This window comes from Candoia aspera, chromosome 3 (genome assembly GCF_035149785.1).
Source record: "Candoia aspera isolate rCanAsp1 chromosome 3, rCanAsp1.hap2, whole genome shotgun sequence".
Lineage (NCBI taxonomy): Eukaryota > Metazoa > Chordata > Lepidosauria > Squamata > Boidae > Candoia > Candoia aspera.
The window spans coordinates 71,541,699-71,685,877 of record NC_086155.1 but is presented as its reverse complement, the minus strand read 5'-3'; the positions used below and the strand labels follow the sequence as shown (position 1 = coordinate 71,685,877).

The 144,179-nt window shown below is 38.8% G+C and overlaps 4 protein-coding genes across 5 annotated transcripts; 3 read left to right on the top strand and 1 right to left on the bottom strand.

Moving 5' to 3' along the window:
- Positions 1-851: 851 nt before the first annotated feature.
- On the top strand, positions 852-19,159 carry RPE65 (retinoid isomerohydrolase RPE65). Its single transcript, XM_063297187.1, has 13 exons — positions 852-975; positions 3,082-3,232; positions 8,641-8,748; positions 8,851-8,992; positions 12,276-12,423; positions 12,746-12,827; positions 13,994-14,126; positions 14,249-14,388; positions 15,246-15,375; positions 15,785-15,899; positions 15,983-16,077; positions 18,191-18,302; positions 18,545-19,159. Exons 1-13 carry the CDS (start codon positions 852-854, stop codon positions 18,694-18,696), a joined length of 1,632 nt encoding a protein of 543 aa, XP_063153257.1. The 3' UTR covers positions 18,697-19,159.
- Positions 12,873-48,619, bottom strand: LOC134493504 (biotin-dependent 3-methylcrotonyl-coenzyme A carboxylase beta1 subunit-like). The gene is made up of 14 exons (XM_063298096.1): positions 48,370-48,619; positions 45,893-46,228; positions 43,900-44,096; positions 42,704-42,882; positions 41,177-41,257; positions 39,877-40,055; positions 32,615-32,807; positions 31,834-31,925; positions 25,808-25,964; positions 23,946-24,068; positions 23,025-23,173; positions 21,792-21,873; positions 20,009-20,094; positions 12,873-19,821 (listed from the first exon to the last, which is right to left on the bottom strand). The coding sequence occupies exons 2-14, from the start codon at positions 46,225-46,227 to the stop codon at positions 19,818-19,820; spliced, it is 1,857 nt and encodes a 618-aa protein (XP_063154166.1). The 5' UTR covers position 46,228; positions 48,370-48,619; the 3' UTR covers positions 12,873-19,817.
- Positions 48,620-53,623: 5,004 nt separating this feature from the next.
- Positions 53,624-112,599, top strand: WLS (Wnt ligand secretion mediator). Of its 2 annotated transcripts, none has more exons than XM_063298102.1 (12): positions 53,624-53,754; positions 88,125-88,397; positions 98,873-98,997; positions 99,929-100,090; positions 102,091-102,227; positions 103,119-103,287; positions 104,418-104,515; positions 105,416-105,479; positions 108,159-108,302; positions 109,855-109,938; positions 110,341-110,494; positions 111,588-112,599. In XM_063298102.1, the coding sequence occupies exons 2-12, from the start codon at positions 88,154-88,156 to the stop codon at positions 111,695-111,697; spliced, it is 1,491 nt and encodes a 496-aa protein (XP_063154172.1). In that variant the 5' UTR covers positions 53,624-53,754; positions 88,125-88,153; the 3' UTR covers positions 111,698-112,599. The 2 variants fall into 2 exon arrangements, with proteins under 2 accessions (XP_063154172.1, XP_063154171.1); XM_063298101.1 differs by lacking the exon at positions 53,624-53,754 and adding an exon at positions 73,176-73,462.
- A 13,803-nt stretch (positions 112,600-126,402) lies between these two features.
- On the top strand, positions 126,403-131,091 carry DIRAS3 (DIRAS family GTPase 3). Its single transcript, XM_063300145.1, has 2 exons — positions 126,403-126,699; positions 130,190-131,091. The coding sequence occupies exon 2, from the start codon at positions 130,255-130,257 to the stop codon at positions 130,846-130,848; it is 594 nt and encodes a 197-aa protein (XP_063156215.1). The 5' UTR covers positions 126,403-126,699; positions 130,190-130,254; the 3' UTR covers positions 130,849-131,091.
- The last annotated feature ends 13,088 nt before the right edge of the window (positions 131,092-144,179 follow it).

Sequence of the window (144,179 nt, the reverse complement as noted above, 5' to 3'; positions counted from 1 at the left end):
TTGGCTCAGGAAAATTCCCATCCTTTCTGAGGGAGAAAATGTCCAGTCAGTAAGTATCCACTAGGATTTTCTATGAATAGAGATTTAATGTTGACCAAGCAAGTGTGGTTATGATGCTAGATAACATATTTCTAGAAGCAGGGGCGCAAAACCTGTATGCTGTCAAACACTGTGCTAAGAATCTGAAGAACGCTATGGAAGAAAACATGTGAAAATCCAATTGATTGTGAGAAACTGGATATATTGAAGCAATTATTTCCATACTTTTAACTGTTGAAATTAAACCTATTGTATAGACGTCTGTTGAATTAAACTTCCATGTAATAACAAAATCATACTTCAGATTCTCTCAGATGCGATACTTTTTTTCTCCTTTGAAGACCAGAGCCCCATATCACATTTCATTTTTTAAATCTTCCTTGTTGTCTGATTTATGGAGAACTGCTGCTGTTCAAAATTATATAACCAAAGCTTCACTAGGCAAGCATAGCTGAAAACCTGGTTCTCTGGATTGAAACAAAAATGCTTAGGATGAGGCTACAGAAGATAATTGTACTGAAGGGTTCATGGGTTTACAATATTGCAGGAAGAGGAAGATAACTGGCACATGTAAGTGTATAATTTTAATCTGCTGAAGGAATGTTATACTGTATGCAGATTCCTGCTGCTGAAAATCTCCCTTAGTTCCACGGCATGTATTTAGAAACACAACCACTAGGTTAAAAAAAAAAAGAAAAGAAAAGACTTACTAGTAACTTTTCCAGGAAGACTTGCAAGATCTCACTCTACTTATCTTCTATCCTTTCTGAATTTCTTCTTTCATCCAATAATTGGAAAAGCTATCAAAGAACATGCTAAATCAATCATCCTTGGCTTTCTTAACATCTTGCAGAATTGAGCATCCAGCTGGTGGATATAAGAAGCTCTTTGAGACTGTGGAGGAACTGTCTTCACCAATAACTGCTCATGTTACAGGTTTGTGCAAGCTAAGCACAGTCAACCCTGATTGGTACATAGATAGGAGTCCAGGGCATCAGTCTAGAGTGGGAAAAGGAAATGGGAAATAATTTCTGTACAATTGTCAAGAAAACTATATGGATGTCCCCATGTAGTCACCGTAAGTCAAGCTCACCTTGATGACATCTTTACCTTTCTACAGCTTCTGCAGCTTTCTTTTGCCTTCATGAAGATGTAACCATTTCAAGATGTGGGTAACTAAATGGGTGGAATTTATTATAAAAAGCCAAGCCTGGTTCACATAATTAAGAGCAGATAAATTGGCATTCTGTAGATGTTTAGAAGTGCCATTCCTATAATACCTGGTCACTGGCCATGCTGGCTGGGGCTGATGGGAACTGAAATCCAAAATTTCAGGACAACATCAAGCTGAACACACAGCACTAAACTATAATGTGGGTTTTTTTTCCTTCTGTTGATATCTGAACAGAGTATTATGGGACATATGGGGGAGATGGGCGGTAATAAAATTTGAATAATAAATGAATAAATAAATAAATATGGGTTGTACTCTGGTTTTGTACTATGTGTTAATGCAATCCTGTTAAAGTGGGGATGACTTGAGGGAATGAAGGTGGATAAACCTAAACTACTTTTTATTGCAATACTAATTTATTCAATTAGATGTAAGAGTTGAATTTCTGAATCTATTTCCACAAATGAAGAACTTGGTTTATACCTTGTTCTAACTACAAATTCTGCAGCAATTCAAGCTGAAATCCTGTGCATCAGTGGGCTAAAGTTACAGTTAACCTAGCAAGCAATGTGAGAGCCAGTTTGGTGTAGTGGTTAAGGCATCAGGCTAGAAACCCAGAGACCATGAATTCTAGTCCCACCTTAGGCACAAAGTCAGCTGGGTGACCCTGGGCCAGTCACTTTCTCGCAGCCCTAGGAAGGAGGCAATGGCAAACCACTTCTGAAAAACCTTGCCAGGAAAACTGCAGGGACTTGTCCAGGCAGTCTCCAAGAACTGGACACAATTGAAAGGATTTTTTTAAAAAAAGAAGCAATAGGTGCCAACTGAAAAGGACCAATGTTAGAAAGCAATGAATTGCAGATGATCAAGTTTCCCATGTTACCCAAGAGCAAAACTTATGCATCTTTGTATCCATTCCACATAAATGAATATTTAGGTTTAGGGCTTTTCTAAACACAGTGCAATTATATGGTATAAAGATGTATGCAAAAAAAAGACTCTTATTTGTTCCAGAGATCCTACCTGTTCTGACAGGTGGACACCTGAGAAGGACTATAGTTACTAATCTTGCTAATGTTGAAACAGCATGCAAGCACTTCAGGATATAAGTGGCTCAATCCAAAGTGATTCAAATCTTAAAGGAAAGTTCAGAGGTGAAGAAATGGTTTGGCAGCTATATACTCTCTTTAAGACTGTCCAAACTAGTTCAGCTTTTTCTCAATGTGGGCTTCCCTTCACTGGTTGTGTGCAACCAGAGGCTTAAGAGTGATCTGTCAGCGGTACTTTAAATTAAATCTCATGTACTAAGCAGGATTTGTGGCCTAAATGGTCCCTTCTCATTCTCTGATTCTATAAAAGCAGCTCCATGCAGAGCACAGTACAGTGGTCCTGTCTGGATGCCAGTAATGCATAGATAACCAAAGCAAGGTAACAATCTCCCCCAAGCCAGTTAACATAGAATCCAAGAAAATTCCTAAACTGTGTTTTGAGAATAATTTATACCCATCTCAGACATGCTGTAACCTTCTATTCTTACTATAAGCAGCCCTCAACAGTCTAAAATATGTCTCAGAAAGATGTGGGATGGAGGTTTGTGAGGCAGACAGATGACCAGGCCAATAACCAGCCTTGCAATCCCAGAGATGGTCAGTCCTGCATTTCCAGCAACCATGACCAATGGTGAGAGATGCTGGGAATTCAGTACTGTACAGCTATTTGGCTAAGAATGAGAGCTGAAGCCAACTCAGCTCAAGGGCCTCAAGTTTGTAGCAATATATAACAGGTATCTTTAGTTCAGACAGTGAAACTTCAATAGGACTTTTATTTCTCAACATTTTAGCAAATATTTTTTGCTCTGTTTGCAACAGGTGAGATTCCAGTTTGGCTGAAAGGCAGTCTGCTCAGATGTGGGCCTGGTTTATTTGAAGTTGGGTCAGAGCCATTTTATCATTTGTTTGATGGTCAAGCACTTCTTCACAAGTTTGACTTCAAGGAAGGGCATGTCACTTATTACAGGAGGTAAGTAACTCTTTCTACCTGCTTTCTCCATCCTGCAGTCCAGTAACTCATGTACCCTTGTTGTTTATTCGTTTAGTCGCTTCCGACTCTTCGTGACTTCATGGACCAGCCCACGCCAGAGCTTCCTGTCGGTCGTCAACACCCCCAGCTCCCCCAGGGACGAGTCTGTCACTTCTAGAATATCATCCATCCACCTTGCCCCTGGTCGGCCCCTCTTCCTTTTGCCTTCCACTCTCCCTAGCATCAGCATCTTCTCCAGGGTGTCCTGTCTTCTCATTATGTGGCCAAAGTATTTCAGTTTTGCCTTGAATATCATTCCCTCAAGTGAGCAGTCTGGCTTTATTTCCTGGAGGATGGACTGGTTTGATCTTCTTGCAGTCCAAGGCACCTTCAGAATTTTCCTCCAACACCACAGTTCCAAAGCATCTATCTTCCTTCTCTCAGCCTTCCTTATGGTCCAGCTCTCACAGCCATATGTTACTACAGGGAACACCGTTGCTTTAACTATGCGGGCCTTTGTTGTCAGTGTGATGTCTCAGCTCTTAACTATTTTATCGAGATTTGTCATTGCTCTTCTCCCAAGGATGAAGCGTCTTCTGATTTCCTGACTGCAGTCAGCATCCGCAGCAATCTTCGCACCTAGAAATACAAAGTCTTTCACTGCTTCGACATTTTCTCCCTCTATTTGCCAGTTATCAATCAAGCTGGTTGCCATAATCTTGGTTTTTTTGAGGTTTAGCTGCAAGCCAGCTTTTGCACTTTCTTCTTTCACCTTCATCATAAGGCTCCTCAGTTCCTCTTCGCTTTCAGCCATCAAAGTGCTATCATCTGCATATCTGAGATTGTTAATGTTTCTTCCAGCGATTTTAACTCCAGCCTTGGATTCCTCAAGCCCAGCATGTCGCATGATGTGTTCTGCGTACAAGTTGAATAGGTAGGGTGAGAGTATACAGCCCTGCCGTACTCCTTTCCCAATCTTAAACCAGTCCATTGTTCCGTGGTCTGTTCTTACTGTTGCTACTTGGTCGTTATACAGATTCTTCAGGAGGCAGACAAGATGACTTGGTATCCCCATACCGCTAAGAACTTGCCACAATTTGTTATGGTCCACACAGTCAAAGGCTTTAGAATAGTCAATACAACAGAAATAGATGTTTTTCTGAAACTCCCTGGCTTTTTCCATTATCCAGCGGATATTGGCAATTTGGTCCCAAGTTCCTCTGCCTTTTCTAAACCCAGCTTGTACATCTGGCAATTCTCGCTCCATGAATTGCTGAAGTCTACCTTGCAGGATCTTGAGCATTACCTTACTGGCATGTGAAATGAGTGCCACTGTTCGATAGTTTGAACATTCTTTAGTGTTTCCCTTTTTTGGTATGGGGATATAAGTTGATTTTTTCCAATCGGATGGCCATTCTTGTGTTTTCCAAATTTGCTGGCATATAGCATGCGTTACCTTGACAGCATCATCTTGCAAGATTTTGAACAGTTCAGCTGGGATGCTGTTGTCTCCTGCTGCCTTGTTATTAGCAATGCTTCTTAAGGCCCACTCAACCTCACTCTTCAGGAAGAGTGGCTCTAGCTCACTGACCACACCGTCAAAGCTATCCCTGATATTGTTATCCTTCCTATACAGGTCTTCTGTATATTCTTGCCACCTTTTCTTGATCTCTTCTTCTTCTGTTAGGTCCTTGCCATCTTTGTTTTTGATCATACCCATTTTGGCCTGGAATTTACCTCTGATGGTTCTAATTTTCTGGAAGAGGTCTCTTGTCCTTCCTATTCTATTGTCTTCTTCCACTTCTGTGCATTGCTTATTTAAAAATAATTCCTTATCTCTTCTGGCTAACCTCTGGAATGTTGCATTTAATTGGGCATATCTCCCCCTATCACCGTTGCCTTTTGCTTTCCTTCTTTCTTGGGCTACTTCTAGTGTCTCAGCAGACAGCCATTTTGCCTTCTTGGTTTTCTCTTTCTTTGGGATGTATTTTGTTGCCACCTCCTGAACAATGTTGGGAACTTCTGTCCATAGTTCTTCCGGGACCCTATCTACTAAGTCCAGTCCCATAAATCTATTCTTCACCTCCACTGCATATTCCTTAGGAATATTAGTGAGCTCATATCTAGCTGATCTGTGGGTTTTCCCTAATCTCTTTAGTCTGATCCTAAATTGTGCAAGAAGAGGTTCGTGATCTGAACTACAGTCAGCTCCAGGTCTTCTTTTTACCGACTGTATACATGTCTGCCACCTTTGGCTGCAAAGGATGTAGTCAATCTGATTTTGGTGTTGTCCATCTGGGGAAGTCCATGTATAAAGCCGTCTCTTAGGTTGTTGGAAGAGAGTGTTTGTTATGCAGAGTGAGTTGTCTTGGCAAAATTCTATCAGCCTATGTCCTGCTTCGTTTTGTTCTCCCAGGCCATGCTTACCTGTAATTCGAGGTGTCATTTGACTGCCCACCTTAGCATTCCAGTCTCCTGTGATGAAAATAACGTCTCTTTTAGGCGTATTGTCCAGTAGATGCTGCAGATTCTCATAGAACCGCTCTACTTCAGCTTCTTCAGCATCTGTGGTTGGGGCGTATATTTGGATCACTGTGATGTTAGATGGCTTGCCCTGAATTCGAATTGAGATCATTCTATCGTTTTTTCGATTGTATCCAAGCACTGCTTTAGCCACTTTACTATTAATTATGAAGGCTACTCCATTTCTTCTGTGGTCCTCTTGTCCACAGTAGTAGATCTGGTGGTCATTTGATGTGAAGTGGCCCATTCCAGTCCATTTCAGTTCACTGACGCCCAAAATGTCTATCTTTAATCTTGACATCTCACCAATAACCACATCCAATTTGCCCTGGCTCATAGATCTTACATTCCAGGTTCCAATGGTGTGTTGATCCTTAGAACATCGGATTCGCCGTTCACCACCAGCACCGTCGGCCGCTAGCCGTCCTTTCGGCTTTGAGCTAGCTGCGTCATCATGTCTGGGGCTAGTTGAACTCATCCTCTGTTCCTCCCCAGTACCATTTTGACCATCTTCCGACCTGGGGGTCTCATCTTCCGATGGTATACCGACATATCTCTGGTTGTACTGATCCATTTAGTTTTCACGGCAAGAATACTGGGGTGGGTTGCCATTACCTTCCCCAGGGATCACATTTAGTCTGACCTCTCTGTCATGGCCTTCCTGTCTTGGGGGGCCCTTCACGGTTTAGCTCATGGCATCATTGAGGTGCTCAAGCTCCAGCACCACGACAAGGTAACGATCCTTTGCTGAAGCATGCACCCTTACCAATTCATTAAAATCAAATTTACATTAAAAGATAATTATGTTCCAAAATAAACAGGAAATTTTGGCTGCTTACATTCTGTAAAATGAAAATCTGTTTCACAAACTGTACGGAGGAGATATGAGGATTGTAAAGCACATAAATAATGAATACTGTATATAATTCTTCTATGACAGCTGCACCTGACTTTCTGATCCTGCCCCATCCCAGGACTGTGTTTTTCACTGTCAAATCACTTCCACCTTCAGACTGACATTCATTGCTGATCGTTTCATTGCTACTCCTCTTCCATGTCTGCTTGCATACTGCTTCTAACATTTAACTTCCAATCATATACTTAGGAAGATTGAACAGTTACTACATATCCAGTTAGAGCCCCTTTTAAAGTTAGTCTCAGCAGCTCACTTATCCAAGCTTCTATAATTAAAATATACAAACATCTGACATGCAAAGTGCCATGTACTGCACCTTCCTCTTATGACCTGAGAATTTCAATAGAACAGAACTGCAGAGCAGAGATATGCTGCAGGAGTTCCTAAGCTGTGAGATAACATTTATTTAAGATGTTTAGATACTGGTCTTTGAGATAAGGCATCCTGAAGGCAACAATGGCCATCCTGGCTGGGACTTCTAGGAGTTGATGTCCACAGATATTAAGGATACCTATGATGGGGTAGGCTAGTTTGAGACAATGCATAGCTATTTCTCCCAACTTGATAAATTCTACTGGGGGAGCAAGAGTAGGAGCAAAGCATGATTAAACAGTTGTAGTATTCTTTTAAATAAGGCCCTAAGCTTCCAAGGGATTAAAGATTATCGCATAAACTTTAAATTGACACAGTACAACTGATACTGAATTAGTGTTACATGCTCTGTTGTTTAGCCCTTCCATGCTACCAGGTCTGTATCTGGTTGGGAGGCCAGTGGAAATTCAGTTCCCCCTAATTTTTCTCTGCCTTTTAGTGTTGCCTTTAAAAATAAACTTTAGGCCTGCTTTAATGCCCCCATCTCAATTTTTAAGCTGCCTACAGACCTGCATGCTCCCAAGAAAACCGCACTAGTTAAAGATTCTGAACTCTCTTTTGACACAGCATTATGGAAGCCTAGTTTGGCTGTGACTGTAACATGACTACTTTCTCCAGATAAAGACTCTGCTGGCAAATCCTTGATGACAAATGATACCTGTTTCCACATATATTAACCAGGGGGACCATCAAGTGAAATATTTGATTGTTCAAAAAGAATTCCAGCCCATCCAACCTGTGTTTATATCTCCATCCAAATCAACATTTCCTTTCAGAGTTATCTCTGTTCAGACATTATTTAAACCAGTGTTTCCTTGCAGCACTCTGCATGTTTGCTTCCTTGCAGCATTTGCACATTTAACATGAATATCTGCAAGAGGAAAGCCAGCTCTGCAAGAGCATGGCTCATGTAGAAGTCCATACAACTTCTCTATTACAAGCATTCCCACATTCAGTTAAAAGAAGTGGGATAGTTCATAACTCCTGGGTGAGTCTACTATCTAAACCCAGATTAAGTCTCTACTTGTTTGCCTTCATCAATTCCCAAAGTCCTTCCTGGAACTTATTAAGTACTGCGACACTGTTCCTGAGATTACTGGGAGGAAATAAAAGGTAGAATTGCATGCCATCCACATATTGCATATTAAGTTGTTGGACAGAGTATGTTACCAGCCTCATTTATGAACCTGTGGGATGGAATGTGAGGGTGACCTTGGAGAAAGAGGGAAGAGATGCTGCCTAGAGAACGATCAGATAAAAGGAAAGGAAATCCAAGAGAGGGCAATAGTCTAAAGAAGAAACTTAGAAAAGACCCGCCGTGACCACTCAAGCGATAAATAGGGAGGGCGGGAGATTTGTGCTTTCAGACTTGCAAGATTCTGTTAATGTAGCCTTGCAATAAAGGAGAATTAGCTCATCTAGTCGTGTTTCCTGTCTGGTTTACCTGGAAAGCCTGACAACCCATGATCCAGTTTCATCACAAAGATGACTCTGAAATAGATTAATAGAAGTGAGAAATGAGCTGGTATGATATAGGTAGAGTGGAATACAGCAGTTAATCTTATGGCTTTCCTTATCTTGCCTTATTTCTTCATAGGTTTATCCGGACTGATGCCTATGTAAGGGCAATGACTGAGAAAAGAATAGTAATAACAGAATTTGGTACATATGCTTACCCAGATCCATGCAAGAATATATTTTCCAGGTGAAAAAAAAATAAAGGTATATTATTGAAAGCCTAAAATGTCTTTTTGCATTATGCAGCAATCTAGAAATAATCTGCTTTCTTTGTGGTTGTGTCTGGCAGATTTTTTTCATACTTTCAAGGTGTGGAGGTCACTGACAATGCCCTGGTGAATGTGTATCCTGTGGGAGAAGATTTTTATGCCTGTACTGAGACGAACTTCATAACAAAAATCAACCCAGAGAATCTGGAAACAATTAAGAAGGTATTTTTAATAGATTAAAGACAGACAAATCAAAACTAGAAATGAGTATCAATGGCACACACAATTTATTATTAACAGAACATCTAAAATGGGGACAGTAATATGAGGCAGTATTTACAGAACATTTTATTGAAATATGAAGTCTTAGAGCTCTATATTCTAAGTTTATCTGCAGATTGGAATCTCATTCTTTTAGTCTCATTCAATCTCATTCTCATTTACTACAACAAGAAAGCACTAGAAAGCACTATTAAAAATACAACCAGTGACCAGTTTAGAATTAATGCTAGAGCCAAATAAGATTTTACCACTTGGGGAGCCCTGATAACTACAATTCTGACACGTTATTTTTATCAATTTGTTTCATAGAATCAGAGATGCAATGGCTATTTAGGCCATTGAGTTCAACCAGCCACTCTGTGCAAGAATCCAAATAAACTATCTCTGACAAATGGCTGCCCATCCTCTACTTCTCCTGGAAGATAGAGAAAGGTCTTCGGACCCATTTTTCATATGACACTGCTTTAGGTATTTCAAAAGTGCTATTGTATCCTATTTCAGTTGCCTTCTCTCAAGACTAAGGTTTCTTCCATCTCTCCATGTAAGACTTAGCTTCTATCCCAATTATCCTTGCTGCCATTCTCTACATCTGTTCCAGAATATTACTCCTCTTCCTGCGCTCATAGTGTGTGTTATTCCAGGTATCTACCATCTTTATTCCCTAGGATATACCCAGGGCCCAAATGGACCCAGAAACATTCTTAGGAATTAAAGACAGGAGGAAAATCAAAAATAAATGATTCTACAGTATTTGGAGCAGTTACAGCAACTCCCCCAGTCAAAATTAGTCTATTGACTGGTCATAAGATTGGTCTATTGCCACTGCCTGAAGACAAAAGGCAACTGTGAAAAGGCTGGGGATGACTTCGTGGAGAGATGGAGGTGGTTCAACTTAGGGAGAGGAAGAAGGTGGGGCTTGGGGCTTGGAGCAGTGCTATAAAGTAGAGGCTGGGAGACTAGAGTTAAGATGGGAAGAACTGCAACTTATTATAGGAAGACTTCCAGAGGTCTTCAAAGCAATCTAACAGGAAGGCCAGCCTATTATAAATATACAATAACTAGTACTGAAAAGTAGACTTTCTCCTAGTTGGTACCAGAGGATCAGATAAACCTGCCAATAAAACATTAGAATAAGATACTGACCTTTTCACACATAACATTCTTCACACTAATTTTTGAACATGGTCTAGTCTATTTGCTGTGAGAACATGCACTGGAAATTTCCATAACAGCTTCACTGAAGCCTCTTATGTAGCATATTATTTGCAGTGGTAGTTACTCCAGTTCCATTGTATTTTTTTGTGTTTCTATATAAACCCTGGGCTCATTTTCCAAAGAGAGCACACAACAGAATGTATGTGCAGAAGTCAAGTTGGACCCATTATGGGTATCTGCGCATAGGAAACTGATTACAACTGAAGTTTTTGTCATAAATGTAATAGGTTACATGCTAGTTGTTGTCAGCTGAAAGACAGGATTATCATATGCTATGGAAATCTGGTATCCTTCAGTATATTTTGTATACTGGCTATACTGGCTGGAGCTATCTACGGAAAAGGAGCTTTAGAAAATGTATTATTTTGCCATTGTGCTTACTTTTTAAGTCATTACAGGTAGCTGCATAAGTGTGTATGTATATATGTGTGTGTGTGTATGTGTGTATGTATATGTGTGTATATATATATATATATATATATGTATCAGAGATATGTGTATGTCATTTACCAACTGCCTTGTTCAGCAACTGTTCGAAATTATGATAGTTGGAAAAAAACAGCTTTGTGACCAATCCTCTCCTTTATGGCCACTGCAGCATCCCACGTTCATGTGATCACCATTTGCAAGCTTCACAACCAGCTTCCAACAAGCAGAATTAATGGAGAAACATGGAAGTGAAATTGTAAATTGCGGTCATGTGATGTCTGGCTTAACATCTGTGGTAATTCGCTTAATGATGAAAGCAGAATTAATGTCTTAAGTCCAGCGTGGTTATGTGATTTTTTGCTTAGTGACTGTGCCACTTAGTTATGGAGTTGCTGGTCACAACTGTAGTCAATTAGTGAAGAATACGCACACACAGTCCTGGCTTAAGCAAAGACCACGCCGAGACGAGGAGAAAGTCTCTAGTGTTTTATTTAACTGCTATAGTAGACAGAAAATCCTACCAAACTGAAGGAGCGTGGGAAAACCCAGACAGATAAACCCCAAAACTCAAGGCGGGTCTGTTCTGGGTTTCTTTGAATGACAGCTCAAAGTCTCTAAACTACACATGCGTTGTTCCCCCTGGATAGGGGCCTCCTCCTGCTCACCATTGGTACTCATGACACACACACACACACACAATTTTTCTAACAGGTATTTCAACAGAATGCTGTGTTTTGGGTACAGATGAATGCAGTTACTGCTCTGTAATAATCAAAATTATGCAGCTGGTTAATTAGGTTTATTATAATGAATCTTGTTTACTTATGTTCTGAGTGTTCTTTTGAACTAGATGGAGAATTTATGTTCTTCTCTACATTCCCGAAACTGCACCTGTAGTTGTTTAGAATCTCACTCCCACTGCTATTCCTCAACAGCATTTACAGAAAGTTCTTGTATTGAATTGCTGAGCTCAACAAGTGCTCAGATTTGTAACAAATAAAGATTCCTGTTAAGCTACCTTCTAGGGTATCCCAGTCTTCCACTCCCACCTAAATAATCAGTCTATATTTTATACACAAGAATATTTAGTTTTCACTGAAGTGTTTTGGTGGTTTTCTTTTCCCACCATTTGGGATTCCCCTCAAGTCAGCAGACCCCCCCTCTTGCACACTGTCATGAGTAAGGATGGTGAGCAGGGGGCTCCCATCCAGACTGTTAAGCGCATGCGTAGCACTGAGGAATTGGGCAGCCATTCAAAGAGACACAGATCGGGACTGCCTTAACCTTTGGGTTTTATATGTCTGGGTTTTTTCCCACACTTCTTCAGTTTGTTAGGATTCCTGTTATGTACTAGCAATAAAGCATTAGAGACCAGTTCCTTGTCTCAGCATGTTTCCTGGTTGTTAGGACACACACAGTGCCATTTTATAAGGATAAGCAAACTACTACAGTATGTATGTTTTATTTAAAAATCACAAAATACATTCTTCAATCACAATGTAATGTGTTTATAATGAAAGCATTTTGTTGGTGACAAATGTATGGATTTTCCCAAAATTACCTTTGTTATATTTTTCAGGTAGATATCAGCAAATATGTTTCTGTCAACGGGGTAACAGCACACCCCCACATCGAAAATGATGGAACAGTCTATAATATTGGCAACTGCTTCGGAAAGAATTTCTCCTTTGCCTATAATATCATAAGGATACCTCCCCTGCAAGCAGGTCTGTTCGCTTCCAAGCAGCTGCTGCTAATATCACAATATGTTTCTCCCTTCCAGGTGCAGGTTAAATCAACTTCATATAGATTTTTATAGCTAAAACTTTAGAAGACTTCTTTTTCTGAAAAAGCACCAAAAAGGCTTTTCTTAATTTACAGCAGAACCAACGTTCAGAGAACCAGTGCTTGTATCTGAATTCTGAATGCTTGTTTATTCATTCAAATTGTCTGTTTTGTTTTTGTATGCAAGTCTCATTACTTGGTTTGTACAAGTGAACACCTATAAATGAATTGCCCCTCATATTGCCACCTCCTTGCCTTTCTCAGATAAGAAAGATCCACTGACAAAATGTGATGTGGTGGTTCAGTTTCCTTGCAGTGACAGATTCAAGCCCTCTTATGTACACAGGTAAAAGGCAACTTCTCAAAAAGATTGATTTAAATACTTTAGGCATAACTTTATAAAATACTGTTTATTTCTTTTATTTATCATTTATTTATTTAAGTTTTAAAACTGCCCAATAGCCAAAGCTCTCTGGATGGTTTACAATAAAACACCCTAAAAGTACAATTCAAGTTAAAATGTATACAATAAAATCAAAATACAAAATACAAGACTCCACATAAACTGGGCAGGAGCAAAAGACAGTCATTGAAAAACCAAACAATATGCCTTAAAACACAATTTTAAAATACAAGCCAGTTAAGACACAATAAAAAAAAATAGCCTGGGAAAATAGAAATGTCTTTACCTGGCACCTACATGATGCTAACGTGGACAGCAGTTGAGCTCTCTCCCTCGTAGAGACTCACCTCACTTGGAGGACCTCATTAGATGACCTGAAGGTCGAGGCAGGTACATAATAAGGGAGAAGGTGCTCCTTCAGGTAACCTGGTCCTAAGCTGTTTAGGGCTTTAAAGGTCAAAGCCAGCACTTTGAATTTGGCACAGAAATGGACCAGCAGTCATTGTATATGGTGAAGTACTGGCCTAAAATAATTGTATTGGCCAGTTCCAGTAAGAAGCCTAGCTGCTCTAGTCTGAATCAATGGAAGTGTACAGACTATTTTCAAAGGCAGCTCCATGTTCAGTGTTTTGCAATAATCCAACTTGGATTATTATTACCAGAGCATGAATAATTATTGTGAAGCTGTCTGTCGAGGTAAGGTTGCAGTTTATAAATCAGCTGAAACTGATGAAAGGCACTCTGTGCCACTGAGGCTACCTGGACCTCTAGTGATGAATGATGAATCTAGGTTCCCCTCTGAGCTGTGAACCTGCTCCTTTGTGGTGAGGGAAGACCCCTCCAGCCCTGGCAGGACATCACCCAGCTCCACAGACGCACCACCCACGCATACCTGAAGACAGCTATTTCTAGCCAAGCATTCTTGTCACATATATGTAATAGTGTTTACTGAGCTCAAATTTGACATTGACACATTAAGCCTAACAAGTAGCAAAAAGAAAGAAAATAAACTATTGACATTGGAAAAATGTATAGCTAAATTTTGAATGTCACTTACATATGCAAAATGCTTTGCCATCTCATATACAATCAACTATTTTTCTGAACAGTTTTGGGCTATCTCCAAATTACATTGTGTTTGTGGAAACTCCAGTGAAAATTAATTTGTTCAAGTTTCTTTCTTCCTGGAGTCTTTGGGGAGCCAACTACATGGACTGTTTTGAGTCAAATGAAAAGATGGGGGTAAGTGTTCTTTAATTTATTAGTCCCTTTGCCTATCAATCTGTCTGTGTGTACACACACAATGACACACAAAAAAGGAATATTTTTATTATTTCACAAAGTTTAATATTAACTTTTTGTAGGTATGGATGCATGTAGCTGACAAGAAAAAAGGGAAGTACCTCAACATCAAATATAGAACTTCACCTTTTAACCTTTTTCATCATATTAACACTTACGAAGATAATGGATTTCTTGTTGTGGATTTATGTACATGGAAAGGGTAGGTACTGTAAAACCTACATATATAGAAAAACATTCAACTATAATTTGGAGCAATCTTCCTAACCTAATTATTGGACTCCAAGTCTCATAATCTCCTGGCAAAGGCTGAGGATATATCTGAAGAATGTTAGGTTCAGAAGACTGGCTTGTGAATGAATTCTATGCGCTCATCTGTTTTCAACTATCTTATCTTCACGTATCTGCAGTATGAGACAGCTTTCAGGGATAATCATATTAGTTTATTATTCTGTTCAAATTAGTAATTAGTAACACAATAAAGCCAAGAGGTAATTCATTTAGTTGCACACACAGAGGAAAAAACAAAGGAAGCACATGAATACAGGACTAGTGAGTGTCCGTCTGCCTTTTCCAACTATAGTATGGAAGTCTGTCTGAATACAAGCTAAAATTTATTCTTAATAGTACAAGTGACATTTGTTAAAGGTCAGTTTTTCTTTTTAAGGGTGAGAAACAAAGTAGACCATGTGTCAGCATACATGGAATAACGCTGTGCTGACAAAGAATTCAACCAAATAAATTTATGTGACTTTTCATGAGATGCCCATGGATATTGAAAAGGTCCCTGACTTGGATAGTGCTAGTTGTTTTATTAATGTACTTGAAGTTACATTTTTATTTTGTTTATATATCAGTGTTATTCACTGTGGAAAAATATAAATTTACATAGATTGATCACTTGCATAATTTTTTGGCAAATGCATTTCAGTGGCCCAGAACTTTTAAGGAAATTTCATTAATCAGTCTTATTTATTCTGTCATAGTCAAATAGGTAACTGTTAAGTTAGTTCCCATGACCTATTCATTTAGAAGCTGATGCCTTTTATTCCTCTATAGATATGAATTTGTTTACAATTACTTATACTTAGCCAATTTACGAGAAAACTGGGAAGAAGTGAAGAAAAATGCACAGAAAGCTCCTCAACCTGAAGTTCGGCGGTATGTCCTTCCCCTAAATATTGAGAAGGTAAGAGTTAAATATTATATATTTGAAAGAAGACCAATATTTTGCTCATGTAATGTGTACACACATTCACTAGCAAAGACTTCATGGAGAATGCAATGTACATTGGGCTGGTTGGGGGTGAGATAATGTTCAGATGTTATACTTATTTGCAACATTATCTTCAAGTGCAACATTTTAGATCTTCCCAAAGAACAAGAGGCATTTAGTTATACGGAAATAATAACAAAGGATGTTTTGAGAGAACACTATTGAAAGAGCATTTCAGTTTCCCTTCTTAAAATCCAGACTTAAAAAAAAAATCTGAGATCTGTCTTTTACTTACATTGGTGGAATAGGTGGAATGTTGAAAAATGTCGTACAGTATAGAATGGATGTTTTTTCTTACTTTCTTTTTGGGGGGGGGTTCTAGGCCGATACAGGAAAAAATCTAATCACGTTGCCTAATACAACAGCAACAGCAATTCTGCACAGTGATGATACCATCTGGCTGGATCCAGAAGTTATTTTTTCAGGGCCACGACAAGGTAAGACTAATCTTAGCAAAAAGCAACAAGAACATCCTAGCAAATACAAGGAACCAACTAAATGTGTTTGTTTTGCTTTATAGCTTTTGAGTTTCCACAAATAAACTATGCAAAATATTCTGGGAAACCTTATGCATACGTATATGGTCTTGGATTGAATCATTTTGTTCCAGACAGAGTAAGTATTACATATTAATAGACTAGATTTGTTTTTGCAAAAAGGCAAAGAAAAGTACAAATCCAAATTCTTTCACATGGCTCATGCCAGCACTGATAGGAATATACAATATAGCAAAGCTGAGTGCATCAACTTTGACAGCTCTTTTTCCTATTCAGGTTCCTGCTGGACTTAGTTTTAAGTCCAATTCCAGTTTAACAGGAAAAAATGTTGGAGAGAGGGAATGCTCCATTTTCCATAGGGTGCTGAGGGAGTCATACATACTTTGCAAAAACAACTTTGGATGCCTGTATTTATTATAGGAAAAAAACACACACACCTGTGAAGCCCATAGATAGCAACTGTGCAACAAAGCTTTCTTCCAAGGTCACGGTATATTGGCAGCAGTCCCAGCTCCAACAACTTTATCCTTAAAGAGGCATTTGGGTATAGCTACCACAATGTGAAGAGGTTGAGTTTCACATAAAGCCTTGCTCTTCAATAGACTTCCATTTAAACAGACCACTGCACTGCTCAGCCCAGCCCAGCCCAGCCCAGCCCAGCCCGCACTCAAACTATCAAGAAAATACAATGTATTTGCCCAAATGAACAAATGCAAATGTTTCATGCTTTGAAAAGAACACTTTATGCTTTCTGAGACTTGAATTAGAATTCATCTCTGAGCATGCTGTACAAAACCAAATAGCCTTAAACATCTAGCCAATTCTAACCTGTCTGTTTTGTGTACTGGGCCAAATCTGGTACAAAGTACAGTACTTATTCTTTTAGACACTAAAATAATATATATTCAGTTATGCTATTCTACAAAAGATTATGAGACTTGTGTAAGGCTGAATTTTCACGTTCAATATAGGGTGTCCTAACAGCCAGGAACCACGCTGAGACAAGGAACTGGTCTCTAATGTTTTATTGCTTGTACATAACAGGAATCCTAACAAACTGAAGAAGCGTGGGAAAACCCAGACATATAAACCCCAAAGGTTAAGGCGGTCCCGATCTGTGTCTCTTTGAATGGCTGAACAATTCATCAGTGCTACGCATGCGCTTGACAGTCTGGATGGGAGCCCCCTGCTCGCCATTCTTACTCATGACATAGGGTGATCAAATCAAAATGACAACTCCCAATCATTTTATTATATTGTTGTGGTTCCATCCTATACTTCATTTCAGTTCAGTTCAGTTCATTTCAGTTCAGTTCAGTTCAGTTTAGTTCATAAGCTGCCCAACTCCACTGTGACTCAGGGTGACACACAATATACAAAATTTAAATTTTAAAATACAACAGTATTTTGTTTTACATACAACACAATACAAAAACAATGCTTAGAGAAATTGACCATCATCTCAGATCAAACAACCCACAAGGGGCTGGCTGTTCATGGTCTGAATGGTCTGTCAGAGTTAAGCTTTAATTTTTACATTTTTAAATGCAGTTCATTTAAATGCACTTTAACAGCAAGACACAAGAAAATGCACAGCAGACCAAAGCTGAACAAACCAATCTTAGCAGGATTATCAACACATATGTAAAGTATAATAATGTATGTGCACACATACCTTTGCATTACCTGCGTATAGAATAAATCACAAAATATGCAACCTACACATCTATCCACATAAATCCTAACTTCCCCACAGCAAGTTTGTTTTAAAAAACTAATTTATCAAGCATGTTGGCAGATATACAGCTCTGAATGGTCTTCTCTTTGACTATATGCTTAACTGTTTCTTTCCTCTCAACACTCCACTCCCATTCATCTCATCAATTCTAAATCAATAATAGCAGGAACATGACTAGAATTTGCTACTGTTCCAGCTACTCTGAAAATTTTTGAAAAAACTCAACCCAATCATAAGCCAGAAAACAACAGCCCAATCAGTGCTTGGAAGACCTGAAATGCCATCACTTAAAAGATCCACATTTTGTTTTGACCTCTTAACAAATCTCTTGTTTTATGTTTAAAACACTCAAAATTGCCATTGGAAGATTGGAAGGTTTAGGTTTAGAGGTCCGAACACGTTGCGTATCTTAGCAGTGGCACATTTGACTGTTTTACCAGACTTTACAGGCTAATGCAATTTTTTTTTAATGAAAATCTTTACCTTTTTCCAGCTTTGCAAAATGAATGTTGAAACTAGAGAGACATGGGTGTGGCAAGAACCAGATGCATATCCCTCTGAACCAATCTTTGTTTCTCACCCAGAAGCAATGGAAGAGGATGATGGTAAAGTTATGACATTTTTATTGAAGTTTAGAAAAATCCTCTATCCAAATTTGGCTCTATAAATATGAAAAGGACTGTCAATTAACTTGGTTTATACTCACCAAATACTCCCTGGTGGAATAATGGAAAAATGATTATGGTCCTGATTCACTGTATTTTCAGATGTATTTAAACAAATCGACTATTTCTCTAAAGCTTTTGAGCTTCTTCGCTTAGGTAATTTGTATTTATTTTTGGTACAGGTATTGTCCTGAGCATAGTCATCAGCCCTGGCAGTGGACCAAAACCTGCCTACCTTTTAATCTTGAATGCAAAGAATATGAGTGAAGTTGCCAGGGCAGAAGTGGACATAAATATACCAGTTACTTTCCATGGTCTCTTCAAAAGAGCATGATGTCTGTATTTAATACACTTATCTTTCTTTTTAATGCAATGTGTACAAAACAACATAAAGCATTCTTCTAATTATCTGCCAGTGATTTGCAAAATTAGTTTAATATTAAGAACTTCCTACACTGAGGCCCAATTTAAATATTTTAATACTTAAGGAAGTGTCCATTTTTAAGAAAGCTTTTGTGACTATAATGTACCATAAATAAAATATGGGTAAGCAAAAGTTGTTAGCAGATGCTGATGAACAGCATCAGCATTATACTCTCAGTAAACTTCAGATGAATATTTAAAATTTAAAATTGTTTGGTGATGGAACATGGGAGAAACACAACAAATAACCTTGACCTCTGGTAGATTAAGTAGTGAGCAATGAGAAATAGGTATTTAACAAATAATTGGTTTGGAAACAACCTGAGATTTCTATCTTTGCTTATATTTTAATATTTGAAGATGATTTATGATTTTTTTAAAAATTAGAATGAAATAATTAGCATTTTTGCCACTTATCAGGGAAAATGCTACTGAGTTTGATCTCCTTGATAAGTTAAACATCTTTGTTTTACAAATGATTTGTCTAATAAGCACTATATAAAATGTGAATATCTATTTTTTAAAAACATTCACAGCCCCTCCATATCTTTGACTGTACTGTCCCTATCTTCAGATTTAAATATCTATATATTCAGAATATATTCTGTATGAACTCTGGGAAGTTAAAACCTTTACAGCTAGAAGCAGGGTTTTTACATCAGTTGGCTAAAGGATGTGAGAAGATCTCCTTAAAAAATGTATTGCTCTACTTCTGGAAGATACACCTTGAACTTGACTGGTTAATCTATTGTGGGGCTGAGTTGCTGAATGCTGGTCTTTGGCATTTTTGGATTTTTTTCAAAGTTGAAAATATTTAGTGTAAGCGGTTTTAAATCTTGGAGACTTTAAAAAAAACCTTAATTCGTGGTTTTATGAATGCTATATAATAGCGTCCTAACAGAGTTACAGTGAGAAGTAAAAAATACATCTTGAAAGAAGGCAGTGTTTTTGGCAAATATTGTTGCCAAAAACACATATGGACATGTCACTGAGGTCACAGGAGTCAAGGTTGACTTGAGAGCATCTGTACTTTTACCTACAGCATACAGACAAGAAAAGCACATGACTGAAGACCAACATATAAACATTTGTTAAATCCAAATACTTTTTCATACAGTGATGCCATAATGGTATTTTACTGACAACTTTAATATCTTATTATCTGACATTAACACAATCAGATGCTCAAACTCAATTATTTATAGGCATGCTTTCCTGCTTACATTCTTATCACAGGAAGAGGAGACTGTTGCAAGGACACTATCTGGTATCTTTGTTGCTTAATAATTCTTAAGCATTGCCCAATAACCTGCCAAAAGGTAAAAATTAACATCAGTGATAACAAGTTGAAATCAGATCAGAAGTGAAAAGGTAGGATAATATAGAGGTTTCCAGGTGCATTTATCAAAACCACCTGCCAGTGAGATAGAATGAATATCTCAGGAAAGGGACAATATAGGACATGTTGAAATTAGTTAAGAAATGCTGTATTTTAATCACAGATTGTCTTGTGTATTTTCAATCAATACACGCTTATATGAAAAGAGTGTACAAATTTCTCAGTATTCAATATCAGTAGCACAAACATTAGAAACATGAAATTGGATGCATGGTAATAAATTACTTGGATGATACAGAAGTGTACGTTTGCTCTTATTAATAAAGAAAAATGCATTTATTCAATATTTTTTCTAATAGGAACAAAATCAATATTAAATATTTAGAGAAACTCAATTTTATGTTCATATGAAACCAAGATAATCCTGTGAATTAAAAATCCTATTAATGTCTTAAAGAATCTTTATCCCCAAACTCAGGAGTTTGAAACAACTGTTGAATTATCCAAACTGAACTGTCCTGGACAATTTTATCTAGAGTTTTTATGTTCCTGATTACTGCATTAATTCTCTGAAACCTTCCCATGTTTCTCACCATGATACAAAAACATGAGCCATATTTTCTTCTTAGGAAAATATCCACTACACTTTAATACTGCACAAACAAATGACAACTATCTTCTGAAAATATTACACTACAAAACTGTACTGCATTAAACATAGATTCAGGACAATAACTTCAAATTATTCTTATCATTACAAAGAATCCTTAACAAAGCGTCTTCTGTTTTGTTTTATTTGCTCTTTGCCTACCTTCTTGTTTTCCACTTTGCCTGAACTTTTTATGCAGTATCTAAAGGATTTTATTGTTTTATAAGAAATGTTTCATTACAATCTTCATCATATGAAAGACTGTTGCACAGCTATCTCTTGTGATTTCAGGATTTTCACAAGATTTTTAGAATTCCTGCTTTTCTGAGTTTGGAACAAGAAAATCCAAAGGAGGATACTTATTTGTTTTTCCCTTAGAACTGAGGTGGAAAGTAAGGTACTTTGACAGAAGGGATAAATGTCCCAGCTGGACAAACTAGGAGGTGTAAGGAGGATTAGTCTGATTAGTGGTAGTCTACAGTAGTTTTTTTTTAAAACTGGGGAATTTTTGGAAGATTTTTGCCAATACGGTAAAATAATCATCTCTCCCAGCTCATAACACTGGTTGAAGGTAAAATAAAGAGGAAACATACTCTAAATTAGACTTTTTAAATCAAAATGCCTTCTGAACGTGGAGATATCCATTCCCAAGCTCTCCACAGGCATGGCGGATATGAGGATCATGAGAGTCAAGATCCACATATCAGGAGCGTGCCTAGGTTAAGAAAGATTGCTGTAACTCCACCTTTTTTCCAGATCTGGGAAAGCATTTGACTGTAAGATTTGTTTCGGAGCAAACATACTTAGAACTGTGTTAAACACCAGCATCTTGTTCTTTATTGTACGACAATGTAGCCATGGATAATTCAGTCTAAGATAACTGGTGGGATTAACAAACTACAATAACAGAGGTGATTTTAAAAGGAAAAATAAACTGCAAGAAAAAAAGAATAAATGAGTTTTTGGGGATAAATAAGCAAAGAAAAAGAAAGGTCCCAAACACACATTTAGTGCATACCTTCCTTGAACTCTGGGGCAGGATTACTCCATCATCCCAGATCCTGGCAGAAGAGTAAAATGCACTACTTTCTTTTTGCAGCCTGGAAATTATAAGAATTTGTTTTTTAAGAGAACATATCTGTATCTTCAGGTATATATAAATGAAAAATCTGTATAGACTTTTTGTGTGCTTAATAAATGAATGACAACATACAGGTTTTTTCAAGAATGATGGGCAGAGATTAATCATTAGGTATGTGCAAAACCCACTGTCCTGGGAATGGACCATTCTGGAGAATTCTGAAATATTCTATTTCTCCTCTGGACTACGCAGATTCTGCTGTCAGATGGTCATTTCTGGAAGCTAACTCTACAAGCTGGAAATAGAATGTCATATTTTGGGAATATGCAGACCAAAATCAGGTCTGTTTTTGTCTAGGTCACTATGAAAGGTCCTTTATCCAAAACACAAATAATTCCCATTTGGAGGATTAATTTCCAGAAAATGCCAGATTACTTCCGGAAAAGCTAGGCTTAACACAGCTATTTTGCACTGAACTCTCAAAATCCCAACAGCCCATTAAGGTGAACATTTCAGCTCTGGCTCATTTTGGAGATCTTTGGGTCATCAGACATACACCCTCTAGTCATAAATACTCTCCAAAATACAACTAAAAATGAGCCATTCACTGCAAAAGGACTGTCCATCCATGAGCTCGAAGATATAGTCACTTTTCAAAAGCATTCCCAACACAAAAGATGCAGTAAAGAAAATTCAAATTTTAAAGATTTAGAAGTGACATACTGAAATCCAAACAGAAATGTAGTATCATTAATTGAATACTCCCGAGTGGGGGAGATGGGTGATAATAAAAATATGACAAATAAATAATAATGTTGATGCTTTTATTTATTTAATACACTTAAAGGTAAAGGTAAAGGTTTCCCTTGACGTAAAGTCCAGTCGAGTCCGACTCTAGGGGGCGGTGCTCATCTCCGTTTCAAAGCCTTGGAGCCGGGGTTGTCCATAGGACACTTCCGGGTCATGTGGCCAGCATGACTCACGGAACGCCGTTACCTTCCCGCCGAAGCGGTACCAATTAATCTACTCACATTTGCATGTTTTCGAACTGCTTGGTGTGCAGAAGCTGGGACGAGCAACGGGAGCTCACCCCGCCGCGCGGTTTCGAACCGCCGACCTTCCGATCGACAGCTCAGCGGTTTAATCCGCAGCGCCACCGCGCTTACTTACTTTCCTTTTAATAATTTTACATCTATTTCTGGTTCTGAATTGTCACTGTTCCACATCTGTGTGAATGTGAAGCTATGTCTTGAGTCCACAAGGGAAATTCTTGCATTTGGCCAAACGAACAGGAAGTTTGGATCAAACGCTCTTCCACACTGAAAAGGGCAACATAAAAGCAATGAATTCAGAACAAAGCTCATTTTTAAGTCAGCTGAACAAACTGTCTATTTATGGAGAACATTAAAAAGCCTTAGAAAGACGATGAAACATAATGGCAGCACCTGGCTCAAAAATTAAGTAGGATCAGGCCTGCTAGTACTTGGATGGAAGATAGCCAAGAATAGCAAGGGTGCAAGCAAAATTGGTTAAAACAACAACAACACCATTCTGAAAGAAGGAAATAGAAAACCACTTCCATAGTGCTGCTAAGGAAATTACATGGATAAGTCTATGTTATCACCAAGAGTTGATCTTCACTTCAAAGATACTTAATTTTTATCTTAATAATTTGCATAAAAATACTTAAAGTATTTCACATTAGACATCTAAAGGACTGCAATAACTACAGCACTAATTAATATGTGCATATTTTATGGGAAAGTATCATTAAGCTGTAAAAAGAAAAGCAGCGGGGGAGCTCATGTCAAATCTCATTTTTGTTCCTGGGCTACTCATTGGTGCAAAGCTACTGAAATCAGTATATCAGTTATTTTACATTATTTTTACTGGATAGAAACACTGCTGTGCTGTGAATGTCTGGAACTGGTGATTAGGAAAGGCAAGTTGCTTATCGGACACAAAGTCCTGACAACCTGAAGTGTTAACAATCATAGAATCATAGGGTTGGAAGGGATCTTGGAGGTCTTCTAATCAAAGGGCAAGAATCCTCAGACCATCCCAAACAAACAGGATGTTCAGCACTCTTACCATAGCGTAACTTTCACCTCCTAAACAGCCACCAATCACAACTGTTATCTTTGGTACAGGGACACAGGCAACTGCAGCCATCATGGAGGCCTGTGCCCTTAACCGATTAGCTTGATCTTCTGCCTAATTTAAAAAGCAAACAATTGACAGTTATTTTATTTTACAGAGATGTTCTATTTATTCCTTGTAATTAAAAATTCACTAAATTACGTGGTCCAATTTGTTCTGATTGGAATGGGCTTATAGGCTGCAAATAAAAATAAAAATACAAAGGATTAGGTATTAATTTATTTTCTTGGCAACTTAAGAATGGATGGCAGAATGTTAGAGTCTTAATATTAATGTTTGACTCAGTGCCAAAAAATCACTGCTAGAGCCCACTTTTTAAAACAAAGAACAAACCTGTGTGTGCATGGGTGTGTGTATAGAAGATGTAAAAAAAATATTATGAACTTTTTAAAACAAAACCAAGCTATATTACTAGTGAATAATTATCACAAGAGGTAAATATATAATTTCTTGGGTTTCCAGTTTGGTACTACAATTTTCATCTTGGAAACAAACAATGAATTTGTGCTGTTGAATCATAGGAAGGGACCCAGTGGGGACTCAGGCTACATATGGACAAAGCACTTGAGGTTCAGTTGAGGAAAAGAATAAGATCATTGGTGTTTGTATATTGGCTCATGTGCAAGAAGGGAGAACTATCCCTTGCTGTTCCTATATGGGTGGGTGTGAAAAAGAAAATTAAAATTAGTTCCTTGATCTCAGAAAAAGTGACTGAGATGCATACAAACAAAACAAAGAGTTGTTTTAATGGAAAATCCAGCAGTCATGAATTAGAGCTTCACCTGAGAAACATGATAATAACGTAAATTAAATTTAAAGGTCCCTCTGCTGCTCCCTTCATCCACTGCCCTACCTGTCTGCTCTCAGAATATACAACTATCAAAAGTTGTAACCTTCCCAGACTGCTAAAAGTTATAAAGGAAAGTATGTGCTGGTGTAACACAAATTACAACCACTTGTCTCTCTCCTGGCCAAATAACACCCTGTCAAATATTTCATGTTAATATCTCATCATTCTTCAGGTGCTTTGTTTTCAGCCGATATACAACACTCAAGTGAAAGGGGCCTAAGTTATTGATTTTCAAATTTAGATTTTCAGAAAAATGCCAACATTTTATACAGAGCAATTTATTATTGATTGATTTTATTTGATTTCTATGGCCGCCCATCTCAGCAAGTGACTCTGGGTGGCAATTCCTGCCTGTTGCAATTATATGTAGCTGTACTAAAATAAAAAATAGAAATTGTGAACGTGCTCTTAAAAAAAAAACCCATGACACTTTTTTTTTGCTCAGCTAGGTGGCAGCACCTACTTGACCTTGACTGACCTAAAAAAAGTGAAAAAAGTTGGACCTGGTTAGTACTTGGATGGTGCAATATGCTAGAGCTATAGGATAAACTAGTATTTGAAAAAAACATCTACCCAAAGGTATTGGAAAACCACTTCCATAGTGCTGCCAAGAAATCCATAGGGACATATCTGTGAAATAACTAAGAAGCTAAGTCAACTTTAAAAAGACTTTACCTTTCATTTATCTTCTCCTTGCAGGAAAACTGATCATCGAGACAAACGTAGCTCAGAACATAGTTTAAAAGACCATTATCCTAGCTCTCCCTCATGTTCATATTTTGCATAATACATATTACCTTTTTATCAACTATTTGGGGCAGTGGAGATCCAGAATGGGTTAAGACTCTGCTGCTATATACTGTCAAGACTATGGCCTTTTGAGCTCATAAAGCTGAGCCTCTAATTTAGAGCCATTTCAATGTGCTCTATATTAGTTGCTTACCTGCGTGAGATTGGTTGGCTCTGCAGTATAGGGAGCAGTATTCATGAGAAACAGGATAGGAATGTTTCGTTGGCTACAGAGCTGTATGAAATGGCAACCTTTTAGAGAAGCATTCTGTGTCAGCTCACCATTGTTAGCCACTATTCCAACTAGCTGTCTAACAAAAACATAAAATACAATCTGTACTGTAAGAACACTGGACATCTTGAAGTCAGAATAGTAAATATTCTCTATGCATTTAATAAAATGACCATATAACAGCAATTTAAAAAGCCATTTAAACAAAATGTTATGCATTTCTTTCATTTTACATCAGTCCTACATACTTATTAAAAAAACATACCTTTTTTGGAGCCAAGCCAATGTACTCTGCAATTTTTAAAAGCTAGCCCTGCATTTATTTCTACTTTACAGAATTAAGCAAAATATATCAAGCAAAGCAAGCTGAAATATTATAAAAGAAAAGGCAATGTGAAATGAAATATTAGTGAAAAAAAAAGATTAAAAAATCCTCAATCTGTTTTGAGATAAGACTATTCCTTGGGAAAAATTATGAGATGCATACAATTAAAATGATTAAATATAAAGCAATAAAATAATCTACACATTTAATAAAATATAATTGTAAAATAAGGATGAAAAATAATACCTGGATTTAGTAGCCAAAAAAATTTAAATAATTTAACTAGTCGCAAAAATATTGTAAAAGTGCTTCTGAAAAAATGTTTGCCCTGCCCACAAATTAGTATGTGGGATAATAGTGCAGTTGGTTATAGTTTTCATAAGCTTAAGTATCCCCTTTTGAAAATCAAATACTGTCCTTATTTTACTGGCAAGACATAGCACAACACATTTCAGAGGTACTACAAAACTGAAGTAAAAAGGCCTGAATTAACATAATAGAGTCAGCTGTTAAAAAGTATGCCCTGTTTAATTATGTTTTATTGAATAAACAAATATTGGCTTAGCTTATTAAATAAACTAGCATTAGACTATGGTCAGCCAACTGTGGATTATTCAATAAATTCAGCAGCTAACTTAGCATTATTTGTGAACCCAATTTCTTTCTTAAAATGGGGCACCACTACTGATCAACAAAGAACAGAGCAGAGATTTTATTTCATATTTTAAGCTATGCTACAGACAGTACTCTACTCCTGGAACTAATCTTTTATATTTTGAATATGTTCAGCTCCTAGGCCAAGTGGGAAATGCAAGGAAGGAAAATAAGGTTCAAGGAAGGATGAGCTTCTTTTTTGAGATTCAGCAGAAATTTCTAAAAATTTCAAAATAGGGATTAAATCTAATACATCAACATATCTGGTTTTATTCCCTCCTAAGAGATAGACAGACTGAAGCTATTAATAATTAACCAACTATAAAGTGCTTACACTTTTAAATGTGCTCACAAAAATTGTATCATTTTCCTATCTAAAGACAAACATGTATTAACTGAATATTAAATTCATAGGTAAAGATTACTTCAGTTAACATTACATATTATGTTACATTAATTACCATATGTAAATAAAATTTAAAATAACATAACATTCCAATTCAAGAAAATATTTTTTCATTTGACAAGGAGAAGAAAATAGTGCAATTTGATGAAAAAAAATTAACCAAACAAGTTCAACCAACCTTAAGTTTTATTGGCTAATCTGATTTCATTCCTAATATATATTTCTGCTTAGTTTATTAAAGAGAGAAAAATACCAATACAAGAAAGAGACGTTACCAAATGCCTATTAACTTAGAAAAGCCTCCAACACAAGATTTCAAAAATATCAAAATGCTATGACTAATCTTTTAAGTCTTGTATTTATGGCACTTTTACTCACACAGGATGCCATTTTGACATACTGCTGTTAAATTATGGACATTTGAAAAAAAATATTTAAAATAATACAAAATAAAGAAATGACATTTTTATGGAATTAACATATTGGACATTTATTTATTTATTTATTTATTTCATTTTTTGTGTTAATCACAAGAGGCCTTTCACTTGATGGACCAGAGCATGGCAGAAGAGCTTCATTCAGCATGTGCACACTTGCTGCAGATACTTGCACGAAAGAAGCAAGCAACCGTTCACATCCGAATCTTGCTTTCTGTGTAGGAGTAAGTACCAACGCATAGGAGTTAAGGGGCAGAGTCAGCAATACTGTCCTATCCTTTAAATACTATATGGTTCATCAAGCGATGAACACATGAGGGAAGCACTGGTCTCTCCTGAAATGATGTTTACACTAAAAATACAAACAAGGTTCAGATACTGATACAGAAAATAATTAAATGCATTTGCTACAGGATTTCAAGATTCCAATTAGCTCTGCAAATTTAATCAGTGAAAAAAGCATGTACAATATTTTCATAAACACTGCTTAAAAAGGAATATATGTGAAATTACTGTTATTCTCAGTATATAAAGCTCTTGATGTATTTTTAGCAACAAGCATTGCTCTAACTTGTCTTCATGTCAAACCAGAAAAAAAGCCTCTTAATCATCACATTTTTACCACTGGAGAAATCAAGGAGTTCAAATTTCTAGTTTGCTTTATTAATCCTAGCAAAATAATTTACTCTCTAACACTACTTAGAGACAAGGTTAATATTATTAGAAAATATTAGGATTCTAAAAAATAGCTCTTTCACATACTAAATGAAATTTAAATATTTGAGCTTTTAAAAGTTTTGAAAGCTTGTAAATATAGCCTTATTAACAACCCTAGGGGAATAAAGTGGATACACCTAGTGGATACACCTTCAACTTTATCAAAAAGTGACTTACCACTCAACCCACTAGAACTCAACCAAAAGAAACTATGAAAAGGATAACATTGCCATATATCAGAAATATCCCAGAAACTACTAACAGACTATTACAACCACACAACATCACTGTAGCACACAAACCAGCTAAAACTCTTCAAAGCATCCTAAGTAACCCAAAAGACCCAGCAGCCCAAGAAGAAAAAACAGGAGTTATCTACAACATTGGAGTTAAAATCGCTGGAAGAAACATTAACAATCTCAGATATGCAGATGATACCACTTCAGTGGCTGAAAGTGAGGAGGAACTGAGGAGCCTTATGATGAAGGTGAAAGAAGAAAGTGCAAAAGCTGGCTTGCAGCTAAACCTCAAAAAAACCAAGATTATGGCAACCAGCTTGATTGATAACTGGCAAATAGAGGGAGAAAATGTAGAAGCAGTGGAAGACTTTGTATTTCTAGGTGCAAAGATTACTGCAGATGCTGACTGCAGTCAGGAAATCAGAAGACGCTTCATCCTTGGGAGAAGAGCAATGACAAATCTCGATAAAATAGTTAAGAGCGGAGACATCACACTGACAACAAAGGTCCACATAGTTAAAGCAATGGTGTTCCCCGTAGTAACATATGGCTGCGAGAACTGGACCATAAGGAAGGCTGAGAGAAGGAAGATAGATGCTTTTGAACTGTGGTGTTGGAGGAAAATTCTGAGAGTGCCTTGGATGGCCAGAAGATCAAACCAGTCCATCCTCCAGGAAATAAAGCCAGACTGCTCACTTGAGGGAATGATATTAAAGGCAAAACTGAAATACTTTGGCCACATAATGAGAAGACAGGACAGCCTGGAGAAGATGCTGATGCTAGGGAGAGAGGAGGGCAAAAGGAAGAGGGGCTAACCAAGGGCAAGGTGGATGGATGATATTCTAGAGGTGACGGACTCGTCCCTGGGGGAGCTGGGGGTGTGGATGACCGACAGGAAGCTCTGGCGTGGGCTGTTCCATGAAGTCACGAAGAGTCGGAAGCAACTAAATGAATAAACAACAAATCTACAACATACAGTGTAAGGACTGTAACAGCCACTATGTAGGACAGACAGGCAGAAGACTAGCAGAGCGCATCCATGAACACCAACTGGCAGTCAGAAGACACAATGAGAACTCCTTAATCTCCCAACACATGGACAGACTCAACCATACTTTCAACTGGGAAACTGTGAGCATCCTAAACCAAACCAAATCCAAAAATGCTAGAGAATTCCTGGAAGCCTGGCACTCAGACAAAGCAGCCATCAACAGACACACAGAAGTAAACAGCATTTACATACCATTCAGAAGAGACAACAGAAAAGCCAAAAGACCGGAACACCTCCTCACCAGCAATCAACACCCAGATATGCAAAGATTAACACTAGGATTAACACCAGATGAACAATCAAACAGCACAATACACCCTAATCAAGGAACTATTAACTCAGGCAATCAACCAAGCAGCAAACAACAGCCCAATCAAGGAACTCCCAAGCAGAGAACAACCCCTCCAGCAACACAAGCTGGACAAACCATGGTATATAAACAGAGAGCAAGGCCTACTCTGTATTCCCACTGAAGATGTTGCCTAGTCTGGCAATGAAATGTCTGCAAGAAAACAACAAGGCTCAGAGAGCACCAAAGACTCTATAATAAAACTTGTTGCTTAAGAATTCCAACTGGCAGAATACCGAAGACAGTATTTCTTCAGGTTTTCATGTTACAGTATAAGCACTTACTAGTCTAAACTTGGCTTAAACAGCTGATTCTGTAGATTGGATTTTCTGCCCAAGAAACCATTCCATAAGAATGCAGTGTCACTAAATTGCTAAAATAGAAGTAGCCCAATAATGTCCAAAGGTAATGATTATATTGCATGGACTAAAGCAGAGATGATTAAAACATCACTACACTTAAAAGAAACAGCAACTTGTTATTCTGATGCTGTATTTCATTTTAAGGAGGCTGTGTATGCAGCAATACTGAAGAACATTCTGTTAAGAATGTATGTTATGAAAGACTCACAAAACTGCAGTGTTATGGATAAAGAAGGCATCCTTACTAGTGTTTGGTGAGATCCTCCTTTACTCAGTAATTTAAGGCTTGATGAATACTTGTAATCAAGCAGCACTGAGGAATACAGCAGGGAGGATACATTTTTTCACATGAAATACTTTGAAAAACAAATTAAGCTTTTTAAGGGAGAAAGAGTAGAAGAGGACTTTGTTATGCATCAATAGTGCTGTGGTATCTAATGCATACCTTCAGCCTCAATGATAGCCCATTTAGTACTCACATATGCAATAAAAATGTTACTGTTGTAGGGAAGCTAGAAAAATCAGATTTCCCTAGAAACTGAAATAAAAATAATGAGCAGAGGACTGCAACTACCCAATGATTTTATTATCTAAAACAGTGTTTTTCAAACTGTGTACAGCAGAATCCTAGGGCTCTTTTGGAACTTGATTAGGATCCATGAGAGATTAAGGGCAAAAAAAAAGTTCATTTGAACTGAGTAAATGTTCTATCACTAGAAGTTTGTCTCTTGATCAGGGGCTCTGGAACTGTTCTCTTTTTTAAACTAACAGGTTCCCCAGTTTGAAAAATTTTGAAAACCCCTGATCTAAGAAAGCTTATAGAGCTTCAATTCAGGAAATAATTATTCTTGAAGATGATGCTTGGAAGCTGACAGTAATTTGAAGTACATCAGCTTCCAATTTTTAAAAATTAAAATATTAATTGAAAGAGTTTTTAAATATTGGAAGGGGCAAGGAGCCTAGTGTGCACCAAGAAAGGTCTTGCATCATAAAAAAACACACAAGGGAAATAATACATGGCAACAATTAGAATTTCAGGTAACAATAAAAGTGGGACATAATATCTGATTTTTACAGGTACAAAAATCCAGCACGTTTTCACAAGGATAAAGTACATTAGAAGCTTATTCTGATTCGTATTCAGTGCAATTATTTTTGTTTTAAATAAGCTCAGTGCAATTCTATGAACTTAACCCAGAAGTAAATCCCACAAAGTTCAGTGATGGTTACCTCAATATAAACATACTCAGGATTGCAGCCTATGAAATGTGCACCTACTACAATACTGGGTTAATCTAGATAAAAGGACTTAATAACCATTAACATAATTAAGTCATTTATTTTGAACACTGCATTTATAAAAATTGTTAAAATAATCTGGCCCATTTATTTTATATTTCACTCTTACCCTTCTATGTAGGCAAATCCTGTTACCAAAGTTATTCCATAATTAGCTTTGAATTCTTGGAATCTGCTGCCATCTATTATTCGACTCAGAATCTATAAAATAGTGTTTAAAGAAATGAAAAATCAGTATGAAGTAGCTTTTCTTCAATGAAAAACTACTAGCCAATTTTCAATTATGTTAGATCAGAAAATCAAATCAAATGCAGAATTACATATAACATTTTGAGGACAAAAAAATAAGTTGCTTAGGCATCAAATGTATACTCAGAATTTTATTTTATTTTCAGCCTTTAAGCTCCTTTTTCTAATTAATCAAATCACCTCAGCAGAATATCTACACATAGAGGAATGTATAAATGCCAGCAACAGTAATGGCACTAGTCTGTCACATCAATATTAACAGAAATCTTAAGCCTCTAAAAAAATTTTTTTTTAATATAACATCTCTGTAGTCTTAGCTGACTTTATCAGATGTATACTGCCATCCTCACTGAAGAGTAAATATACATGTGAAAATACAGGTTTAACACTTCATATATAAAATAGACTCTGGTCCACAAAAAATATACCATAGTAAAATTGGTAAGTCTTTAAGATGCTCTAGCTATTCTTATTGCTTTCAGTAGTAGAATAAGCTTCCATAAATGGTCCAAGCATGTTAAGGGCCTCAAGACTTTTATTTTAACCACTGTTAACTGCCCAGTTAGATTGCTCAGTCTTCCTAAATCAGTGTGAATTATATAAATCAATTTAACGGTTTAGACCCGTCACTGGGTTCTTACCAATTTTATATGTAGCGTGTAACTGTAATCTTGTGGTGCAAGTCCTAGGAGGTCATCATCACTGTACAAGGGATTATCAAATTCTAGACTCTCTTCTATAGGAATGACGTAATTCAGTGTTGAAATAGCATTTCTAATACATTCATATGCATCTTTTTCAGAAGTTGCAAAATGATCAACACAACCACTGACTCTGAAAGAGAGATTTCCTTAATATATAACTAGTATAAAATACAACATTCAGATTAAACATTAGTAGTAATAACGAAAACATGAAAGACTAAGATCTATTTTTAAATAATAGCTATACCCATGAAAAATATTAAATATTACTTTTCTTTATGCTACTTCCAAATGCACATCTGAAAATGTCGCCACTTTATGAGCCTTCTGAATTTCTGAAATACAGTAATTTCAATAGACATGATAGTCCATTTAGTACTCCATTTAGTACTAGGTTGTTTGGGTTCAAGGCAACCTAGCAGTCACTCTTCCTAAGCCAGAAGGTTTATCATGACTTACTGTAGTTACGGAAAGTACAGTATACATATATGGCTGTGCAGCAATCTGGATTTGAAAGACAAAATGGGATTTGACTTGCACATGTGAATGCACATAGCACCTTAAAGCAGCTACATCTTTTATCCAGCTCCATCAGCTACCTCCATTGGTGACATACCATCATGGAAAAGATGCATTTGATTAAAGCTATTCTCAACAGGCAAAAGTACATAACCATGCATCCCTTTTGGTTGTCCCCTTTTGGGAGATGGGCGGTGATAAATTTGATTAATAAAATAAATAAAGATTAATAAATCCTCCAAATCACATTTGTTTTTGCATCTACATTGCTGCACAGCCCAAATGTACAAATACCATTACTATTATTATAGCATTCACAAAAGTTAGAGATTCTACTTTCAAAGCAAGTAATAGAACCAAGCCTTTATGCATTTGAATCAAATTAACTAAGACTGTATTGCAAAACTTAGATATCATTTTATTATTTATTTATTAAAGACATTTATATTGCTGCCCAACTCACGGTGACTCCGGCAGCTTACAAAAATAAAAACCCAAATACAAATATATAATCAACAGAAGTGCAATAGAATGATGTATCATTAACTCCCGATCACAGCTGTAAATTATAAGAAAGCTGTAAATTATAAGAAAGAGACACAGTATAATCAGAACCATACCTACTCAGAAGCAAGCCCTAACTACTATAGGTTTATATGCATGTAAAATCTAATAATATTTCACCATAAGTGCTGAGGCTGAATCAAGATCTAGATTCTTGCAGATCTAGATTCTAGATTTTCTATCCTCAAGATAGAAAATCTATACTATACTGTCTATACTGTAATCATCTCTAACAAGGTTGTGTATGTATGTATCACACAGAAGCAAAATCCTAAACACTGCATTCGCACACATACACACAAAAAAACTGAAGCACATACTGTATACTGTTTCCTTCTAGATCTAACTTGTTTCTAAATTTAGCTGACAAGTAACTGATTGAAAGTCGAAATAATTATGTTTTATTTGCACATAAAGAATTTCAAATACCTGCTCCTTTGGAGAATCTCTATACTATATATCCCTTAAAAGTTTACCCAAAGTTGTAAGGCCTTCCAAACTGTCATTCTACAAGGTTGTAGATATTCTATCTGGAAAAGGTATGGCCCACAAAAAAGAACATTTTTCCCTTTGGAAAGTAACTAGTGGACTGAAAGAAGTATTTCAAAAGAATTTTTGCATGCAATACTAGTAATGTTCATTCCCTGCTCTCTTCTTTTGCATTTTGAAGGAAAATGAACACTAACATTTTGAATAAGCTGCAGAAAATCCTAGGCTTTAAATGTGTTAAATGTGGAGTCCTTGGTGCTCTCTGAGCCTTGTTGTTTTCTTGCAGACGTTTCATTGCCAGACGAGGCAACATCTTTCGTGTGAACAGTCTGGCAATGAAATGTCTGCAAGAAAACAACAAGGCTCAGAGAGCACCAAGGACTCCACAGTTCAACCCTGAGCTACAAATATTCACTTCGACTGGTGTTAAATGTGTTAAAAAAATACAGTTTTACAAAAGGTCTTTGCAAACATACTGTATAATCCCTTGCCTAAGGCAAAATCTAAAGTGTCAAATAAAAGTGCATCATCCCAACAGGTGCCAAACCAACATCTGTTTAAATAATTCCAGTGAGGATGAGCCTAACTTATACTGCTGGAAGTTTTAGCTACTGCTATTATTATTATTATTATTATTATTATTATTATTATTATTATTATAATATTTTTATCATGTCCTTTTTAATATATATTTTGGTGAACTCAAGGCAGCAAACATACTGAATACTTCTGCCTATTTTCCCCACAACAACTCCTCTGTGAGATGATTTGGGCTGAAAGAGGGTGGCTGGCCCAAAGTCACCCAGCTGGTTTTCATGCCTAAGGGAGGTCTAGAACTCAAAATCTCCTGCTTTCTAGGCCAGCACCTTAACCACTGCTCCAAACTGGCAGTCGAAAGGAAGGAAGGAGGGAGGGAGGGAAGGAAGGAAGGAAATTTACTTCCTAGCAATATGTATCCGTTAGACAAGGTTTTACTTTCTAGAGCAATGTTGGTTTGTTTTCAGCATGATAAACCTTCAAATATCTGAAGAAAACTACCCTATCTCCCCTTAATGTTTTCTTTGTCAAATTAAATATGCAAACTCTTTTAGCTATTTCTCATAGTTAGAGATGTGCAAAATCTTCCACGCATAGAATAGCATTTGTGGGTGTTTCGTACCCAAACCAAAACATGTTGGTTTCATATTTTGGTTCGTATATGGAATGAAATGGGGCTATTTTATTTATTTATTTATTAATTAATCAAATTTATCACCGCCCATCTCCCAAAAGGGACTCTGGGCGGTTTACAATAAAAGATAGATAAAAATATAAAACTATAAAACCCTATAATACAGATACAATAAATATAATAAAAACCTCGATGGTTAAAAGTTCTTTATTATTTGCAGGCAGAACTGGGTCCTTCTAAGAAACTAACCATCCCCAGAAATGGCTACTCTCCCTCCCGCCCCAGGCATAATTACAGAACCAGGTCTTTAGCTGTTTCCTAAAGTCCAGGAGGGAGGGAGCTAATCTCACTTCCGGGGGAAGGATATTCCAAAGGGTGGGTGCTATTGCAGAGAAGGCCCGCCTCCTGGACCCCACCAGATGGAATTCTCTTGCAGACGGGGTCCGTAGCATGCCCTCTCTACATGACCGGGTGGGATGGGCTGATGTGATAGGGAGGAGACGGTCCCTTAGGTAACCTGGACCCGTGCCATGCAGGGGTTTAAAGGTGATAACCAACACCTTGAATTGGACCCGGAAGCATACTGGCAACCAATGCAGCTCGCAGAGCAAAGGAGTAACATGTGCTGATCTTGGGAGACCCAAGATCGCCCACGCAGCTGCGTTTTGCACCAACTGTAGCTTTCGGATACTCTTCAAGGGTAGCCCCATGTAGAGCGTACTGCAGTAGTCTATATGGGAGATAACCAGGGCACGAGTGACCGTTTGAAGAGACTCTTGCTCCAGGAAGGGGCGTAACTGGCGCACAACATGAAGTTGCACAAAGGCCCTCCTAGCCACAGCTGCCACCTGCTCTTCGAGCAGGAGCCGTGAGTCCAGGAGGACCCCCAAGTTACGCACTGGGTCTGTCTGGGGCAGTGCAACCCCATCCAGAACTAAAGATGACAATTTCCCAGAAATCGAGGAGCCATTAATCCACAGCCACTCCGTCTTCCCCGGGTTCAGCTGCAACCTATTGTCCCCCATCCAGGCCCCCACAGCCCCCAGGCACTCGGAAAGGGTGGCCACAGCATCACTTACTTCACCCGGGATGGAGATGTATAACTGGGTATCATCTGCATATTGATGATACCTCACCCCGTAGTGACGGATGATCTCGCCCAGTGGTTTCATGTAGATGTTAAAAAGGAGCGGAGAGAGTACTGAACCCTGCGGCACCCCACAAAGGAGGGGGCGCGGGCTGGATCTCTCACTCCCTATCAACACCGACTGGGACCGACCCTGGAGGAAGGAGGTGAACCAGCGCAGAACTACGCTGCCCACCCCCAACTCCCTAAGTCGGTCCAGAAGGATACCATGGTCGATGGTATCGAAAGCCGCTGAGAGGTCAAGAAGAGCAAGGATGGATGCGCTGCCTCCATCTTGTTCCTGCCAGAGAGTGAGACCAATGCCATTTTCGTCCCATAACCGGGCCTGAAACCTGACTGAAAGGGGTCTAGATAATCCGTTTCATCCAGAATCCTCTGGAACTGCAAAGCCACCACTTTCTCAACCACCTTCCCCAAAAAGGGGAGGTGGGAGACTGGGTGAAAATTGTCCAGTATAGTAGGGTCCAGCGACGGTTTCTTGAGGAGGGGGCACACCGGCGCTTCCTTAAAGTCTGCTGGGAACACCCCCTCTCTCAAGGATGTGTTTACCATCGCCTGGACCCAGCCACGTTACCTCCCATGCTGCTTTCACCAGCCAGGAGGGGCATGGATCTAATTGGCACGTGGTAGCATTTATAGTCTGAAGGATCCTGTCCACTTCCTTGGGTTCAACAGGATCGAACTGGTCCCAGATAACCTAGTAAGTACGTTTCCTGGGTATCTCCTCAGACTGTCTCACGCTTGGAGTCTAACTCAGTCTGGATCTGAGCAATTTTATCCTGCACGGAAATTCCTCCGCACGGCCCTGTAGATGGAAGTCTGACTCCCCTTTCCCTAAAAGGGATTGGGTAATCTTAAACAGGGCCGCTGGGCGGCAATCTGCGGATGCAATAAGAGCGGAGAAGTACTGGCGCTTCGCCGCTCTTACCGCCACAAGGCAGGCCTTAATCACAGCTCTAGCTCGTGTTCAGTCGGGTTCAGCTTTTGTCTTCCTCCAGCGGCGCTCTAGGCATCTCTTAACCCTCTTCAAAACCCTGAGCTCCTCCGTAAACCACGGGGAGTGCCGGGTTTGAGTGGGCAAGAGAGGCCACACAGGCGCGATCCTGTCCAAGGCTCCGGCAGCCTCCCTATTCCAGGCAGCAGCCAGGGCCTCCGCTGGACCGTGCAGGAGAGATTCAGGTATAACCCCCAGCTCCCTCTGAAACCCAGCCAAGTCCATCAGTCACTGGGGGTGGACCAATTGAATGGGTCCTGCCTCCCTGCGGAGGGGGGTGGCATGAGAGAATCTCAAGGCCACCAGGGCATGATCCGACCATGACAAAGGGGAAAGCTGTAATTCTCCCCTCAGATCATCTTGCCACTGCTCTGACAAGAAAACTAGGTCCGGGGTGAGGCCACTGTCTCTAGTCGGGTCCTGAATAATCTGGAACAGGCCCATGGCTGCCATGGTAGCCATGAACTCCCGGGCTGCTTCCGAGGCCCGCCCCAAGGAGGGCAGATTGAAGTCCCCCAATACCATAAGCCTGGGGAACTCCATTGCCAAACCTGAGACGGACTCCAGCAGCTCAGGCAGGGAGGTCACTACGCAGCAGGGAGGCTGGTACAGCAGAACTCCCAACTGTTCTCGGGAACCCAACTTGAAGAACAGGGTCTCACACCCGGCCACTTGTGGAGCAGGGCCCCTGACGGCCACTAGGGATTCTTGGATGACAACAGCCACCCCTCCTCCCCTGCCCTGAGGCCGCGGCTGATGCCAGACTCGAAACCCAACCGGGCATATCTCCGAAAGAGCAACGCCTCCTTCAACGCCCAGCCAGGTTTCAGTAATACACGCCAGGTCTGCCCCCTCTTCTGTGATCAAGTCACATATGAGGGGGGCCTTGTTGTTTATTGACCTGGCGTTACAGAGTAGCAGCTGAAAGTCAGGACAACCACGAGTCTGCTGTCCAGGGCCCGGGTTTGAGAACAGAGGGCCGGAACACGCCACAGGTAACAAGCACCGGGGATGTCTTCCTCTATGATGACCCGCCCTCTAGCTCCCGTCATATCGTCCCCTGCCTGTCGCCACCTCAATCACCTGCCCTGCCCTACAACCCCTGGGATCTCGAGGTCCATTAGCCCCCACTCCTGGACTCCTAAGATCGCTGGTTAAGGATAGGGACCCTTCCATCCGTTCACACAACCACACCACAACTCAATCACAGGGCAATGGTGAGCCCCCCCAGTGCACCAGCTCACGCTCTCGGCACTGGTAGAGCCCAACCACCGCCCATACTCCCACCCTGTGCCCCTCCTCAACTTCCCTCACTAGTCAGCAGGGGGGCTACCCAACCACTACTCCTCACCTAACCAGTTCTCACACTAACCATCCAAACCTGGGCACCCTCTCACGTCTCTCACACCTGAAGGGGCCCACCATTCACTATTTAGGGATCCCTAATAGCCTAATTATATCCTGGGACGGTTAGGATGTAACATGTCAGTTTCATATTTTGGTTCGTATATGGAATGAAATGGGGCTATTTTCTTCTGGATATGGCCTGAAATGCAATGGTTGGGGGATAAGTAAACGTGAGAAAAAGGGAATGCTGAGGGCTTTTTCTGGTGACTCAGTGTGAGGACATCTATATAAGCAGTTGAGAAAGGGAGGCAGGGGAAGGAATGGAAGATTGGAAATAGACAGACAGTGGAATATACCAGGCTGGGAATCTGTTCCTTTCTATTGAGACCATCTCAATAAATACTGCACAGGCCAGTAAATTGCAGCAGCAGTTTAGGGGGAGGGAATGGAGGGAGGGAAGAGAAGAGAAGATAATGCTGGAAAGATTATGGGGATAGGCATGCCAACACTCAGGCCATGTACAGGAGAGGAGAGAGGGGGAAATGTGGACCAGCCTTACCCTACTCATCCTGTAGATCTGTCTAGATATTGTTTGTGCCAAAACCTGGAACAAGAACAACCAAAATATCCTGGCTTTTGTTTCTGCTCAGTTGTGGGTGATCCAAAGTGGTTCAGCAGATCTTCCAGAATGAGACACTTTTTTTCAGATTCAAAACAAAATACATTCTCCATTTTGTGCACACCCCTATTCATGCTATTTTGCATTCGGTCTCCTGACCATTTTGATAATTTTCCTCTGGACATGTTCCAGTTTGATAATTTCTTTTTATACTGGCTTTTCTTCTACTATGTAGTTTGACCATATTTCAGGCAATTCTTCATTATAGAAAATTAATTCCTATGAAAGAATACCTATGACTGAACATACAATTCAATCAGTACTAAGACCTGAGAAACTAATGTTTTACTCAGCATGCAGACTGGCTCCTCCTAGTTCCTCAGGATGAGTGTCTTCTCCTGTGGCTGCTTTAACTAAAGGGGGGCCAGCAAGAAACACTGTCCCAATTTTATCTACAATGGCCGTTTCTTCTGCCATCACAGGAATATAAGCACCTCCAGCAGTACAGGAGCCACATACAACTGACACCTATAAGACACCAAGATTGCTGTGTAAGAAAAAATAGATTAAATTAAATTTAAATTTCTAAGTAAGTTTTAAAGGCATGCTATCATCATGACATATTTTCGAGAAGCAACATTTAGTGACTCAATTCAGAAAACCCCATAGTAAGAAATGAATCAAGATTTTTATTTTAGCATACAGAACCAAAACACCCATCTAAGTTCTACGTTACAGCAAAAAGTAGATAATAAATGTATAAACAGTGTATAAACAAGGAAAGCATAAGTGCACATCTCTATCTATTCTGTAACTCTGATAGTGGTGGGAAATCTGTATTTTGGTTTGTTATATACCCCAAATCAGACACAACCTACTGGAATTTTGAAATGACTTATGGTTAAATTTTTCAAAAGGGGGAATAATTTTATATGACCCACTATGTGCCTCAGTAATTCACTGCAGAGAATAAGATAAAGAAACTAATATAAATGCTTAATATGCTCTTTCTTACTTAATGACTACAACAGGGACCAGAAAATTGGTTGTTAAGCAGTGCAGTCGTTAAGTGAGAAACCACATGACCAGACCCGATTTTACAACCATTTTTACAATGGTCATTAAGCAAATCACGGGTTGTTAGGCAGACCCGATTTTACAACCATTTTTACAATGGTCATTAAGCAAATCACGGGTTGTTAGGCGAATCCAGCTTTCCCAATGGACTTTTTTTGCCAGGTCACAAATCACGATCACATGACTGCAGGACACTGCAACTGGTCATATATACAAGCCGGCTGCCAAGTGCCCAAATTGTGATCATGTGACTGTGGGGGTGGCGTGACAGTGTGCAACAGTTATAAGATCATAAAGTACTTTTTCTAAGGCCAATGTAACTTCAGACCATCGTTAAACAAACAGTTGTTAAGCAAGGACTACCTGTAAACCATTAACCAGAGATCTATCTACAAAACTGTTTCTGGATCATAACAAACAGAATTACCAACATATGAAAAAAATTAGCTGCTACGTGTCTCTTCTGAAATATTATTAAGTGCTATGCTCAACAGTTGCTTATTCTTCTGCTTACTAACCTAATTTTGCTGGAAAATATATTTTAAAATGTACCATCCAATGTAATATTTTACCTGAGGGATTTTCAGTGCAGACATTACAGCCTGGTTATAGAAAATTCGGCCTCCATGGAACTGGTCAGCAAACAGCTCTGCCTAACAATTCAGAGGCAGAAAAGAGCAAGAGAAAACAATGAGAATGAGTTTCAGCGATGTATAAATTTAGAACCTATAAACATCACTTTGCATAATCAAACAAAAGCCATATTCAATTTCCATATTACATCCAATTTTAGAAAAGCAATGTTAGACAACGTTAGCTTTCCAAGATTTTATCTGTTCTTTTTTCAGGCAGTAACTGAAAAAGCTAAAGCTTTTCACCATTTCAGAGCAAAGTCAGTTATGTGGTAAAAACTTTCCCCTGCATCCATTTGCTTATGTTTCCAAACTAAGGCAAAAGGGATCAGATACCACCCAAAATGAATACAGGCAGTGCCTTCCTAAACAATAAAAAAAAATTATTTATAAGGAGTTGCTCTCTGGGATACAATCTGTTCTATGTCACTGGTAAAGGTTGGAGGTTATAAACCCTTTCTCCCAGAAAGAACACAGTGAAAAGGGGAAAACCAAGCTTCCTAATTGTTATAGAAAATTTGCATTCAATATCCAGTTCTGATAGGACTGCACATAGTATCAAAAACATTCCTTCTCTGCTATTGGCAAAAACAATCTTAACACATAATTTTTGAAATGAATATTGTGACCCGCCTTGGAAAGAATTCCGTCTGGCAGGGTCCGAGAGGTGGGCCTTCTCTGCAGTAGTGCCCTCCCTCTGGAACATATTGCCCCTGGAGGTGAGGTTAGCCCCATCACTCCTGGCCTTCCGGAGGAACTTGAAGACCTGGCTCTGCCACCTGGCCTGGGGCAGGGAGGACAATAGTCATGCTTTGGGGTTGGCTAGTGCCTTGAAGGACCCCTTCCACATAGAGACTTAATGTGATCACAGCCATCTGGATTTTACTCTTATTTATATTTATTAGTGATATATAATTTTATAGTGCATTTTTATATATTTATTATCTTTATGATTTTGTTGTAAACTGCCCAGAGTCCCTCTGGTGGGAGGAGATGAGCGGTGACAAATTTGATAGATGAATAAATAAGTTGGCAGGGAAGGTTTCAAATTCCAATCATGTGACAGTAGAATGCTGCAACTGTCTTAAGTGTGAGCTGGTTGCCAAATGCCCAGATCATGATCACGTGACCATGGGGGTGCTGGGATGGCCAGAACTTTGAGGACCGGTCATAACCACCACTTGTTCAGCACCATTGTAACTTCGAACGGTCACTGAACCGAAGTACCATGAAAAATGGATTATCTGTGAATTATCCATGGATAGACCAATTGTGAAAATTAAAACAAATGAAAATTTTGAGGGTCATCTTATCTGTGGGTGGCACATTTTTCATGGTACTTTGGTTAAAAATTTGAGGGTTGGCTTATCTGTAGATGGTCTTATGCATAAAAAAAGTGTGTGTATAAAATACAGTATTATATACAGTATTATAATAGTACATTACATTACATTATTAATGCTTTACCTGAAGTGGCAAGAATGCTCCCCCACTGTCTACCAGGTAGACAAGTGGAAGTTTATTTTTAATTGCTATTTCTTGAGATCGTAGTAGTTTCTTCAGTGTAATAGGATAAATGGTTCCACCTTTTATTACTGCATCATTTGCTATGAAAACACACCAGATTCCAGATATTCTTCCAATTCCTTAAACAAAAATTGTCATAAAGAGAAACATTAGCAGGCTTTCTGCATATGAAAATAATTTATAACTGTATACAACATTAAGACATTGTACACAAAATTTCAGACAGTTTTTTGTAACTTCTTTTGCTGCCAAGGAGATAGCTTGATTTTCAATACTTGCTACATTGCTATGATGCTACCGTTGAAACATAAGGAACAAAGCAGAGACAAAACAGGTAATTCTTATTTTTTTTCAAAACCTCCAAATATGTTAAAACCAAACTGTCAAAGCACCTTGAAAGCTCAGTTTGTATCCTACTTTTATTTTGCTTTCCTTTACTGTAATTTTAGTTAACTATCTTTGTCCAAAACATTAATTCTATCAACTAGCTGAACAACTGATTAATAATTTAGTTTTTAACTGATCAGTCTATAATCATATCATGTGCCACCTATACAGTGGGCCATGGTTCAGCTTAGCAGAACTGGCAAGAGATTAGCGAGACATGAGAATGATACTTTCTCTTCCATAGTATAGTTATACATTCACACAAACTGCTCCTCAGAAATTTTCGATTACTGTAAGAAATATAAAATGTTACTTTAAAAGTATATATTATAAGCATATTTTCATCTAGAAAGGTGGTAATCATAAATAGATTTATTAAGCTGATGTGAATTTGGGCCAAACTATGACTATTTTAGGCAATGGCAAACCACCCCCCTATAGTCTGCCAAGAAAACATCACAAAAGTGGCGTCCCCCCGAAGGGTCAGACATGACTCAGTACTTGCACAGGGGTCTTTCACCTCTCACCAAACACTAATCCCAAAAATGTATCAAAACAGTAACAAAATACCACACTGATATCTCCTCTAATTCTGTATTCAGTACTGCATCTCTCAATATGCACTGCATTCTTTTTCTTGTTATTGTTGACAGCAAGCCCAATTCCCACCACATCTGAACTGATTAGGAGCTTTGGACACACAGATGATGACATCATTTACCTTGAATTTCCCCTTATACAAAACTTACCAGTGATACATCCTGCAGCAGGAACATCACCATATGGCATATCAAGCCCTGCAAGAGGGGAAAGCTCAAGAAAAGTTTCATCATCAAGAAGCAATTTCAAGCGTTCATGAACTAGCAATTTCTTTTTCCTCTGAGTGTGAATCAATATTGCATTTTTTGTTCTGCCTTTGCTGACCTTCTCATGCAGCTCTGAATACCTAGTATGAAAAAGAAACACTAAAAAAAAACAAACAGAAACATATCCCAAATCTCCTTATCAATATTCTCATAGATGTTAAATAGCAATATGCATATTTATTCTGCCATCATATTGGTGGGGAAATAATGAGGTTGTGTATAGTTAGATGAAAACTCCGCAGTTAGTAGCATTTTTAATATTCAGTAGAAAAATAAATATGAACTTATACTAGAGTCTGGTAGGAACAATTAAGCAGCATACAGTAGCATGCTTAGCTGTTCAAGGTAAGCCAGAATTCTTGGCAAGGCTGGCTTCCTCCAGACATATAAACATTCTATTCTAAAGTCCCTAAGAAATCTTTTGCTGTCATAGTGACCATCCACAGATCTTAAAGAAATCTGCCATTTAAAATTACTTCGTTCTCTGATTCTTGGACTTTGGCTTCCTCAAAAGATCCTGTGGAAATTATTAAACTGAAAGAATTTATGAAAAGTTATGCCTTGATCTTCATGTTAATCTTTCACCTCTTGTTAATGATTCTGAATAAAGCCCTATATGTCGCTTTCTCTGCTTTTATCATTGAATCATGATTAACTGAAGTAAATTACCATTAATTCATTGGGATTTTAGAAAAGAACGAGTAACTACAATAACTTGCATTCAAAATAAAAATTGAGAAAACTTTGCAATAATATACAAATACAACAGAGGTATTACTTTTAAAATTATTAGAAATACTGGTTTTATTTTCTTAGCCATGCATAGGTGTTATAAAGAGAATTGCTGGGTATTTATTTGCCCTTGAAACTATGTGGAAGTAGTTTACAGAGGAGGAATTAACTTAAATTTATAAATAGTAGCAACGTATCTTAGAAGGCCCTTTCTGTAATACTTTTATTAGAATGCATTATGACCCTTATCATTTTGATGTTATGATCCTATATACTATTTAAAGATGTAATGGTTCTTTTATCTTTGCTTGTTAATTAAGTATTCTCCTCATTCCAAATATTTTATATCAGACTGGTTTTAAATGTTACATTTTAGTACTGTATTCTTGATTTTTTGAGCTGACTTGATACAATTTGCTGTCATTTTATATCCTAAAATGGTCCTAAAAGCATACATAACCTATGGTTAAACAATAAACATACTGGCACCTTTATCTATCCATCCATCTTCCATCCTTAATAAACCATAAAAACCAAGAAAGCATGCCTTCTCTGTATTGGCACCTGTCTTGTGGAACAGCCTCTCCCTTCCCCCAAGATATGGATAGCCCCAACCCTGCTGGCTTTCCATAAGGCCATGAAAACCTGTCTATTCTCCAAGACACTGAGCCTGAAGTGCCAATGGACCTCTGATGTAAATGCCATTGTATCTCTTATATTGCTTGTCTTTTTTATGTATTAGATTGTTATTTTGGTTGTGTTTTTATCTGCTCCCTGCCCATAGTACCTCTGATAGATGAGTGGTGATATAAATATGCTAAATAATATAAATTGATTATATACACAGTAATTTTGATTATGCACTATGAAGTTAAAGAATGAATCTGCAATCTCAGCTAAAGCATACAAAATTACTTCAGATATTGAGGGAGAGAAAGAGAGAGTGTTTTGTTGTTTATTGTTATTATTTATTATTTTGGGGGTTTTGGTTTTTATTCCTATGTTTGGTGCCCAAATTTGCAATTGTGAGATAGGCAGTATATAAATCAATACAATAAATAAATGAATAAAGATACTGCCCCAAACAGTTTGATGATCAAGTGAAAGATGAAAGTGGTAGGAATATTGCAAGCAAGGGAGTTACCTTTGAATACATGTCTCACTATTCCTTGCATTTCCTTCAAATATATGTCTATACAGTGAAGGAATTTCACCCTCTAATAGTGGAAAATTTCTCATATACTGATGCTTATGTTTTATGTTAAAATGCATAGGTGAAGAATGTATCATGTTATCTGGAACTTTATTGACAGATTGTATTGTAGACTTGCAGTTCAGCAAGTTCCGTATTTGTCGTTTGCCCATGTCAATTTCCTGCCATTGCCTCTTGGATGTTTGGAATAATCTGAAGTAGGATGTAAATAAAGGGCGCTGTGAATTCCAGGAGAATGGAGTAAAAGGGATACCGTTCCACATCATTCTGGAATGATAAACCAACAAAATCAGTTATTAATACAAAAGTAAACTTAATAATTACAAAATCAAATAAGCTAATACAAGTCTTTCCCCAATTTCATGATCTCCAGATAAGTTCGGCTACAACTCCATAATTCCCAGTTTATATGACCAATGACTTTACAAGCTATGAATTACTGGATTTGAAGACTATATTTCCATTTAGAGGATATAAAGTTGGGGAATGTTGTGCTAAAGTATAACTAGATTTGGTCAACCATTTTCAGTGTCACATGGAACTATGTAAAACTTTTATTAAAACAAACTTTCTCACAATTTCAATCCATTTCAATAATTAAGATGTAAATTTAATAGGAAGGGAACAATCCTAGAGTCCAGCATAAATAGTCACCTTTATGGAAGATTCTACTATCTGTTAAAGTAGATGGGATCCAAATCCTTTCAGGAGCAAAATTAAAAGCAGTAGGAAAAAGCTTCTCTACCTATTCCTAATAATTTCCTTATATCAAACATAATATTGCTCCCAGTGATGCCTTCAAATTAGTTCTTCCTCCAAATTATGGTTTATAACTATTGACAGACACATCTTCACTTCATATGGCTTCAATCTACTTATGATATGTATTACCTGTTTCTGACTGATAACATAATCAATGCAGGGAGACTACAATCAATTTACATTAAAACATTTTACAGTAAAATCTTTAAAAATTCCCAGATTTTTAAAACAACACAAAATACTTCTAAAGCCAATAACACAAAAGAAGTCAACCAGAAACTAGTGACATTCAATTAAATTATGCCAAATTCTTACATTCTTATCATATACATACAAATACATACAAATTCTTATCAGTATATGACAAAATATTTATCTTAATAACATCACATATAATTCACATGCAATTAAGTTTTCTGTTTGTCATCTTTTTTATCCTAATTCAAACCAAAACATCAGCTTTTCCTCTTGGGTAAAATGTACCAGTCTCTAGATAGTCACTTTTTATACTTTTTCCTAATTCTATGATATCCTTTTAAAACTAAGGCAACCTAAAGTTACGTTTTTAGACCCTGAGCTTTAAAATTAAATTGGAAACACAGGCCAAGATTATTCAATACAGTACCGTATTCTTAGATTCTGAATCAGGCCTATCATATCTGGGATGCAAAACTTCCGACCAGTGCCAGATAACAGTGAAAATACTATTGGAAGAATAGTAACTAGTAAATAGTAACTTTTTAGTAACTACTTTCTAACAATACTAGAGCTTTGGTACCCAGTTTGGGGATTTTTCAAAATTAGGCATAGCTCTCCTAGATGAAAATAAGGAATTTCCCAAAGATTTTAATGCCTGAACAAGCCCAGAAGTGAGTCTTTCAGATAATCTGGATACAAATCACATGGGGATTCACAATAATCATAACTAGCAATTTGAATCATATGTAAAAGTCAAAATAAAATAGAACTCAGCTCCATGAAGTTTTGCTGACATCAGTACAAAAGTACACTGCCTGTTTCAGATCAAGTTTCCAAACACTTTTTGAAGGCAGTTCTGAATAGAGCGTTTTTCAATAGGTAACTAAGGTATGTGACAGCATATTTTTATTTTTATTATTATTTATTAAACAGAATTATAAGGCTGCACAACTCACACACAGTGACTCTGGGAGGCTTACAGAATTAAAAACCATAAAAACACAATAGACGCACACACCCCCGCAGCAGCAAACACCTTTACACCAGCCACTTGACTGGCTTCAAAGCAGCTTAGGGTCCCCAGACCCGTTGACAGAACGTCTTCAGGGCCTAAACCATATTTGACACATATAGGAATAGCATAAGCATAAACCATATTTGACACATATAGGAATAGCATAAGCATAAACCATATTTGACACATATAGGAAAAAGAGTAATTTATAGCCTTCCCTTAGCTGTGCAAATGCACTTAGGCTAAGCCCAAAAGCTGGGTATCCAAATCCACAAGCACACCCAAATTGCAAACTCTGCGTTTAGGGAAGTGTGGACTTTGGATAACGAAGTGGTGTCGCTCAGTATTAGTCAATAAAGGCACTCTCCCACGAGAAACGTTACGACTTCATAACCAAAAAGCTGTAGGCAAAAAATGAGGGGACCCCTCAGACCTTTGAAAAGTTTGGAGGGAAACGGCCGCTGACGGAGAGACGGCTTTGATCTCAGCCGACACCGCCAGCTCCGAGTAAAGATCTGCCTAGCTGGTACACAGCGGCCCGCCAGCAGCCAAACTCGTCAATTTATACCGTTTATGGGGCGTAACGCTTCCCAGAAACTTTACCCTGCGCTACCACGACATAAGGCACCGCGCCTTGAGGGAGAGACGGCCGCCGGTCCCAATCCTCGTCTTGGTCCCTCCGGTCTCCGAGACCCGGAACTCCCGCCCGCTCCGCGGCGCAGTGCGCAGGCCCGCTCTCTCTCCCGACGCGGCTGCTTTCCCGGCTCGTTCCTTCGCCACGTGCCGAGGAAACAAGGAGTGAGCCTCCTTCGCCTCCCCAGGAACCATTGGCTGCGAGGTCGGCCCGCCGCTTTCCCCGCCAAACGTTTCCCTGCGCTTCATCTCTTGATAGTCAGTTTCCTTTTTAGAGTAGGAGCTAATTTTATTTTCATTCTAGAAGCCGCGTGGAAATGGCAATAGCTCGCTGTCTTTTCGTCTTCGCTTCGAAAAGCGCTTTTTAAATCTAAGAAACCGGTCGAGAAGATTCAGTGGGTGCCCCAGCTGGGGCGGTGGTGACCAAAAGGTTAAACCTTGGCTTGATTATTTTTCTTTGCTTTATTTTGGCGTTATTTCGCTCCGTGAAAAATAAAGTTAGCAATATTCACGAGGGCTTATTTGGTGAGGCAGGGGACGGTGCAGCATTTAGCATTTTCTTTCACTAGAACTATCTTAACTCGCCGTTTTGCCAAAAAAGGCAAAATCTCAGGTCTCCCTCAGGAGATTCTGTCCTCAGGCTTCCGGTCTTTGACTTGACAGAAAAGGTCGGGAAAAGGGATAGGATGGAAAGAAGAACAAAAGATAGGGAAAAGAAACAGCTGAGGAGGATGGGATGATTTAAGTGAAAAGACAGTGACAGATTTTTAGGTCCTTTCCTCACTAGAGATTTATAGCATCATCCAAGCATTGCTGTGCTGTCATAAACATAATGAAAATTAACATAATGAATATAGGCTTGAACTCTAGAAAGACTGTGAGAACTACTGTATTTCTCTTCCCTCCCTGAAGAGAAGTAGTTCCCACAGTTTTTTTTACAAAGTTCAAGCTAATATATTAGGAGAACTCTGAAGTAGGCTAAGGCAATATTTCTTAAAGTGTGGCCCTAGGACCACTGGGGGTCCCCCAAGACTGTCTCAGGAGTCCACAAAATCAAAATTATTTCCCAGCTAATGTTGAAAAATGATACAATATTAAAATCCCATCAAACAATCATGAGCAGTGGTAGTGGCAGCAAATGCATCAATTTTATTTATTTACACACACAGACACAGACACAGACATATATATATATATATAACCCTGCCTTTATTATTATTTTTTTATAAATAACTCAAGGCGGGGAACATACCATATACTCCTTCCTCCTCCTATTTTCCCCACAACAACAACCCTGTGAGGGGAGTTGAGCTGAGAAAGAGTGACTGGCCCAAGGTCGCCCAGCCGGCTTTCATGCCTAAGGCAGGACTGGAACTCTCAGTATCCTGCTTTCTAGCCCAGCACCTTAACCACTAGACCAAATTTTTAATACAGCAAATATTGATAAATATAACCCATTCAAACAAAAGCTGTTTTGGGGTCCTCCATAATTTTTAAAAGTGGGAAAGGGTCCCGAGAACACAAAGTTTAAGAAATACGGCTAAGGAAATGAGCAGAAAATTTTAAATAGACTATGGGTATCTAAATTACGGTAACAGAATTACCAATTAACCCAAACATATCTCACCCTTTTTCAAAGGCCCTATACTTCCTTATACTTCTATAAACCATTTTTGGCTTATAGGCTAATGCAAGAGAGGGTGAGTTGCTCATGGTAAATTAATAAGCCTTGTGACTGAGAGATATTTGAATCCAGGTATGCTGTTTAATCCTGTGCTCTCACTGTGTTACAGTTCTCCCAGCTTCAACCTCCTCCTCAGCATATTTAAAACAATATGACCACTTAGAAGTGTTATATAAATACAAAGATCTTCAAAATGTTGTAAAGCGGGATGTTTCTGTTTAGATCATCAGCCAGCCAACAGTGCCCAGTACTCAGTTGCTTAATTCAAGTTTTCCTTCTCTGCACTCCAAACGTCTTTCCTGTTCACTAAGCATGCTCACTCTTCATGGTCACTATTAAATAAGAACATTTCCATCTTCATAATTTTTACTTGATAGACATAGGTTCTAATATTTTGACATGTGTTCAGCATTTTTTCAAAATATGATATCCCAGTATTTAATCAGTAGAAGTTGACAGAAATCATAATGGTTAACTATTATGTTTGTAAATTGTATTGTTGTACATTGCCTTGGAAATGACATAATTTAAGTATAATTAATGCTTCTTCCTGGTTTTCAATATAATAGTCCACATATAACTTAAATGCATATTTTCAAATTATTGGTAAGAGTCATTTTGATGTAGTGGTTACAGGCACTAGCCTAGAAATCGGGAGAATCCTGCCTTAGGCACAAAGCCAGCTGGATGACTTTGGGCCAGACACACTCTCTCAGCCAGAGGAAGAAGGCAAGCACAAACCATTTCCAAAAACCTTTGGCAAGAAAACTACATAACTTGTCCTTACAGTCACCAGGAGTCAAGCCTGACTCAAAAGCACACCCATGCACAAAGTTAATTGGGGAACATGCTTACATATGATTGGTAGCCTTCAGTAGTTCAGTCCTGTGAATGACTGTTCAAAAGTGAGTCCACCAAGTTCAGCTAACTTAGTTCTAGTAAAAATCTATAAATAGGATTGCAGCCTAGCAATTTAAATAAATTACACTTTTATCACCTAATTCTTCAGGTGAAAATACTCCATTTAATCATGAAAAAAGGAAGTCCCTACTCAGAAGCTTGCAGTTTAAAAGGTACAATAGAAGCTTGCAGTTTAAAAGGTACAATATAAAAAGGAAAAGAGATTGGAAGGAAGGGGGGGAAGAAACTGCACAAAAACAATTGTTTTTAAAATCACCTATAGAATGAAAATAGTTTAAGCCTGCTGGAATTCATTTTTGGTAACACTTTTCCTCTTGTCTCCTCCTGCTGCAGTTTAATGGAATGCCTGCTGCTAAATAATGTAGCCTTAAACACGATTTGTGTCACATAGTGCTTAAACAGGATTCATTCATTTGTATGTGCTTGCTAAGACTTAATTCTTATGTTATCTTCATTAGATGGACATAGGATTGCTCTGTTAGTTTTCATTTCTTCTTTTCTTCAATGTATATTAAACATGGACATTTCCATTTGTACTATTTCTAAAGAGGTGCCAATCTACATTCAAAAGAAAAGTAGATGTAATTTGATGTAGTTGAATTGAAATTATTTGTTACTTTAAAATATTTGTGCTTATATATTAGTGTATATATGATGTGATTTGCTTACTGCATATGTTAGAATATAGCTGTTATACAAGCTAGCTTGCTCCCACAAGACAGTGTTTCCTTTTGCTATCCCATTCCGACCCCCACAATCCTGCCCCCCACTGCTTCCAGAATAGGTTTGAATGGGCAGAGGCTATTTACTAATAGAATTATTAACCTGAGGGACCGTCTCATCCCCATTGCATCAACCTGTCCCACCCGATCATGCAGAGAGGGCATGTTACGGACCCCTTTTGTAAGAAAATTCCATCTGGTGGGGTCCAGGAGGCAGGCCATCTCTGCAGTGGCTCCCGCCCTCAGGAACATCCTTCCCCCAGAGATAAGACAGATTCCATCTCTTGTGGCCTTCTGGAAACAATTGAAGACCTGGTTTTGCCACCTCGCTTGGGGCAGGAAGGGAAGTAATCACCCCTGGAGATGGTTAGCACTCTAAAATATCCCTTTAGATACACATGAGTGATGTTCCAACTATCATCATCATCTGGATTTTATACTGTATTTATGTTCAATGTTGTATTTGTATTTATATCTATTTATGGTATTTTAATGCTTTCATCTTTGCTGTAAACCGCCCAGAGTCCCCCTTTGGGGGGAGATGGGCAGTGGCAAAATTTAATTGATCAATTAATTAATCATTAGTTTTGACCCATGGTAATTTCCTTTCACCATTTTTTCAGTTAGGGTTACTGTGTAATCATGTGTATAGCATTTTGAATTCAAAGGGGGAAAAGATGCCTTGGAGCATGTGGGATGACTCACTTTAGAACCTTTCAATTTAAAACAGGTGCAGTTTTCTTGTGATTGTATGGCTGCCCTTCTTAGCTGCAGTGTGATCCCAGGAAAAGACATGTTTGGTTTAAGGAGTTGCTGAAAGGTGTGTGCCCACATACTTTTTTGCTTTGAATCTGAAGTGCTGCATAGCCTCTGCTGAATAAAGCTTGCTTTTATTTCCTTGAAATTAGTGAGGAAAGGGACATTTAATTAGTAGTTGCAAACATGTTTTCATTGCAGAACATTATCATATTGGCAAAATCTGAACTCCAGATATTGATATGGATGGTGGTTCTTCCTCCTCCCTCTTAATATAAATTAATGGCTTGGCATCAAGTTATCTCCAGGACGACATTCACCTACTACAGTGAGTGTAGCCAATTTGATCTTGCTGGGAAAAGAACTGTTGGTTCCCCACTTTTGGGGGTTGAAGATTTGGAGGCACTGCTTTTCAGTAGTAGCACCAGCTATCTAGCTTGGGAAGTTAAAAAACATTCTGGAAGAAAGAAATGGCAAATCTCTTCTGAACTGTTGTCAAGAAAACTGCATGGCTGGATTTATGAACTCATCAAGAGTTGACCTCAACCTGAAGGAAACTTTCTTTTTTTGTCACATCATGAGAGAATAAAGTAATAGTTTCTGAATAAAAGTGATTAGTGATTAGTCACATAGGACAAAAGTGACAATATCTAATGTTTCAAACAGACAGATAATGTGACATGACTGAAAGGGGCATCATCCCTCCCCTCCTTTTTTTAATCATACAGTAAACGAAAGATGTGAGGGAATTGGTATAGTTACACCATTTGAATGGCAGATGATTTTACATTTAGAAGTATAATTCTCAGGGTCAGCTATATTAAAGTCATATTTCTTTTCGACTGGATCACTAATCCTTAAAATGTTCATGTATAAATCTCTTATATAAATTAATATCCCACTTTGTCTGACAGTCATCTGTTCAAGATTGGAAAACAGTCCTTCAGAGTTACTCACTGGTATATTTTTATTTAATTAGCATGGTGTCTGGATGTTCAGCATCACTGGTAGCAAGCTGTCATAATCCTCTGAGGAAGGGAGCATTTGTTTATACAGAAAGTTTCCTCTCCTTTCTTGTGGCATCCATTCCATCTGCGATGAGGTAAAATAGAAGAATGCAGAATTTGCAATTAAAATCCTATTTTTATGTAACCCTTCCCATCTGCTTTCTTCTTTATCTAGAATCTTTCCAAGGCAAGAATGTAGAACTGTGTCCTCCAGACAATGCTGAAATAAAACTCCCAGCAGCCTGTTAGCTCAACCAATAGTAATGGTTACTGGGAGGTGTAATTCAGTAATATCCGTAGAGCCTTGTTTTCTCATTCTTTGCCTAGAGATAGATGTATGTATGTATGTATTTGACTTCAATCCCACCTTTATTTTTGTACAAATCCAGGCGGCATACATAATGCTCTTGCCTATTTTCCCCACAGCAACAATTCTGTGAGTTTGGATGAGCTGAGAGAGTATTACTGGCCCAAAGTCACCCAGATGACTTTCATGTCAAAGGGAGGATTAGAATTCACAGCTTCTTGGTTTCTAATTCAGCACCTTAACCACTACACCTTTTCAATAATTTTTCAGTATTTACTGATTTTTGAAAGAATTTCAAGTAAGTTTGAGTGTTTTTAAAAGTGATGTGTAGCATAACAGTCATGATCATTAGTGTAATGGTTGCTTCACTTTTTATTTATGAGCACATCCATGTACTATTACAGAAACATATTTTCTTGTACTTGTTAAGAGTTGATGAAGTAAATGTATTATCAGAGCTAAATGTCTCCTAGAATCTGTGCCACATGTTATTGCTTATTTAGACATTCAACAACCAACATACCTGAGCTATGCTTATGACCAATCTGCAGTAGAATTACAAGAGACGGAAACTATAGTAATTTTGGATGAGTTTGAGGGTTTCTCCCTAAATAAACACATGAATGTTTTTGCTGGTTTAGACGCATTTCAGATACTATCAGAAGGTGAGGACAGACTTTTGAGCACTTATTTTAGAAATGTGTTTCATAAAGAGAAAATCAGCTGTAGATGGAACAATGTAGACTGATCAGCACTAGGAATGACAAAATATGGCTAGAACAAAATGGATGAAAAATCTGTCAAGTTCAATGCAATTTTTATTTTTTTAATGTACTTCTATAATCTTATAAATTATGTAGGATAAATTTATTCTCTGTGTGTAGTTGTGTGTGTGATATGTGTACCATTTCATGCAGTGTCCTAGGTGCTACTGGAAGTGCTATGCACAGTTGTGGACAAGGCCAGTGGTGTTTTAATATTAGCCACAATACCAATTAGATTGTTTGGCTGGGATGAGATAAGAGAGCTCAATTTTGCAATGGTTCTGAATATGCATGAATGGCTACTTTTGCATTCTGAGTTACTACTGATTGATGGCATGGCTTTTCTCTATTATGTCCTGCTGCTTTCCATCTTGTATCCCATGCTGTTTAATATTTATATGAAACTGCAAGGAGATTATTCATGTATTTGAGAAAATGGCTTTGGAACATTTATAGTATCTAACTTAACATTTCCCTCACATTCCAGAACACTCTCAATATCTTGATCTAGCACTGTAGATTAATAAGGACATGGGTTAACAAACTGAAATCTATATCAGTATATCTATAAAATTGTTCAAATGCCCTGATTGCCCAGTGTTTTCTTTTTTCTTATGATGGCAGCTCTCCTCAATGAACACTGTTCTTGTACAAATCATTTATTGAAAAATGCTGTCTGCATTGCTGGAGCCATACAGATTTTTTTTAACAAATGGGCAACGAACAAGTGTAACCCAGTACAAGTTTCACATATGTATTTATGAATTTTTTAGCCCTTTAAGTAGAGTTTCTTTTAAGTTTTTTTCCAGATTCATTTGATTAGCACTCCTAGCTAAATTTAAATTCAGCTTCTTATGAACAGGTTTCTAGCAAATTTTCAGGAGATGTTTATAAGTTACAGTATAGTGCCTGGCAATTTTGTCTAAGTTTATCTTGCTCTGGGTTTTGCCTGTGCAGCACAATTCTGAATAAAAAGTGCCTGGACCCTGATTCCCAAAGGTACTACCTTCATTAAGATTCATTCTTAAGGAAAGTGGAAAATAGTATGCTAATGGATTTTTGTTGTTGTTCTTATTTCACGGCTAGGACATTTCTTTCCTGCTGCCTTTATATAATTAGAAAGTTGAAAGGAGCCATTCAGGCCACAGGTCCAACCACTTGGTCAGTGTGGCAGTCCCAGTTAAAGCATCCCAGGCAGATTCACCTCTGTTTGAGCAAACCCAGTGGAGGGTAGTATACCATCTATGGATTGTTTGATCTCCTATCAAACTTCTCTTACTATTAGGACTTTTTTTCCCCTCATATTCATTCAGAATCTGTCTTCACGTAAATTTGTTATTCTGGGTCCTGCCCTTTGCAACAAGGTAGGTCAGATTTTAATATTCTGTGTAATATCCTTTCAGATATTTGATCCTTTCTCAAGGGTAATTATAGTGAGATCCTCTAATCCTTTATTAAAGGACCTAGTTTGTAATCCTTTGATGATTCCCATTGCCCTACTCTGAATCTGTTCCAATTTCTACGAATCCTTCCTAAAGTTTGGGGGCCCAGAACAGTACACAGTAGTCTGGGGGTGGGAGTGTCTAACTAATGCAGTATAATGTGGAACTATTAGTTTCTATGAGTGCGATGGATGAGCCTCACCCTGGGAAAACCTCCTTCATGATCAAGGTATCTCCCCTGCCAGGTAAGTAATAAACATGATGATGATGATGATGATGATGATGATGATGATTAGTTTCTATGATTTTGACATATTTGTGTTGATGCAGCCAATAACTGAATTTGCCTTTTTTGTAGTAACATCATGCTGCTGGTTTATATTCACTTTGCAATCAATTATTATTCCAAGTACTTTTCCACAAGTATCATTATTAAGATAGGTGTTCTAAATCATATAGCTGTGAATTTGACTTTTTTCCCCAAGTAAATAACTTTGCACTTGTTTCTGCACTTCTGAAAATTTCTTGATTCTTCAGAAATAGATTTTTCAGTAACTTAATTCCTATAGTATTTTCTTTGTATATGCATCCACCAGTTTCTGCCTTTTGTCCTTGGAGAGATTACATGTTCCTGAACTATAATACCGTGTAGTTCCTATCCCCAGTGCAGTGCTTTTTCTTTTTTTCAAAAAACATAAAAGTGTTTATATGCTTTCCCATGGTGATTGATGGTGGTTGAAACAATGTTTTGATGTGAGTCATCAAAAGTCTCCAAGTTTATATGATTTAGCCAGAAGTTAAAGCATTCTTCAGACTATAAAATAAAAGTAGGAAGACTAGTTATTGCCAAGTTCTTGTACATTTGTTGAGCAAGGAACTAGAATCAATCCGTATCAGCTGCCCAAAAACTATTGTTCCTTATGTGCATCTGGTAGATGAGATAGGTAGCAAAAGTACCCTGCTTTGTGCCTTTAAATATTGTTTGATTTTATCAAACAGCTGGAGCTGGGCACTTGGAAATACTCTTTTGCTTCTAGCTGTATCTTTGGATTATCAAGTGACCTATTCTAAGTTCTTTAATACTAGATCTTTTCTTTTCCCTCCCTCCCCTCCTTCCTTCCTTCCTTCCTTCCTTCCTTCCTTCCTTCCTTCCCTCCTTCCAGGAAGGTTGATCATAGAAAGATACTGGCCCAGAGTCACCCAGTGAACTTCTTTGGCCAAGGCTAGACCTGGGTTTCCTAGTACCAGTCGAATCCCTTAATTACTACAACACTGGTACTCTGCAAATATCTAATCAGGACCCTAGCTGGTATTATGTGTCTGCTTCTAGAGATCTGCATATCAAAAACAGTTCTTAAAAATGTTCAGTCTCAAAGATAGCGCTGTCCAGCACTGTCTGTAACCTGTAAGCACTAGGCAAAAGCACTATTTTTATTAAGAAAAATGGTATGTAACTGTTGATGATCCTCATCTGAGTACCACAAAAGATCAAACTATTAGTTTTCAGATCAGACATGTACTTATTTCTGTTATATGTGGTATAAAAATTTGTGCATTATTTGAATCATCTTCGCATAAAGTTGACAGTATGGAATATAGTAAGAGAAGCATTTGTTCATTACTCATGTCAGTTAATGTCATGTTCACCGTTCTGGTGTTTCTGCATCGTAACGGTTCGCTTGCCATGGTGCTGATACGTGTCCTGGCTGGGAGGGTGCTGCTGCGAGCCTTGTACTAAAAACGTGCTGATCTGTGCCAGGAGGAATGTGTTTAGACTATCTCTGAAATGTCAAGGTCTCTTTGCCCGTTGAGCAGCAGAGCTCGTTAGGAGCACCTGGGAATGTGGGGTGAACTGTATGTGAGGGAGGGGCTGGGCTGCTGTTTGTAAAGATGCTATTTAGTTTGAGTTTAGGCGCGCTTTTCTCATTCTCAGCTTTTTACCTGTTTGCACCCTTTTCTAAATAAACTCAGAACCTGAATTGTCATTTTGAGTCTGAGCGTTTTATTGGAATTAAGGCAACCATCACAGTTAATTCTGCAGGGAGCCTGCCCATTGAAATGGAATGTAAACGAAAAAAGAACCGAAAGAACTGAGTAAGATGGCTCTTAAAATGTTTCTAACTTGTCAAGTAAGATGTGTTATATAGAAATGTTGGTTTGAACTATTGTTGAATAAGAGTGAGCTGTGGTTTCTGTGCAGAACTTTTGTTCAGTAAAGTGGGTCACAAGGATTTTTATATTGAAAATTCTTCCTTACTGTCTTTCTCTGTGGTTTTATAATCTGACGGTGTGCCAGCCATATACAGTGTAAGATCTTTAGTTTAGTCAAATAATATTTTAAAGGTGTTAACAAATGACTGTAGTGAAATGACTGAAATCATTTGTACAATTCAATTTTTGTGCCTAATATTTATAGTTTCTGTTTAAGAAATGCAATTCAGTTTTGTATCCTGAATATAAATCAATATACTGCATATACCTCTGAGCTGATGGGATGCAAACAACAGAACACTGGTTTGCAAGGTAGATTAGACATTTCATCTTGCATAGAACGTCATGTGTATGATTGGATTAATTCTGGGCTTTGCTTGTTCTTGTGGCATAGTGACCAAAATGTTCCAGAACTGACCAATATTCTTGTTACCATTAGCAGACAATGGTGCATGTAGTCTACACCTTCTCTATCTTAAGGTAAAGGTAAGGGTTTCCCTTGACGTAAAGTCCAGTCGTGTCCGACTCTAGGGGGCGGTGCTCATCTCCGTTTCTAAGCCTTGGAGCCGGCGTTGTCCCTAAGGACCCGTCCGTGGTCATGTGGCCGGCATGACTCACGGAACGCCGTTACCTTCCCGCCGAAGCGGTACCAATTAATCTACTCACATTTGCATGTTTTCGAACTGCTTGGTGTGCAGGAGCTGGGACGAGCAACGGGAGCTCACCCCGCCGCGCGGTTTCGAACCGCCGACCTTCCGATCGGCAGCTCAGCGGTTTAACCCGCAGCGCCACCGCGTCTTACTCAAAAACATCTTACTCAAAAACATTATGTGAAATCCTCAATTGACCAAATACATAATGGGCAGCAGAGATCAATATGTACAGACCCATCTGGTGAAAACCATGGTATATGTAAGATTGTAACTTGGAATGTAAAAAGAGTTATTACTTTATACCATACAAGTAGTCCTCATTTAGCTACTGCCTTGTTTAGCAACCATTCACCATTACGATGGTGTTGGAAAAGTAACATCTTGACCAGTCCTCACATTTATGACCTTCGCAGGTCTGTAAAGCAAAGGAAAGCTGAAGTATGATCATAAGCACAGTTGCAATTTCACTTAGTGAGTGCTTTGCTTAACTACCAAGTTGCTGGTCCCAATTGTGGTTGCTAAATGAGGACTACCTGTATCATAAAAAGTAAAAAACAACAACTGAAGCCCAGTACCCAGCAGCAGTGAAGGATGGAGACACTTGAGAAAAATATCAGGATTTCTTGTTTTCAAGATTACTTTGTTTTGTTTGTGAGAGGAGCAGGGAGGTGATGCCTTTTTTTCATCCCAGCAACCTTTGGAGGAATCTGCAATTCAGTTTGAAATCTTCTTGATATGTCAACTTTTTTTGAATGTCTACAACCAGCTCCAATATTCCATAATTAAATGTAGATTTCATTGTTTGAATATCAGCCACTTTTCAATCTTCCCTTCACCCCCAGCTTTGACTTAGTAAAATTATAATTTTTCTGTTTTTCCTGATGAGAAGCTTGACTGTTAAAAGACAATCTTCATAATATTACATTTTTGAAATACACATTTTAAAAATGTAATTGCCTTTTGAGTTTTCTAGTTCGTCAAGCCTATGAGTCAGATGCTCCTGCACTTTTGTAAATATCCTTATATTTAAAAACATTTTGATTCACTTATTTGCAGCAACAATTTTTATGTTTATATAATCCCTATTTTCTGAGGAAAGGGTAGTTGTTTTGTGATGACAATGGAAAGCTTTTGTTAAAGTCCGGCCAGGATCTACCACCCATTATTTAAGTATTTCCTGTCTGTTTTCCATTTCTGCCTCTCTCCTGTTCTGTAAAATACTGTATAATTTTGTTCTATTGTGAATCAATCCAAAGCTATTATGTTTTTTATTAAAGTCAGGGATTTGGGGTTCTTTGAACTAAATAATTCAACTATGCATAAATGCCTAAGTATTTTACTCATATACTTCCTGAAAGCCAGAGCCCATAAACCAGACCTTTTGTTACATCATTTAATACCACAAATGTTCTATTTTCACTTTCCTTTTTTAAACTTTAAATGCCAGTTTATTTCATAAGAGAATGGCAGTATCCTAAAAAATACATGGTTGAGTACCGTATAAATTATTTAATACCTTATTAATAAATCAAATAAAGCTTTTATTGAATTTCCTGGGAGTATATTGTCCTTTAAAAGTGCAACTATGTAGTTAATTACATTTGTTTAGTGGCATATTTTAAAATCAAATATGTAAATTAACTTTTAGTTGGAATGACATATTTATGTAAGATAAGTTAAATATGCCAAATTTTATCATTTATTTCTAAAACACATATTCTGTTCTTCTGTACTCTGACCCCAAAACTTTGAAAAAGGTGCAACACATAAACAGGAACTGACACTTGCCCTGCACACTTCACTCTCCAACTCCTTGCCAGCCTTTTCTCTCCAGCTTCTCCATTCATTCCAGTACAAACTTTTACTCTCCTTTCCTTCACTCCTCCCTCTCTCTCCAATTTTTGGTTAGACTGGCAATATGTCCTACAGCAACTGAGGAGGTGGATGTCCACCCAGAGTTCTAGTCCCCAACACCTATAAACCTCGCTGCACCAATGGAACTGCTGACTCAAAATCCCCCCACACCAGCCCTGACCAGCAGCCAGCTCATCTCATCAGGCCTCATGATAGAGCAGCTGCCCTTCAAGGCCAAACGTGAGCTGTTTTTTTCTCCTTTTCCACATTCCATGTCTGGCTCACACCAGCAGAACAGCAGCCAGGCCAGAAAACAAAATCCATATGCTACACTTAACTAGCAAGGAATATAGGGAAAGGGGGGGATATGATTCAGGACTGCTGATGTGTCACAAAGCTTCCTGGGGCTCATCCCAATATGGCTGTTTTCTTCTTATTTGATCAGAACTATTGCTGATATTCAGCTAATCTCCTTTGTGAAGTCAAAAGTGAAAAAGTGTGCAGTTTGCTGCCCCCTCCATTTTCTCACCATGAAGCAGATAGAACTGTGGACAATGAAGTGTATTTATCTCATTAGTAAAGGTAAAGGTTTCCCTTGACATTAAGTCCAGTCGTGTCCGACTCTAGGGGGCGGTGCTCATCTCCGTTTCAAAGCCGAAGAGCCGGCATTTGTCCGTAGACATTTCCGTGGTCATGTGGCCGGCATGACTAAACAGAACGCCGTTACCTGCCCACCAAAGCGGTACCTATTAATCTACTCACTGTAAGCTTAGTTGTTCAACAAATTAAAACATGTTTAGTATAGAGGAAAGATTATTAAATGTCTTTTGTTTATATACATACGTGCTGTAAGAAAAAACAGGACCTATTTTGCAAAAGAATTAAGATGAATATTTGGCTCTCTACAACTTTTTTGGACTAAAGATGTTCAAAAGATGTTCATGGCATTTAATTAAATAGCAATTTCCTTCTCTGTGTAATCATGTCTCTCAAAACTAAAAACAGTTTCTGGCTTCAGGCATAACACTGTCTTTATTATTAGATGCAATTTCATTTGTTACTCTTCCCATCTGTTAATTACAGACACAGAACTTGATCTTCAGTTTAAATATCCCAGATGAGGGAATCGCACAAACCAAGCAAAAGAGAATCAAACTCTGTTGAGAAATATGAATTGCCACAATGAAAACTGAATGCAGAATACACCAAATTCACCACCCAGAGTTGACCAAAATACATAAAAAAGGCAGGATAAGAATGTAACAATGACGTAAATTGCTAGTATAATTTACGGTTTTTCATTACTGATGAGAGACAGAAGGCAGTCGCTACTTCATATAGGAATTCATGTTTATGAGCAGTTAGAACTTTATCTTATAAAGTTATAAAGTTAACACAAGCAAGTACTTTAACTTAGTATAATGATAAATACAAATTCAAATCACAGTAAATCTTGGTTACTTCTCACTAGCTAAATAGCATAATTTGTTGTCATTCAATATGGTCCCACAATTCTGTTCCTATGCCCACATTCTTTTTTAATGATATATTGTCTTTCTGATCTTTTCCCTTATTTTTTCACACTCTTTTTCTCAGAAATCCGATTTCGATCCTCTTCTTTCTAACATCTTGTGGTTTCCCTTCAGCAGCTATGTATATGGTTGTCTTACAGGAAAAATATTACATTTCAATCTACCACAACCATAAAAGCAGTTTTATCGTTATGTTTTAACCTTGGGAGGAATAAAATTGCTTCTAAAATAGCTTGTGAAAAAAAAAAGGAAAAGTGATTAGGTGTTGTTGAAGGAAAAAAATCGAATCATATATTCATTTGGAGGCCAGCGTGTGTGTATCTTATTTCTTCGCCTCTAACAATTTATGTAAAGCATGCTGATTTTCTTTGATTTCTCCTTTTCTTACCAGGCTTCTATACATTGCTTGGGAAAATTCCCCTGTTCTTTGGAAGATGCATTTTGGAGATCCTATGAGAGGCTTTATGGGCTTCCTTCCCCTACCAGTCTTCAAGATCTCTGCCAAAGGGAATTATCCACATAAAACATTACTTTCACGATGCATCCCGAAGCCTTATTTTGGGCTGCCTTTAAATTCTCCAGTTCTCTGCTACAAACAGTAACTATGTAACATGCCAACTTGTAAGGGAAAATCTGTACAGGTAGTCCTCACTGACCACTCGTTCAGTGACTGTTCAAAGTTACAATAGTGCTGAAAAGGGAGACTTACGACCTCAAAGTTGTGGCTGTCAGCATCCCCGCAGTCACACAACCGTGATTTGGTCACTTAGCAACCGACATGTATTTATGACAATTGCAGCATCCCACGGTCATGTGATCACCATTTGCGACCTTCACAGCCAGCTTCCAACAAACAAAGTCAATGGGGAAGCTGGCAGGCAGTTGCAAGTCACAGTCATGTGACATCGCACTTAATGACCCGTGGTGATTCACTTAACCACAGCCGGAGCTGTTGTCATAAGTCAGTGTGGTCACATGACATTTCACTTAACAACTGTACCACTTAGCGGTGAAGTTGCCAGTCCCAATTGTGGTCGGTAAGTGAGGACTACCTGTAGTAGTTTTCTGGCAGGCTAGTTGTATACTATATTTACAAAAGCTTATGTGCTGCTGCTATCTAAAATAGCACTAAGTGACTTACACATTCACCCATTGCCAAAGGCCCTCAGGCCAAAGTCCTTCCAGAATATCAGCAAGGATGGGCCAACCTTATCTCTGGAGGTTCATTATTCTAGAGGGGAGGAGTCACAATGGAGAAGGCTCACCATCAGGGTCCCTGATGCTTGCTCAGTTGGAACTAGTCAGATGGGGAGATTCTACTCAGAGAAAGTATTCTCATACTCAGGTCCTGAGCTTTAAAGGTACAACCAATACCTTGAATTGTACCTGGAAGCCAACAGGCAACCAGTGCAGCTGTTGAGGAGTGTGGAGATGGCCTTGAAGAAGGCATTCATCAGCTGTTAGGTAAATACCAGCTTCACCCTCTAAAGGAAGAGGGAGTGAGGAAGAAACTCAAGATAGCCCTACCTTGATTGTCTTTGGTATATAAGATGGGGGAAAGGGAATCTCTATCAGGTTTTCAAAATTCTATTATTGTATCCTTCAACAATAGAGTAGAGTCTGTTTCCTGACCTGGCCTATCTTCTGATTTTACACTTAGGGCTAATTTCTCATTCTTAGTAACTACTGTTTGATGTTATGGCTTTGCTCTGTAGTGTCCTGCTGCTTTCTAATCCCAAGCTGTTTAATGTTTATATGAAACTTCAGGGAGATATCATTCAGACATTTGAGAAAATGTCATTAGAACTCTCATTATACTTAACTTTATATTTTTCATCACATTCCAGAAGACTCTCAAGATTTTAAATAACTAAACTAGTTTAGATTATGAAATTAAATCAACTAGTATTATAGTTTAATAATGATGAGTCTTAACAAACTGAAAACAAACTATAGATTAAAGACTATTAGTATCTATAATATATTTCAAATGCCTTGTTCCTTCAGTATTTGCAAAGTATTTTTTTTCTCTAAAGAGCTGTCGTCATCTTGTCATCTTCTCCAACAAGTGGGCCAACTGTTTCCTTGACCTTCTTGTTCCACACAAACCCAAAGAACCTTTTTTGTTGGTTCTGGCATTCATAGCAAGCTTTAGATCATGCTGAAGTTTAGTCTTCATAATCCCATCCTTGCAATTTCAGGCTATTTTCTGATATTCTGCCTTTGTTATATGCTCCTCTCTCCATTTTTTAAAACTTGTCCTATTTGTTTATCAGAGAGATCTTATTGCAACCATGCCAGTCTCATCAGGTATCCCGCATTTCTTTTTCTCTTTGATATTGTGTTTTAATTATCTCATTTTTCTGAATTTCCCAACTCTTTTTAACTGTTTTTCCCTTCAGGAATTCTATCCATGGAATCCTTTCTACTTTTTCCCTTAGCTTGTTGAAGTCAGCAATCTTGAAGTCTAATCTGGCTATCTTCAGTTCTCCCTGGCTGCAATACAGTGAATTGTAAGATTACATGGTCACTCTTTCCTAAGTATCCTACCACTTTCTCTTCTTTGACCATGTCTTCTCTATTAGTAAGTATTAACCCCATCTGGCGGGGTCCAGGAGGCAGGCCTTCTCTGCAACAGCTCCCGCCCTTTGGAATATTCTTCCCCCAGAAGAGAGGCTGGCTCCCTCTCTCCTGGACTTTAGAAAACAATTAAAGACCTGGTTTTGTTATCATGCCTGGGGCGGGAGGGAGAATAGTCACCTCTGGGAATGGTTAGTTCCTTAGAGTGGCCCTGTTCTGCTTGTGGGTCATAGAGAACTTTAGCCATCGGGTTTTTATCGTATTTATATTTATTAGGTATTATATTTATTTTGTAGTTTTATGGGGTTTTTAATCTATGTTTTATTGTAAACCGCCCAGTGTCCCTTTTCGGGGAGATGGATGGTGATAAATTTGATAAACAAATAAATAAAGTCTAATACAGTTGATCTTCTGGCTCCCTTCTCTACTTTTGGGACAGTGAAGATTTCTGCAAGGCATGTCAAGAACCTATTGGATTGCCTTCTTGCCCTAGAGTTTGATTTCTAGTTGAAGTCAGGGTAGTTGAAATCCTCCACAATCACAGTGGTGTGTTTTCTGAATATCTTAGCTATCTGGTTTGCAAAGATTTCATCTATATCTTCTGTTTGGTTGGTTGGGTTGGATTGTAGTACACATCCACAACAATGATATTTTTGCCCTCTTTCCCTTAATATTCACCCAGACAATTTCAGCATTGTGGTAATGAATTTCCATACAGATGTAGTCATTCTTTACATATAATGCAACTCCACCTTCCCTTTTGTTGAGTCTGTTTCTTTTGAACAAATTATATCCTTCCAATACTATATTCCCATTATGAGAGCTATACCACAGATCATGATTCTGGGTAGGAAAAGCTCCTGAAAAGCCTGTGAAAGCTTTGGGTGAACCTCTTCATACTTCTTCAAAAGTTGCTTCTAAACTGTAATTTTTGTAAATTGTAATTTTTAATATGACAGGAGAAAATAATTAAATGCATGTAGAGAAAACATACTAACTGTAATTCATTCAAGTTTTAAATATGTTTAAATAATTTTTTGTTTTGATTGCCCTTTTCTTTCTAGAGTGTAGCTCCAGTCATGTTGCAAAGGGTAAGTGGCCTTTGGCTAGAAAAAAGTTGCATACTTTTGCTGTATGGAATGATTGCAATTGCTCTGCCCATTCACTGGACTTCTAGTGGTAAAGAAGTGATAGGGGGTGAGTGGGCAGGGGATATATAACCCTATCCATTTTTGTCCTTTTAGTTCAGCAGATGTAAATTAAAATTACATAGGGAATCTATTGATCATTTGAACAATTTAGGTTAATAAGATCCATCGTTAAAGGAAAACAAGAGCTGTTCTATTTTGTTAATTATATGGTCTAAAACTATCCTACAAGTTTTAAAAGCTGTTGCTGCTGTTCTCTGATAAAGGGAGGGAGGCATGTAGTTCAAACACTGCCTTCTGCACTAAGTCCAGTAATCCTGCAATGTTACAGAGAAATTTAGACAAGCAAGGATCAGCACATTCCCCTCCAGAAAAACTAGGAAAACTCTCACTGGAGTTGTGCATCTACTGAAGTTCCAATCCTAAACATGTTTAGTGGAGTGTAAGCTCCATTTACCCTGAGGGAACGGGGACTTACTTTTCAACAAACAAGCTTTCATTGGTGGTATGAGACAAACTAGTCATGTGCACAGTATGAATTTTATCAGAAATACAAATGAAATGATAGAGAATTCTGAGCAAAACATTTACAAAATTAAATTGCTGAGCAGAGAGGACAACCTTGGAAAGATCACTTAGTGTTTTGTTTGATGCTGTGTGTGTGTGTGTGTACATACCTACACACATCATATACATACGTTCCTCAGTTCTATTTCTGAAATATCCAGAAGACTTCCAAATATACAGTATATAGGTGCCAGCGACATATACTACTTCCTTTTATGACACTGATTGCTGTTTTTTTATTCTGTGCTTCATTTCTATTTGGTCAGGCTCAACTGAAGCAGTATCCAAATAATCCAGCGTGTCTCTGTGTTTGGAACTTGGGAGAGAGATAACTGTCTGTGGCTTAATTGAGGCAAAAGTGAGATAATGTTTCTGTCTTGGAGAAATCTGTGAGAAGAGGTAGAAAGGAAAATTCACATTTGGCAGGGCAGATAGAGCAAAACGCACAAAGCCTTGAAATGGATGATTCATATTCTTAGCAGTAGGGGGTGTTCATGTTATTATCCTTCTAGACTGCCTCTCACAGGGCATTCCTTCACAGAGCATTTATTTCTTGGCAGCAGAGCAATGTATTTCAAACCTTGCCAAACAAATGCGTGCCCACACTGTGAAATCCTGTAACACTTCCTGATATAAGCTCTCTTAAGGCTGTATTATCAGTCCTGGAAAAAAAAGAGTTTGAAAACTCATTTCACTGCATTTTTATTGTGCCAGGAGAGGTCAGAGAATGGAAAGGAAGAAAACTGTAGTTTTGTCTAGTATGCTTCATTTAGTCTGTGAATTAAGTCATGACTTATGTTTTCAGTTTTACCATATAATTGGCTGTTCTGCAAAATTTAAAATGAATTTATTTGTCTTAATTAAAACAATGCTTTCGCTCTTTTGCATGGAAATCATATTACTAAGTACATTATGATTTCTCTTCCTTTGTCTTTCTCTCTCTCCCCCAGTCTGACAATCCTCCTCCTAAACATTTTGTTTTGTTATTCCTAGACCTTTTTACATTGCAATAGTAAAACTCGGGGAGGACATTTAATTATTAACTAGCCAAAAAATCAAAATCTTTGCAGATCAATTGCAAGCCACTCAGTAATTTATTAAGATGTTTAGATACATTTTTGACTCATATCTGATTTCTTCTCTGTATGGGTTCTTTGTAAAAAAAGAAATTCTAGGTATTATCTGAAAAAAAGAATATACTGTACTTCTTGGGATGAGCCTTGACTTTTATCATAGATTCAGCAGGGAGAAGAGGCAGGTATGGAGCTCTTTCTGGCTGCCTGATGCTTATTCAGAAAAGGTAAGACAGTGAGATTTTTTTTTTCACTCTTGCCCCTTTTGTGTTCTCTGTTCTTAGCTGCAGTGAAGCAAAATTCATACAGCAGATGGTAAAGAAGGTGAAATGAAGAAACAAGTGGCACATGCCAAATTTTATGGTTATTATACCATCTTCTGTTCCAGGATTTTTAATGAGAGACAGCGAGGCAGAGGCAGCAGTATTTTTGCAGCAAGGGACCACACCAGACTTTTGGGTTACCATGATCAACTAGGTAGACGAACCACAACCCAGCCGATAAGAGCAGATTTCCCCCCCCCCAAAGTTAGGAACAGTCAGTAACCTGGGTTGAGTTGGATCATTTTTATATTTGGGGCAAGTATAAAATTAGGTATGGTTCACACATCACACTAAGTTGTAATATGTTTGGTTTGGTTTTAGCTTAGCATAAGGTAAGAACCCAGCCATTCTGGTTTGTAGAATGGGGTTTATAGTTTAGCTTGATGTGTGAAACAGATCAGTAAGGCCTATACAATGAAACCCAGTTTATAGAACTTAAAGTGTAGCACAAGGCCTGTCAATATATATAGCTCACTATAGCTAGACCAACCTTCCCTAATCTGTTCACCTTAAGATTTATTTGATTATAACTCCCAGATTTCCCAGCAACACACCTCATTTTGGAAATCCTGCACAAGTGGATGGCACCTGTTTGGAAAAGGCAGCTCTTCTCCCGAAGTGAGATATTGCAGGCTATATTAATGTTGGAAAATTATTATTTACTAAGCTAGTGTGAAAATGTTACTTGTGGATCTATAGTACCAGCAGTACTTGCTCCTAGAAATACAGTAATGCAAAAACCACATACCATATATGGAAATCTGACAAAAGAGAGACTGCTTTAATGAGTAATAGAAATGTGTGTGCTCGCTTTATACTAAAATACTTTTTTTTGAATTATTTTTGAAACACATACAGCCCTGGTGTAGAGGTGCAAGTAATATATTTACATGTGCCCAGTCAGGTGATGGTACTTAAGAGGTCTTGGTTGATTTCAGAAAGTATAGTCAGACCTGGTTAGTATTTGGACAGGAGACCACTAGGAAATCCCAAAGTTGTAGTCTAGACTGGGAAGTCTAAAAATACCCTGAAAGAAGATTGTGGCAAATCAAGAAAAACTACATGGGTATATCATGAAGTCACTAACAGTCGAGCTTGACTTGACGGGGATTTTGTCTTCAACACGTTTACATAATAAAATTAGTTTCTGGATTAGATCAACAATCTGTATTGTTTGGTTTAGCAACCATGTAGTTGCTTTCTGGAAGTATTACAAATGAATGGCAGTATGGTACTGGGTGTAGCAGTTGTTTCTGCTAATATCTGACCACTACAAAAGTATATTACCTCAGACTTGGCTGCTAGCTAGTGAAAGTGCCATCTTTCACTAACTGTTCTAATTTTCATTTAAAGTATTTTTAAAATGGACAAAATCTAGGGAATGCACTTTGGCTGGCTGGCACAGAATAAAAGCATTTTTTAAAGTTAATAATGTTTAAGATCTTAACCATTAGGATATGGATGTATATGGATTTCCTACAGTTTCCCAGATCATCACATGTCAAGAACTATTGAATGTGAAGCTAAGTGGCCAGTAAATATAACCTAATAATAGACTTTGAGTATTTGAAAGTTTCAGATATTCAGGGGATTGGAAGCTGTAAACTAAACCATTAATTTATACATAGAGGGAAGCAAAGCCAGACTTTTTGCCAGCTTCTGTAGGTGGATAATGTTTTTCTGAGATCATTGGCCAGACAGATAAACCTTTGTTCTCCTTTTTCTCTGTGCTTGAATGTTAGACCTTTGATGAAATTGTCTTTACTTTTAAAAGTTATTCTTTTGCTCAAAATATTGTGGAGATGGTGTTAAAAAGCAGCTGCCAGTGTCTTTTGCAAACAATGTGAAGGAGTGGATATTTTTTTTAAAAAAATTGAATACTATATGAATTTTGATGAGAAAAGGCTGCCTGCAAGTTTCATCTAGATGAAACTGGGACATCTTTCATATCTCCCACTATGAGAAGCTTCTGCTGACTTTTGTAGGTAAGTTGCTAAGACAAGAAAAAGCAGGCCTGGCTGCATTTTTTTCCTGAGTAGTTGGTAATCTTAACACAGAACTTTACGATGCATTTGTAGCAGGAATTTTGTGAATATTCTTTTAGCCTTAGCTTTAGTAGCCTTTTTCCCCTTGGATTAAATTCTGACTGTAATCTTGAAATACAATCAGTATAGTTTGCTTGGCATTGGTTTAGCATGTTGTATGTATTAAGCAGTTAAGCAGTTAAAAACCATATTTTTTCTTAGTGCAATGTGCGCACATGCCGATGTGGTTTAGTAACTATAGTTAAACAGTCTTGTTTTAGTGTAATCTCTGAAGTCAGTAGTTTTGTTCATTCCAAATGTTGGGCTAATGAGATCACTTTAAAAGAAACAATGTAATTTTCTGGAGAGTTGAGCTTTAATCAATAAGTAACAATATTGCTGAATTTAATATACAGAACTTTTACTTTAAAGTTTCTGTACAAATGCAGAGCGTTGGCCATCTTCTCATGACTGAGAAGAAATTTTATCCCCATAGTATGACCATACTTAAAAAATAGTTGATATATAATTAAAATGGAAACACAGTGTGAGCAGAATAGTAGTTGTCAGAATTAATTTTCATTCTGTTTGGTTGTATCTCCATACATTTTAAGGTTACAATCCTATCCATACTTCCCTGGATACCAGTCCTATTATATTAAATGCGACTTGCTTGTGAAAAACACATGCTTAGTTTGGAGCTATGAATACGATTCTTTGAATTTTGGGAATAAAAACCATATAATTCAGTGGGATTAAAATCAAGCACAGCACTGAGAAATAAAACAATTCATGAGGTGGATATTGAAACGTTTTGTATCTGGTTTCATCCACCTTCTGTTCATGTTTAGACAGAGGGCTGTGTCCCAAATATCCTTCCTCTTAAAGTGACTGCTTGCTGCACAGATGGAAACTTCACAACTGGACAAAAAAAGGAAAGCTGGTGTGTGTGTGTGTGTGTGTGGAGGAGTGACTAAGCCTAAAATTTACATGAAATATTTTGTAATTTCTTGAGTATTTGTCATTATAACATTCCCAGTAAACAATTCAATTTACTTTCACAAAACACTAAGCATATATGGCACTATTTTGTGGCTGTTTACTCAGAAGCAAAATCTACTGTGCTTTGTCAAATTTCTTCACATGTAGTATGGGGCCATTTAGCTAGCTTAGCAAGATTTAGTATGACAATAAAGAGTCATTTACCAGTGTTAGGTGACATGGTGCTGCAACTGTATTAAAGACATAAATCAGTTGTACTTAAGTTTTCAATAAGTGTGGGTTATATAAATAAGGCGGGGACTGTTCCATACTTAGTACTGGAAATACTTTTTGGTTAATTCAAAAAAATTATATGCCACCCAGTTATAAACTCTGGGAGGTTCACACACACACAAAAAGAATACAAGTAATAAAAAAAAGCATCCTAGAATAAAACGATCACACTTAGAATCATAGCAACTGGATAAAACCTTACCAGCCATAATAGCCTTATCTTCTCCCCTGAGAGAGAACAAAAAGGGGCCATTCTGACATAACGGGTGAGCAGGCTAGGGGAAGCAACTGAAAAGTTTTGTCTTTCAGCCTCACACATCCCAAGGGAAGGAGACATCCCATCCCAGATCAATAACTCTGGAATGGGCAAACTCTACTTGAAGCAGATAGTCCATGACAAGGCCCTGGGTTCCGGATCATGAAACAAAGATTTCATTGCAAGAGGGGACAGAAAGAGGAGAACTGGACAAGGTTTCTGAATTCTAGTTGTAAAGCAACTAGGCTTCCAGAAATTACATTGATGAATAGGAACATGTGAGACAGGCAAGGAAATGCAAGAATTGACTTCTCAGGTTAGGTTTGGCCTGGTCCTATTTAAGGGCATCTCAGTAAAATGGATACTTATTCCCAGCTTCTCATTTGCTCAAAATTTCAAAAGAAAGCTCACTTGCTAAAGTGAATATAGACCTAATATTTATTTGCAATTAAAACTAAACATAATATTAACCTGTGTATTATACTTTCACAACTAGGTTACAATGCCCTTCAGATCAATTCTAATGATGATAATTTTTGCATTAAAGTAAAGCATAACACCCACATAAACTGGACCCCAGGATCGATTGATAGATTATGCAAAACTATAATTTGCCCACCTCTCTTCAGTGGAATGAGAATTTCCCAAGGCCAATATCTACCTACCATAAGGTTTTTGATTAGAGACAGACAAATGTTGTGGTACAGAGGATGCCAGCATTGATATCTGAGAGCTTGGCCAAGCATTTGTTGTCTCAGTTTCATTCACACACACACAGACACAAGGAATTCTAAGTTATTTGTCCAAGATATGACATTGCAAAGTATAAATGCACAGGGCTTCCCAGGCACTTAGATTTCTTATATTTGGTGTTTAGAATTTGAAAGTTTGGAAATGACTTATTATGCAGTAGGACTCCTGGAAAGCTGGATCTACCAATTCAAGCTGAATTCATAACAGGTAAAGAGACTAGATAAATGATTATATACATTTTGCTTGGGTGGATGAGTGGACACGTTCCCACTATTTTCTCTTCAGGCTTTTAAATTGTAAACAGGTACAGGGCTGCTTTTTGCCTTAATGCAAGCTTCAGGAAAACACAGAATTCTTCAAAAAATTGAAAGGAAAAGCGACTGATCCTGGGGAGAAATTACAACGTATTTCCCATCAACATCCCCTTAAAAATAAATGAATGTATATGATCACTTTCATTGTACCTGCCTCTATTTTTCAAAAATTTGTTGGACCTTTTCAGCATTTTGCCTTGTGCATGTCATTCCAGAATTCCCTAGATGAGGTCCTGGGAAAGGCATTGCGAGATTATTCTTGAGTTGTGGGAATCCATGCACATCTCTTCAAGTTGTTAATTTAAGCAGCCGTTCTCTGGCTTTCCCCCACTGCTATGTGAGACTGACACCAATTGCTGCTGAATAGCTCGGGGAGGGAGAATGGGAGAGAGGAGGAGGAGAAGGGAGGTGGGTATCATGTGATTCGCTTTCCTGCTCCTTTAAAGCAGCCACATGCACTCCAGGGCCGGCTACAATCACAGCTCCCGGTAGAGAGGTAGCCTGGTCCGGGCTTTTCCGGGCAATCAGTGCTGAGGTTACCTCTTCCTTCCCATCCCTTGCAGCTTTAACTTTCGCCGCCGCCGCCGCCGCCGATAGTGCAGAAGAGAAAGCATTGCAAAAATGGCTGGGGCAATTATCGAGAACATGAGCTCTAAAAAGCTCTGCATTGTTGGCGGGATCTTGCTGATTTTCCAAGTCATCGCCTTTCTGGTGGGGGGTCTGATCGGTAAGTGTTCCCGAAGCAAACTTTTTCTCTTCTCCCTCGTCCTGCTCCCGCTTTGGCTTTCCCCTTGTCTGTTTGGGTACTTGTTACTGTATCCCTGGCTTGCCTCTATGATCTCATTTGCCCTGCTATTGTAGTTAAGAATACAACGCGCCACGGGCCTCTTTGTGCCCACTGCGGTCTAGCGGCCGCAAGCAAAGAACAGGAGCGGGGCACAGAAAAAAGTTTATGGCCGATGGAGGCTTTGCCACGGTTCTAGGATCTACTTTACAGAAACGAATGGAAGGATGAACCTCTAAGCATGGCGACTTAGTTGGTGCAAAAACACTTGGGATTGAAAAGTTGATCGTTCCTTCAACCTCTCCTTTCTTTCTCTCCCGCTCCCCCCCCCCGCCTTCTCTCCACCTCGGCTGCAAGAAGGGACCTTATCACCTCCAAAGGAAAATAAGAACTGCTCCGGCCCTCGAAAGGCATGTTCCGGCATTATATCTCACTTAATTGTGCTTTGCTTTCCTCCTTTTTTCTCTGGAGCACTGCTTGATTTTGCATAGGCAGCCTCTCTTTAGATTGGATTTCAGGCTCTAAGGGCGGGGAAGGGTTTAGCAGAATGGGAGGAGGCAGTTCAGGAGGAAAGAGCCAGTGATGCCTTCCCCCTCCAGGGAGAGGGAAGAGTTTGCTTTTGACTTTTTAATTCCCCCTCCCTTCCCACTGAAAGTCTTGTGGCTTCTTTTGATGTTGGCTGGACTTCCTCCATGAGATTCTGTTGAGGGGAAATCTTTGCAAATGTGCATTGTGACTTTGAGGTTTTTTCCTTTCTCCTTCCCAGCTATATAACTTCTGCTGCTGGTTGCATTAAAAGGAAAATAAAACGTCTTAATATTATGAGAACGCTGCCTAAGGATACAGGAAAGAGTATCTTGATTCTCTTCCCTCGAATGTATAAAATTTATATTGCCCCAGCTTCAAGGGCACAGCCAGGTCTCAAAATTCCTCTATTGAGATACTAAAAAGACAAAAATTTAGGCTATCCAAAGTAACTTGTTAACCCTTATTTTTTGCAGTTTGGACACAAAGCCACTATTTTGTCCTCCACCTTCTAGTCTTGGACTTGAATCATTCAATTTGTTTTGTCAGTAGACCATTGGTAAAACAGCTACAATATTTATATGCCAGATGGGCTTATCCCTTTATTTTGTTCCACAAATAATGGCTCTATTTGTGTTGGTTTTAAATTAAAAACCATAAGCCAAATTGTCTGTTCTCTGCACAAATGGTGCCAGTTCAAGGAAAAAGTAGTTAGAGAAGAAACACCTTCCCCAGAAAATCTTCATGTTTAAGAAAGAAAATAAGGAACAGCCTAGCAGATTTTTTAGGGGAAAAGAAGTAGAGAAAAACTTTTTAAAAGCTAGTCCTGCACATGCCTCGAATTATACCTTCAAGCAATTTCTTTTAAATGTGATCTTGGAAGAATATTCTCAGGAGAAGGGGTAGGAAACCATTCTATTTTATGGAAATGTTATAGATACATGGCGTTTAACTGATCAGTTAAAAGGTTTTGTGATGTAAATTTTAAGGTTGGCTTAAATCTGTTTTTGTTGTTCTTTATCAGTGTGAAATTGTTTGTATTCTGCAAGGTTTTTGCAGCTGCTAAGGTTTTTCTCAGACTAGATAGTATGAGTCTGCCAGACACCATGAACCAGCTGTAATGGGCAGAACTGAGACATGTCGCAACACATTTTAGCCAGCTATTTGTCTCATGCATGGTACCAGCATGCTTACACTGTGCATCTGATTACACCCTGGATAGTCTCTCTTTTTTTAAATCTGTTCAGTCGTGTCCGAGTTTTGGAGACTGCCTGGACAAGTCCCTGCAGTTTTCTTGGCAAAGTTTTTTCAGAAGTGGTTTGCCATCACCTCCTTCTTAGGGCTGAGAGAGAGTGACTGGCCCAAGGTCCCCCAGCTGGACTTTGTGCCTAAGGCGGGACTGGGTCTCCCAGTTTCTACCTGATGTCTTAACCACTACACCAGACTGGCTCTCAGTCTCATTTTATCTAGATAAAATTTGGGGGTAGGGGGAAATCCAGTGTATCCTAATGCATTGTGTTACTTTGCAGCACAACTGCTGTTTTCTGATACAACTCATAATTCCTGATTCAGCATTTTTCTGAAGTATATATAGATATATTTATTCATCTGCATGTTTGTGGTTCTTTTGAATATTGAGCTTTGCAGATAAAATGCCTTGGGATATTAAGTTATAAGTCACTTTGAAAACACTTTGTATTATACAGCAGAATTTAATCTTTGGGAATGCAGTGCCTTAAAGAGATGCCTTGTGTTGGGCGTGTGTGGGTATGCACATTCTTTTGTAAATGTAATGGTTGGGTATTTTTGAAAGAACTTCCAATAGTGACTCCTGTGTTTTTTTTTAATGTGCAGGTGTGCATGCTTTTTTTTTTTTTACCATGCTATAAATAAAGCTCAAAATCATATGGTATCCAGACTTCCTGCTGTGTTGTCCCATAATGCACTGCAAAACCTGTATTGAGCGTGTTCTATCCAAATCATAGAAGCTTCTACTATATGGCTACAACATAGTTGTAGCTGAAGCTTGAAAAAGCAGTACTTGTCTTTTCTGTGGTACATGGAATGATCCAAAGAATGTGTTCCTTTTATTACATCATCTTTTTCAAAGACAAGCAGAAGAACTAGCTTGGTTCAATTAAGCATTTTAAATAGATGGAGTAGGCTTCTTTAAAGTTCTGCTCTGTTTGCTTTCAGACTAAGCAGGTTTTCAAGGCAGTTTATAAATTAATTTAGTTGAATGTAAAGGCAGTTACAGCTATATCAGGAAAACATATATTTCTGCAATTAAGTTCACAAAAGTTGGCAGTTGATAAATGAAAAAGCAGTTATCCATCCAGCCTCAAATCTTTACAAATAATTAAAAAAACAGTTTTGATCAGCTTTCTAAATAACAAGAACGAGCAGGCTTGGTAAACCTTCCTGGCAAGAAACTCCACAGTGAGTCTTCCATTACTGAAAAAGACATATTTGTAATAACCAACAATATGAAGATTTATTATTTTTGCAACTCTCTGTGGAAAAACGTAACCAATTAATCATTGATTCTTAGATCCGTCAATGACCTAAGCTTATTAATTTGGCAGAGATATTTTATAGACAAGGATATAAATACCCCAAAGCAGCCATTGGGAATTCATGTTGCAGGGCAGAGTTGATAAATATTATGTGGTATGATGGGCTGTATTGTTTTTGTAATCTATATTTCAAAATAATGGATCCTACTCTTGATATGATTTCCAGAACTGATTAATTAAAATTATTGTTCTTGCTTTTGTCTTAATTATGCATCCAGACCCTAATTCAGACATTCCGTTTCTAGTCAGGTTTTTTTTTTAAGCTCTAGCATGCACTTGGTACTCATGTACTTCCACTGTGATGTGAGACTCCCTCACTTTTAAACTGCAGCTTATTATGATCAGTTAATGCTTATTTTCAGGGAGAGCTTACTATTTGGCTGTCACAATGCCCATGAAGACATCAGGAGCTGAGCTCAACTTGAAGGAGAATACCAGAGAGAAGCTAGGAAATTTCATATTGTTAAGTGCAGAGGGAGAAGGACATACAATTTACATTTACATGGCACATTCCTAATCCAATAAGCCTACCTTGGACAGGAAATATAGTTACTGAGCCAGCTATGTGGAATATTTTAAATGAGTGACATAATCTAATTTATACTGCCAATTTGCAATAAGTGGAATTCTTGATGTGTACTTATATGAATGCACACACATGTATTTCTTTACTAATCTATTTCTAGGGATACTTTTCAGAATATGCAGGTGATGTTTAGTGATATTTCATATAGGCCCATAAAGAAAGAAAACTCTTGTCAAATAGTAAAATGGTGGCTAAGTTGGAACTTGCCAGTTATGTTCCTGATTACGTAATCATACAAACTAAAACAAAAGAAATCTAAGTCTAGAGCTCATTGATGATCTTATATCCAATTGATTATCAATATTAGATGTGTGGTTTGCTCATTATTTATGTTATAAAATTTGTGTACTATGGAATAATTTATTATGAAACATGCCATGAATGTGTTTAAGCTGTAGTGGTGAACAGGAATGTACCATAGTTCAGATTTGAATACCAGTTGGTGTTCTTCTATATTTAAAAAAATCATTCAAATGGTGTTTGTGACATAGATTATGTTTTGTCGGTCTAGTGCCGACCTGAGTTTGATCCCAGCAGAAGCTGGATTCTCAGGTAGCCGGCTCAGGTCGACTCAGCCTTCCAACCTTCCGAGGTCAGTACTGGGGAAGGTGTCCTGAACACAGAGGTGGCCAGGCAGATTAAATACGAGAAATACTCTTTATTAAATAACTATTTACAATAAATAAGTCCTTAGAATCAAGAAAGAACCGGGTTCAATCAAGACCAACTGGGCAGCAACAAGGAAGCTGGCAAGATTGCAGGAGGAGGCAGCAGCAAGGTGGTGGAGCAGGATTCTCTAACGGAGGTGGAAGGCTGGGAGAAGCTGGAGCGCAAGATGCTACTGAAGCTGAAGTCAAATGATCTCGAACTGGAACACCACTTGAAACAGGCTGGCACTGGAACACTGGGCGAGGCTGGGCAGAGCTCCCTGGACACTTCAGGGTTCTAGGGACCAGACTGGACCTAACTTGATGACTCGGGCTAGACTGGATACTTGGCACTGGAGACTCGGAGCAAGACTGAGAACTTGGAGTAAGGCTGAACTCGGCTGGAAGCCCTGGACTAGGAACTCGGAGCAAGGCTGGACTTGGCTGGAGACTCTGGACTAGGCAAGAAACTCGAGGCATGGCAGTACTGGATCACAGATTCTAAACAAGGTTGCAAATCTGGTGCACAACAAGATAGTTGTGAAACTCCGGAACAAGGTTGAGCGCCTGAAGTGTGGCTAAGTTGGGCAGAAGACCCATGGCGAGACTGGAGGTCAGGGGCACCCTGAATCTGTACTGAAGAGCTGGAACTAAGCTGCGAGATAGAAATGTTGCAAGGCTGCACCGAACTCTCGGGGTGAGGCTGCAGACTTGAGACATGACAAGATTGGATTGGAGATTCTGGATGTGGCTGGAATCTCGAAACGGGGCAGGAAGCGTGCCTGGAATGCACACAAGGTGACCGGAGAGTTCTGAGGGTGGATGTGAGACTGAGGTTGCTGGGTTTGGCGAGGAGAAGATCCTCGGTGGCAGCAGAAACAGGATTCAAGTCCTCTTCGATGGAGAACGGTGGCGCTGACTCCTCTTTGGTAACAGATGCTGTCTCTGACGCTGGCAAGGACTCTTCTGCAGAAGCTGAAGGCTTTTAGGATCGGTTGTCTCCAGCGGCTTGCTCTTCGCGCATCTGCCTTTTATGTTGATCCTTCGCGCACCAATTCCCTTCTGCAGCCAGTTGGGCCGCCTTCTCCTTCTCACGCTTTTCTGCTCGTCATTGGTGTGCGCCGATTGGAGGATTCAAATCCTCTTCTGAATTTTGGGCAATCAGCACCTGTGACTCTTGCGCTGCTGACTCATCTCTGGGTTTCGCTTTCCTGGTTTCAGCCCAGTAAGTTTCTGTTTCCTCCTCTGACTCAGAAAGAGTTTCGTGTTCTGAGTCACAGGCTGGCTGGATTCTCACAGAAGGTGATGACTGGGGAAGGCAATGGAAAACCACCCCACTATAGTCTTCCAAGAAAATGTCACAAAAGCAGTGTTCCTCCAAAGGGTCATACATGACTCGGTGCTGGCACAGGGGACCTTTCACCTTTTCAACAGCTATGCTAGCCAGACACTATGGGAATTGGGATCCAATGCATATGAAGAGCTCTAGGTTGGAAAATAAGAGTAGAAATAGTTAACCACAGAAGCAGTTGTTTTTCCATGACCCTCTACACTGTTGCTTTGTTCCATTTCTACTAAGAATGAGCTGGAAGCTGTCATCTTATTTCTGGCTTCTTAGAGAGAAGCATCATAGTAAAAATATTATGAAAAGAACGTCCATCATATATAACCACTTCCACAGTTGGGAAGACCCAAGAGGTTCACTTACTGGTTTCAAATTCTAACTCACCATGAGGGCAAAAGCAGTGTAAAGTTCAGGGTAGAACAGATTAAATCAAACCCACATTGCAGAATATGAATTTGTTTTTGTCTTTTGTTTACAGTAAAAAACTGTCCTTTTGCAGTGAACTGCTTTATTGCTTAATTTTCATGTACAGTCCTTCCCTTTGTAGTTGTTTAGAAGTATGCATAAAGATTAGGGGGGAAAAATTCTTAATTTGAACATAAAACATTATTGCTGCTTGTTTTTAAAAAAGGTTTCCTGCTATAAAGACATAGATAAGATCTTACTTGCAAGTGCTGAATGTTCAGAGACAGCTTGCAAATTCAGATTTTAAAACTCCTGCAGCTTTTACATGGCAGCTTCATTAACTGATTGACTTCAAAGAAGTAATTGTGAGGATAAGCGAGGCTGGGAAGTGCTACCAAATGATAATAACCAAATTGGAAGATAAATCTATAAATTGGAAGATAAAGCAAATGTAAATATTGAGAACAATTGCCTCATTGAAATTAAAGTTCTTTGTTTAGATTAAGGATCATGGAACATTTAGGAGAGAAACAACTTCTCTGTCGAAAGGACTTGCTTGAAACTAAAAATCTTAACTTTTGTGATGACTCCATTGAGATGAAAGCTGACATGCGCATACCAGAGATGCTTTAGCATTCCTTCAGGCATAAATGTGATAAATGTGCAGGTCTGCCTCTGAAATGAGAAATGCTTGCTGTCTATATAATTGGTTTCAATGCACCAGTTGTTACCTGAAAATCAGAAGTTTTAATCTCTACTTTAAAAATTGGCTGCTTTCTCAGAGCTGGGCTCTCTTCACTGTGAATAGCACGGGGTCATCACTTTTATTTAGACCTGCTTGTGACTGATTTAATAGCCTGGCTGGAGTAGCAGGAAACATGTCTTTTCAAAAGTAAAAATTGACAAAAGAGAGGCTTAGGCATGGCCCAATCATGTTTTGCTGCAATAAGCCAATTAGCAAATTTTCCCTTTTGGAGATGGGATAGCTTAGAGTTAAAATAGTTACACTATGAAATTTAAATAATTGGTTTTCAGCTATAGTCACTGGAGCAGTTAGTCATGGTAAACTTGATACCTAATTATATTTGTGACACAGATTGATTAGCAGCATTTCCTTTGTGCTCTTTCAGAAATGACTTTATCCCTATTAGGTTTCTAAAGAAATTGTGTCACTTCATGATCCAGGGAAAGGATCACCAAAAGATTTTGTACTATACTGTAAAGATGTAAAAATGGGGAAATACTGATCGTCATTTGATCCTCATAGTTAAGTTGTTTTTTTAAAGGCAGCTTCTCAAGTTCTGTATCTCTTGGCGTAAGTGATTTAACGAACAGTTACTCTCTGTCTGGTATTGATTTTGCAGCTGGCAATCTGAAGATGTATCTGAACTGTACCGCAGGAATTTTTTAAAAAAATCTACAACTAAGAACGAAGTTGTTCCATAGCGGTGCCATATTTCCAAAAGTAATAAAAAGTCAGCAAAAATAGGTAACTGTGCAGGTGGATAAGGGTGAGAATGCAGATTTGAATGCTGTTGCCAGTTCTTCCAGTGATCACAAATGACAGCCTTTAATTTTCATCATTTGTCTATGTTAAATTTTGGTTTATTTGTTGTCCTAAAATAAATAGACTGCTGCTCTCTATATTTGTTGAATTTATTTACTCTAAGCTATATTTGTCTTGTTTAGAGAAATATGAATTGATTGTTTTGTGTCTCAGCTTTATTAGAGGCTTACATGCTCCTGCCTAAGTTCTGTGCAACCACACTTCTAAATCCAAACCTAGAAACTTACTATTACTACGAAACAGATCATTTCAGCTTGTTTCATTTCTTGTATTAATGTCTAGTTCCTTTGAGTATGTGTATTTCTATTTATAGCCTGTTCCATTCCACAGTAGTCTTGGAGTGAGCAATGCAAGGGAAAATAAAATAAAAAGGCAGCACAGAAGAAATAGTAATCAAATCAGAACTTAATGGCTTTATCTCCACCCTGCTGCTCTTTCTGCATTTTACAGCACCTGGGATAGGACAGGCAGGCTTTAACTTTCATAAATGAAACAGAAACAGAATTTTCTCTCCTTGGGATGTTTCATAAACCATAAGGCCATGATTTTAGCGCCTCTGGTCCTGATGCAACAAAGAAAAAAGGTTGCATGATGGTGGTTCTTCTGCCAGGTATGAAATGCTGCTGACTTGGCTTAGTTGAAATCTTCTGTTTTTGTTACCTGGAGATTTTTGTCCTGTTTCTGAACATTTGAGAAAAATAAAATACCTGATAACAGCATTTTAATTTGGACCACAAATTGATTCTCTTCCATACTTGTATTTCTGTTATAGTCTTAGTTTTCCATATGTTTAAAATCTGTTACATACAGATAAGATTTCATTTTTAAAATCCTGAAAGCAGAGACCCAAGCACATTTACTCAGATCTTTTAATTTCAGTGACATTTATACAAAAGTGTATATTGGCTTGAAGCCTTTACTATACAAAAAGCTGGCAAAAGTGTCTGCTAACTTTCAGAATAAATAAAACTGGTTTAAATTGTGCTTTCCTGGTAAAAATGGAAAGGCTGGGAGTGCTGGGGGTTATAAGCCAACCTATCTGGAGGGCCCCGGAGTTGGTTTAAATGCTATGAATTTAGTAAGCTTGATGTTACTGGATAATTAAAATCAAGAAAGAAAAAAGAAAAGATGCTAGGCTTGTAAGATGAGAGAGGTAAGGATGATAAATTAGCTTGTTTATTCCTCTCCTGCTGTTGAGTTAGTGTAATGAAGCAGAAGGCCTTTGTATGCACTCATTTGGTGGTGATAGCCTCTGCTCAGAAGGGGGTAATTGAACAGAAAAAGAGAATGCTCTTGGAGCATGGGAGCAGTTTACATCACATGAGGTCACTAGGCTTCAGACTTTAATCAGTGTAGACACCATGCAATTGAGATTTTTCTAAAGGATTTGTAGGAGTGTGAACAAGGGTCAGAAAATAATACTGAAGGAGCTGTAGAAAATAATGGGCAAAACTCCTTCTATAGATATCTTTTTATATCAAGTTGGATATGGCTTGATATAAATGACAGCCTGAATATGTTTAGCTCCACTAGTGCTTAAATAGGTCACAGTAGTTGCGTCTCCCGTGGTTTCCCAGAGACTAATAGTTATGAGTTGGCTTGAGGGGGAATGACTGATATTGAGGTCTATTGCTGCATTAAGAATTTTGGAATGATCTCTGTGGTTGAAGGCTATTCAGAAGAACCTCCTTTGAATCCATTCAAGGAAGCTCCTTCCAAATAGAAGGTCCCCTTCCCCCTGCTTTCCCATATTTATAGTATCTCAATTTATATGGCTGCCTATCTCAAGTTCATGACTCGAGGTGACTTAGAATAATTAAAACAGCATAAAAAACAAATAGCAACATGTACATGATGATCCACAGCCAGGATAAAAACCAGATTTACTAATAAGTCAATGTAAGCATTGCAAGGGCTCAGCCACACCTACAGATCCCCAGGGCCAGTGACAGAACTGTGTCTTCAAGGCATTGCAAAAGATCAACAGGGCTGAAGACAGGCTAATCTCTGGGTGAATAATAATCTATGGGACTTGGCAGCTATAATAAATTTAAATAAACAACTATAATAATAATCCAAAGGGTGGGCACCACAACAGAAAATGCTGTCCTCCTGGGCCTCATCTGATGGCACCTCTTCAGCCAGACCAAATGGGATGTCCCTCGAATAACCAGGCCCCATGCAATAAAGTAACAACCAGCACCTTGAATTAAACCCAGAAGCATACTGGTAGCCAATGCAGCTTGCAGAGCCAGGGCTGCAACGGGGGGGGGGGGGGGGGGAGCAGGACTTGTGTCCCGGGTGTCGTGCGGGGGGGCAGCTAACACCTCTGTCACCAGCCCATGGGGGGGAGGTGCAAAATCCATGTTTCCCCTGGGTGACACAAACCCTAGTTGTGGGCCTGTGCAGAGCAGAGGAGCACACACAACTAGCCACACTGCTTTATTCTATAGCATACTGATGATGCCTCGCCCCATGCCATCAGATGACCTCACCCAGAGGCTTCATGTAGATGTTAAACAGGAGTAGAGAGAACACAAAGCTCTGTAAAATTCTGCAAAGCAGGTGTTGTGGGCTGGACCTCTGCCCTCCATCAGAGCCAACTGGAACTGGCCTCGAGGGAAGGAAGAAAACCAGCACAACACATTACCACCCACTCCCAAATTCTGGAGCCAGTCCAGAAGATAGCACAATCAATGGTATCAAAAGCCACTGAGAGGTCAAGAAAAGCAAGGATGAATGGACTAAACCCCATCCCATTCCTGATAAAGGTCATCTACAGGTGTGATCAATGAGATTTTGGTCCCATACCCAAGTCTGAATCTTGACTGAAACTGGTCCAGGTAATTTCTTTCCTCCAGGGTTCCCTGGATCTGCTATGTGACCACCACCTCCATAACCTTCCTCAGAAAGGGAAGGTTGGAAACCGAATAAAAATTGTCCAGTACAGTTATGGCTTTTAGAGGAAGGGGTGAACCACTGACTCCTTTAAGACACAGCAACTCCCTCTTTCAAGGAGCAGTTCCCCACCACCAGAACCCAACCATACCTAAGCTGGATGGGAGTTGGAAGAAGGGTCTAAATCACCCCAGTTTCTAAGGCAGCATTGGCTGTCAATTCAGTTTTATTTCAGCCAATAATCGGGGACCTGTCTTCATTTATGTTGTTAAAGTCAGGTGAGGAAAGGCGAACACCTCACTCTTAAGTGTCTACACACAAACATACATTTAAAAAATTGGGAAGCACATAGTGCTTTTTAAAGAAAAGTTTGCTTCTTCAAAGCTATGGCTTAGGGGCTATACATCACTGCAGCAGGTTTAGTTATGGCAGAATAATTGCAAGATTATAGTATCTGGCATATGCAACAGAATTTGTGCTGCTGATCTTAACAGTTACCTGGGTCTGTAATGAGGGTGATCTGTCAGGTGTTTTAGTCCCAAATTGGGCCTTATATTTCAGTGCAAAACTTTGAACTACATACATGTTCTTTCTGAGATAATGCAGGCTCCCCTGATTATTATACCTAGAACTATTTAAAGGGACTCTCATAGTTCAGCCTCATCCACCCAGCACTGGGTCCAGGTACAGGTTCAGAATATCCACAAATCTCCTGAATCCTACGTTATGAGAAGATGAGCTGAGTGTTTTCAACACCTTGCCTCCAAACTCTCTGGCTGCTCCATGCAATGATTAATAGTTATCTATGATCTGATTCTGTCTTTGAAAATAATTCAGAAGAATGTCATGGTTGAAGGTATCAAATGATTCTAAGAGAAGAAGCAAGATCAAGTTGTATTTTCTCTGCCTCATTCATAAGAAGTCATCTATCAGATGAATAAAATTAATTCCATCCCAAAGACTTGCCTGTATCCATGCTGAAAAGAGTTGCAGAAATGGTAGTTTCCAAGGTCTGCAACTCTGCAGATATTGTCCCTTCAACCTCCTTGCTTCAAAAAGATATATTTGTCGCTCCAAATAGCTGTGGAAGACTGATTATGGAACAGTTATTTTGAATTAGAAATACTTTGTGCATCTTTGATGTACCATTGCCTCCCTCAAAATTATTGGACTAGTTCATCACATACAGATGCATTCTTCACTCCATGCATCCATCAAGTTAACTCCTTTTAGCTAGAACAAATAAGTCAAGATGGATAGGAGAGCATTAAATGTCTACATTTGTGTGTAGAAATACATACTATAGGATTTGTACATATTTATGTAGAAATACAGTACCTATATTGTATTTCTGCAGGAATGTCTACATTCCCTGCCCTCAAAAACAACCAATCCCATACAACTGCCCGGTTAAGTCACCTTAACATGTACTGTAACAAAAGTAGCATTCAAGTCAGCATGAAGAGAAGTGATTTTATCCTCAAAGTGCCTCATATTTTGTGTTTCACCTTTCTTCCATGAATCAGTAACTACCTTATATGGATTATATTAGTCAGTGATCTGTATTTTAAAGACACTTGGTTCAAATTTAAACGATTCTGCAGGATAGATTTTAATTTTGTTGTCCAGCAAATCTCCCAACATCTAAAGAGGCAGCTTGCAGCTGGCACTAAATAATTAAAACAATATTTCTAAAGAAGACCCATACATTCCAGACATGCTTTTCAGATAAAACTTTGAGTTTTTGTATTTGAAGTAGACAGTTTATGGTTCAACAAATTCTGTCCTACAGAAAATGTTAACTCACCCATTCTTGTTCTCTGTTTATGAAATCAACATGAGTTTAGCTGTCCTATCGCAACTATAAATTGTTTTAAACTAGTGTACCACAGGATTTTCCCTGGCAAAGATGTGTGAAGAAAAAAGAATGTATGTATTTTATTAATTATCAGACGAGATGCCCTAGATCAATATCATCACTTGGTTTTCATACAGGTTTCATTTTTAATACCACTCAGTAGGAATGAGTGTTGAACCATGTAGAGACTAAGAGTGTCTTTTTGAAATGGCTAGATGTGGTTGCAAAGAAAACGGGAAACAAAGCTAGCACAAAACATACTGCGTTCCACTTCCATGCAAAGTGTGACAGTAATCATTTTTATGCATCCATTTTTTACACTGTTGTACCTTAGAGAGCAATAGCAATTAGTAGATTCAGAAGAAGAAATGCATAAACTTTTTAAAAATTGCAAACCGCCAGCCTGTTACGTGATTTCATATGAAAGGAAGTTTTGCTTACCTTTTCTTGTGCCTTGGAAAACAATTTCTGGATGATATTTTTCTCCTAAAATGATAGTTTGCTTAAAATACCATTTCAAAAAATAAGGGAAAAAATCTATTAATAGAATATTGAAAGTGTGTTTTAAGATCAAAGTAGATAGCTAGTAGCTTATGAACAACCGTAAAGTAGCGTTGAAACTGTGGTCTGGAGCATGGTGGCTGGGATCCCCATTGTGCTTGCAGCCCAATCTTCTTATTTAAAAAAAATAATAGACTCAGTGAAAAAAACAGAAGCATAGGTGTAACATTTAGTAATAAAAACTAGCCATTGAACCAACTTCAGCCAGTGTACCTTTGACTTGGATGTGTGCAAGAGAGAAAAGAAATCTTTTTCCAATGAGACTTCTATGATTTGACTTCAGATACTTAACAGTTTGTTCATCATAGTGTAAAATAAATTTGTATAATCCAATATCCGACAAGAAGAGACCTCTAGTGGGTGAGAGGCCCAGGGACATGCATTTGGTTCATTGGAGCAGGTCACTGCTTGATGAGCAGGATTAAGAGGCCAGCTAATTGAGTGGTGTTAGTGATACAAGTGAGGCAAAACAGAAGGCAGAATGTAGAAAATCATGGCCTATTTGAGAATTGGGTGGCTATTTTGTGTGTCAAGCTATACCATACAGTAAAACCTCCTTCTATTGTATAATCTGATTCTGAAAACTGACCTGTATAGATTTAGAAGCAGATTGAATCTCTTAGGTGACTTTTTTTCATTACATTGTGCTGAATCCATAGCCAAGGGCTGCCTAATTCACCTTGGTGTAGCTGGGTTGAATTCCAATAATATCCATCTATTATGATGAAGGACATGAGTAGGAAAAAATGGCTTATGGATTATTCTTGCTGGCTACTTAATATGGATTGCAGGTTATCTCTATACTTTGCCTTGCATACTGTTGAATTAAATATGTGTGACAATATACTCATAAATATATCTGCATATGTATCTTAATGTAAACATTTTAATAAATCTTGCTTTATTAATCAAATGTCATTGCACCATTAACTGTCTCATGGACACCAGAAGGAAAAATAAATGGAAAATATGGTGCTTTTGTAAAAATGTTTGAGTCGTTTTACAGTTTCTGGCTAGGCTTGCTGACTAAGCCAAATAGGTGTTTACATTGCAGTTCCCTTTTGCCTGTTTAGAACCTCCTCCTAAGACCAGAGACCTGCCTGTCAACATTTTCTGCAGCCGACTAGACCTGTTTCCTGAGCAGTTTTTGGCTGAGTTTGCACTAAATCATGACACTTTGGGGGCTTAGCATTTTATGTGAACTGAGCTATCTGTGCCTTATTCAACAAATCACAGTTAAGGAATCTTTGCTTAATACAGTATATAATACCACTCACAGAAATATAAAGGGCAAGGGATCTGTCTAAATCCATGTGAAGTTCCAGGTGGGGAATAGTTTGCTTTTCTGATCATGTAACACTGATGTTTTATATGAAACGTATTTGGTAAATTGATACTTAAGTAGTGTTATTTTGTATACTGCCAGATTTATTTGTTTGATTTACATCTTGTCTTTCATTCAGGAGCTCAAGGAAGTTTACATGGTGTTCCTTCATCCTGTTTTTCCCCACAACGCCGCTATAAGCTAGGCTGGGCTAGAAGAGGGTGACTGGCCAAAGTCACTCAGTTAGCTTTTTCCTATGTATTTTGTGAGGGCTAAAATGGTTATGCATGATTTTTGTTTGTTTAATTTTCAGCTCCAGATCCCACTGCTGCTGTGCCTTATATGGCAGCCAAGTGCATAGATGTGCAGAAAAACCATCACAAGATCAAATGGTTTATACCTTGGGGACCTAACCAGTGTGAAAAACTCAGAGATTTGGATGAAGCTGTGAACAGAAAAATAGAAGCTAATGACATTGTGTTTGCCATTCACATACCACTTCCCACGAAGGAGATGAGCCCTTGGTTCCAATTCATTCTCTGCATTTTGCATATGGACATTGCTTTCAAGACTAACAACCAAATTAGTAAGTATCTGGAGGCATTTCTGAGTTAATGGAAGTTAATGGAATAACTGCAAAAAAAATGAAAGTGTAAATTAGTAGGTGTCCATGTACTAAAATTTCAATGTAGAATGACTGTACTTCATTATAATGGTCCATATATAATCTGCGTCTTAGAAATGAGAATGGTATGGAGAATCCATTCCGGTTGTCCAGCTGTCAATGTCCATATAATAGGTATATAGTTCAAAATAATATGGGCATCTGATAATGCCAAACCCTTTCTCCAAGTCAGATTAATATATGTAATGTAAGGTGAATCTGAAATACAATTTTTGAGTAAGTCGTAGTTTAAATCTATTGAATTTTTTCATACATTAAGACTATCTCTCATTGTTCAGACAAAATGGGAATCTCTAATTCTTTATTCCATTCAGTATTTAATGTTTCCATATTGAATTTTTATTAATAACAATTATTTATAAAAATTAATGGTGGGGTTTTAGTCTCATATCATTTGATAATCACTTCTAATAAATAAGGTATCTCTGAAGCAGAAATGCCACTGATTCAAATCAATATATGATAGTTGTTGCAAAATATTGCTAGTGAAAAAACAATGATATTTTCTCTTTAACACAGGAAGTAATAAAAACTCATTATCATTTAATAATTGGTCTAAAGTAAAAATCACCGCATCAGTTCAAATTTTCCATATAACAGTCTTTTTATGGATTTTAACTGGTTTATCCCATTATATCAGTTTAACATGAGCAAATGGATAAAAGTGGATTTTCCACAAATAGTATGCTATAATCTTCAAATTGACTTATTGATGAGAGAAGTTAATATTCTATCTAATTAAGTAAAGGTGTTATGTATAAATATTCCAAGTAGAGTTTATTGTAAATGAAGCCTTTAAAAATTTGGTACCAATAAAAAAAATGCATAGTGGTATAACTTAAGATTCAGACACACACACACACACCATCTTCATCTAACAACCAGGAATATATGAAACATGAAAAGTTGCTAGAACTGCACATTCTACTATGAGTTAAAATTCATCAGCTACTTTAATTTAAAATTAATTCAGTTCAATGAGATTCTTGTGGGATTTCCTTTTAAAATCTGCAAGAAATATATGGGTGTCAGGGAGATTAATTAGGACAATAATAGTTTAAGGAATTGTGAGTTTGCAACTAAGACTGGCAAAAATAATCATTTGTTCTAAATTCATCTGACATCAGCAGTTTTCCTTTCTGACTGATTTTGTTCTTGCAGTCAATAACCATGAAGGTGAAAGTCCTTTGAGATCATTCTTGGCTTGCTTTTCTTGAGTGAATATAGTTCTGCCTAGTCTTTGCCATTTCTAGATGGTGAATGAAAGGATCAACTGGCCTGATTCCAGGCCAGAATTTCCTCCTAACAGCTTTTTTATTATGTAGGCTTTAATCATCATCCAGTACCCTGCTTTTCTTAATCCTTATCCCTTACTAATTTGCATTAACATTAGGTAATCGTTGGCAGTGACTTCGACTGTTTGGAGCTAGCTTTAGCTGTTCTACCTTAACTATGGAAATGTGTAAGCTTTAACATTGTCCTCAAAATTGGCCAGGAAATGCTTGATTATTATGTAACTTCCATGCCTGAAGATGTACTGTGGTTGTCTGAAGGTGTTCAGCAGTGCATCTGTAGAGCTACAATAGAAAGGGGATTTGGGCTTGATGTAAACCCTGGATCCTGCATCCTCAACAAGCCCAGCTGGATTCTAGAACTTGAAAAAGGTGGCGAAAGGCCATGCTGCAACACTCCCACAAAGGGGCCCTTGGTAGGTCAAGCTTCCCAATCATAGGAGCTGTGTAAGGGCATATGTCATTTTGAAGATTTAAAAGATATCTAGTTGTGGCAGGAACACTAACTGCAGGGTCTGTTGTATTTATTTATGAAATCCATATGCTGCTTCAGTCTTGAAGGACATTTAAGTGGTATACAAGGGGCAACCATGACATAACCAATGTAAATAATATAAAATGCAATAAGACCTAAGAAATGACATTATATTATACTAATAGTTACACATCTGACAGTGCCAAGTCCCTATCACTCAGGTCCTGAAAAGCCTTCTGAGACAACCAAGTTTTTACATGTTTCTGGAAGGCCATGTGAGTGAGAACCTCCTTTGCCTTAGGGGGCACATTGTTCTACAGGAGGGGAAATCCCACAGAGAATAGCTGCTTTCAGGGTCCTCCTGCTGTACCTAAAAGTAGATGGAGACCTTCAGCAGGCGTTCTCTACTTGGACTCGACAGGCAGAATCTGTGTGGGAGAGGCACTCTGATAGATAGTATGCTTCTGGACCTTACATGGCTTCATAGATTATGCACCTTGAATTGCATTCAGAAACATACAAGTAGCGAATGCAGATCCTGCAGTAGAAGTGTTTCATGGCAGTAATGAGACTGTCCTGTAATCACAGAAGATGCTGCACTTTATACCAGTTGAAGTTCTGAGTAGTCTTCAGATGGAGCTGGTATCTAAAGCCAGTTACAGGAATCTACACCGAAGATGAAAGGGCGTGAGTGACCATCTTCACTGCCTCTTGTTCTAAGTAATGCTGCAATGGTGTAGCGGCTGGGCAAAGTCCCTCCTGGCTGTGTCCACCATCTGCTTTTCCAGCAGGAGCCATGAATCAAGGGGGACATCCAAATTGTGGGTCTCTTCTCTGTAGGAGAATACAACCCATTTAAGATCCAAAGAGTGTATAATTCCAGAATCAGAAGGCTTCGGAATCTTGCTTCAGTTAAGCCTGTTTCTCCACATCTAGATTTTGACAGCTTCCAGATCAGGATTTCTACCACATTCCCATTTCGCCTATAGTGGAGATACATAACTGGGCAGGCCCGCAACTAGGGTCTGTGTCACCTGGGGCAAACATGGATTCTGTGCCCATTTTGGCACCCCCCAGCGCTCATTTTGGTGCCCCACCAGCGTGGTGCCCAGGGCACATGCCCCAGTTGCTCTCCCCTAGTTGCGGCCCTGTAACTGGGTTTCATAAACATATTGATGATATCACACCCTTAACTGGCACTGTACACACATCCCAAGCAGTTTCATAAAAATACTAAATAGAATGGGGGAGAGGATTGAGTGCTGGAGCACTCCATAATGCACATGTACCCACCTTTCCTCCCTTTCAGTTCTGTTCATCTGCATGTAAATACTATTATTGTATAGAGCTTTGGCAAAAATAAAGATAACCTCAAGTAAATCTCAATTCATGATGCTTCAGGCAGTTTTCTTGGCATCAGTATGGAAATATTTTGCCATTGTGTTTCTCCAGGATGTTTTTTCAACTTCCCAGTTTAACCTACAGCTCTAGAAATCCCTGGTAATCCCCCATGCAAGTTCTAACCAGAATTGGACTTTATAAATGTAGTTATTTCAAAATCTCTGTGATACTGGTGAGCAGTATTGTTTTCCCAAAAGCCATGTCAACAGAGTGAGCTTCACAGCTGAGTGAGGATAGTGCAAATATCCCTTACAGAGTGCTCTGCAACTGAATTAATGTATATACTACATAAGATGTTTTCTTCCTTTGTCCTCATTCCCCTCTCATTCAGGGTCAATTATGGGAGAGGGGAAAAAGGTGTTGTAAAGCAATTACAATTCTAAAGGACTACAGACTTCTGTGTTTTAGCAGGGCCAGTTGAAAAGCTTCACAGGCCCTTTTAGGTGTTTACTTCATTCATTCCAAGAGCCTCCAAAGGAGAATGGGCCCTTCATGCTGTTGCTAACACCAGCATGGCTGTTGTCCTTGATCCCACAGACTGCTTTATTTGGGGCAGAAGGGGTAAGGTGGTTGCCTGGGCACTTCAGACCTTTAGTCCAACAAATAAAGAACAGGAGGGAAAGGTAGCAGTAACCTCAAGAAGAGCAACTTTGTCTGCTGGAACAGTATGTGGGGCAAATGACTATGGGGCACTCAATTGTGAACTCAAATTATACCACCTGGTTTTCTTCCATGTCATTTATATGTCAGTCAGAAAGCCTTAAGCATAGAGTTGTCATATGATCTGGTCAGCCATGTAGGGCCCAGATTTGGTCCTCTTCGCCCCGTACTCATTTTACCTTCTTTTCCCTTGACTTCTGTTGCGATGCAGCACATTGTGTGGGAAAGCATGGAGGTTGGGAAACCGGGGAACAAAAGAAACAGCAGTGGGGAATTGGCCAGGAAGGCAGGCACATGAGCAAGTGGACAGGTGGAGGGAGGAGGAGGAGAGCATGCTAAGAGCAAGAGGGTGGTCAAAGCCTGAAGGAATATGATCCCTAGCGACAATTGATCTCAAGTGGGAGAATTCATGCAGGAGGCTTGCTTGTCGCCAGGAAAGAGAGCAGCAGTACAGTTACTGCCAGGGAGGCAAGCAGAGAAGGACTGGAGGCAGGTGAAGGCACGTGGGAGAGGTGATCGCACTTGCCAGCAAGTGAACAAAGATGTCCAGAAAAAGATGTGCTGTGCAGCAAGAGAGACAAAATTGATGAAGAAACTGGTCAAGAGATGTAGAATATTATAGCACTATTTATGTTGTATCTATAAGTTCTTTAAAATTCTAACATAAATATGATAATGGATGATTCAAGTTGAAAGTTGACAGGTTTCCCAAATCAGAATTCTATTTGGATTTATTAGAGATTTTAAATGGTTCCTGTTGCTAGTTTTATATTTCTGTTCTACTTTTGTTACTGTTCTGTGAATTGCCCTGGGATTTGTTTTAAAAAAGAAAAAAAGGAAAGTATGCATATTTATGCAAATATACTAGCTTGTATAACATGCACATAGGCTGTCTAAATTTGATGATTTGGACTATAGTAACCAAAGTTAAGCAAACTTTTTTTTTCTTTTTTAGTCATCCCACCTACTGGCTTGCATTTAGGAAATAAATACAGTGTTTGTCTCTGATAGGATTGAAGTTTTTGGCCAGGAATGTTTGTATTGGGAATACTTGAGTTCTTATCTTTTTTTACATAATTCATTAGTCTTTTTTTAGCATGATTCAAGAGGAGCCATGGAATGCATACAGATTCTGTTATCTATAAGGCTCTACACCATTTGTTACATTCCTGTATCTGCTTTTTCTCCCTAACCATTTACTACTTGATTTTCAGTACATTCTCTCATTGCCTCATTTTTTTTCCTATTCTGCAGAGCAGTGCAATCAGAAACCTAGTCCTAAAGTATCTGCCATAATTTTTTGCTTCCAGTTGTTTCCTGGTGGGCAGAGTTATTTTGGTATTTGACATTAAGATTTGGAAAGGGTGTTTATAGGCACATATAAAATTCTTGGGGGACACCAATGGAGTAAAAACAGCTTCACTGACTCACTTATGTGACTCAGTCCACTTGCTTCCTTTGGCCAGTACCCCGGGCTGCTTTGAGTCACAAAATGAAGATGATGGGAAACAAAAGTCACCAATCTACCTAAATTTAATTAATGTGTTTTGTTTGCTTTGTACAGTGCTGAAATTCAGCAGTGATGTGAGTAATAATGTTGCGTCCTTATAAAACCATCATTTAATGAGCAGATGTTTTCTGACCGTGAGCTAAAATCCTGATCTTGGCAGGATATCTTCAAAAATATTTGTTGTGGTATGTGTGTATGTATGTGTATTTCAGATAATGCAAATTCTAAAATACATCCTGCAGGCTGTTGGTGACCTTGAAGGGTACTGTTTTTTTCTTTCCACTGAATATTGTTTATTATGCAGGCTTATGGAAATTAGGTCTTTCTACTGGCTAAATACTGTGTTTCACTTAACTGTTGCTATGAATAAAATTAATGTAATATTTAAATGCATGAATCAATTAACTTTGTGCAAGCGTTAGACTGACAGGAAGAAAAAGATTGTTCAGCAGAATATTTTTGCTGGTTTTAAGCATGAAACACAGGAATAAACAACATCTTTTCTTAACCTGAAATGAAGCCAGCATCTTTGTGAGAGCTTGTTCTGGCAAGGTCAGAAGCAAACTGCTCAAGACCAGAATAGTCTGTTATAGTACTGTAATAAGAGACAGATAGCAATTGTTCTTACTGCCCCAAAGTGGGAAGCCTCCAGCAAGCTACACTACATGGGCAGGAGAAAGAGGCACTAGAATTGAACTTTGATTTTACTATAAATAAGCATTGTAATTTATATTTGGCAAAAGGAAGAGGGGCCGACCAAGGGCAAGATGGATAGATGATATTCTAGAGGTGACGGACTCATCCCTGGGGGAGCTGGGGGTGTTGACGACCGACAGGAAGCTCTGGCGTGGGCTGGTCCATGAAGTCACAAAGAGTCGGAAGCGACTGAATGAATAAACAACAATTTATATTCGGCAATCACTGGGGGGGGGGGTTTTGTATCAGTTTCCCTAGTTCTAACAATAAACTTCCTTATCACTGCCTGCATAACCTCCAATTCTAGTATCAGTCAAGAAAAAAACCTGACAGTGATTATGCCTCTCTTATATAAAGGCTTATTTGGGATTATATATCGCATATATATCTTTATCCATGTATATTACATTTTTAAAACATTCGTTTAGCAACAAAAGGTTTCCAGGGCAAATTACAAGAAATTACACTGATTATAAAACTGTGCAAAAATAATTATCACCATTAAACAGAAGAATCAGGTAAGAGAGAGCATCAGGCAATGCAGCTATAGGAAATCATGAAAGATCATAATATATACTATGCCAAACTTAAGAGGAAAGATGATGCTACTGCCGATAGGCCCCCATCTAGTGGTCACCATCTATCTTAATTCAAGTAGTGGTATTTAGAGGAAAGCTTGGAAGATCTTAATGACCAAGCAGTAGATGGAAGAAGTTGCAACTAAGACTTGGGGCTGAAGACAAGTCAATCTTTCAGTAGTGGAAAATAGATCAGTAGCTACTAGAAGTGTTTGTGAACAAGCAAGGAATGATTCTTACTGTCTCACTCATTTATTTAAAATATTTGGATTCTATCTTTCAGTGTTTGAAGAAGGTACATGTGGAATTTCTGCTTAAGTGAAAATTATTTTCTTTGTCATATATTGTATTTCTTTGCAGCCTTTTTTTCAATACAATACTTAAAAAAAAACTGGAATTGTCTTCTAGAAGTGGCTAACATCTGATTTTAAATAGTGGAAGCTGTTGAACATTTTGGGGCTCTTTAATTTTCCCATTTTAAGATTGCCAAACTGATTTCAGTTTTTGTTCTGATGCAGCAGCAAGTCACATTTTGCAAAAGTCCCAAGGAACAAATAACTCTGTGTGAAAAATATTGACTGTCTTCCAGCAATAACACAGCTGTTGAAAGAGCTTAGTCATCCAGGCAGTGGATGGAATTCTGAATGGAAATATTTGTATGCAATAACCTGACATTTGACTAGATGGGACCATGAAGCAGAACTAAAGTGGGGAGAAGTGCTGGAGAGACTTAAGTGAGAATTCCAATTTCCAAAAAAAGAAGTCTCTTATTTGGGGATTACTAGAAAAGGATAACTCTGAAACAAGGTAGTGGAAAGTTTTAAAAGTTACCCTTTCAAGGAGTCAAAATTAGCATTCTTATTTTCATTATTTCTGTAATTATATTTTTAATAGTTCCTGTTTTACTTGCTTCAATAATTTAGACTGAATTCAGATGGTAGTTTTCTGCTTTTACTTTAACAGGACCTCAACATGGAGATTGCTTTGTAGGAGTTGACTGTATTGAATCTACGTGCCTGGAATTTGCACAGTCATCTTCCGAAGCTTATTTAATGAAGCTTCCCAGCTTTCTTTTACATTCTCTCAAATATTATTGCTGCTTAGAACAGTGACAAAAATCACACAATAGGGCTGGTACATCCATGCCCTTCATGTGCAGTTCTATTTAAAGAAAGAAATGAAGGGATGGGAACTGGAAAAATATAATTAAATTATGGGAGGCATGCAGTTTTAATAACACTAAGTGCGCAAGATAAAACAAAATGGTCTGTGATGTAAGAACGTGCATTTAAATCTGAAATATACAGATTGTACATACTGAGAAATAGAAAAGTAACTGAAAAAGGGTGGTGTATCCATAGAGAAAAGAAACACCTTCAAGTACTTTATAAATAGCTGGTCTGAACCACAAAGGCCTTCCACACCCCTTCCCAGCATTCTAGATGAGTGTCACTCCATGTAATCCCAGTACAATTATAACTGTGAAACCGGTAACAGATGTGTAGGCAAGTAGAGCTTCAGAGAAGTTGTCTTACTCAAATGCAGGCTGGAAATACACATTGTGAATGATATGGCACCATTATTTTCTGCTGTTCTTAGTGCTGACAAGTGGAGAGAGATTCTCAGTAAGTACAGAGGAATACAGAGATAACCTTGAAGAAAGGATTCAACCACCATTTCATAAATCCGAGCTTAGCCCTGAAAGGGAGGAGGGAGTGAAACTGAAACTCAAGATTGCCGTGCTTGATTCTTTTTGATATAAGAGGGAGAGAGAAAAAAATCTTTATCAGGATTTCAAGATTCTGTTATTACACCCTTCAGCAATAGAGTCCCAGTAGTTTTTGTGGCGTCTGTTTCCTGACCAAGCCTGCCTTGAAGGGCTGATACCAATTTTCTCTACTCTTTATTCAGAGAGGCATCAACCCTTGCCTTTCATCATGGAGATGGCATCAGATCCCAGGGCACCCCATCATCCATAGAAAATTTGCTGAAGCACTGTTGCTGTCAGCTTGGGCATCCTCCATGGCAGTAAGAAAGGTGTAGCATTCTCCTCCCTTGCTGCATTGGCAAGTAATTGTCCAGCAGCCCTTTTCTGGGTGACTAATTCCCTTTTGGGGAAGAACCACCCTGTAGAGTTACCAACATCTTGCCAGTAAAGCCACTTAAATTTGCTCAAGTCTGGATTCTGCTTGGGTCTTGTGTAGTGAGTGGGCCACTGCCTAGGATTTTGTTGTTGTTTTACCTATAATCTCTCAGGGAGTAGATGTTGCAGTAGTCTAAGCAAGTGGTGATGAGGACATGAGATACTATCAACAAGGTCTTCACATACCAGATAAGGCTGCAACTGGCACACTGGTCACAGTGTCCACCTGCTGGTTCCTCCAAGTCGCAGTCCTCTTCCTTCAGGAGTTATGCAACCCCATTCAGAGGCATTACTCGGACCATAGGAAAGCCCTGATGTACAAATAGCAGCTCTGCCTTGCTGGGGTTCAGTTTAAGCCTTTTCTCTCCCATCCAGATCCTCACAGCTTCCAGGCACCAGGACAAGACTTTGACAGTATCTCCAGTGCCATCCAAGATCATGATGTAAAATGTTACCAAGTCTCATGCCCTCATTACCTCCTGCTTAGCTTACTGCAATGTGCTGTACATGGGGCTATGTTTAAAGATCATCTGGAAGGGCAAAATGCAATGATCTGGGTGCTCACCAGCAGTTGTCACTGGGATCATATTACACCTGAATTGCAGGCCCTGCATTGGCTGCCTGTTAGTTTCTGACTGGAATTAAAGTGCTGTTTAACCTATAAAGCTCTTTACAGCTTGACTCCAAGTTGCTTTCAAGACCACATCTCTCCACAGGAGTCAGCCCAATGGATTTGATAACACCAGAAGCAGCAGCAGCTAGTAATTCCCGATTTTTGGGAGGTCAGGCAGGCTGAAGCCCAGAAGCATTGTGCAATTGCCCTCCTGTTGGAGGTTCAGTTGGCTCTGATGTTATACCCCTTCTGGAAGAAGTTGAAGATAGAATTCTCCCAAAGAGCATTTGGAGTGTGGTGCCACCTAATTGTTGTAGTGTTTTGTTTTGTTTTTTAAGTTTTGTGGTTTTTCTGTTACATATTTTGTGTCGAACTTTTGTTGCAAGCTGCTGAGAGTCTGATTAAATTGCAGCAGGATATATGTTTGATAAATAATTTTATGTAGACCATTATTGATTATATGTAGTAACATTGTTCTTGCTTGCAAATAGATTTCATTTACGACAAATCCAAGCAGTATTGGATTACTGCTTGGATTACACATTAATTTTAAAGCACAGGTACTCACAAAGCTGTGCCATCCGTGAGAAAATCTGAAAAATAAGCGGAGGGAGGGGATGAGATTTTAGCTACACCAAGCAAGATTTAATCTATAATACAATGCAGAAAAGGAATTGTCATGCTGCTCTTTGTCATGACCTGAGGGGCAAGGAATGACTAGAACAGGGTTTTTCAACCTTGGCAGCTTTAAGATGTGTGGACTTCAACTCCCAGAATTCCCCAGCTAGCCATGCTGGCTGGGGAATTTTGGGATTTGAAGTCTAAAATGTGTGGAAGTTGCTGAGGTTGGCAACTTTGGAAGATGTGTGGAAGTTGCCAAGGTTGAGAAGCCCTGGTCTAGAGTTACCAGTCAATCAGTATTTGGGGCAGCAAAAATTAATTGCTCTGGTTTTGCTATAACAATATTATTTGTCAGATTTAACAAGCTTTGTGCTTCTGTTTTTGCAGAAGAAAATGCAAAAGTTAGTCTTGATGTATCCTTGGGATATCGTGATGATACAGTCAGTGAATGGACAGAAATGGCACATGCAGTAGAGACCCGAAAACTCAACTGCACTTTCGGTGCTCCAAAAGTAGGTTCTTTGCAGTTCTGTTCTGTTTTAAAACGCTGGTCGTAGTAAAATGGATAATCTTTTGTAGCACTTGCTTTCACTGAATTAATTCTTTCAAAGATATAACATAGTTGGAGACTGTCCTAAGATTTAATCTTTAATCAAAAGTGTCTTGAGAAGTATTGGCTTCTAAGCACAGAAATATTGTATAAATGTTGCAAGGAGGTTTGTCTCTGAAACTTGGGTTCTTCACTATTAACCCACTATGACCAATAAGTCTATATTAGTAATGGTTTTGTTGATAATCCAAAACTGGAAAAGTAACAACACTTTTACTCCACCAGTGTTTTTCACAATCACATCCAGGAATCCTTTTGCCACACTGTAGATGTTCATGAGTTCCCTCCTCTCTCCCCTATAAAAGTATTCCAATGTGTGACCTACAGTATAGAATAGCCAGCAGAAAGCATTAACATTATGAATAATTTCACGCTTCCAGGTTTGGCTGAACAAATGTTATGTTTTAGTTTGGCTTTGGTAAGAGATAGTTTCAGTGTTCTTTTTACTTTTTGTTGCTATGTTTAATTATGCTTGTTTTATACTTAATGGTATAAGTAAATATAATTAGTCTTCAGCTGCTTTGACAGCCAATTTCGGTGGAAAAGCAGCATATAAGTTTAGAGTTAGGGTTAGAGGGGAAAATGTCTGCGATTTCAGAAAATGTTGGCATTTTTAAGTGAACTTGTCCCATTAACCTGAAAGACACATAAAGGTAATTTATATCATTGTTTATTTGTCCTTAGCTTGGTGTGAGATATGAACCCATCCCAAGAAAGCAGCTATAGTTTCCAAACCATGGTGTACATGTTCACACATCATAAACAAACAACAGTGTTATGGGTAGATGTGTTCAGTGTTTATAGCACTGTTTTCCTCTCTGGTTTTGCAACAGACTGTAGAGCATGAAGGGAAATTCTATGATTGTGATTTTCTCCCATTCATGGAGATTGGAACTGTAGCTCACAAATACTATCTTCTCAACATTCGTCTTCCTGTGAATGAAAAGGCAGGCGTTAATGTAGGAATTGGTGAAATAAAGGATATCCGTCTAGTGGTAAGTATGCATTTTTTTTCGATACTAATTTCCTTCTTCCGGTAAGAGTACACATAAGCTGCAAGCCCAACTGAATCCAAATATCCAGATTTACTTCACATCTTTGTTGAGATATTCAGAAATTCTAAATATAGAATTAATTGTGCTTATTATTTTATTCTAAGTGCTTTGTGATAGATTCCATAGAAACCAGATTGTCCGAACATAGAATTTGTTTCAATAAGTTAGCATGGAAATGAGCATACAGTGCTTCTTACCATTCAAAAGAAGCATTTAGAAGTCCAATTTCCACTGTGTTTTAAAATCTTCTTAACTAATTTGACTTGTAGGCTTGGTAGCTGGGGAAGTAGAATTGGAACAGAATTGGCATGTGACTATTAGGGATATTTTGTTCTGATTACAGGATCTTATGTACCTAAGCCACTCTCCTAACTATGAATCAAACAAAAATAAAGTTGTCTCCTAAATCTTATAATTACTATTTAAAACAATTAAAAGAGAAAAACCTGGAATCCTTTTGTCCTTGTTATAAGAGTAAATAAAATTAAATACATGATCTTTGGGGGCCGGGGGAGAAGAAGAAAAGAATATGATAATTCAGTTGTTGGAAATGTGGAATGTTGTCCCCATACATAGTTTCCAGGTTCCCTGCAGATTTTCCCCTTTGATGCCTCTTCAGCCATTATGCTTCTTTGCACCCATGAAATTAACTAGTTTTTCACTTGCTCTGCTGGTAATCGCTTCCTTGATTGCCTCCAGGAGCGAGCAGCCATTATGCTGGACCGCCAGCACCTGTCTATCACATAACTTTGAATTACATTTTGCAGACAGAGCAAGAGAAATACCACTTTCCTTACTACATCTCCAAGGAAGCTAAACTAGGAAAATACAGGATATGATCAAAAGGGACATACTTTGATTGTATTTTTACTTATTTTCTTTACACAAAATTACAAAGAGAGATTGGTCTCATTTAAGTCCAGACAGCAATCCAAGGGAAAACTTTTCTTGGAACCCTAAATACAGAAGTCAGCTGTCCTCTTTACTAGGATATTTCCTGTTTTGTTTTTAGGCAGGGAATTTTTTTTAAGAGCTATTTCTACTACTTCAGCTTTGTGTCTGTGGCTAAATCAACCATTGCCATATTATTTGGTTGCAAGTGATTATCAATAGCACTTTACCCTTGCATTTTCTTTCTGCTCTGAATGTGGTTAATACCCATTCTTCGTTATAATTAATAAGAACCAGTTGCAGCCCAAGGATACTCCTGGATTCATCTCCGTCACTTGAGGCTCAGGAGATGGCCCATGGTGCATTTGGCTTGCCATGACTGGTTCAGGGGCTATGGCCCTTCTTGGATAGGATTGTCCTGGCCATGGTACTCCCTGCTCATGTGGATTACTGCAATGTACTTTATGTGGATCTTTCTTTGAAGACAACTCAGAAACTGCAGCTGGTGGTGAATGTTGGACAACTGCTATCCAGAATACTCTTCTGAAACCAAATAATGCCAGTCCTAAAATAATTGTGCTGAAATGTATTTGTTATTAGTCAAATTTCAAAGCTAGCAGTTTAAGGCCCCAATACTTGAAAGAGCACCTATTAAGATCGGAAGGGGTGTCCTTAGCGTGCCACAGCTGGGAAAAGCTTTCTTGATTTCAGCACCCTGGTTTTGGAATGCCTTTCCTCTTGAGGTTCATTTGGCATTCCAACATTATCATTGTTTGGCACCAGGTAAACATTTGACTTAGGGTTAGGATTTACAACTTTACCATACCTTATGTTCCTCAAACAACTCAATTGTGCTATAGTGATTATATAGTGTATATCTAAAATCAGTTTGTTCTTTTTACCTGGTTTTGTTGTTTTAACCCTGTTTTTTATAAGATCCTCTGGATAGTGGGAAAGCTACAGTATCTTAAACAAATAGAACAATGCAGACCAGAATTGGTGTTAAGAAAGTAAAGAAATGCAGCATTGAAATTTAAGTTCACTTTCAGGGTATCCATCAAAATGGAGGCTTCACAAAAGTGTGGTTTGCCATGAAAACATTCCTTACACCCAGCATTTTCATCATCATGATTTGGTACTGGAGGCGGATCACACAGATGACACGGCCACCTGTGCTCCTGGAAAAGTAAGCAGTGATCATGAAAGTCCTGTATGTTTTTGGAAAGAGGAGGCTAACTCTTGTGTAGTCACTGATGGAATGGAAGTCACTGCTAGCAGTTTATTCTACAACTCTATTAGTCAAGATTGGTTAATCTACAGAATAGCTATTTATATAATAAAGCAGGTAGAGGCAAACTGACGTCCTCCAGATGTCTTGGACTGTGACTGTCTTAAGTTCTAGTTAAAATAGACAGTGTTCAACAATTCTGATACTTGTAATCTAAGACATCTGGAAGACCCCTGAACTGAAGCATATTCTCCTTGTATTCACTTCCTAAATTTGATTATATACTAACACTATTCTGTCTGCATCTTGCAGAACAGCTAAAACAACTTTCTCCAGATCACCAGATAAGCTGGAACCAGTCCTTGTTTTTGCAACATACTGTATTTGAAAAGTAACAAGCTGATGCGATCTTTCTTAAAGCATTCAAAAAGTTATTACATTACAGATTCATCTATTTGCTAGAACTATGGCTAACAACACATTTGTCAACTGTGAACAGATGCACTAAGGCACTAATTTCTTTTTGAGGTAGATTTTACTAACTAATCTTGAAGTGAACTTTTCATGTGAGTTCAGAGGTTCAAATTTTTAAAAAACTGACTCAAGATGATACCATTGCCAGAATATGTAGGTAGACAGACAGAGACAGAAAGAATATTGGGTGCATCTGTCCCATCCCTAGTGCCTCTATATTTGTGGTGGTGTGCAGTTTCTATCAGTGCAAGGCCTATAGCAGCCTGGTAGGGCCAAGGGTCATTTTAGGTGGCATTTCCCTGAATACTACATGAAGCTTATTGGAGTAACTGATGGAAATGGAAGAGTTTTTGAAAATGTTACTACTTGTTCTAGGATAATCTTTGCTCTTGGGATCTCCATGACTTTCATAAATATTCCAGTAGAGTGGTTTTCTATTGGTTTTGACTGGACCTGGATGTTGCTTTTTGGAGACATTCGTCAAGGGATCTTCTATGCTATGCTTTTATCTTTTTGGATCATTTTCTGTGGAGAGCATATGATGGTAGGTGTTCTCACACGAATTTGTGAATATACTCTTCTGGGATTTTTTTTTCCAGATTTTATTGTCCATTGGGTGTATATTTTAGAATTTGTTTTCATTCTGTAAAGCAATTCCCCACCCTCAAGACATGTTGGTCTAGAACTCCCATTATTCTCAAAAAATAAGCCATCAGTTATGCTGGTTGGATATTCTGTGAAGTCTCTTACAACTGGAAGTTGTGAACATAGGATACATAGGCTGTATTATCAAAATGGATTTAAACTCAGTGATTTATGGGTGGAATAAGATTTCAGAGTGCTCTAAAAAACTAGATTCAAGATCCTATAATCTTTATACTGTTTGGATCAGTGTGAGTTGTAATTGCCTAAAGCTGACATAGAAACTCTGTAATTGCACTTACTTCTAGGAATCAACATTGACAGGGTTGTTGGGGGTGGGGAGCTACTCCATAGTCTTATTTAGTACTAGACAACCTGTAACCCGTTGGGTCATCATTTCAGAGATATTTCCTTACCAGATTCCTCAAAGTCTTCAACAATGGCAGAGCTTCTAATGTACTGGAAAAGTTCTTAAAAATTCAGGGAGACATTCAGAGATGTATCTGCCTTGAAAGTAGCCCAGGTTGAACTGTATAGCACAGTCAAACAGCAGGAGCCAACCACTGGAAATGTTTTATGACATTTTGTATTATGTCATAAAATGTTTTATGATCATTTTTGTCATAAAACGTTTTATAAAATTTGCCAAATTTCTGTTCCACGGGAGTCATAGGTCCTGGATTTTGAACACATTCTGTTACCCAATTTGAGGTACCTTGGTTCAAAATTGGTGCCCTACGATACACTGTTTTGCCCAGTTAAAGGTTACAGACACCAGAGTTTTAGTAGTATATACGTAGATAGATTCATTACTAAAGCATGACAGTTCATATTTTATTCTGAGGCATATCCACATGTCATGGGAATAACCCTTGACTGTTGCACTAATACAAAGTATGATTTCAAAATACAAACTCTTTGCTACAGTTGCCAGTTTAACTATACCTGTGAAATCAATAGATTTTATTTTTGTCTCATCACTTATCTGATCATGATTTTGTTGTCTTTTCCTCTTATTTAATCTATTTTTAGGATCAGAATGAACGAAACCGTTTCGCAGCCTACTGGAAACAAGTGGGACCAATAGCTGTAGGCTCTTTCTGTTTGTTTGTCTTTGACATGTGCGAGAGGTAACTGGAATGCCTTCTTTTTTATAACTTTTGTAACTTAGTTTTAATGTGGATATTGTTAATTTTAAAAAAAACTAAATATAAATATAACAATGTACTTCTTTTTGATCTAAAATGATGAAATGTTGATAAGAATTTTGACCTGATCCCATTCATCCTTTTTTTTTATAGAGCCTGTTTGCATTTTTGTTCTTTTTGAAACACTTGCTACAAAATGTTTAGAACTCAATTTCCAAAATTAACATCATAAACTCCTTGAAATAAAGAGATAATGTTGTCATGTTGCATTTCCATGATTTACCAAGCCACATAAAAATAAGAACATGCCATAACTAAATTCAGCTCCAGTTTGGGCTCAGTCTTGCCTATCCTATATGAATGTGAAGCTTGAAACCAAAGCCTAAAAATCTCTTCTTTCCCATAAGTAAATGCATACTTCATAGTATCTTTCCCTTCTGTTGTAATCCCGATAGACTTTGATGTGGAATAAGAGCAGGGAAGCACAGGATGGGATCATATCTCATCACACATTTTGTTATTACACGTTGGGGAAGAAAGGAAAAGGGAAGAGACCTATAGTTATTATATTTCCCTGGTCCATTGTTTTTGGTAGTACACAGTTTCTCCCCAGGTGGTTTTATACAAACAAAAAAGGATTTGTGCCAAGCTAAATAAAACCATTATTTTATTTTTGTCTGCAATGTGAATAGCATGGAAACAAACAGTTGAACATTTCTAGGACTGTATAGTGAAATACACTTTTTAAAACAGTTAAAGTCAATCCTCCCCTCTATAAAAGTCACAAGGGCTCTTTAGACATTGCTCTTCTAGTCTTCCCAAATTGTTGCTTTGTTTTACACATACTGTATTTATAATTTGCTCTGCTGATTTTCTTTTCAGAGGAGTACAATTAAAAAATCCATTCTATAGTATCTGGGCTACAGATGTTGGCACAGAGTTGGCTGTATCCTTTGCATTTTACTTCATTCAGGGACCATTTGTTATCTTCTTATAGGCAAGAAAAGCAAAGTGTTTCCTCAAAGGATTGTAGTATTCTGCCCCAAATCCTGTGAACTTTGGGAAGGTGATGCTAATAAACTGATGGGATTTTTTCATTTAAACTTCAGAGAGAGTTTAAGTGTTCTTTGAACTGGTTTCATGAATTTAAGATAATACATACACATGAGGATGCCCTTCTGCAAAATTTACTTTCTGTGGATGCCATTGAGCAGGTATGTGTAACATCAATTCAAGGGCTGCATTACTACTTCTCCTTTACCACCATGGCATAGGCTTGAACTTGGGTTTATACTTGTACATAATCAGGTACACTTTTGTTCATGAAATCCAAAGCCTTCCCAGATTCAGACATCAGGACACTGAACCTGAAATCACTAAACGATGAGGGTCAGACTCCAGTGCTGGCCTTGAGGCAAGGTCCAGGAGCTTAGACCGCAGTGCAGCCAGTGCTTGGGTATGATCCCCAAATTGTATCCATAGTCCAACTTAACACATAAGCATTTTAACACCAATTTCTCACAAGCAGAAGTCCTGGCCATAGGCAATTTATAGGCCAATGCTTCCACCTGCTGGTTTGGTTGCTGTAGGTCTCAAAATCCAGAAGGGCAGAATTCCAAGAGGGTGACATCGCCACCCTTATGCAACCAGGTTTTGGTAATGGAAGTTGCCAGGGGTGCCTCTTCATCCATTTTAAAATCATCAGTGAGCAAGGTCTTATCGTAGATGGACCTGGAATTTATTGTATCAACCTAAGGCTACCAGCAATCCAGCCATAAGGACCTGGGAGTGGGACCATAGGGCAAGAAGTGGAATCTGGCACCAAACTACCAGTTCCCCTTCGTGTGGAATGGCTTACTTGTGCCCTCCCCTTATGTCCCCTGACATGTCACTACTTGGATAGGCTCTCTTTCCCCATCAATATCAATATGATAACATGGGTTATCAGGCTCAACCATAACCTCCTTTTATCCCCTTAAACATGTTCTTCTCCCTACTCAAAAGGTCAGCAGTCTGGCAAAGGCACATACACCAGCCTTTTCTCTTCCCTATCTCCCACACACATCAAATTATCAATTTCCTAAATCCATACAGTGGCAGGAGCAGTCCCTGAATACTCTCCCACTAGGGAGAGGTAGTCCTCGCTTAATGACTGCTGTGTTTAGTGACTGTTTGAAGTTACAGCAATGCTGAAAAAGTAACTTTACGACCAGTCCTCATACTTAGGACTGTCACAGTATCCCCACGGTCATGTGATCAACATTTAGGCGCTTTGCAACCAGCAGTCATTTACCATTGCAGCGTCCCCCTAGTCATCTGATTACCATTTGTGTGCTTCACAGCCAGCTTCCCACAAGTTAATCGCAAGTTGTGGTCACATGATGTCTCGCTTAATGACCGCAGGGACTACCTGTAGTCCTAGAAGAATATTTTCTCGACCCAACTTGCCTTGTTTAAACCAGGGCCATCTTCAAGCTCCTCATTTCTTACCCTGAATGTCATCCAAAGCCAGGTACATACTGGTGCATGCAAACACACAAACACAGATCTTGAAGTGATTCCAGTTGGGACACTGGCATCCCTGAAGGTCCTCCTATCTGACCTACACTTTCACATATCAGGACTTAGCTGGCCATGTCCCCCAAGGGCCTCCCTTCCAGCATTTGTGCCTCCTCAAATCTCACTACTATTCTGTCAGCAACTAGCAGCCCCCTTCTTACAACTCTCCATTGTCAACCCTGGGGAAAGGCAGCCGCCTCTTCTCCTCCTCCTCCTCCTCCTCCTCCTCCTCCTCCTCCTCCTCCTCTGTGTTTCTTTTGCTATTAATGCTTAATGTAAAGTTGATGAAATATGTAAGTTCCAAACCCATTGCATCTTAAACCTCTAACAAGCTTTTTCTAAGGTTTCAAGGTAGTTGCTTTTGCCAACCATGTTTGTATGGAACACAAATGGTCATTCCAGCAGATTTTAGGCTTGTTTCTTTTAGCCTTTATTAATTTAAATTTAAATTTAAATTTATTGGCTGCCCAACTCCAGTGGACTCTGGGCAGCATACAAAACTAGAAATAACATAAAAACAGCTAAAAACATTGAATCACACAGAGAGGCCAGACTAAAATAATCTAATAGACAGTAAAAACAACAAAACAAAACAGGAGCCATTGAACAAATCATAAACATCAACTCCAGGCTTGGGACCAAAGCCAGTGTTTCAAAGCTTTCTGGAACCCTGGGAGAAAGGGCACCGTCCTTATCTCTGACGGAATGCTGTTCCAGAGGGTGGGGGCTGCAACAGAGAAGGCATGCTTCCTGAGTCCCACAAGATGGCAACACTTAATGAAGGGGTCCTGGAGTGCACCCACTCTGCTGGAACGTATTGGGTGGGCAGAAATGATTGGAGATTTATGTCACATTAATAACATATTATGAGCTTGCTGAACAGCAGCATATTTAGTATGAGCTATCCTCCAAAAGGGATATTTTAGTATACTTCAGGTGTGGCAAATGCAACATTTCTTACTGTGCCTGTATTTGAGAGCAGAATAGGGTTTTGAAAACAAAATGCCAGATGAACTACCTACTACTATTTCTGTCTGTACCGGTTCCCTTAACTTTACTGCTTGAGATGGCCTTTATTATTGTTGCTGGAATCTGCCTCTGTCTCTACTTCTTGTTCCTGTGTTTTATGGTATTTCAAGTGTTCAGAAATATCAGTGGCAAACAATCCAGCCTACCAGCAATGAGCAAAGCCCGCAGGCTTCATTATGAGGTAAGGAATCTGTAGGATTTGGGGGTAATAGTGCTTAAAAACAGTGCTAGTTTCTATTGATAGTCCAGGAAGGCCATTGTGGGGAGGCTAATCCAGTTCAAGGGACAAACTGTTCCTATTCACAAAACCTCATAGGCTGGATTTACATTAGGGAACCTACAACAGAGATTATGTTAAGGAGGGCTTTGGTAAACTAAAGCTTTTCCCCTAAAGCCTTCCCTTGAGCTATGCACACCTCCCCCCTAGGACTGTGCCAAGAAAAGCAGTCCTTTTTCTATATGGAAGGATAGAGAAAGATGCATTTATTGAGGACCAGAGCAGATAGCACACACAGTCTCTTCTGATTATCTGGCCCTTGCATAACAAGTAAGTAACCAAACCAATCTCTGTGAAATGTTTTTTACCACAGCTGAAAAAAAAAAGGATTAAATGAAACTCCAGTAGGATGGGGTGTATGTATGTAAGTAATGCATGAATGTACCATTTCCCAAACTGGCATTTCTCAAATGGACAAATTAAAGCTTTTCAGTTTTTGCTAACATTTCTTGCAGAAGTGCCAGAGAGAGAGAGAAAATGGTATTTGGATGAGCACTCCTGAAACCATTTTTGTTCTTACTTAGTCATAAGATATATCTGATTACATACTGTTACTCATTCTATCCATTGCAGTGCATGTGGGATCCTATGTGGATTGAGCTTGTTCCCTAGAGGGAATGCTTCAGACTAGTATCGGATAAGCAACTGGAGAGCCCTCACATAAAGACCAGGCTAAACTTTAAGATGTGTGGACTTCAACTCCCAGAATTCCCCTAGTCAGCATGCTGGCTGGGGAATTCTGGGAATTGAAGTCCACATCTTAAAGTTGCCAAGGTTGAGAAACCCTGGCATAGGAGTATACTTGACCTTAGGTGTTAACTCCAACTCAGTACATATACGAGCGAATGTTTTGTTGTGGAAAAAGACAAAGACATGAGCTAGATGGATCTACCTTCTGAGCTCACCCCGCAGAGTGGGAAATAGATGTTCTTTCTGTTGCCCTCTCTGCAAAAAACCTCCCCTGCTGTTAAAAAGGATAGCTTTATCTGGCTTGTTTCCCAGACGGAGGAGTTCATCTCCTTTCCCTTTTAAGTCCCACCTCCCTCCAAGTACAAACTAGCTTTGATAAAAGGCAGTAGAATATCACAGGCTGGTTTGTTTGCTTGCTTGCTTTCCACCTCACCTTCATTCAGGAGCACAAGGTGGTGTATGTAGAGCTCCCTGATCTTCCTACTCTTAGTCCATCATCTTGACCACTACACCACATTTGCTCTCAATGGCTATCACATAAACCTAGCCCTTGTTGTCCTTGTGCCTTTTATTTCAAGGCCTGCACTTGTATGACTGTGACTTCAAAGCACAACCAATCAAGGGAATAATAGCAGATGTGATTTTTTTCCCCCCTTATTCTGCCAGTTTAGGATTTCTTCTTCAGAGTCTTTGGTTTGGAGTAATTTTTTGTTGTTTCCTTTTCCACCCCTCCACCTCCGGTTATATTTCTTTCTCTTTCTCCCAGGGGCTGATTTTTCGGTTCAAGTTCTTGATGCTGATCACATTAGCTTGTGCTGCCATGACAGTAATATTTTTCATTTTCAGTCAGGTGAGAAATCTAAAATGACTATGAAAAGTTTCTGCAATTATTACTATGTCGTAGTAATATGTTGTGTTACTTGTTTTTCATCTACTGAAGAAATGTAATGGTATCGACAAGGAATCTCTTCATTTAGATTTTTGGATCTTTATTTCATGACTCTGGCTTAGACCTCTTTCCCTGATTAAACGTTAAACCCCACTGCTTTTCTTCTTGGCAGCTTTCTGGAGATAGGGAAAACATCCAGTTAAAGTCATACAGATGAGTGAAGGCCAGAAATAGATGGTTTTTGGGATGGAAATGTCTCTTTACCTGAGGACATTAAAATCATTGATTTTGTTTGTTGATTGTGCTAACTCAATGTTTATGTCTTCCCTGCTTGATTATATACTAACTTTTCATCCTGTTTAGGTGACTGAAGGTCACTGGAAATGGGGTGACTTTACATTTCACTGGAACAGTGCCTTTTTCACAGGGATTTATGGGATGTGGAACCTGTATGTCTTTGCCCTGATGTTCCTGTATGCACCTTCCCACAAAAATTATGGTGAAGATCAGTCAAATGGTGAGATGCAGTTTCCTACGGCTGTGATTTGGTTGCACTATAGTACCAGTAATCAGTCAAATTAGGACTTCTACATACTTAGAAGAACCCTAGCATTATAGGTATAGTTCTATTGAGTATGGGTTTTAACTGGTAATAAATACCCTGAGTTAGTGTTGTTTATTTTATTGATTTATTTGATTTATGTCCATTTGCCACCCATTTGCCTGCTCTTATACTCTTTTATATTACTCTTTTATCTCTATTTCACCTTACTGTATTTTATTTTATCTCACTCTAGTCTATTTTATCTTATCTCACAGTATCTTACCTGCCTTATGTTACTGTATTTTATTGTGGCTGATGCCCAATTTTTTGATATGGTCAATTGACTAATCAATGAAGTTATACGGCCTGCTCTGAGCAGCAACCAATCAATATAACAATAAAAATAGAGGTACACTGTAAATATAAAAAAAGGCAAAAAGTAACACTGAGGATAAGCCCATCAACAATACATTAATAAAATCTCATAGGCTCAGCCAACTTCCTGACCCCTGTGCCTGGGAGAACAGCAGGGTCTTAAGGGCTTTCGGAAAAGTTAGAAGAAGTTTAGATTGTGGGAGTACATGCTAAGGAAAGAATGGAAAAGAGATTTCTGGCTTTGAGAATCAATCTTTTTCCCATTTTGATTATACATGGTATAACCCATCTGTAAATGTTTGTCGTACAATCTTGAATCAGAATAAATCTTTGTACCAGATCCTGAATTAATTGAAAGATAATTTCTCAGATATTTTTATCTACTGAGATTTGATCTGACTTTTTATCAAAAATAAACATTGTACAGTAGGACTTCCATTTGTACTCTTACCCCCACAGCCCTACTTGTATGTTAAAAAGAGGGGCTCGTTGAGCAGAATTTGTGGATGCATGCAGAATTTCAGAAAGTGGAGAAATAGCCCATTCCCACATTCTGTTAGTGGAAACCATGTCCATCCATGGAAAGGCCCCATTGGATTCTGCTTATTTCTTTCTAAACACTGGAGTGACTTTGTGATAAAACTATCATAACAGTTAAGCATTCATCTGAAATGCAGTTTTATGTTTTCAGGTGATTTGGGAGTTAATACTGGAGAAGAACTTCAGCTCGCTACTACTATCACTCATGTGGATGGACCAACCCAGGTTTACAAACTGGCTCGCAAGGAGGCCCAGGAGTAATCATTTCAGCACAACTTTGCTTGTGCCTAAATGCAAATTACACAGTATGATGGTAGTATTTTCTTGTGAGGATTTGTTTGGAATCATCTGAAGGGTGTATTTCAGAAAATGATGTGTTTCAGAGAATGATGACTCTGGCAAGAACTATTGGAATGCTTGTTATCAATGTATCTTTCTTGGGGAGAATCTTTCATCAAGTCTGAATTCTTTTCATGATACTTCATCTTAAGCAATCTTCCCCAAACTCAAAATGTGTTGGGTGTACAATTACCACAGCCAGGATGACAAACCAGTTTGGGGAAGACTGGTCTTGAGTATTAGCACCAGGAATGAGGTGGGAGGAGTGGTTACTTAGAAAGATAGCTATTTCCTCATTACAACATTTGGGTGCATTTCACTACTTACCAATGCTCCTCTGCTGCTGCTGCTGTTATGGATGTCCTTGGGAAACTAATTGGAATACATTGTGTGCTTCCTAAGTCAAGGTTTTATACAACAGTCCCAGTACATATGTCTGGAACCAGTTTAGTTCTTTGTATCACACATAGCCAGTTTAATATTTACATACATTAATGAATGTGTTCATGACTTTTTTTCGTAGTCTAGTGTAACACTGCCTTTTCTAAAGTTTGGTACAAAAAGGGGACATTTTGAAACGTCCGTCAATGTATGAATGTGTGTCCTGAACTCTTAACAAGTCTTTCTGATGTAGATATCTTTTTATATACTTTAAGAATTCTTGTTTACTTGTAAGATACATAATCCCATAGAACTGAATGGGGTGCGCAAGAGTGTATGTATGTGTTCCAAAATCTTGTTGTTTTCTTTTTTTTAAGTGCTCTAAATAGCCCTGGGGACCACTGTAGATCATCTTTTTGTACTACAAATAAAGTGTACAAATACGTTTTTGTTGTTGTCCGCAGTTTGTAAAAATACAACATATTGCTGCTGTATTTTAATCTATCATCCTCAGTGCTTCTTTAGAAATAGTAAATGTAATTGGGATAATGCTGACATCTATTGGAGACCAAATGCTCTCTGATGAACCATAATCACTCTAACGTCACAGATGAAAACCTAGTTTAAGCAAATGAGTGGAATAAGATCTATAACTGAGAACCAAAGATAGTAAAATATTCAGAATAACCAGAATAAAATGTGACATGCCTATAAATAAGTATCATTTGGAGCAAAACATCAGGAAGATGAACAGATGCTATTCCTCTCCTCTGTTTTACATAGCCCTGTTCAAAGACTCAGTTCAATGCTGCTGTAGTTGTGTGGTTTGGGAAAAATGGGGCAATTGCTTCCTGAGTTAATGTACTGAATCAGCCGAGAAAGGAGATGAGGTTCTATTTGGATAGTGGGGACCAGCATTAGTAGGTGTGACCCTTTTTTATGTAATGATGAGCATGTGGAAGATAATGCTTAAAGATGGTGACTTTCATATGAACTATTAATAAAGCTTCCCATTTTAGGCAATTTCAAGAGGTGGTTTGAGGATGGTTGCTTTTTCTTTGTTCCTCCTTTAATAACAGACTAGGATATAGAAATTGAGGGGGCAAAGATCTTCACATGGAGATTAAAACGCAATGGATGTATCAATAATCTGTGAAAAATAGCAGAATGCTCAGGAACTTCCATGAGCCACACAATGTCTTCTGGATGTATTAGAATATATCTCCATCATCTTTAGCTAATAATTGAATAGCTGGTAGGCATCAGGGTTGGGGAACTTGGCTCATAGCAGGGGTGGCTGAAAAATGCTTTTAACAAGATTGCAGTGGGCAGGGAAACAATCCAAATTTGATACTATTTTGGAGATTGGACAGGTCCATACTATGCAAATGGATGGAACCAGAATTTTCAGATTTTTGGCTGGGAATCTGGAGTGGTTGTGTGTGTGGTATTTTTAAATATATTTAAGTTCAAGTTATATGGCCACCCATCTCATTACACAGTACAGGGTTTGCACTATAGTATTTGTGCATTTCCCTCATCAAAATTATGGGAAATTGCTATCAATTTTCAGTTGCTAGATCAGAGAAGTTGCAGATTGATCACCATGGTGTAGAAATCAGTGAATTAAGGGGGATTCACATCATGAGGTTAAAACTCCCCAACAGCAGCCCTGGAACCAACAGTGGTGCAAGGTTTCAACTCCAAAGTTTCTTGAGGTTTCAGTCCTTTTAAGAATTTAGATTTGATATTACAGGTTGTCACTGGAAGACAATTCAATGTTGAAAATACAAATGAGACTTCTTTCGTTGCCAAGAATTCAGATTTTCCTGTTGCTGTTAAAATGCTTGTTAGGATCAGAGTTTATAGCAGTAAATGAGCAAATACAATGTGATACAGTTGCTAAGCAATGCTAAGTACTGGATAGAGTTTAAAGTGGGAGGATGTGTTACTTAGTTGACCCCACTGTCCTAATAGAATCAGTATTACTTCAGGAGGATTCCAACCCCCACTTTTTAAAACATACAACTCTATGTTTTTAACAGCACATAGCTTCCTGATATGTTGGTATATAACTGGGCAGAAACAATTTTTATGTGAAACCAGTTTGGTGCAGTGGCTAAGGTGCTGGATCAGGAACTAGGAGACTGAGTTCTAGGCCTCCCTGAGGTATAATATCCAGCTGGGTGACCTTGGGGCAGCCACTCTTTCTCAGCCCAACCCATCTCACAGGAATACCCAACTAGTGGTCAGAAGACATGACAAAAACTCCTTAATCTCACAACACATGGACAGACTCAACCATAGCTTCAACTGAGAACCTGTGAGCATCCTAGACCAAGCTAAATCCAAAAATGCTAGGGAATTCCAGGAAGCTTGGCATTCAGACAAATTTTATTTTTATTTATTTTATTTATTTTCTATCCCACCTTTATTATTTTTATAAATAAGGCAGCAAACATACCTAATACTCCTTCCTCCTCCTATTTTCCCCACAACAACCACCCTGTGAGGTGAGTTGGGCTGAGAGAGGAACTGGCCCAAGGTCACCCATCTGGCTTCCATGCCTCAGGTGGCACTAGAACTCACAGCCTCCTGGTTTCTAGCCTGTTGCCTTAACCACTAGACCACACTGGCTCAGCCATCAATAGACACACACAAATAAACCATTTTTACACATAATTCAAAAGCGACAATAAAAAAGCTAAGAAGAAAACAAGACCAGAACACATCCTCTCCAGCCAACAACACCCCTATAAGCAGGAATTAACACCAGGCAAACAAGCAGAAAACAATACCCCAGTCAAGGAACTACCAAGGAGAAAACCACACCCCCACCAACACTGGCAGGGCAAGCTATTGTATATAAACGGAGCAAATTAACCCCACACTCACTAGCACTGATGATGATACTTGGTCAGGTAGTGGAATGTCTGCAAGCAAATCAAGCTCAGAGAGCAGCAAGGACTCCACAGTATCAGTACTATTCTGCAAACCAATTGCTGGGGAACAACAAGGGAACTGTTATGCAGCAGGATGGCTTAGTATAAATTCAGATTGACTGTCGAGGCTAGAAGATTAGACTAAGTAGGCCCTTGATTATATTATTTGATACCCTTGCCTTTTCTTCATTGGCTTTTATCTGTTTTTATATAAGGTATAAGGAATAGCTGTTTTAATTAATTTGTCAGTTCATAATCTAATCCCAGTTAAATCCCATTAAATAAATGCTTTCCTCCTCTTAACACATCATCTTCAAGGCAAATAATCTGTCAATTGTCATTCAGTCGGGGTTGGATGCAAGACTTATGGTAAGGTCCTGCATGTTGGCCATAAGCACTCTGCTTGTGGGCAATCTGCATTAGATCTTCCAAAATGGTTTTTATTTTGGCCACTGCAGTATTGTGCAATAAGTATCTCAGATTCCTTGTGAAGTATGTTGAGCCATTTTTGCTTGTTAAAAGCTTTAGGCTTTGAACCAGTTTAAACTATTTCCTGCATTCAGCATGTTTAGTCTTAAATATGACAAGTTGGGATCCAAACCTCTCCTACAGCTACAGAACCCTAGAGGCCTTGCGTTGTAATGTGTTTTGGAATTTTAAAAAAAACTTTTATTTGCCAGAATTAAAAGGGGGAAAAAACCCTAAAATACATCAAAATGTATGTAAATATCCATTTTTAGAATAAATGCCAATTACACCAACATATATTGGCCAGTATTTCCATTGCATCTACAAAGGGCCATTTGGAAGACTGAACATATCCTCAATCCAGCATTTTACATCTGGAGTGGTAGTTTTTTTTTTCAACTGTACATACACTCCAAGTCTGAAATATCCAAAGTTCCTTACAGACTGACATATTCCAAGTTTTTGGTACATAATTGAGCATTACATTCACATGTTTAAACCTTAATGCTCATCTCAAAATATTAATACAAATATGAATCTTAAACCAACACAGGACAACCAAGACCAGGTCCAAATCTTATGGGTTAAAGTTCATTCAGATGCATTACATCTCCAGCATTTAAAAAAAAAAATGACAACTAGCTTTTTTTGGAACATTTGCTAAAATGTCCAATAAACATGAAAAAAATTTTTTTCAATGAATTAATACCTTAACATTGGAAGACACAAACGCAACATTATTTAAAACATGAAACCATTGATTTGTTAAAATAGGATATTCTAATTCTTTATTTAAAAGTTTGCAGAATGTTTTGAGGGTGGATAGAACAAATCCCAACTTCTCCAGGTTCTCAGGGATATTGGCAAGTAGCGTGGAGCAAAGACTTTGTCTTCTTGTCCCAAAATTTTTAATTCCATTTATATGGCATACTAATGTAAAATTGTGTTGATGCTGGAGGCCAGCCCAGTCATCGCATAGAACATTTTTTTAAAAGCTGTCAAAGTTGTACAAACTACTTTCTCTTAGAGAAAAATAATCTTAAGTGCATTTAAAAATAAGGGGTAAGGTTTCTGAAATCCATCACAGGACAAGATTGTGGTGATGGTGGCGGTGCTGAAAAAATATTTTAAAGCCCTTTCCACTTCCAGTGGTGATTGCGCATGCGCACAGGACAGCTACTTTCCAGCCTCCCAAAAACCTGTCTGGGCTATTATTACTCGAGCCCCCAGGATTAAATGAGCCTGACTTTTCCTTACAATCTGAAGGCCAAAGTATGATGCGCTTCCTTCAAGGCACATTAAATCTCTGCTTGTCTTCTTGCTCCTCTCCTTCAGTTTAAGAACTAGTGACTCATCCATCTTGTTGCTGCCCTCATCTTGATTTTTAGGATTAACCTAAGCAAACACATACAGAAGGATTTAGATACAGCAAAAAGATTTAGATCTAGCAAGGATTTAGCAAAAACACCTTACTGTTACAGGGGAGGAGTAAACATGCTTCATTGCCCCACCTCCATCTAAATTCCTCTCATCTGGGCTCCCCATAATTGTTGCTTAGGCGGTGAGCAGCATGGCAGCAGATAAATTATTTCTCTCCTAATTCTTCTAGACATCTAAAACGGAGAGTTCAATCAAAATGATCTCTGTTCCTTCTGGTGCTGCTGTAACAGGAACTGTGCAGACCATTTTAGGATTACTAAACTGTACCTCTGCCCAAAGCTCCTCCTTATAACCCATAGTAAGCATGGGGATGAGACATGTACCTGCAGGTTGCTGTTGCTGTAGCATATATTTTACTGATACAAAATGGCTTAAGCAGAGGACTAGAATGTTCACAAGACTAACCAGAGTTTCAGGGCTCAGCATGGATTCAAACTTTGTAACCCACTTGTCAAAACAATGTCTGCTACATCACCCTGGATTGTCAGAGTGATGAAATATACGGTCTGTTCCCACAGGTTTAATCCAGACTGACGGTCCTTATGGGGCTTCTGACAGCATGCTGTCACACCAATTTAATCATAAATTAAACAATTTGGGGAATAGCACCCCTGCCTATGTCCTCCAGAAAATGCCTGGTGAGCCATGAGTTTTAGCACCAGGAGAAGACCAGCAAATCTTCATTTGATCATTAGCCCTTTCCCCACTGGCTATGTGGGCATGTTCTGGACTACCAGACCTTAGCAGTCAGCTCTGCATTACAGAGGCTTGTATTTCCATAAAAACTTTCTTTCCAGCAGTTGTTATTGTTGTTGGAGGACTAAGTATGCAAAATGAGGCAACTATCCAGAATTTGCTATTATCACAAAATGGCTGCCTGGTTGGAGTAGGTGTAACCCTGTGTATGACTGGATCTACTTGGATTAAATTTAATCCCCTGGAAGTTAGATTCTGAAGTCAACCAACCCCTTTCTGGTGTTCTCACAGCATACTAACCACCACCCTTATGGATCCAGTTAAATGTATCATGGGAATGGGGATACAGTTTATCATTTTCAGCACCTCATGGTAAAATGAGAAGTCTACAAGCTAGACATTGATTTGGTACCTTAGAATTGCTGGGCTAAGTAACAATCGGCTGAGTTCACACATCACACTAAGATGTAATGTGATTTGTTAGATATCATCTTAGGTTGGGTGAACCCACTAACTGTGATTCAGTGTCTTATCACAGTCTTCCCCAACCTAAGGGTTTCAGCTCTCTGCATTCCCTACACAATGTTGTCCTTTATGACAATTCCAGGTCTTCAAATCCACACGCCAAAGGGCCCCCAGACAGGATTGGAATAAGCATAATAAGTGATTCTGGGACTCATAAACTATCCTCTCTCCTGTCTTTTTTATTGTTTTTTCCTTATTGTCAGTGGAAAAAGGTGAAAGATCCCCTGTGCAAGCACAAGTCATTTTCTGACTCTTTGGGGAACACCGCTTTCATGACGTTTTCTTGGCAGACAATAGCGGGGTGGTTTGCCATTGCCTTCCCCAGTCGTCACCTTCCCCAGCAAGCTGGGTGCTCATTTTACCAACCTCGGAAGGATGGAAGGCTGAGTCGACCTGAGCCGGCTACCCGAGAATCCAGCTTCCTCTGGGATCAAACTCAGGTCGCAGGGAGAGTTTTAGACTGCAATAGTGCCACCTACCACTCTGCGCCACACGAGGCTGTCCTTATTGTCTGTAACCAACCTGAAATAATATCTGTAGGACGGGGGGAGAAGCAGAAGAAGGGATCAGTGGAAAAAGGGACAAGAGAACCTGCAGCTACTCAATTTGTTTGGAAATGCAAACATGTAACATCCATCTCTGGGTATGGCTTAACTACCTGATCTAAAAGAAAGAAATCAATAGGTACACCAAGTTTATTGATGCATCCTGTGCACTTTGAAATAAAAATAGTCTCCATTAGGAAATGTTTAGATCAGAGAGAGCTTGTATGCTAAAATGTGCATAAACTTTGAGGCACTTTCTCAATGCAACAACTGTTACATAATTCTGTGAAAAACCATACTAACTTTATTGGAAAAACTTAAATAAATGTAAGGAGACCTTCTGATTTATGGAATGATCTGCTCTGCCCCTGCTAAATTCATGTCATGTTGTTCCCCAGGAGGCAGAGAATCCAACCTTCATTTTATACAAAATGGGCACTTTAAGAATGATGTCACTGGATATTATTATTCTCTAGCCAGAAAGAGGCAGGGAGAACTATTTTCTCCTTCAAGCAGCAAGGTGGCATTGCACAGAGAGAGATGGGGTGGGGGCAGCAGCATATCAGTAACCCCATAAGGGAGAAGATGCTTATATATATATCTGTGTACATCAACAGGGAGGGAGGGGTCTTTTCCTGTATCCTTGTGTCAATGCATAGAAAAGCTCTCTGTTCAAAGGGCTTGCATGACAGGCTTTCAGTCACCATGGTTATGTCCTCCTGTTCTCTGGGGATAAAGCCAGCAGCAAGATTAATCAGCATTGATCGTGACCAGGCTCAGTGAGCCCACACGCTACTTAAAAGAGCTTGATCATAGGAGCTGACAGCTAGTATCAAAATACCAGTGCCAGATGAATGTGGGCAAGGGGTCTCCATCCCACAGACAGGGTGTGAAATTCATCTAGTAGAAGTGCAAGCAATCCAATGACTTTGGACTTTATCCAGCAATGGCATGGAGTAAAGGGATGTGCACTTCAAAAGATCAAGATGACATTGGGATATGTACCTTTGCTCAGCCCTCACGATATTCTGGTAGGACATGGTTCCAAACTCCAACTTTATTGAGGACTACGCAAAATTGTTTGCATGGGCTGGACCACTGATTTTGTTGTTGTGGTTAAATCTGCCCTCTTCCAGTTTGAGCCTAATTTCTACTCCATTCAAAGCTACTTTGGCATTAAGGCCTGCTTTGGCCCTATAGGAAATAACTATACCTGTGTTTGTGATTGGCAGGGAGGTGGAGGTAGGAAGGGTCACTCGAAAACAGGAAGGAGTTAATCCTAGGGCTGTAGTTTCAGAGATGATTTGGAAGAAGTGCTTCCCAAGCATCACCCCTCTCTTATCGATTGCAGCTGCTTGGCCTTTTTAAAGCTTTTCTAGAGCCTGAAAAGTAGATGCTGCTGCTTTAAAGAATTCACTCATTAATGTGATTGTTGAAGTAGCAGTACCATTTTTGAAGAACCCTACAGAACCCTGGAAAAAACGTGGGCTCCTTTAATGAATAGGTGGTCTGCCTACAATCCAAAGCACTTTTTCTGAGTATTTCTGAAGGGTCCACAGTCCTAGTTAAACCCCACCCCACTCTACGTGCTACAGAGCCACTCCCAGTTGTATTGGACTCTGACTCAGATAATGTAACTTATTTCAAAGAGAGAAATTAAATGGACATAAGTATATTTGACACAGCCTCTTGTTTTGGCCCTGAGAAGCAAGTCTAAGCCTGCAATCCCATTGTAGAGAATCAGGGAGATGACCTTGAGGGAAATAGGCAAGAACCATTACATACACAAGGAGGGCTGAAACAGTCCTTAAGTCTTGGGAAACAGCAAAGTATTTGGAAGAGACTCAGGCAGGCTCCTCCCTGATCTCTATGCCAGTGTTTCTCAACCTTAGCAACTTTAAGATGTGTGGACTTCAACTCCCAGAATTCCCTAGCCAGCAATGCTGGCTGGGGAATTCTGGGAGTTGAAGTCCACACATCTTAAAGTTGCCAAGGTTGAGAAACACTGCTCTACACCCATGCACACTTCTAGAAATTTAAGCAATGCAGTGTAAGAAATGCTGGGATTCATATTTTGTCACAAGTAAATCATACCAAGTTCAGTGGATCTTAGATGTCATTCTCTCTATGCTAGATAAATATAGGGCTAACAGAACTTGCCTGTGAATGTCCCAATGATGGCTAGATGGTGGCAAAGAGATCCAGAAAACCTCTTAACTCTTTGCTGTCACTAGGTGGTTAATTTATTCAGTTCAGATCTGGCCACCCTAATAAATGAACAATAATAGGTATGTTCATCCAGGGAAAATGGGTAGAAAAAGGCTGCTGTAGGCATACCTGTCTGGGCTGCAAAAATGCAGAGGACCAAGAGATGGCAGCAAAGATTTGTTTGGTTTTGGCTAAGTGGTTTATGTAAAGCCAGCCATCACAGTTTGTGGCTTAGTATAGTCTGTGAAAACTAATATATAGCTTATCAATAAACTGTGGTTAAGCAAACCATGACTGTGCATTGCATGAATTTATACAGTGTTTTGGTTTGGTCTTTTCTTTCTTTGCCAAAGTGTGTATGTTTAAGGCTTTTATAGCTTCCTCTCATCATCATATCTTCCCATCTTCATCCAGGTGAACAGCAGATTGGGAAGCCATAGTTTTGCTTTATGCAGCCCTGAAAAATCCCCGTTGCAAAGTTAATGTTTAAAGTAAGTTAGCTTTTAAAATTAATGTTCTTGATAATGCAGCCACCCAAGGCCAATTAAGTAGCAGTTGGAGCATGCAGGGAAAGAGGCAACATTCAGTAAATGCTGCCAGCTCTTGGGTGCTTTAAAGACTGTAGTATAAAAAAGAAAAATAATTCTGTTCAGGAGCCTTTTACTCTAATTGTTTTGCACTATCTTTACACATCTCAGGAATTTAATTGGGCTGAACAGGCTTAGAATTCAAACTAAAATGCCAGTTAAATTCCCATTATACTTTCCATTTTTCCCCATCTACTTAAAGTGGTCTCCATTTTCAGTTTTCTACTGAACATTTGTGCTGTCTTCTAAACATTAATTGAAGGTTGGTGTTTTCCCTCCAGCTCAAGCCAGCTGGAATTGCAGCTGAAAAACTCCCTCCTGTACAAAAAAGGATTGACTCTTAAAGATTCTTGGATATACAATCAGTAGATACATTCAGCGTAATAAGGTCAGATCCAAGAGTTCGCTCGATAACAATGAGAACTTTTCTAAGGTAGCAGGAAGAAGACTTCGATCAGCAATACCCTGAAGCCATACATATTGGGAATCTATAGTTCTCAGAGCTATAGTGAAAGTAAAAGGTCTACAACAGGGCTGCATCAATCATTTTATCAGCATTTCCCCCCATTCTCATTAATTGGATGAGAAAGAAATAAAAAGTGTTTCATTGCTCCATCCACTCTCCAGCAGTCTCAGCCTCTCTGGATGATTCCATTCCATTCCAAAGAATACATAAAGAAGAATCTCTTTCCTTTGGGCCTTTTCAGATTAGGAAACAGGAAGAATCAGGGAGGCTGCAAACTAGGAGAAATTAACACCCTGTATTCTAACAATAGAGGTCAAAGCACAGCACCTAAAGGAAGTCTAACTCCTGGGAACAATGTAGAAAAATAGAAGGGGTAGAAACATTAGGAAACCGCAAAACAGACTTGGGCACAGAATTAATCTGCAGACATTACTGCAGCTGAGAGCATTGCATTTCTGAGCTCTACTGTTTGCAGGAATAAATAATCCCTGGAATGCTATCTAAGGAGTAACCACATCAGCTATCCTGTCACCATTCCTAATTTTGCAATATGAAGCTACAGATGGCAAAGACTGAGAAATGTATTTATTTATTTATTACACTTATATCCCTCCGTTTTTCCCCGGGACCTCAGCGTGGCTTTTTCCAGCATCTCCTTTCACTTTATTCCTAGAACCACCACCCTTCGAAGGCAGTCAGGTTAAGGCAGAGTGACTGGCTTAGGGCCCTGAACCTGGATCTCCCATATCTTAGTCCAATAACTTAACCACCCTCCCACACTGGTTCTCTGAAGTGAAAAGAGTCAACTGAACTGTGCAGAGTCACCACCGTTTCTCATTTCTCTCCTATGGAACCTGTTGACTATGTTCCATGGCTCAGCTTTCCCAATCTGTTGCCTCTAAATACTGGAAAAGAGGAAGCAGACCACTTCATCTGAGTGTCTTCTACACAGTTCCCATTCACCAATAACACATAGATTGTGTTGGCCGCTGCAACACTTGGTGTCTGCCAGGCTACTCCTGACTTTATAACATTGTTGTTATTACTTTAATCAAAATAAATTTTATGGGAAGCTGGTGCACCATCAAGTTCTAATATTTCCAAGAAGCTCTTTCCAAGAATATTTCCAGATCACATATAGGAAGTCTTAGAAAAATTGTGAGTGACTTCTGGTCACCTGCTTTCACCTGCTCAGAGAAAAAGGCATATAAGAGCTGAGAAGGTAGAAAACATCCTGCTCAGAGAAGGTGGCTGAGACCAACTTCACTACTTTGCCTCCAGGTAAATGGCTGCTTTGTGAAGAGCCATGCTCGCTTTAGTAGCCCACCCAAGCACCTTCTTTAGCAGAGTGTCCATGGCATGTCTCAAAGCTTCAAATGTGCCCACAACCCCAAAGGTTGGGGGACCCATCTAAGGTATATGTGGATATTCTGATCTAATGTACCTTTCCTGCACTGGATCTGAATCCTGCACACTAGTTGTTTATGCTGATTAGCACTGTTTCCTAAACTCTTGTGGAGAGCTCTTTCTCAGTTTTCCCTGCAGATGCCAAGAATAACAAGCACATGCTGTCCTCCTGACCATACTCCATACAGCCCATCTTAGTCCTCACAGAACAACCTTGTACAATAGTATCATGGCTACCGTATTTTTTCTTTCTGGCAATAACGAGCAAACAGATATGCAAATAATGACAAACTGGGTTAGAATTTCTCCCCATAATTTCCAACCTATTGGTCTGCAATTATTCCCTTATATTTTTTGCATGCCAGGCAGCAGTTAAAGGTATAGGACAGCATTTCTCAACCTTGGCAGCTTGAAGATATGTGGACACCCACATATCTTGCAAGCTGGCAGGGGAATTCTGGGAGTTGAAGTCCACACATCTTCAAGCTGCCAAGGTTGAGAAACACTGGCATAGAAGATGGGTCAATTAGAAAGGCAATCAATTCCTTGGTTTAGTACCAAATTTTAAAAAAAATAGCAGCATGGTTTAGTACCAAATGCATGTGCCCTATAAAGAAAATTGCTAATCTCTGTCTTTAAATGAAGTTCCTAGATCTGGATGTATGTTTTGCAATACATAAATGGAAGCAGAGCCAGAAATCATACACTTTCTTTCTCCAGCCTGGGTATGGCAAGGGAGGAAATAATATATATATACAGCATATCTGCCCTCTGGGGAAATACAATTAAACATGTTGCTTTTAGTAGCTGAAGAAGTGCAGCTGCCCTGAATAATAAATAATAGAAAACTTTTGACAATCAAGCCAAGATACAGATCTGTAATTAATCTGTCTGCTTTTTAAATGCAAATAAATAACCCATGAGTAAAAATCAAAGGGAAATATGCTGTTTTGCAGCAGCACTCCACTCCTACCAGCTCAGGGTAAGGAGGAGAGTGCTGTTTATGATATATAGGATTGCCTGCAACGTTACAAGCAGAAAATCTGCAGATGTTGCTCTTCTGGTCAATACATATGTCTTCATTTTGGAAAAAGTGGGACCTGAAATGTTTGCCCACTTTTACAGATACTGACCATCTGTATCTTTCATTTTAATTTCCTTTCTTGCTGTATTATTTGTGGACATATCCTCACTGAGAAAGCACAGCTTCTCCTATTTCAACTGGTTATATCAGAGTTTCTCAACCTTGGCCACTTTAAGATGTGTGGACTTCAACTCCCACAATTCCCCAGCCAACATGCTGGCTGGGGAATTCTGGGAGTTGAAGTCCACACATTTTAAAGTGGCCAAGGTTGAGAAACAGTGGGCTATATCAATCAGTCAATGAGGCTGAACTCATTTCCTCATGCTGATTGTCTTCTGGCCAGCCTTTGATTTATCTCCTACTAAGTATACTCAAACTTTCTATATACATGCCTGCATTTGCCCACATTTATCACCCTCTGCTGTGGTTTTCCCTTTCTTCTCCTGTTCAATAGCAAGGTTAGACCTCAAAATCTAATTTTTCTCTGTGCAGCTGTGAAATGCTACATATGTTACTGGTATTATAGAAATAATAGGTAAAGAACAAAGAGGGAGGGAAAAAAGGACCAAAGTTCACCCTTCTCCAGACTGGTGCCTTCCCAATGTGTTGTGCCTACAACTTCCAGAATTCCCAGTGTGTATAGACAGGAAGAGAGGGTGACTCCGAAACCTGGCTGATAGTCACCTATTGTAGACACGGCAGAAGGAGAGCCATGTTGGTCTATGGTAGCCAAAATGCAGAAATACAGCAGTTTAGCTTCTCTGAAGAAGTGAGCTGGAGGTCACAAAAGCTTATGCCTTTTAATAAAATTTATTTATCTGGAAAGATGCTACCAGACTCCTTCTGATTTCTGACAGTCACCCAGTGAACCTGGCAGTGGATAAGTCTGCTATTGAAGATCTTCCTAATGTGGTCACAGCAAATGGCAGCACTTAACTGGCTTTGACTCATCTCAAGCTAAGCAGGTTTAAAACTGGGATGGGGGACCTCTAGGAAATCCCACATTTTTGAGTTAACTGGGAATTTGAAAGATATCCTGGAAGAAGGCGCTACTGTGTTGCTGCTGAGGAAACAACACAAGTTGATTCATGAACTTAGGTAACTCAAGATAAACCTGTCATGTTCACTGTTTCAATGTAGTTCATACATCGTAATGTTTCACATGCCATGGTGCTGACGCGCGTTTCAGTTTGGGAGGGAGCTGCTGTGAGACCTCATACCAAGCTCTGTATGTGGAAACAGGGGAATGGAATATGTTTGGGTTATGTTCTCTGTTCAAGGACTTTTCCTGCAGACCATCAGGAACCGTTAGGAGCACCTGGGATTGTGAACTTGAGAAGATTCTACGGGGGGAGGGATTTCACCTGCACTGAGGGTTTTTAGTTTGAATTTGGCACGCTTTCATCATTTTCAGCTTTCTTTGTGATCCTGCACACTATTCTTTAATAAATCAGATATCTTTGAATTCCTGCTCATGAGTTTGATAGTGTTTTAGAATAGGCAACCATTACAAAACCTTACTTTTACTCTTTAATGCAGTTTGCTCCTTAATGCAGTCATGCAAACACACTAGCTGCACACTGAACCTAGTAAAATGGTTTACTAAATCCTGGTTAAATTAACCCTGGGTAAGTATGTCATGGGGACACAGCCACTGCTTTTTTTTTTTCAAGCATAACAGTTCTTAAATGTTGTTGTAGGATCTGCTAGATTTGTTTTAAAATGGGCAGCTGGGATGGCTGCAAGAATTGCAGAAGAGGGAAGTATTTTAAATACCCTTTTTATTATTTAAAAAGAACACTTTAAAAAAATAAGGGGGCTACCGCTTCATTCCTGTGATTGTACTTCCGCTTTGAACAGTGAATGACCAAGCAGATAATTCAACTGGTGCAGCACTTACCAAAGTATGGCGTTGGCGCACCAGAGAAACTGCCCGCTCTACTGGGAAGGGGGGCGTCGCCTGCTGGGAGAACCCTCGTTAATTGCTTCTTTCCTTCCGACCTTAGATTTAAAAGCTCTGTCGACGCTTCGCCCCTCCGCAACCCTAAGAACTTCAGCCAAAGCCGGAATGGAATCTTCCCCGCCCGCAGACACTTTGAACGGAGGAAAGCTTCCCCACGAAGCTTTTTCTCTTTAAGCTGGGTTTTGCTTTGTTTTTCATTCTCTTCTCCCCAGGTTTGGATTCTTTTAATGATTAATAATATTGTTGCTGCTGCTAATGATAATCATTGTACTCTAGTTGCATGCGAATGGGATGTTCCACTTCTCGGAAAAAATGAATGAACGGGAAGGTGATGCCGGGCTGATCTCTTCCCGAGCCGCACGCTCCGTATTCCAGCCGTACCGAGCTGGAGAAGAGGTGGGCTGGCCATCGGGGAAATGCGAAGCTGCTGCAACCGCCGCCGGGATTGCTGATAAAGCACCGGGAAGGGCTGCTCCGCGAAGCTACCCTCTCCTGGGGCGCGATGGTGCTTCCCTGCCCGGGCTCCCCGGCCGGGGCTTGGAGGAGCACATTGTCAGGGAGTGCCTCTCCTGGAGCCGCCCGGTCGTGGGGAGAGTGCCTGGCCTCCCCAGCCTCCGGAAGGCGCGGAGACGAAAAAAGCCGGACCCCGATTTCCTCGGCGCGAGACCCCGAGATAGAGCTCGGCTGCCTTCTGGCTGGCCGTGAGATTGGTGTGCGTGTGCGTGGTCTGCTGGGCTACCCGCTCCGAGGCTGCCTCGCTCTTTGGTCTACCGAGCTGTCGGCAGGCCTGCTTGACCCTCCAGGTGCTGGGATGGAGAAACACGTGTTATTTACTCTTGGCCGGAGGGTGGTGGAAAAGATCTCTGCCTCCGTGTGCGTTTCCGCGATTGGAGTCCAAGCTTGACTGGGACCCGGGTTAGATGATGGGCGTTCTCCCCGCTCTCTCTCTTTGATGGCGCTAACTCGGGGTGGGGAGAGGCACAAACACACACTACGCGGGTGTCCGTAAACACGTTTGTATCTCAGCCCAAACCAACAGTTGCTTGGGAGGAAATTCCCCTTCGTTTCTGAGAAACTTAATCTTATGAACATTTAATATTGTGCTTCAGGATGGGATGTAAAGGTGTCGGGTTGTCGCGTCTCCTCCACCCACTTTCTTTCGGTGATACTTTTTTTTTAACGTGGTTTATCAGACAAGTCATACTACTCCCATCCTGTTGCTTAGATCACTGCAGGGTTATATCAACGTAGTCATCAGGCGTAGCTCTAGGGTACTGTTTACCTTTTATAGATCTGGTTTTCATGTAATCCTAAACTGTAATGGATAGGTTTGTATATCAAGCATTAAACTAACCAGCCACATTGTGGTTTGCTTAACATTACATAGCCATGAAATAGGCCTCTGCTATATGACAAAATCCTGAGAGATGATCAAGCAGCTGGAATCTGCAAAAAATTGGATAACAAAACGGGGGGGGGGGGAGAGAAAACTGTCTTTGTTACCTGTGGTTGTCTCAATCTCTGTAGGCCAAATGTGGCAGCCTTAAGAACATGCAGTAGTTCCCAGCTTTAATCTGTTTGGTTTGTCCAATTAGAGAAAGAGAGCTGGTTATGGGAAGGAGTTGTGCTTGAAACTTTGGAAACCCTTGGATGAATTGGGCTAGAATAACAAAGTCTGAACAAATATAAGGCAGTTTTCTGTGAACTTAGGGCAAACTTCCCCTACTGGATTGCCTAAAAATATGTGAACAGAATCCTCTGTTGTAGTTATGTTAACTGGGAATTGCATTCAACACATCAAGAAAATGCTCAGGGTGGTGAAGACTAGCTAAACTGTAGTTTAGACCTTCCCAACCTGTTGCCCTCCTTGTGTGTTGGGATTGCAATCCCAGAATCCTCACACACCAAGTCCAAAATGTAGGAGCTGCAGTTCCAATACTTCTGGAGAGTATTAAGTTTGGAAAAAGTATCTTGGAAAGAATGATTTTCCAGTATTAATCAACATGTTCCTGGATACAGCTAAAACTGTGTCTTTACTTGGGTCTAATCATGGCACTAACATGCCCTGGCAACATTTTTGTTTTGTTTTGTTTTTGCTGTGTCTCCACAGTGTCTTCATAAATTAGAATAACTTAAGTCACCCTTAGCTATCAGCATTAAAGTATATTTTCCCCAATTTTTCTGGCACTTTAGAAGGAGAGCTTCCAGGTAGGTAGCATCTGTTAGCTGTGGTCACCTATTAGCCTGGAGAGCAGCGTGGTGGTTGACAGTGCCTAGGAATAGAGGTAGGATAGGCATTGGCACTGCGGACGCCGGATTTCATGCTGGTATTGTTTTCTGCTGACTCAGGGGTGGTGGACAACACTAATTCAATAGTGGGGAAAGGCCCTGAGTTAAGATTCCAATTCTGGGCTTTCGTATCCTACATTTTCCACTGCATTGTTCAGTTCAATTGTCACAACAGAGCACAGTGATGTGCAAGTAGAGAGTTGCCAACACACAGATAGTAGGTGAGTAGATAAATTATGTGGGAGACAATAGTACCTGGCCTGGCCTTTTTTTTTCAGGGGTGGGATCATCCTGTAGGAAATACAGACTAGAACTGACAAGTTTGGGAGGCAGGGTTTTTAGGCCTTTAAGAGCAATGGCATTTCTCCAAATGATCATTTGGTGATTATAAACATTTACTGAATTTTGTCTTGTTATGAAGATGTTCAAGGCACAAGATCCCTATGAGAAACATCCACCCCTATACTGTACGTAGCTGGCAAATCTACACTGTTGGATAAAATCCCCAGCAGTTCCTTTCCTTAAGCATTCATACTTTCTAAGTCTAAAGCGTCTCATATTCCTTGAGCAGCATTTAAGTTTTAACTAACAATGGGTCTCTTTTCCAAAAGATTTAACTCTTGATAAAGCAGGGTTTCTCAACCTTGGCAGCTTTAAGATGTGTGGACTTCAACTCCCAGAATTCCCCAGCCAACATGGCTGGCTGGGGAATTCTGGGAGCTGAAGTCCACACATCTCCAGGTTGCCATGGTTGAGAAACCCTGTGCTAAAGCTTTAAAGCTCGTCCACATAGAGTAGATGATGGCGAGGAAGAGGAAAGCTGTATCAAGGGGCCATTACAGCAGATCAGCTTTTGCACCAGCTCCTGGGTATGTGTGGCTTGGGGAGAGAAGAACAGTGCCGTAGTGAGGAGAGCGGGCTGATCTGCATTCTGAGGGGCAACTGAAGGAGGAGCATCTAGCTGCAAGCGAATGGGATACTCCAGTGTTTACAAAACAGTGCACCTACGAAGCGAAACTTTGTGGCTTTCTGACACTCAGGAATGCTTTGAGACTTCTTGTTGCCTGAACAGGTGGCACCATTTCATCTACAAGAGCAAGCTGACTTGCAATTAAAAATGTCTCCCACAGCGATAATCGGATGGCACCTACTTCAGAAGATGTGGACTGGGGGTAGGGAGTGTACAGTAGAGCAGGCTACGTGTCACACAGGTTTTTTTCTCCCGTATTTTGGTGATTCTTCCTAGAATCTGCCATTTCATTTTGCCTAATGGCAGGGTCATCCCTGTACACCATACTCCTTGCTCATAATATAGAAGCTGTGTTAATGTTTTGGAAGGAAGGGTGTTGTTGAATTTAATTGCAAGTTGGAACCTCAGTTGCTGATACCTAACTTGTTGATTTCCCTTGACAGGCCTGTTCTCCAAAAGGGGCATGTAAATTCAGGATTCTTCTTTGGTTCCCAGCTGAACAAGCAGGATGCCAGAGCAAAGTAATGATTACAGAGTGGTTGTGTTTGGAGCTGCTGGCGTTGGTAAGAGTTCTTTGGTACTTCGTTTCATAAGGGGGACCTTCCGGGAGACATACATCCCCACTATTGAAGATACTTATCGCCAGGTGATCAGCTGTGACAAGAACATCTGTACTCTTCAGATCACAGACACCACTGGAAGCCACCAGTTCCCTGCAATGCAGAGACTCTCCATCTCTAAAGGCCATGCATTTATGTTGGTGTATTCTGTTACCAGCAGGCAGTCAGTAGAAGAGCTTCAACCAATCTATGAACAGATTTGTCAGATCAAAGGAGACATTCAGAAAGTCCCAATTATGCTGGTAGGAAACAAGAGTGATGATACCCAGAGAGAAGTGGGCACCAGTGAAGGAGAAGTCCTTGCCACTAAATGGAAATGCTCCTTCATGGAGACATCAGCGAAAACGAACTACCATGTGCAGGAGCTTTTCGAAGAGCTCCTTAATTTGGAAAAGAGAAGAAATGTGAGTCTGCAGGTGGATGGCAAGAAATCAAAGCAGCGAAAGAAGGATAAACTGAGAAGCAAGTGTTCTGTGATGTGAGATACAATATGTGGCACCCCCTTTGTGGTTAAAATAAGAGCACAGTCTTGATCTTGTAGAACCTACTCATCTATTCAGAGAAAGTTCTGAATATAGAGATTTTCAGAGCCTAAGGGTGCCTTTTAATGAGTTAGTATTAAATGTGGATTGGGTCATTTGAATATTTACTTAATGGCAGTTGGATTTTGCATGTTTCATTTTGCACAAGCATCATCTGTGCCCCCTGCAAAGCAGTGTTAGCACTGGATAATCTGTGGTTAGGTGCATGATAAGAAGTGAAATCTTAAGCCTGCATTGTACCTCTGCATTTTTATCTTTTCTTCAACTTGCAACATACTCCTCTTACGCAAATACTAATGCAAATGAGCAAATCACAAGATTCTGAGTAAACCAGTACAGTTAGACAGTACTTCGTCTAATGCTTGCATATACTTTGAGCAAAAAATAAATGCTTACAGATAGCAACTTAACTGGAGTTCTCTAGCTACTGTAGATTATTTGTATTATTGATGGTGGTCCTTTCAATACTGTATGTATATTTACATGAAAGAAACTTTGTTCTCAAATAAGTATTCCACATTATATGTAAAAACTTTGTATGTAGTAATTCTATACTGGCAAGGTTTTATGTGAATGATTAAAATTAAATGAGTTCTTCGCGTGTATCTGTTGACTTCCTAACTATTAATTGTGTGAGCTTGATTTTCCAAAAAGGCAGATTTAGTGGGTTTAGTTGTTGGGGGGGAAGAACACTCTCTCAATACAGCTGGCATTGAACATATGATGTTGTAATTCAGTCTGTTTTAGCTGACTGAGTTGATCCATGAAGATAGTTCTAAACATGTGTTGCATTAAGCTGTAGACCACAGCTTGTGAACCATGGCTCAGTTTACACAACATCCTACCAAAAACCCAACTATACATTATGGCTTAGTAGACTGTGTAGACCCAGACATTGTATGGTATTGTCCTTGTATTGCTCCATTTTAGACTAGTGATAAGATTAGATTTCCCTACAATGAATGAGCACTTTCTCTCAATTTTGCTATCCAAAAATCTGTAGTAACAATCTATTTTAAAAAAAATCCTTGTTCTCTAGAAAGTTATTATATGCCAATAGAATCTGAACCAGAGCCACCTAAAATACTCCACAAATGCAGGGTAGCAAATTCATTTTATGTAGGCATACAACAGCTTGTAAATTCATTTTATTTGTTTGTTTATTTAAATTTATATCACCGTCCATCTCCCCCAACGGGAGATGGGTGGTGATATAAATTTTACATTTTATTACCAAATGTGTGCCTATCTCTGCTGATTGATACATGTAATTTATTTGTAGCTGAAAAAAAGGAATCCAAATTCCAAAAATAACCTGTGTTATAATGAATATATATATACTTCTTGCAGTTAACACAATACCATGGAGAACATAGCAATAATTATAACTGGTATCATCATTGCCTCCGTAGCATTATCGCCTCAGTTGCTTAAAGTGCTGATCCCGAAGTAATAAAAATGCTAAATAAATATTTACAAAGCTACAGACAGCCAAATGGGATTTAAATTGGCTTTAAACCAGTTTTGCTTTCTGGACTTTGCAAATGAAAGGTATGATATTAAAATAAATTTGAGTAGAAGGAGGAATTATGACAGGCATGACTTATCAAATAAGGGTTAAAATCATCTTTCTCCACAGCTCTTAAAGATAGCAGTATAATTTACCTCAAATACATTTCTCTCTGTTTAGGCACAGTTGTTTTTACACATTGTACTAAATCATGCTTTGTTTTAAGCATACTTTGTAGCACAAGTCATAGTGGCCAACTTCATATATTCTGCATTGTAAACCAGACTTAACAAACCATTATGTAATTCTGAATTGCACTGTAATTTTGTTATTTTGTTTGTTTTGGCTTAGCACAGTATTTAAACCCAGTAGCAAACTGAGTCAATTAAATCATCGTTTACTAGTCTGAGAATAAGCTATTCATATGCTTGTTCTTTTTCCTACTTATGTCTTGATTTGTTACTTCTCTCCATATTTCTTAAACTAAAGTTTCTTGGTTCATCTGAATTCCTATTTAAATTTGGTTTGTAAACTAAGTTACAAAAGCAGGATCTGCTTTTGGTGGGCATTTCACATGCAGCAATCTTAGCTAGTTAGATGGTCATGGAAGAATGGGAGCAAGGGTGCTGATCTTAATGATGATCAACTCAGAGGTGGGGAAAATCCCATCCAACATGATTAATGTTTTTATAGATCTGGTATCCAGCAGCTGGAAAGAAAGGATATTTCTACAGACTAGCTTTCTGCAATCCTCACTGGTAAACTGGATGGTCTTGTTTCTTGCCTTTAGCCATGCAAAGAATATGGGTTTGTGGCTTGTAAGCCACAATTTGTGCTTTAACATGATGTGTGACTCCAGTGACTTTGATACAGTATTCTGTTTTATAGTTGACCTCATAAGAATTGTATGTGGAGAGTAGGCCGTAAAGGAGGAGGAACAGCTTTAAGAAGGATTATGTAAGTTTCAGTCTGCAGCACATCTGTGGATTTGAAAGCAGAGTTAATTATGATGCTCCCTCCATTTGTGAATGGTGAAGCAGGATATTAAAACATAGCTTAGGTTTATACAATCATGGCATTTCAGTGCTACAGCCTTCAGACAAAGGAGGAAGCCTAAAAGGAAGAATTGGCAAGCTTCAGCCATTTCAGTTCTCATTAAGTGAGGCACAGCCCTCAGAACCACAAACTAGCCAGCACCATTTTAGCTTAGCATGTAGTTCAATGTGTTGAGCAAACTTGGACTATTGGGCTGAATAAACCATATTTAAGATGATAATAGATAAGCCTGTACTGCAAGCACCATCATAAGCTACGAAGCAGGAATATTTGCTAATTAATTATGCTTTGTGCTGCACCAGACTCAAGTTTGTTTATTTTTATTTATTTAAAGAATTTATGTAACTCACCCATCTCAATATAGTGACTCTGCATGGCTAACAATACATGGAACATTAAATAATACAATATAAAAAGCACCAGGAAATGTACAGCCAATTGAAACAGCCTTGCCCTATATAATACCCTTGTGCTACATTGCTTGCAACTTCATTTCGCAGCCACCATAAAATTTGGGGTCCAGTGCATCAAACTGGAAGAAATCAATATGGGGAAGATTGGTTTGAAGGTTTGTCGTATTGACTCTTCATTTTTCAGTTGCAAAATGAATGCCAGAAAGCCCAGTCATTCTTCTGTTTCCTAGCAGCTCTGAGAAGTAAAAAACAATGCAGAAGCAACATTTCCTGTGTCTGTGAGGTTCAAAGCCTCTCATATCACTAGACTTTGGAGACATAGTTCCTCTGACATGATGGGAGGCAATGCTATCACGTTGCCACATCACACACTATGACATAGATGTCCCCAGTCAACACTCACAGTTCTCAAATAAATTAAGGTATAATTCTCTCAGGCCTTGGGGACAGGGTTGGTGTGGAATCCCTTTTATTATGGCTGGTTTATAGTTGGTGTTCTGTTCTTCCCACCAGTTGTGTTCTTTCTTACATATATATTTTTATTTGTAAAATTTGATTAAATCAAATGGATCAATGTACATATCTTCTTTTCTCAAAAAATGTTTGTTGTTAATATGTGAGTAATGCTTGGAACCGTTGCGGTCTTTGGATACTCACTGCAGCATCAGCCCATGTCAGTTGACCCCAGTTCCTTCTCTCTGCCTTTCCCATTAGCTCTTGCAGCAGAGAAGAACTATACCTTGGTATGCATTGCTCAGAAGAACCTTCCTGTAATTTTTGTAAAAAATATCTCAGTTCAACTGTGGTTTCTGGCCATCTGCTGGTAATAGTACCAGACACTATTTAATATAGAACAGTTATGTTTCATTTGGATAAAAGGTAGATTATGTCTCTCTCTTTAAAAAAGTTTAACTGTTAATCATCATATTAATGTGTTTTCCCAGTTGTTTTAGCTTCACATAACCTTAAGAAATTTCCTTCATCCCCCTGTTGCAAACAGTCTGCCTCTATCTGGGCCGTTACAGTTTTAAGACTTAGTTCAATTCTTTTGTAGCTTTAATGAGGAAAGTCTGCACTTCGTGTAAGGAATTTCTTGACATTTGAGAAAAACCATTTTACAGGGAAATAAACCAGAGAAGATAGACATTTTTTCAGCTTTATGAGAGGTGTATCTTTACATATTCTACCAAAACTTTTATATCCCATCATTATGATGAAAAAGTGCTGCTCACACTGGATTAACTGTCACAGACCTTGGTGGGGAGGATCTTCATCTGAATCCTAAACTAGATACGATAGTAGCCACGGGTGCATTGGGTTCCCTTATTTCTGATGACAAAATCCATTCACAGAAAATTGCCAATCCTATTGATCCCATTGGCATCTCAAGAGTATGAAACACATGGTTACTAAATAATTGTATTTAAATAGTGTTCCCTCTATTTCATTTGTCTTATTCTTTCACTGTTTCAAAACATCCAAACTCAGGGACTATAGGAAAAGTATAAAGTTTACTGTAAAGTTGTTATTACACATAAAAACCAATGTAGTTGACATATATTAAATACAGCCCAGTAATTTCAAATGTGGTGTTTAAAAATTGCATTCAGGCTAATCAGGTTGGAAAATTTTCCACTTAGGCCTATTTGTTTATTGTTTTTAAACAAATGTGCTGAACAATAAATTTATATTTCTGATAGCTTGACTTAATGATGTGGTAGCAGCTGAGTCATATTTCAGCTTTATGCATACCCTTTGCTATTATTTTCAGGGCCTAGTCTCTCTGATCCACTGCAACTCGTAAACATGAATCAGAGATTTCTCCAAAGGACCTACTTATTTCTGAAGCCTGTCAAGTTACTTCTTTGGGTAGGTTCTTTCTAACTCTAACGTTATCTGTCTACCCCAGTCCTGGAAATATGTTTTGAATACAGATTTCCAGCTGCAAACCACAGCTTTATTTTTTTCTGGTTTTTTTATATGTAACATTATTGCATTTAATTACAGTTGCAGTGATTCTTCTGTACCCATATGGATAAGTTATTTGATTCATGCTAGCTGATGCTATCATTTGATTTCAAGTTTCTGCTTTCCATTCCCCTATTATTATATTTCTTTTACTGATAAAAAATATTAATAGACACATTTTATACAGAAAAACAAGCTTAAGTTGAACAAAGTGATGTGTTTGTTGATTTATTTGATATAGCAGAACCCCCACCATTTTATGATCTCTCAATTTGTCCATCATTGTCCTATGCTAATATCTGTACATTTACCCTTACATTTACATTTCTCTGGAGAGATTTCTATCAGTGGTGAAGAACCCATGGTTTTCCTGATCTTGGGTTCTAACTTCAACAATTTCTGATTATTGGTCATGGTAGCTGAGGTTGATAGGGACCACAGATTCCTAGTCCCTGTTTCAGATATTTAGTAATAGACAACCTGATCATTTTGCTATGATGTATAAACTAGAATTTAAAAAAAAAATTCCAAAGGGAATTATAAAGTAGTTGAGGTGATGCAAAGTAAAAACAAAACAAACCTAAACAAGAAAATGGGAAGAATAGGAAGATATACACAGAAAGGGACAGTTTAAAAAAAAAAGGAAGAAGGAAGAAAAGTGACTGCAGAGGATACTCTATGGGATGTTCTATGAGAACATGGGAGTTGTAATCTTGCATAATATAGTAATCTGTATCATGGTAATGCTGAACAAAGACAAGATAGGGTTTTATTTCTGAGTATGCTTGGTCACTGTGTTTCACATTGCAAGCTATGGTAAGATGAAGGCAATATTGTTTTAATACAGGGGGGCTTCCATGTACATTCATTTGTAATCCAGTATTAAGGTGGTAAATGGGTTGATGGGTCAATTAGAATTAATCAGACTAGTCATGGAACATCAGAGTCATCAGATGAGTCAAACTCAAGGAATAAAGTATAAAACAAAACATTCTATTTCTGGTAATGAAACCTCCAGGGAAGGATTAGCATCAGTGACTTTTTTCATAAAAGGATAATTTCTTTGAAACCAGCTAAAAGCTAACTCTCTTCACAAAAAAAAACAAAAAACAAAACCCCGCTGTTTCTGTCCTGATGGATCATGATCCACATCAATCTTCATGTAACTTAGATGGTAGCATCCCTCCTACTATACAAGAAGAATTTTAAGAAAGAACAATGTATTTTCACACCCTCTATTTGCTTTCTATACATATAAAATGGCCATCAGAAATAGATGGAATTGTCATCTTGCTCTTTCATAATTAAGTTCTGTTAGTAATGTTATTTGCATACGTGGTGTTCCTACCAAAAGAGAAAATGTATTATATTGTCCCTCATATCTTCTTTTACATGGAATAATGCATAGAGGGAATGACCATCCTATAAATTTATTAACATATATAAATCAATGTGTTCATGTCACAGTAACAGGAATGCTTCCATCCTGAATGCTTCAGTATTGCCAAAGGAATCAGTAGAGATATAGAAAGGCAATCACTTTAGAAAGTTATTTGTTCCCAATTTGGCACCTGGCATTTGATAAGCATATGCTAGTAATTCGAGTGAACCTGGTTAAACAGTTCAGGACTAAAAGGCAATAATGTTTCATTCCAGCTGAATAGCAAAATAAGGGTATACAATTTTGTGGCTTGCATGATGGGTTGATTTGAGAAGAATCAAAGTAGTTATAAAAGAAATAGCTCTTTGAGTGGAAAATACTAAGTTTGGCTTATGTTTATTTATTCATAACATTTGTATCCAATATGTTCTTCTTTTTTTTTTACAACCCCAAAGCAGATCACTATATGTGACTTGTGTGGAGAATACAGACATCACAGGTCCAGGATATCTTCATTCTCCTAACATCTGATTCCAGGGAATTACCCAACATCCTCTAAAAAATTCTCATATTTAACTTTCTGGAAATTAATTTCTTTTTAAAAGATCTGATTCGGTAACAATTATTTTCTTTCTTACTTTACAAAATGGTGCTCCATACTCATTGAGTTCAGTGAGGTTTTCTCTAACATAAATTGCATTTACTACCATCAACATTATTTTACCACCCTTCCAAATATGGTACAGTTTCTCTGCTGTTTCCCTAGTTGTTTATTTACTGCCTGATCTTTCTTCCCATTACCTTTGGCCTTCAGCCAAACCTATTATCTCTGCCTCTTTTTCTAGTTCATGTCTCAGATGGCCTTTTCATTACTCAACATCACAGAGCCATTACTTTCTTGTTGTAGGGAATCAAGATGCTTTTTTTTAATCTCTTGCAACAACATTGTGATTTGGTTTTCTCCTCCAGAAAGTACATGCTTTTTGAAAGTGTGTGTGATGCATAGAGGAAAACATTGCATGATATCTGTACATGCAGTAAATAGAGTTCTTGACATCATAACAAGACGAATCCTTCTGTTCCACTTTTGGAGACCTTAATTTTTAAATTAAAATTTTTTTAGATCAGCCTTCTTTAATCAGGAGTCCTCCAGATGTGTTGGAGTACAACTGCTAGAAAACAGCACTTCTGAAGGACACCATGTTGAAGGAAGTTGAACTATTGGAAGTCTTTAGAAGCAAGGCATCGTTCTATCCCATTTTTACCTATAGGTAGGGCTTTTTGTAGCTTTTATGAGTTAAAAGTCTTGGTGAAAGTTAGTTACTACTAGAATGCTAAGGAAAGGTAACTGTGAAGCACTGTACTGGCTGAGAATATTGCAATTTGCCCATCTGGAATGGATCAAAATGAAGAATATTCATTTTGTCTCCAATGCTAAGTATAATTTTTTGCTCTACCATGTTTAAGTTACCCTTTCAGTTTCAAAGCTGAAGCACATAAAATGCAAAGGCACCACCAGTAAAGCAATTTCCTTCCTCCATAGAATACCGTGCCATGCTGTCAACCTGTAACTATAGATGTCTCCTTTCTCTGGAATATTTTTTAAACTAAAAAAAGATGAAATATTGTGATGTTAACACTGGATCTCAGCAAATACTATAAATACTTCTATCCCACTGACATTCCAGCTGCTCAATGCAATTCTTGTCAATGTTATTCTTTCAACAATCAACACTTGACAGTGTTATTCTCACAAAAATCCTATAAAGTAGATTAGGCTAAAAGAAAGTGACTCAAGTCATGCAGTACGCTAGCCTTTGTATCCTGCACTCTTGGTATTCCCATATCTAGGTAGGCCTCAAATATGACATTTATCTGACTTTCCCTAGTCTTGAAAATGAGATGTTGTCAAACAACAATTGCTTCTTGGAGGACTAATATCCATGGCACTTTCAAGTAGATTATAAAATCTGATTTAAATTTACAATCTTTAAAGATTAATTTGTTACTTCTCCATAAACTCACAAGGCACTAGTGAAGGCTTAAAATATGCTTTGTTTTGAAATATAACTTATTCTTAGAAAATTGCTTTAGTATTTTTGGGGTAAATCAAAAATTGTCTTTGTACAAAAAAATACATCTAGGACAGCCATGTGAATCCAAACCAAAGTACAGCTGAAGCTAGTTATATTATTTTTTAGGTTTGTTATGCCAGTGTTTTCTTTGGCTGAACTCCAGATGTTGTTTCATATGAAATAATATGGATTCTGGGAAGACTAGTAATTGTAGAAGAACATAGAAGAGGGTGATTCAATTCTGGAAAGCACTAAACCTTATGGGTTATTGATTCATACTCAAAACAATTGTTAGCATGTACAAACACAAGGATATTAGAGGTATCTGGTAATAATGGATAGGTTTTACCATAACTCAAGCAGAACTGTCAACCAAACATTTAGAAATTAATTTGGTTAATTAGAAACTATTTATATAGTTATAAAATAAGTATGGTAGCCTAAAACAGCCTGTTTATGATTATTACTCTAAACTATTGCTAGAGTACAGCCTTCCCCAACCAAACCGTATTTCTTCTTTTTCCAGAAATCCAACATACCTGGAGGACGCCATATATTCTCAACAGTAGCCCACAATGTGGGAGTGCTTAGCTCCTAGTAGAGCTCCAGAGAAATTTTGCAGGGCAAACTTCTCCTAACTTAGTGCCCTCCATCTGGCTAAGGATGGCAGCACTGGCAGGGAAATTTGAAAAAGCAGGTTGGTCAAAGTTAACAGCTGCCTTGCTGAACACCAGCCTATGGAGGCTGTTTCAAGTAGCTTCTTTGTACTTTTTATTTTTTTTGTACTTTTTATTTTTTTGCAATCTTGCTATAAAACCAATATTAAATAATAGGGAAAAAAGAGGAGAACACCGTGTGCATCTTATCAGGTGAACTGTAGTCTGTGAAAAAGTCATGCCTCAGTAAATCTGAATAGAATTGTTTCTGAAAGAATCAGGGTCCAGGATCACCCAGAGAGATACTGTATATTTGCATTCAAGTGAACATGATTCCACTTTGTTCCCTCAGTTACAAGAACAGGACAGCATATGGCAAGGAGCAGGGGAGACTAAACTGTGTCACCATAAATGGCCCCATTTTCTTCCTCTCACACGTTCAGGCAAATGCCTGAGCAAGGTTTGACTCATATATTTTATAACCATTGAGCCTCATTGTTTACATGGCTATATGCTTTGCCTTTTCTATGTTTTTATTATATGTAGACGTTCTCTGGCTGTCTCTGGACAACCGCTGCAAGTAATTTTCCTAAACCATGCTTTATTAAATAAATAAAACCAGACAGCATGACTTGAGCCAGCACAAGTCAGAAAACATTATTTTTGATGTGTAACAGGAAATGATGAGTGGAAAGTGGGGGTGAGTAGAAGACAACCTCTTACATTCCTACCAGTGAGAAACAGCTAGAGAACCACATTTATGCTGGGGCAACCTGGTTGTGCAGATCAACCCTGAGTCTTACTTCTGATCTGTAGGCCTAAGGATTATGAGTTAGCCCCAGGGTTATCAGATGGGAGAATCACACATTGCAGTGAAAATGCTGAGAAGTGTGTGGAGCTTGAGTGGGTCAGAGCAGATACAATACCCCTCTTCTCTCTCCCCTGGTGTATACAGGCACAAGCAGGATGAATATTGCGTCCATGGTGTTTGATACCTTTAGACAGAGATGCAGATGGGAGGAAGTTGCGGAGGAAAAGGAGGTCCAATGTTGGGGTACTGCCTGACAGGCTGGTGGCTTATGGTGCAGAATAGCAGAGGTAGTTTGAGTTTGGCAACATGCATTTCAAAAACAAGGCTGCTTCAAAAGAGCTGGTAGCACATGCAAAAATACAGCCTGTGATATAAACAGCACTCATGTCCATTGCCACCAATGCATCTGGGATTCAAGAACTTGGGATCTGGAACCAGGATCCTCTAGCATGCCCATAGTGAATGATAATATCCATTCTTCTGAAGTAACTGTAATCCTGGATGTCTGACCAGGCATTGAAAATGCAGATGGCAAAGAAAGGCCAATGGCTTACTATGTTTTTCACTAGCTACAGACTACTTGGCTTGCAATCTGTCTCTTTTGTCACGTATATGGCTTCCCTTTCCCTTTCCCTTCCTCCCAGCAATGCAACAATTGTGGGGAGCTACTCCCTTTGCCCAGGATGCTCGTCTCCTCTTGTCCTCTTCAAGCCCTAGACCAGTGTTTCACAACCTTGGCAACTTTAAGATGTCTGGCCTTCAACTCCCAATATTTCCCACCCATGCTTTTGAGAAACACTGCCCTAGAATGTGAACCTATCAAGAAGGCTATCGCTATGTACCTCTAGTTGCTCCTCCTTGGTCTGCTTGTTAAAGTCAACATTTGACTTGAGTCTTGAACTCATGTGCCAGGAAGGCTGTGTGGGCTCTGCAGCTTGGTCAGTGCTGTGCTTGATGCCATCTCCTGCTTATTCATGTGCATTACACATTGTATAAGACAGAGTAGGGAGATTGTGGGTGATAATAGAGGGATTTATGCTGGAAGCACATTCCAGCATTGTAAGTTCACTTGGTCCTTCTCAGTGGCAACAACAGGATCTAGAGATCCTGGAAAAGATGATCTCAGCCAGTATTTCCAGAGATGCCATGGGGCATGCTTATTGTTTTTTTTACATTTTTATATTTTGTGTGTCTTCCTTTTTTTTCTTTTGGCAGCCTGAGTGTGAACTGGATATGGTAGCTGCCCTGTGTCACAGGAACAGATTTCTCATCCAGTCATAATATAAATTTAGAATTGCTCTGCCAAAGGTTGTTCAGAAATCTATTAATTTGCTTATGCAATAATTGCAATAATCTAAGCAATGTTTTATAAAGTTTTGGCCTGAAAAGAGACTCTCTGTGACATTACTGGATCTTGTTATTTGACTTCAGTTTGTCAAATATGGACTCAGCACTGAAATCCCATCAGATCAAACAGATTGTTTGGAATTCTGGTCTACAGCAGTATTCCAAATATTCATGAGACGTCTTGCAAAGACAGGCTCCAAAGTCACATCCAGAATAAGAAGATTCTCTAGAAATGCATTCCAAGAGACATGAGGGGCTGCCGCTAAAAGGGGGAAAAAAAAAAGAACTCCCTAGGGTTTTCTTGAATCCCATGTAACATCATGATGCTGTGCAGACAATGAGCATCAATAAATTACATGCAAGGGTATAACACATGGAAGACTGCAGCTTGGAATGTAAGAAGGGTAAATGTAACCAACACAAAAACATACAAAATTAAAGAAAGAAAAATAGCCATATTGTATTTTTGTGGAACTTAGGAGAAATGGGAAAAATGTAATAGAGCTAAATGAAGTTGGTTTGATCTTGATGGATATAATTGATGAATATATATGCCAAGAACTGAATGTTTGGTTATAGTTATGAATGAATGGCCTAACATATATGTGAAAAAGGATGAATTGGTATCATCTAAGTTGTTGTGAGACCGTATAGAAGCAGGAATCCATAAACTATGATGGATATCCAATGAATGATGATAATGGAAGAATTAAGATGAGTTTTGGAAAAACTGTGCAACATTATGAATGAATGCAAAGAGAATGCAAAAACAATTATTTTGTTAGATGACATATCTAACAATATAATAATAATAATAATAATAATAATAATAATAATGGATGGGAATGAATGCAGAAAAAGTGACTAGGTTATTGAAAGATCCAAGAATGAATGAGAATGGTAATTATTTGGTGAGGAACTTTGAAAACATTTTTTAGGTGGGATTTCTATGATTTTCACACCTAGCAAGGATAGAGGTGTGACATCTTATTTTAAAAGGCTTTTGTTCTTATTTATTGTTGTTTGAGGAGATTGCTCTTCTAAGATTCTTCTATTCACTGCCCGGAATCATTGGATGGGGGCTATGTATTAATATTGTTAATATATAAAAATATGAAGAAAGAGTGAATGGATCAAGAAGACCAAGGAAGTAATGGGTGGACAGAGTTTCTGCTGAGATCCTGAAAAAGAGAATGGTAAGTTTGAAGAACAAAAAGCAACGTACGAGGTAGTATAAGTAGAAGGAAGGCTGGTTTGAAGTAGGTATGAAAGTTATAGTAAATGGTGCTCTAAATTAGTTTTAACTAATTAAAGATGCTAATTAGCACTTGAATAGGAAGTCTGCTGGTAACTAATACAGCAACTTCAAAGTAGGTGTTACTTGGCATTACCGTGGCTGTCCTACCAATAATCTAGCTACTGCATGTTGACCTAGCTGCAACTAATGAATCATGATCAAAGTGTGAGTCACCATCACCAGGGCATCCTGTTCCAGTGGGTCATAATTAGGTGAAGGACCCCTCTGCTCACAGCTTCTACATGACAAATCACCTCTTTTGGGAGGAGCACAGTCCTATCCAGAATAAGTATTGGGGCCAATAGTGGATCACCCATGGATAGGATTTAATCTGAGCTTGTTGTTCCCTATCCCCATCCTCACAGTTTCCAAATACTGGTTCAGGACACCCATGACATCTCTGGCTTGGACCAGGGTGACAGTGTGTAATGTGATGTTACCTGTGGATGATGGATGTCCTCTTCCAGTGGTTTCATCAACAACACAGGGGAGATCAATGAGCCCTGTGGAACCCCTATTAGAGTACACATGGGATCAAGCTTCTTCTCCAAACACTGACTGGAACTACCCATTTAGGTAGGAACAATCCACCATTAAATCACCTCTTTTGGGAGGAGCACAATCCTTGTAGATATCCAGAAGTAACTGATATTATTAAACACCACCAAGAGGTCTAATAGGACCGGCATATTCTGTCAGCCTTCACAGGTAGACCAGAGAGGAAACACAACCAGATGAGCTAACTCTACTTTATTGT

What these genes read in the sequence shown, in the direction of transcription:
- RPE65 (XM_063297187.1), top strand. Translation starts at nt 852, where the DNA reads ATGCTAAATCAATCATCCTTGGCTTTCTTAACATCTTGCAGAATTGAG. An exon ending in GATTTATGTACATGGAAAGG is followed by an intron (nt 14,389 to 15,245) that starts GTAGGTACTGTA and finishes ATTCCTCTATAG; the next exon opens with ATATGAATTTGTTTACAATT. An exon ending in TTCCCCTAAATATTGAGAAG is followed by an intron (nt 15,376 to 15,784) that starts GTAAGAGTTAAA and finishes GGGGGGTTCTAG; the next exon opens with GCCGATACAGGAAAAAATCT.
- LOC134493504 (XM_063298096.1), bottom strand. Translation starts at nt 46,227, where the DNA reads ATGATGTGGAACGGTATCCCTTTTACTCCATTCTCCTGGAATTCACAG. An exon ending in GAGCATTCTTGCCACTTCAG is followed by an intron (nt 41,258 to 42,703) that starts GTAAAGCATTAA and finishes CTGAATTGTTAG; the next exon opens with GCAGAGCTGTTTGCTGACCA. An exon ending in ACACGCTACATATAAAATTG is followed by an intron (nt 31,926 to 32,614) that starts GTAAGAACCCAG and finishes ACTATTTTATAG; the next exon opens with ATTCTGAGTCGAATAATAGA.
- WLS (XM_063298101.1), top strand. Translation starts at nt 73,357, where the DNA reads ATGGCTGGGGCAATTATCGAGAACATGAGCTCTAAAAAGCTCTGCATT. An exon ending in GTCTTTGACATGTGCGAGAG is followed by an intron (nt 104,516 to 105,415) that starts GTAACTGGAATG and finishes TTTTCTTTTCAG; the next exon opens with AGGAGTACAATTAAAAAATC. An exon ending in ATGTTGGCACAGAGTTGGCT is followed by an intron (nt 105,480 to 108,158) that starts GTATCCTTTGCA and finishes TTACTGCTTGAG; the next exon opens with ATGGCCTTTATTATTGTTGC.
- DIRAS3 (XM_063300145.1), top strand. Translation starts at nt 130,255, where the DNA reads ATGCCAGAGCAAAGTAATGATTACAGAGTGGTTGTGTTTGGAGCTGCT.